Genomic DNA, 103,052 nt, shown 5'->3' with positions numbered 1-103,052 from the left:
CTTTGCAGGCTCCTACTTCTCCTAGGGCTTGGGAATATAGCTTGGCACTTTAGGACCCTTCAGCAGGATGAGCTGTAAAACAGCATATATTCCCCCTTTCTCTCATCCTTCCTTCTGCCTCAGTAAGGAGAGAGAAGGGGATTCTGGCACTCGGGTGCTCACTTTTTCATAAGGGGTGCCATCCTTTTCTACCGTTGCTCTGGCTGCAAAAGCCCTGTGTAGGAGAGGCAACAAGAATGGGTGCTAGACTGGTAAAAGAAAATTTGCACTTTGAACGTGTCTTGTTTTTAAGTTGTGATAACAAATTCCTTATTTATTTTATTTTTTAAAAAAAGATCTCTTAGCTGCTGTCTAGGGAGGATTTTCTTTCAAAAGTAATTCTTCTTAAGGGGTATAAAATGGAAACAGCCTCTTCAGCAAACCATGTTAAGGAATTGTTCATCTCCCTGCTTGAAGGAAGTGCTAGTGTAGCAGAATAGGTCTTTGTGCCCTTTCTAGTGAACAGGGAGATTTCAGCATTTGTTGTTGTTTGGAGGGGTAGGATTTATTTGTGAAGAAGTAATACCCACTTCGAAGCTTTGTCCTGCGTCAGCCATTAATCTCTCCCCCAGCTTTCCTAACACTTTGCTCACTTAGGTTGCATTATTAGTTTTGCATTTCTCTAGTTTGGTAAGATAATGCCATTAAGAAAAAGCCTGTTTTTGAGGATGTGTTATATATAGACTGCTGAATAGATTGACTGTCCAAAGATGCTTGGACCCAGTCTTTAAAAACCTATTTAGATGCAACACTGACATTGAGTGGTGGCAGCTCCAGACCTCCTTGGCCATATAGCCAGCATTTTCACATAGGTGCATATCCTCTTGCTTCTGTCATACTTGGTGACTGGGGTATCACTAAGGAGTGCAATAGTCTAGCATTTTGTGGAGAGCTTAGAAAAGCAACTGACACCTCAAAAATTTACTTGGGATATAATTTGCATGAGCTTTTGACTGTTACCCGACAGCTTGTGGTGACAAAGTATTCCATTGAACCTACTTTTCTGTTTTACTGGCCTAGTGTATTCATATTAACAGGAACCGAGAATGAGGAATTATCTTAGGCATGATCCTGATTTTTTTGGTTTGGTAATGTTGCTGCCCTCTTTTAAATCAGTGGTTATAGAAATAGGTTTTTCAGTCTATACTGTAGTTCTACCTCATGTAGTTCCAAATTACTCTGGATAGCACTAGCTAGCATCTTTCCCAGCCACAGTTTTGAGTATCTGGAGAGATGTATAAATGAAGCTCCTTTATTGAGTTGGAAGCTAAGCATCAACCGGGTATTTCCATGGGGCACTAAAATGATGCAAACTATTGCTGTCTGCCAGGGTTTTATTTACCAACTTGTGTTCCTTCCATTTCTGCAGACTGGTTGGAGGGTTGTCAACAACCTGCTAGGCTGCAGTGTGTAGCTGGGGTGCTGCATGTGGCTTTAGGCTGTGTGTTTTACAGGCTTGACATGAAGCTATGTATCCTGTGATTAGGGTTGACACCAGAAAGGTATTTGAAGTTGAGAGCTTCTTCTGTATACTGCTGAAGGGGCTGTCCTCTTTTCTACAGTATAAGGAATTTCACTGCTGTACCAGCAAAAACACATCATAGGCTCTTTTTCAGTGTTGTAGGGGCTGTTAACTTTTGCTGTAGGTAGGTAGTTGCCAAACTACTTGAAGTTCATTCTCAGCTTGAGTTGCCCATCAGCTTATTACTTACCTTTCCTAGACAGCTCTGTTGATCTTTTTTCCCCTCTGTTGGTGTGTGTGTCTGTGTGTCTGTGTATGATTTTGTCAAAGAAACATTGTCTTGTGTTTAACCAGGTCAGCTCCTTGCACTCTGGGGTGAATAACTTCTGGTCTAGATTTATGAACTGAAACCATTTGCCTTGACATAAACTGTTCCTGCTGCTTCCCCTTAATGTGTCTCCCACCATACGCATGCAGTTTTGCTTCAATCACCTATTATAATACTTGCAATAAACTATTTATATTTTCTTCTTATAAGCTTTTTCCCATGGGAAGGAAGCATGGTGCTGGGAGCTGAAGCTATATAATCTCCTTTCCTCTGTAATATGGGATAGTTTACAGTAACTAATTTGATACTGACCCACTCTGGAAGCAGTTTGTAGTTTTCTCTGTAAACTCACCTTGGCTGTGTAAGCATTGGATCCCCTTCCTGTCAGTGTGAGAGATGGTGTGCATCCTGCACCCCAACACCACCGAAAAAAGAGCTAACATAAGCCTATTTCCTAATCTGATATGTATGAATTCTCTCTTCGGCATTTATATGAACACCAATAGAAGTGATGTCAACAGGAAGCTCGGGTTTTTCAATGTGGGTGAGCTTAGTATGTTAGAAATGGTCCATTTACTTCAAATAGTTTCTGAACAATGGCAATATGGTGGAGTCTTTGTAGGGTGGGGGAGAACTGCTAAATCCCTGGAGCAGCTTTCCAGGATGATAGTGAAGAACTAGAGGCAAACTGCACTAGCATTGTAAATTCCTACCAGAGAGGGAGCAGAATTTGCAATACTTAGCAGAACTACCTGAAGTAGTAGCCACTGGGTGGCAACAGAGCTGTGTTGCATTGTGGCACACCCCTATTTTTTAGTGTTAAAGGAAGGGATGATTGAATTGACAAGTCTTTGATTGCTTAAAAGCCTTGTTGCATATAAAAATTTCCACCAAGTGATGGAGATTTGGGGCAGGGTGTCGGGGGAGGGCAGTGATAAATCCATGTTGATTAAGGGTTATGTAAACAAAAATAAATAAAACAATAAAAAGGGGCACTGTTTTTCATCTCTTGTGTTTAAGATGGGTAAGCCATAACCAAAATAAATACTTAAGGGGGAAAATAAAATACTTCATGTCTCATTGCATGCTGTCTAATATGGAGAAGACAAAGGAGGCTGCTTTCCATGCACCTGCATCAGTGCAGGAGCAATCCCATGCCACTGAAATGTCTACGAATGAAGCAATTTTGATATGAATTACACCACCTGGTGCCAGATTGTTTCCAACTGATGGGACACACGCCAATCTATGTGGTTGGGTTCTACCTAAATGGTTGATTCATTCACATTCCTGAGAGATTATGGGCAGAATCCAATGAAGTAATTCAGTTAGCGCAAGGATTTCTGGTTGTGCAGTGAAACTTTCCCTCATGTGCCCTCCCCAAATCTACTTGGGAGATCTGCAGATCACATAGCGGGGCATGGAGAGAGGGGGTACGGTAATTTCTGTTACACAGCCAGCAGTCTTTGTGCTAATGGCACTACTTCGTTAGATATAACCTTACATTATTTACACTGAAAAGATACTAGAAGAATAGCTATGGTTCATTTAAAGTGTAACTGGATTCTGTCAGGGAAACCTTACTGTTTACTTCCACAATAAAGTATAAGTCTGTGGGTGGGTCACCCTTAATAGAAAACAGAAAAATGAATTAATTAGCACCTATTTCAAGATTTTCTGGAAGCAGTTGTGTGGGATGCAACAGACTGATGAAGGGAAAAAGTTATTGGCCTCATTTGCATTATCAGGCAAGTACTAAGCAGGTTAGGTCACTGAACAGAAGCAAGCCCTGTTGTATGGGGTAGATATAACCGGATTAGGATATACTGTATAGTGTCTTTAGGAAAGTTTCACAGGAGAGGAGTAGGCTAGAAGTAAATGTCAAACGAGAGGGCTGTAATCATTTCAAGCCAAGTTCCTTAGGCAGCATAATACTGATTGGTGACTTCTTCACTTTGGAATTGCTACTGTTTGTATATCACTAGTATTAACAACTAACAGTTGAAATACATTATACCAATTGTATGCCATCTGAGATAGTGTGTGTGTGTACAAAGGCACAGAAGGGAAGCATCCTGCCAGGCCCCAAAGCAAGCTGCTAAACAGATTTTTTTAAAAAAGAAAAAAACATCCAGACTCTTCCTAAAACAAAGAACTGAGAAATACCATTAGAACCACATAGGAATTTTAGCTGGACCCCCTTTTGTCAATTGGAGCTGAAAGTGGTGGCAGTAATGAGAATGGAGGTACTGTAATTCTCAGTAAATTTGTGGATGAAGTTCCAAGTGTCTATGAATCCCAGATTGAGGCGGGGGACGGGCTGCTGTCCCCATACCTTTGAGAGGAGTTAAACTGGCTTTGCAGAGACTCAAGTTGTCAAAATGCTGTGTGACAGATGGTTAGATTTATTTTTTACAGGCAATTTTGGTAGATGTCTGAAGTAGAGAATTTCCTGCCTCCATGCAGTTTGAACTGGGGGTACCTTGTAGCTCTGTTTCTACTAAGGATTCAGTTGACTTTGTCATATCATAAAGCCTAAAGATAAACAAGAAGGCATGCAACCTTCACTGAATGTTTGCCTGTTTGGAGCCACATGACATATTCCCATACAGCGTTGTGTGATGTTAGCCTGATGGCGACTTTTCTGCTGCAAAACATGGAAGGGGGGCAATTTGCAGTGGATCAGAGGAAATGCTTAATTCTCTCTCCCCCCCCCCCCCCGGTGAAGGTGTAAATGTGCAGAGGGGCAGACCATGTCTGTGCTTTCCATGCCGGTGTAATGCTGACTCACACCCAGTTTCTTTTCATGGATGATGTGAACAGCGTGCATTACTGAAGCAGTTTGCACATGCCCTTGTATAAAGTAGGGAGCACCATGCAGAAAGAACCAAGAGAGGAACGTGGATCAATAGCTTGTTCTCAAAAGATAAGGCACACACTTTGTGCTAGCAGTCTTCTCCAGCATTAAGTGTAGAGCTAACAGGGAAATGTGTTGCATATCCAGGCAAATATGTACCTAGCTGAGTCAGTCAGGTGATGGCGGGTTGTCTTTGGTGTTTTTTTAAATAAAAATACGGTTCTGAGCAAAGAAACGGGGAGCTGGAGTATACAACCCTGCAGCACCATTTTTTTAAAAAAAAAATATTTATTAAATTTTCCATTTTAACAATCCAATAAAAACCACATTATTTGCAGCACCAATTGGACTAGGCTTTGCTGAAAGGATTCACATTACAAGCCCAGTCCAAATGCACAGCGATGAATGGGAATGTTTGATGTTGGGAATGAAGCAAATGCAAAACAACTCTTTGCTGTGTTGCTGGTTCCATTTGGGCTTTTAACAAGATGTAGAAGGAAGACAGTTGCTGGAGGTAAAAATTGAGAACCACACAAGGTAATAATGCCTGAGGGAATGGTTCATTGGCATTAGACAGCTGCCGCAGAAAGTATCCAGCTAAAGGTGCTGTCAGTAGGGCGACTGGCTTCCTTTTGTGCCTTTTATCATGGATGGTTAGGCTTTGTGGCATCGAATTTACAGGGATTAGTAGGTCATTGAGCCGGCACGGGCAAATCAAAATAAAAGCGGTAAAAAATAATGCAAGGAAAGGGGAGGGTACAAGCAAGCCTCAGAAAAGGGAATAGACAACTCTGGTCTCAACATCTTGTACTGAGTGGGTTGGAGGTTCTCAACTGGGGGTGTGAGTGAAATGTCTGTGTTGCTCTCAGAGAGTTAAGCTCTGCTGCCAGGAATTTGCAGTTTCTCCCTAGGCCGCGGGGGATGGAAGAGGGCGGGAGAGCGGGCAGGCTATGCAACAAGTGGAGAATTCTCTATTGGCCTCTGGAATGCATGAGCTGAGCAAGGGATTTCTGTGGACACCCAGCCTTATGTGAGCTGTGCCTTGGCTCTCGCTGTCCCTTCTGGGGCAGCCGAACTGGGTGATGGCTTCATCAGAGCGGCTCCCTGGGATGTCCCACTACCGTGACCTCTGCCGCCGCACCGTTCATCTGCTGAGGAAGATGCGCTCAGATGTCAGTAGCCTCCTGGAGTCCTACGTGAGTCTTTTCTTTGAAATTCTTCTTCCCACTCTCTGCGGCTCGGATGTCTTATTTGCTTAGCCTCAAAAGCTCTGGCCACCTGTTTTCTTTGAATTTTGAAAGCAGGGCTTCATTTCAGAGGGGAAAAGAACCCTGTTGATCTTAAACTTCATTGAGCTTTCTGAGGGAGCAAAATGTTTGTTGTTCCACTGTAAGGAAAAAGTGATGCTTTTGCACTGATCAGGTGTGTTGCTTAGCTGAGTGTGGAGCCAGGGGAGCCTTTCCCTTGAGAAAGCATAATGGGCTTTGTACTCTTTCTTCTCTCACAAATTAGACCATTTTTTACCAGATAAGGCATATTAATGCTCCCAGTATGGGGTGCCTTTAATTTGGATTTCTAGTGAGATTCATAATTATAGATAAGTGGTAGTTTTTCCTAATCAGGGCTTAGCTAGAGCCTTCTGTGCCTCAGGTTATTTAATTTTATTCCAGTTGAAACTGTTAAGCCCCTAATCTCTACCTGGTGTTTCGGTAAATGCAGCCCTACAGAGGGCATCTAATCTTGATGTGAAGGCACCGGTCAGCTCCTCCTCACTCCACTCCCTTTGAAAGCAGTCTTCGTAGTTTTATATATTTAACAATGAAGGGGGAAATGAATCACTGTGGCACAGAATCAAGTAATTAGAAAGGGCCGTATATCTTCCCAAGTCCACTCCCTGCCCACAGGCAGAACCATCCACCCACAACTCAGCTGGCGCTTTGTTACAGCAAGGGCAGAACAAATAGCTCCAGATAACTCATGCAATAATTTTAAGGCACATATTGGGGATCAAAGAAAAATAAGGAAAACAAGCTGGTTTTGACCTGGAAGGGGTGTGGGACTCATTTCTATTGCCAAACCTTGGTGGTCCATCAAAGCACTTGTCCCAGAAGGAATATTTTGGAGCAGGCTTGTCATGGTAGGAAGTAGGTTTTCCATCCCTATCAGAAGTCAAGACAGAGTTCGAACCAGGGGCTTAATTTAATTATTTTGTAGCAGACCTGCCCTGGGACAGGGTAGGGGTGGAAATAACAGGATAGGAACCGCTCGGTTCCTATAATATAGCGCCATCTTGTGGAGGCTACATGTATAACATCCTCTTCTTGGAGAACCTTTGGAATCCATATCTGAATGAGGTTTACACACCTCGACAGACTTTCCACACTGTATACTGTAACTATTAGTTATTAAGTTATATACTGATTACATGCATGCCAAAATTGCCTAAGCAGTTTGCAATTATAAAGTCAATCAGTAGTTAAAATACAGTGCACAATAACTCTAAAACGTCCTGAATTAAAATATACAACAAGACAAGCAATTAAATAGCATAACTGTTAAAATACCTAAAAACTTGATAAAGCAATAAAATCGCAAGTCCAGTTCAGGGGAATGCCAGGGTGAACAGTTGTGGTGTAACAATTGCCTCGAGAAAAATATGGGCAGAATTTCTGAAAACCTTTTTATTTTCCCCACCTACTTGCTCCCTTTCCGATTTCTTTTCTTCTAGGTTGAGAAACAAGGGTTGGACAAAAACTTCAACCTGGACTCGATTGACGGCGTGCCAACAGCTGGCACTGAACAGTGGAGCGAGATTTCAGATGCGGAGCGGCTAGCAGACAACCTGAAAGCTTACTGGGCATTTCAGATATTACTGGATGAAATCCTGGAAGAGCAAAGGTCCAGCTTGAGCCCGGACGACACAGCTTTCCACGAGTCTATCCAGTCCGTTGTGCTCCAGGTCTCGGGTCTCGCTTACCAACTGGAGGAACTGATGGCGATGCTGGAGCACAATGTACCAGCCAAAGAGTTGGGAAGTATCAGAGATGCTGGTGGAAAGAGCTCATTTGAGAAGAAAATGAGGGGCATGAAAGTACTGCAGGAGCTTGCCCAATGGACTGTCCGGTCTGTCCGGGACCTGCACCATATCTCCAAGTCTGTTCAGGCAGGCGCCATCCCACGTTCGAGTCGCCGCCTGGCTCAAGCCCAGAAGAAATGAGGCTGCTCTTCTCTGTCGAGGGTCTTTCCTTTCCAAAGGCCGTACTGTACCTCCCTCTCAGCTGTGGTGTATTGGGTTGGTACAGTATGATCACAGCCCTCTGATGAGAGAGTAGGAGTGACTAGTGCTTTCCAGATGTTAGTATTTATTTCCTTTTGAGAAATCCTCAAATTTTGGTGTGGATTCACACAACCTTTGACTTGGAGACTTCAGCGACCACATGCCGGTTGGGGCTGACTTGCACGCCCTTTGTTCCGAGGATTCAGGGTGGGTTGCAGTATCTGTAGCTTTAGAGAAACCTCGGAATTTAATCTGGGGAAGGTCAGCCAGCAGGTATACAGGATTTCAGCCTCTCCTCTTTCCCCTTCCCACCACGTTCTCAACCCTGCAGTCTTATTTGCTGTTACTGTTTGTTTGAAGTTTGCATCAAAATCCTTTTTGACTTCCACGTGCTGGGAGGGGGAGCAAACTTTTACTTGAGTTTGCCTTGACAGTAAGTCATTCTATGATTCTATTCCATGGTACATAACAAAGCCCTGCTCAGATCTGGGAACTCACATCTTGTCGCAGGCATCTATTTGGCTGTAATCAGTGGTGTCCCTCTGCAGCCTTACGTTGCCCCCAGATCTGCTCAAGAGGATTGGACCTTTTAGAAAAGTGTGATAAGGTAGCACAGGAGACTACAGTAGAAAAAGGGAATTTGCAAAATCAGCTCCCAACCCCCTTTCAGCTCCCTCCCCCCTTTCAGAATCCTCCACTGGAATAAAGATTCTTCCATTCAGGAGAGGGACACAGTACATGGACCCTTTGATGTCCAGTTTGTCTCAGTTCACCATGGGGGTTCTAAAGTGGATCACAATCAGACCCAGGTCATGATCCGCCTGGATCAGATCAGGTTAAGTCTGCTTTGGAAGCCGGCTTCTGCGGATTCCTCCCTCCAGCCCTAGATACACAAAGGCTAACAGTTGGGGAAAGAATATTTGTTGGCCTGGAGATCTGACAAAGCTCCGCCACTTGGAGTAAATAAAGATGAAAATGTGATGTCCAACAACTGGAAGGAATTAAAGCCACCCCTTTCAAGTTCTCAGTTTTACCATTACCAGAAGAAGTTGTAAAATCCACTTTCCAGGAATGCTTCCTTCTGCTTATGAACTGGAACAGGATGGAGGGATAAGAGCTCCTGCAAGCTGCTTTTTTTTTTTTTTTTTTTTTTAAGTGCCAGGCAAACTAATGCAAATTCATTGCTAATTCATTCACTTCAATGAGAGGATATTATGGAAGTGGTGTTTCTGTGTCTGAATAGGGTCTAAAATTGCCTGTGCCCCTGTTGCATTCTTTGAAAAGTCTCATAGCAGGCTCCAGAAGACCCTGTTGCTTCCCATGGAAGGCTGGCTGTCGACAGAGAATGTTGCTTGTGCGCCAGAAAACTCCTGCACTGAACCTGCTTTGCTAATGCTTTGCACAGGGACAAGTGCTTCATTTACGCAGGAAAGGGGCCCATTTAATAGTTCTAGGCTCACTGACACTGAAACTATATTTAACCATGACGTTGAAAGACTGTATACAAAAGCAGATTAGTATTTTCTGGAAATGGCTGCTTTCAGACCAAAGCAGTTGGCATTTTGTTTTTGCTAAACTAACCGGTTAGGTTTATTACATAAGGCTGCAATCCTCAGTAGACAGAGGAGTAAACAATGTTGAACAAATTAAGCTTTAAGTAAAGGTAAAGGTACCCCTGCCCGTACGGGCCAGTCTTGACAGACTCTAGGGTTGTGCACCCATCTCACTTAAGAGGCCGGGGGCCAGCGCTGTCCGCAGACACTTCCGGGTCACGTGGCCAGCGTGACGAAGCTGCTCTGGCGAGCCTGCACCAGCACAGCACACGGAAACGCCATTTACCTTCCCGCTATAAAGCGGTCCCTATTTATCTACTTAATGGTGCTTTCGAACTGCTAGGTGGGCAGGAGCCGGGACCGAACGACGGGAGCTCACCCTGCCGCGGGGATTCGAACCGCCGACCATGCGATCGGCAAGTCCTAGGCGCTGAGGTTCTACCCACAGCGCCACCCACGTCCCTCATATTAAGCTTTACTTCTCAGTAAATTTGGAAATGCACAGCTTGGCAATGAGCTATGTGGCTGCAATACTTAGGAGCGAATCCTACTGAACTTCATAGGAATTATTTCTGAGTAAACACGGATAGGATTGTGGAGCTAGTCACTTAAATGAACTGCTGTTTTTTTCTCTGAGGAAGGTGCAAAATCTTTTTTTTTTTTAATGGATTTAATATATAAATGTGTACAGATTGGCTAATCATTCATGTGGATCCTTTAATCTATGCCAAATGCTATTTAAAATGAGCTAAAGGAGAGGGCGGGGTTTAATTTTTAATCTGCATTGGTTCTATGTTCTTGGAGCAACTGGCATGAATGATTTAACCCTTAGGGTGACTTCTCTGAATGTGTGTGTGTGAGAGAGAAAGGGGGCGGGGAAACTTCAGAGTGTCAAAAAATCCCAACAGGAAATGTTAAATATTCGGTCCAATGTGCCTAATTCAGAAGAACGAAACTAAAAGTGGCTAGAATGAGTTGTTGTTTGGGTCGAAGACACTTTTAATTGGTGGGGAAGAGTTTATGCCAGATGATTTAGGGCAATTATAAAAGAACAGAGTGTTTGTTTACTGCACAAAGGAGATGGTAAAGGGACGGGTTTTTCAATCCATCTCTCAAATTAAAACAGGTTTGGTGATGGAGAGGGTCTGTGTTACATGGCTTGTGCTAGCGACCTGGGATTCTGCACCAAATTAATCCAAATTTTGCTCTCTGACTAAAAAGATGCCGGATTATAAGTACTATTCAGAGTAGATCCATTTAAATTAATGAACCTAAGTTGTCCATGTCTGTTAACTTCAGTGAGTCTACTCCAAGTGAGACTGGCATTGACTGCCACTCATAGATACAACTCATATATTTAACCAGCTTAACTGATAGGAGTCTTTTGTTGCATCTGGAGTACTTTGGTGACAGAAGGAAAGAGACAAATAAGGGGAAGAGCAACAGAATGTCTGTGGGAAGGGGAACGTGACTAGAGTCCTTTGCATTCTTTCTAGGGAATGATCGCCATTAAATCAGTAGGATTTACTTCTGTTTATACATACTCAGGATTGGGCTGGGAAGGTTATGAAGGAGAGCCAGGTCACACAGAAGCTCATTCTCTGAATAAAGGTAAAGGTAAAGGGACCCCTGACCATTAGGTCCAGTCGTGACTGACTCTGGGGTTGGGGCGCTCATCTCACTTTATTGGCCGAAGGAGCCGGCATACAGCTTCCGGGTCATGTGGCCAGATGACTAAGCCACTTCTGGCAAACCAGAGCAGCACACGGAAACGCCGTTTACCTTCCTGCCGGAGCGGTACCTATTTATCTACTTGCACTTTGATGTGCTTTCAAACTGCTAGGTTGGCAGGAGCAGGGACCGAGCAACGGGAGCTCACCCCGTTGCGGGGATTCGAACTGCCGACCTTCTGATCGGCAAGTCCTAGGCTCTGTGGTTTAACCCACAGAGCCACCCGCGTCCCTTCATTCTCTGAATACTGGACTTTAAAAAACCCTATCTACTTCTGCTGAATAAAGTTGGGCTTTTTTTCTTTCCCAAATACGACTTCCGCTGAATAAAGGAAAATTTCCCAAATTCTAATTCCAGATTCTGTGTAAAATTCAGCACTTGTGGCAAATGACCCCTTCTCTTTCCTGTGAAGGTGTGTTGTGTGGGGTGTTTTGCTGCTTCTGCTTTTCACACATGGGGAGTGAATGTCTAAGGACAGGTAATGCTTGGAGAGGTTAGACTAGCCTTCCCCTATATGATGTCCTCCAGATGCTGCCAGATTTTGCCACCAGCATCCCTGACCATTGGCTTGGCAATGCTAGCAGGGAATGATGAGAACAGGAGTCCCATCACAAACATCTGGAGGGCACCAGGCTGTGGAAGGCTGGGTTAGACCAATTCATATTTCCATAATCCACATTTTGAAGGAGCTCCTCTGAAGGCTATGACCTATTTTATATAGAGAGAAAATAGTGCTCTTTCATTGACTAGGATTCAGACTTAGCATTCTACGTATGAATGGATGGGCACTTTCTGTTCATAAAGGTGACTTGATCTAGCAAGGGAAGAGATTTTTGTTAATTTCCCTATTCCCCAGTGCAAGTTCCTGTGCTGTTCTAGAGAGTCTCCCCAGCCTCTGGATCAGATCTGCCAAGGATTGCATGGAAAGAGGAAATTAGTGAAATATATACGAAAGGCACAATTCAGTCTCCCACTAGAGGTCACCTTTATCTATTGTGCTGTTTCTAACTTGAATATTTATATTTATGCTATATTTTAAAATGTGAAATGTTTCTTCTTGCAAGTTTTTTTAAAAAATACCTTTAGAAATGTATGAAATCTATAATTATCGGAGGTGCATCCTTATTTTATATTGTCAGTTAAGAAGAAATGCCTCTCATAATAAAATTTTGAGTTTTCTAACTTGGAAGCAGAGTGAAAATATCACGGTTGCTTCCCAGTTGTGATCTCACTCGTTGCAAGAAGGCTTTCTGCATCTAGAAAAAGAATATAATATTATTAAGAGGGTTGCAATATGTAATTGGTTGAAAATTTTGATCAACTAAATATGCCCCACAGTTACTTGGGCAGATTTTATAGAGCATACATTTTAATATAGGTAATTAGAAAAACTGCAGATGGCAAGTGCAGTCTTAGGAGAAGCATTTCCCTCATCTCTCCCACACTGGAGAGACTGCGTCTCCTAAGAACATGGTGTCTAAAGTACCGGTACATGCATCATCTAAAAGGTGGCTGGGAAAACCTGTAGCTCTCCAGATGATTTTTGACTCCATCTCCCATCAGCCCCAGCCAGTATGGCCAATGGTCAGGGAGAATGGGAGTTGTAGTTCAGCAACATTTGGAAAGCCACAGGCTCCCTACCCTAATCTATAAACAAAGTATGCTAACTATATGCTACCCATTTGTAAATTTAACCAATTAATGGATTAATCACCAAACCGATGTGATTAAAGATTTGTTTAATTGTGTGAGAGCCCTAATTACTGATTGCACCAAATTGTGTTAAAATAATTTGATTAAATAAAGTTGATTTATTTTTTAACAGGATATTGTTCTGTTCTTGCTCTTTGTATTGGGGGTGATTATTCAAATAGTCTGCATTTTAAAGTTGTGCCACTATTTCAGGATGAATCTTCTGTGGGCGTTGGGTCGAGAAATTAGTCTTCTTACCGCCAGCAGAGTTCAGCTATAGGAAAATGCACAAATTAGCCTCTTCGGCCTGTGGAATTTTGCCCATCGTAAAACAGCAGCACTCTGGGCCGGTATTTCCTGGGTGCTTTGTTCCAATCCCAAGCATAACCAAGGAATCTCATTGCTCAGGATTTTATCTCCAGTCACAACTCCTGCTCCCAATTATCAACATTTCTGAATCAGCTTGGTTGCCCTCATAGTGAGTCATAGGATGGAAGAGAAGACAAGATCACATGTCCTATAGTGCAGTTTCTCATGTGGGCATTCTTTTGGGAGGCTGGACAGGTAGATTTGGGGCTGAGAGCTTGCAGTACAAGTTATTCCTTCCAGTTGTTGTTGGCTAAATAAGGGGGGAGTCAACTGGAAGCTAAACCCTGTGGATGAATAACAGTACAGTGGTACCTTGGTTCTCAAACACCTTGGTACTCAAACAACTTGGAACCCAAACACTGCAAACCCAGAAGTAAGTATTCTGGTTTGCGAACTTTTTTGGAAGCTGAATGTGCTCTGTTTTTAGTGTTATGCTTCTGATTTGAGTGTCACACTTCTGTTTTGAGTGCCATGCTGAGGTCTATATGTTTTTGCTAGTTATTTTGTGTTTTTGTTTTTGCAGCTTTTTTGTTTTGTTTTTGTGACTCTGTGGAACCCAGTTCAGCTACTGATTGATTGATTGTGTGACTGCAGTACATTGTTTATTGCTTTCATGTTATGGATAAATGGTCTCGTTAGATAGTAAAATTCATGTTATATTGCTGTTTTAGGGGTTGTTTTTAAAAGCCTGGAATGGATTCATCCATTTTGCATTACTTTCTATGGGAAAGCACGCCTTGGTTTGGAATGCTTTGGTTTTGGAATGGACTTCCAGAGCGGATTAAGTTTGAGAACCAAGGTACCACTGTATATTAATGATGGCGATAATATACTCCAGAACACTTCTTAGTGTCATACTAGGACTTGGGAGAGCAGCTTTGAAATCTCCAAGTAGCTGTGATGACTGCGATGATAAAATGAAGAGGGGGAGAAGCATTACACCACCTTGAGCTGTAGTAATAATAAACTAAATCACCATTTCCCTATGAGATTTTCACCACCTTTCCATTCTGAAAACTGACTGCTCAAGGCAGTGAACATCAGTGGATCCACACCGTGGAGGTGTGGGAATAAAATGTGAAGGGTGAGTATTTATAACATCTTGCTGTGGGGCACATGCATTGTACATGGCCAAGAGAGGGGAGGAGGAAGAAATATGTTAAAGCTGCACCCTGTCATTGTTCTTAGGCATGGGTAGGCAAACTAAGGCCCGGGGGCTGGATCCGACCCAATCACCGTCTAAATCCAGCCTGCAGATGGTCCGGGAATCAGCGTGTTTTTACATGAGTAAAATGTGTCCTTTTATTTAAAATGCATCTCTGGGTTATTTGTGGGGCCTGCCTGGTGTTTTTACATGAGTAGAATGTGTGCTTTTTGTGGGGCATAGGAATTCATTCATCCCCCCCCCCAAAAAAAAATATAGTCTGGCCCCCCACAAGGTCTGAGGGACAGTAGACCGGCCCCTTGCTGAAAAAGTTTGCTGGCCCCTGTTCTTAGGGGTTAGGAGTTCAGGGAAGTATTGGGGGGGGGGACAACCTGCTGTATACTGTGAACTTTTCTCCAGTCAACTTTCTGTGGGGCAGCATAATGCCTCAAAACCAGCCCCTTGAGTCAGAGCCGACAATGCACAGCGAAACTTGAGAGCTTGTGGTTTATGTATTGACTCCTGGTCACGCTGTAAGTGACACTGTCTCCTTCCATCTCCCTCCCTCTCTCTTTAGTAACCAGAGTGTGAAACCCATGACTGATTTGAAACTGAGCGGAATAAACACTGAGGCTGAACCAAGTGTTCAATAAAGCTTCCTGAGACTTGCGGTAAACCAATGAAAGAAATCTCCCATTGGTGAACTTGGCAATTTTCGAAAATAACATAGCATTAGTTCAGACCTGATTAGCTTGGGAATGTTCCCATGGTAAGAGTCTGACTTAATTAAACTGGCTCTTTTCTATTCATCTTGGTGCTTGAATCCTGCTTACAGGATGACCTTCAAAACATCACTCTCAGTTGCCTTTCATTTCTCCCTCTGATGGCGCTGGTGCCTGCCTGGCCAAACAACACATTATCCCTTTGGGTAGCAGCTGCGGGAAATCACAGGTAGACAGAGAGCTGCTGGACTGGATGGGCCATTGGCCTGATCCTGCTGGCTCATCTTACGTCATGTTCTTAACACAACCATTATGTGAGACACAGCTCTCTTGTCCGATGTACAAGAAATAGGTTATATTTTCTTTTTGTTGTTTGATTACAGATTACCAATTTAGTCACCAACTCCCCATTTTATGAATAGGCAAACCTAGGTGCCCACAGAGGTATCAAAACTAGCAGACCAGTCTTGGGCACCAAAGCCCCCGTTAGGGAGAGCGGTTCAGCATGGTTTTGCTTCTGTTCTTCATATAGAATTTGGAAAAAGGACCACTGTGGAGTTAAAATCTTTTACACTACATTCCTTCCATACTTGTCCCTTTTCCTGCAGTTGCCATGCCTGGCAGTTTGCTCAGCGTTTAATGGGAAACTCTCATATTGTTGTCAAGCTGTATTCTGATCTTTTGTGTTGTCCTGTGTTTCTATAAAATGGGCTCTTGCCATTCCCCCTAAAGTACTTTTGAGTGTAAATAATATACACTTTCAGTGCTCATTTAAAGTACAGTCGTACCTTGGATCCCGAACGCCCTGGAACTCAGACATTTTGGCTCCCGAACACCGCAAACCCAGAAGTGATTGTTCTGGTTTGTGAACATTCCTTTGAAACCCGAACCTCCGACGGGGCTTCTGCAGCTTCTGATTGGCTGCAGGAGCTTCCTGCAGCCAATTAGAAGCCGCAAATTGGTTTTCAAATGTTTTGGAAGTCGAAAGGACTTCCAGCATGGATTCCTTCAACTTCCAAGGTACAACTTCCTTGGTTTCCCCCCAAGGATCCTGGGACCTGTATTTTACCCCTCACAGAACTACAATTCTCTGCACCCTTAAACTACACTTCACAGGATTTGCAGGTGCTGGGGTGGAGTAATGTCCTTTAAATGTGTGGTGAATAATGTGGATCTGCCCTTTGGGGAAAAACTTTTAAAAATATGAGACATAAGTATTTATTTCAGACAATTCTCCAGTAAGGTGCCCAGTACTTCAGGAGAAGGCTGGCTGAGTTTACAGTGGTTTTCTAATACACACTGAGGTACAATCACATGCCCCCCTTTTGATCTTGGGTATTAACTCAGTAAGAACAAGAGAGATTATTGTTTGGTTAGTGTCATTAGTGTGGATGGTGCTTAACAGAGTTATATGGGCAAAAAAGATACATCTCTGCCCCCAAAGAGTGTAGATTCCAGGGTGGGGAGAGAAAAGGAGGGGGCACTGCAGTTTTGTCCATGATGCAGTGCTTGGCAGCGCAACACAGGAAGATCAGATTGCAAACAAATGTGTTTTGAACTGAATTCTGAAAAGTTCCCATCGGAAGCCCCGCCCCACCGTGACTTTGGCTCCTGGTGAAGGCGGCGAGCAGCTGCTTCATCTGGAGCAAGAGCAGCTGCCACGAGGAGTGACTCGACGTGTGCTGACTCGTCAAAAGGGTCATGTGCCTGTACATTGTCTGCTCCACCGTTGTGCAATCTTCCTGTCCTCTAATAGGATGAGAGGGCAGCTCATGCATCCTTACTCTGCAGTCTGAGTAGGACAGGAGCAGGTTTATTCTCGGCAGTGTACGAAACTGCAAGCTTGTCTGTACAAGTACAATTTCCAGCCCAATCCCGAGGCAGGAGAAAGGGCAGCAGTGCAGTAGCTGAGCAGAGGCATGCAGAAGAAGGTCCCTGGTTCCATCCCTGGCACCTTCAGTGGCAGCTGAGAGCCATAGCTGTCAACTTTTCCCTTTTCTTGCAAGGAATCCTATTCAGAATAAGGGAATTTCCCTTTAAAAAAGGGAAACATTGACAGCTATGATGAGAGCGCACTGAAAATTCTGGGCAGCCATTGTCAGTCAGTGTAGGCGACACGGAGATGGGCCAATGATCTGGCTCCATATGAGGCAGCTTTCTGTGTTCCTGCTGTGATGCCATATTTATTCAGATACAAATCCCACTGTGTTCAATGCATTTTACTCCCAGGTGTGTATGCATAGGATTGTAGCCTCGGACTCTGTTTTTGGTTGCTCCATCCACGTGTTGGAATGGAAACCTCTCCGAGTGAGGGGCACTTCTCTACCTGTGTTAAGGTCACTGTGTAATAGAATTTTCCATTGCACAGCGAGTCGTATGATGACACAAGTACAGTATTTAATTCACAGATTGAATTTATATACTACCTTTTCCTCCAAAGATCACAAGGTGATGCACATGATTCTCCCCTCTCCGCTTTTATCGGCACAACAACCCTGTGAGGCAGGTTAGGCTGAGAGGCAGTGACTTGGCCCAAGGTCACCCAGCGAGCTTCATGGCTGAGTGGGGATTCGAACTCAGGTCATAGTCCAATATGTTAGCCAATACACCACACTGGCTCTTTCAATAGGATCCCCTTTGCAGAAGTCCCCCTCCCAGGCCCTAGAAAGTGTTGAAGCTAGCGACAGGAGTGGGGTGGGGTGGAAGAGGGGACAAGGATGACATGACAGACCAAGCAGGGTTAATGCACTCATTGCTGTTGTCTAGCTCATGTGGTGATGGGGGGAGGGCAGGAGAAGAACTACGAAAGAGGGCTTTTCTCTCAGTCTAATAATCTACCAAATGAGGTGTCGTGAGGATAAGAGATGACAGCATGTTTGCTTACCTAAATTCCTTGGATAAGGGTTGGATATAGAAGTAATGACTCCTCAAAGTCCAGCTCCTTGGGGAAGGGTATTCTATAATGCACTCCAGCATATTTGTCTTGAAGCTCTCAATAATTAATTTCAGCATCCCTAATATAGGTTGGGGCTTGTGGCACCTTAAAGACTAATTCTACATGGGTGGCATTCTGCTTGAGCATCAGAATGTCCCCGTTCTCTCTTCGCATGCCCCCCAAAATTTGCTCCAGGTGGCCCCTCCCCCCACAACCCTCAACCAGATTTTGGGGCTGCAGGGGAGTAAAGAGGAGCATGAGCATAGCTGGGGGGGGGGCAGGGGGCAACTGCCCCTATCAAGCAAAACAATAGAAATACTTAACCAACTGACCAATCACATTGGTTCTCCCCACCTAACGAAAGTCCCGTTCTCCCCCTAACAAAAATCCTGGCTACGCCCATGAAGAGGAGTGGGAAGGTCCATTGCGCAAGTGGAACAGCTGCATTGGATTCAGCCCAAATGGGTTTATTGTGGAGTAATTTTTCATGGATTAGAATGCAGATGTATCTGATGAAGTGGGCTTTAGGCAACAAAAATGCGTAAGCTGTGATAAATCTGTTAGTCTTTAAGGCGCCACAAAACACTGTTTTTGCCATGATATAAGGATAGGATTGCCCATCTGGAACAAGCAGGGGTGTTGAGCAATGCAATCTCTTCTTCCAAATCAATAGCCCCCTCCTCCCAACACCACGAATTAGCACAATGATAGGAATACGCTAATAAAACAAGCAGTCAACCAAGTTGTAAAAGTCTTTTTTAAAACCTTGGAATGTATTTCATTAGGAAAAGAAGCTTTGGGTGGCTCCCAGAGGCGTGTTTTGTGTGCATTTGTTGCATTACTTCATAACAGAGTACTAGGAGACGATGAGCTGCTCAGTTTAAAAACTGAGGCAAAGCGCTATTATATGAACAAATCCACTATAAAACCCCCACATCAACCAGAGAGTGAAGAAGCATAAGCACGGTCAAACAACCTGATATATAAAAGGCTCAGTAACCTGACAAGGCCCTTATAATGTTGTTTCTGCTCAGGGCTTTGCCTTGCCCATTCTTCACAGAGGGATGGCAGAGCCTGTGACGTCCCTGTTTGGTGTTTTTTCTTTTCTTTTTTACCCCATGTGCCCATTGGCCCTGCTACCTGGCTCTGATGGGAGTCCAGCAATGTTTAGAGGTTCCCTTGCTGCTCTTTGTAATATCAAATGTATCTTTACAATCCACACAGTGCAGTGTGCTTTCAGGTGGGTGTTTATTGTGGGATGAGGGTTCCACATCCATGCTAATGCTTGCTTTCACCCACCAGTCATGATTCTGCCCCTGTTACCTGTGCACCTACTCCCCAATTAAAGTGTGTGTCTTATTTCTGGAGCCCAGGTAAAAAGCTGCCTCAGGCAGCACTGAGTTCTGGAGTAGTTTCTGTGGCTCCGTAGTTTTCTTTATCCTGTACAAGAGGTTCATTTGACAGCTCCTGGTATCCTCTGCTTTTAAAGTGCCGGATTTTGTAAACTGCGATAGCCATGGTAATGGCCAAAGCAGCAATGACTGTTATTGTGATTACAGCAATGGAGCCCCCTGAGAGTTTAGAATGATCCTGCCCGTCCAAAAGCAGAGCTATCTCTTTCTTATCAGTGGCATTGGCCAGCCTCCAGCTCCCGCTGTCATGTGTTTTCACCCAGGCTTGGCTCCCGTCAGACTGCACCAGGATGGTGTCAGGAAGGCTGGAATTCGTGGAGGGAGAACGCAAGAAGGGTGGGAGCTTGAGGGGGGCTAGCTGCTGGGCAAAAAGGGTCCCGGCCTGCAAGCAATAGAGGATTTGGCAGCCATCGCTCAAGTAGGCCTTGTGTTGGCTATGCCCAGCTGGGCATTTCATGGGGTATTTGGTAGGGGAGTCCTGGTAGAAAAAATCCTGGAGGACCCCAGGGCTCTGCCCCTTCAGTAATCCAGCCAAAGGATTGCCAGACTGGCAGCTAAAGAACCCCCCAAAGGGCACCGCAAACCGAGATCCCATCTCATAGTCGCTGCTGACACACACCTTCAGATTATCAAACAGCACCAGGGGGAAGAAGTAGGCCGGGCAGGCACGGGTCCTGGTAACCGGGTTCTCGTTCCCAGTAGTGTACAGTCCTCCAAAGAGAAAACCTGAGTTTTGGGGGACAGGGCCCGTGGCAGCACACCAGTAGGCGTTAAACTTCACTGTGCTGGGATAGTAGCGGATGCCGCAAACAGTATCGCAGCAGGAGAAGAAAAGGTAGCAGGTGTGGCACTGCTGGTGGCACTCCGTCTTGGGCTTGCTGACGGTGCGTTGCTCGCCGTGCAGAAGGGCAGCAGAGAAGTTAGCTGGGCAAGAAGAGCTGCCTGTCAGCGGGTTCTTTATCCGGTAGGCCTGGCAGAGCTCCTCGGCGTCCCTGCCAGACACGCTGTGGCATTCCTGGAAGACTCCCCCAAAGGTGAAGTTTGTGTTGGGGTTTTGGCACGACCCGTCGTCTACGTTGGCCTGGAAGTTGAAGTTACTGGACTCGGGCTTGAGGCAGCCTGGGTGGGTGTTGACAGCATAGTAGAGGAGGATGGCCTTTTCCACCACAGTGGCCACGCGCCGAACGGTAGGCTCGGGCAGTTCCGGCAAAGCTTCAGGAGTTATGAAGAATGGCAGAGGCCTCCCAGACTTACCTATGGCCACTAAGCTGTTAGGGATGCCTTCCTGCCACTTCTGGAGGGTGATGCCAGGGTAGAAGGGCACACTGCCCCAGCCCTCCATCTTGGAATCCACCGTGTTGTCGATGTAGCTCTTAGTCAGATTATCCCAGACCTGTGAGGAGAAGCCCATTCCCACGTTCACCTTGCTGAAAAAAATCACTGATGCTGAGGCAGTGATGCCTGCTTTCTCTGAGGCCTTTTCCAACAGAAATTTGCGCTTCACCTGGTCCTCCTGTATCAGGCTGGCTCCAGCTTCCAAACCTGTGAGGACGTGTGTGCCGTAGTTGAGCACCAGCAGCTCTGCGAGGTACTCAGCAGACCGTCTCTGCTTGTTCTCTAAGTGGTTGCCTATGTTCACAAGCTGACGGCGAAACTCCTTGTGGAAAGCCATGGACGGGAGAGCTTTGACGGAGTAGATGTGGTACCGAGCCTGCACCCGTGTGGTGACTGTCTCATCATAGACATTGTGCACCTTGGTCTCCTGGGAGCCATCCGAGAACTTTCCATTAAGCACCGGAAGGAAGGAAATGTCAGTGTTGACAGACTGGGCAAAGGCATCCGTGTAGTTTTGCCAGTCCTGAATGATCTCAGAGTGCAGTTCCACTGTGCTCTTCTTGAGGGGCAGCACAAAGACATCGTTGGGAATGAGGTATTCGCCATCTTCTGTGGTCCGGCACTGGGAGTAGTTGAGACTCATCACCATTCCCATCTCTATGTTGCGCAAGTTGTCCCAGCCACCCCCTGGCAGCACCTCCAGCACTTTCTCGCCAGGATCCCTCTTACAGGCCTTGAAGCTGACTGGATCCTGGGCCCCTGCATCTTCTGCCCTCAGGAAAATCAGGAGAGGCCAAAGCCAAAGTGCCATGTTGGAGAAAGGGAAAGGCCACTTACATGCACAGCCCTGAAAAATAACACACATGTCATGTAGCCTCTAATAAACAAAACACATTTATAAAGTTTTTGTGGACTTCAGTTCACCTCAAGAAAATTGCCTCGTGTTTCTTTTTTGCCCGCTTCTATGCTAAAATATCAATGTAGGTTTTTAAAAGAGGTCTTTATGCTTGTGGGCTTCCTGTTGGGATTTGGTTGGTCACTGTCAGAAGAGGATGCTGCACTATTCTGCCTTGGATGAGAGACTATTTTGCACTCTGTTCTGCCTTGGTCAGACCACATCTGGAATATGGTGTCCTGTTCTGGGTGCCACAATTTAAGAAGGGTGTTGGCAAGCTGGAACGTGTGCAGAGGAGAGCAACAAGATGATCAAGGGTCTGGAAACCAAACCTTATGAGGAACAGTTGAAGGAGCTGGGTATGTTTAGCCTGGAAAAGAGAAGACTGAGAGGGGATATGATAGCTATCTTCAAATAACTTAACGGCTGTCATATGGAGGATGGAACAAACTTGTTTTCTCCTGCTCTGGAGGGTAGGACTCAAACCAGTGGATCCAAATTACAAGAAAGGAGATTTCAGCTAAACACCAGGAAGTACTTTCTGACAGTACGAGCTCTTTGACAGTGGAACGGTCTCCCTCAGGAGGTTGTGGAATCTCATTTCTTACGAGGTTTTTAAACAGCGGTTGGATGGCCTTCTGTCAAGGATACTTTAGTTGAGATTTCTGCATTGCAGGGGGCTGGACTAGATGGCACTCCAGGTCCCTTTCAATGCTACAATTCTATATATTCTATGACAAGAGTGGCCTTTGGCCTGACCCAGCAGGATTCTTCCTATGTTCTTATTATATTTCAATATATCTAAGGTTTTCATTAGATAACATTTCTTATGGTAAATATGTCTGGTTCTTTAAGTTTGTTTTGTGTGTAATTTCTTCTTTCTTTTCTAATAAAGTATTTATTTTTAAAAAACCTGAAATGCATTTGTCTCACAAGATTTATATACTGTTTAATGAACAAAAACTTCCAGAATACAAAAATCATTAAAATAGCAATAAAATCAGAAGTTAAAAACCTATTGACATCATATTTATCAAAATATAAATAAAATGCATGCAAAATAATCACCATTCACAACAGCAGTGGGACATGGAACACCCATATATATGGTATTGTTTTTGTTGCAAAATCCTAATGGTCAAGCTACAAATGAGGTGTGTTCACAGCCTGGGTGCCTGTTTCCAATTAGGATTGAGGGCCTGTGACATTTTTCTCTTGAAAAACCAGCCTGTCCCTGGTGCTATTTGCCCTGTGTTAATCATTGAATTGGAAGGGACCAAGAGGGTCAAATAGTTCAAACCTGGGCAAGGCAGGAACCTTTTTCACAATATGGGATGATCCTGAGATGAAGAGTCTCATGTTCTACCGACTGAGCTATCCAGTTACTATTTATGAAAAGCAGTGCTTGGTGAGAGGTGGGTATGTCAAATAAAAGTCAGGGATGGGACCATTTCTGACAGAATACTGGTATGGGCCCTGAGCTTTCTCCAAAGGTTGCTTCCAAATGACCTGTTTTTTGAGCATTTATTCTGATTTGTTTGCGTGAAAGTTATATATATTGTATAGCAATGGTTGCCTCACACTTTTCCCCGCACAATTTCTTATAGAGTTCATCCAGGAAAAGAGTCCTCTTTTTTTCTGGCGGGGGGGGGGGGGGGGAGAGTGTGTTTGCTGCACAAGAGCACCAAATCCACTTCAGCTGCACAAGATGAATTTGCCAGGAGAGGACCGAACTGCACCCACGAAAAAGCAAAACAGCGGATGATCCAAAAGCCTACCTAAGAGATGCCCCTCTAGAGGTCCCAAAAAGTTGTGGCCTACCTGATTTGTGTCTTCCCAGCTCCTCTGCTTGCTTCTCTCTTTCTCAATTCCTTTTCTTTTCTGGAGGTTTTCAAAGAGGGCAGGCAAAGCAGGGGAGGGGCAGCAAAAAAAGAAAAGAAAAGAGGAACTTCAACTGCCCAGTTCCATTGGTGGAGGGAAAACCTCTTGAGGGTGTGCTCACCTCTCTGGGGGCTGTTGTGAGATGAGTCATGGGTCATCTGATGTTGCTAAGGGAAAGTGAAACCTGTCGTGTAAAGTCCCTTCTGCAGCCTGTTTCATATTGTTTGCATTTGCCTGAATTGGCTCCCACCAAACTCTGGAATTTCCAGGCTTTGTTGGATACAAGAATATGTCTCCAGGCCTTATTGAAAGGTAAACAACTTGTAGCCAGGGCATAATTCTGCCATCTTTGTGTCAAAAACAGAAGTGAGGGGGTGGAATCCCAGCCTTCTAATCTTGAGATTCTGAAACAGGGATGGCTAACTTGTAGCCCTTCACCCTTGCTGGATTACAGTTCCTATTGTCCCCGGCTGGCTAGGGTGGATGAGAGTCAGATTCTGCAAGGCCACAGTGTCCTATCTCTGTTCCATGCCAAAGATCTCTCTTACTTTCCCAATTTGTTGGGCACATTTAGTTCTCTCATCTACCCGCAATTCACTCCCTTTACCTAGGAAGTCATAAGAACATGTCATAAATACACACAAATATATGAACCATGTGTCTGAAATAGTATGGGAGAGCAATCCTGAAGCCATTTTTACACTCCCAATGACTTCAAATATTCCTCTGCAGTAAGGGAGGCAAATGGGGAAAGCCTTCCCCTTGTCTTTTTGCTTGCAAATCCTGTCTTAAGGGCGTATTTGTGTATAAATAGGGTGAGCCTGTGACCTGGATTCAGGAACTGAAGAACTGACCATCACAAAAGAATGGCCAGACTGCCCAGGCAATGCAATCAGTAACCATGAACAGGTATCCTGGCAGGGAGGTTTTCTGCTGTAGACCGCCTCCTTCTGTGATGTATGAATGATGTTTTTTGGGGGTGGTGGTCTTGGACTACAGGGTGGGCAATTTCAAAAGTCTATATATGGGCTTGTGCACCATTGTTTGGGGTTCTCCTCCCTCCTGTGTGTGGTGAGTGGGCACACTGTTCCAACAGTTCCTTTAATAAAGATCAGGCTTACTAGCCGCTTTGCTTCTCAGTATACCCAGGCTGGCCTCTGTTTTCTCCTACCGATAGGGAACCCACTTAAGGACTCTATATGGCAGGCTTCCTCAACCTCAGCCCTCCAGATGGTTTTGGCCTACAACTCCCATGATCCCTAGCTAGCAGGACCAGTGGTCAGGGATGCTGGGAATTGTAGTCTCAAAACATCTGGAGGGCCGAGGTTGAAGAAGCCTGCTATATGGGCTCTGGAATACCCCATAAGGGAAAGGGAGCAGTTTTTCTTATAACCTGCTGGATCAGGCCAATGGTCCATCTAGTCCAACATCCTGTTATCACCATGGCCAACCAGATAACGGGAAACTTGCAAACAGGACCTGAGTCCAAAAGCACCCCAACACCCCCGGCATTCGGAAACATTACTGCCTCCATCTGTGGAAAAGTCACAGTGTAAAGAGATGCGCAAAACAAGGGCAAGGATGGAGCAGATGATCTTAAAGCAGGGCTGAAATCCCCACTTCAGGGAGATGGAGGAGCTGGCCTTTTAGATTTTGCCATCCCATGAAAAGGCCATTGAAGGCTTGCCCAGAGGGGAAATAAATGCCTACAAGGACAGACGCTGCCAAGGAAATGTGTGACCAATGGGGTTGTGCTTGTGTGTGAGAGAGGTACTCAGCCTGCAAGCTGATGCACATGACAGCATTTCCTCAGTGGAAATCTGAAAGAGTCCCTCAGCGGAGCCTGGAAGCAAGCACTTAAGTGACTCATTTAGCATTTCCCTTCAGATGCAGCAATCAGCCGGCATCCTTCTGAGCAGCAGCGACAGAGCCGCTACCAACTCAGGGATTCCCAGTCCTCCCAGCTAGCTATGATTAAGTAACAAATACATGGGCAGCAGGCCTGGAGGGCCTGCCAAGCCTTTGGCCGTGGTTTTCAAACTGTGTTCCAGGGAGCCCTAGAGTTCCTTGGAAGTTGATCTGGGGATCCCTGAACATCAGTCACGGTGGACTGGCTTCCCTGGGAGAGCACCTTCAGATGCTCAAATGGGGAATCTCGCTCACTCCTGCCTAGCAGAGGTTATCTATATATCATCAGTGTGTGAAGCAAGGATGATTTTGTCACATTGCTGTGTGTTAAGAGGGTATCTGCAATGCCAAGTGGGAGCTGCAACAAAAGGTAGCAGCATGGAGGGCTCCTTTTCAAGACATTCTGTTCTATCCTTCCTCCCCCTTGGTTTCCACCCCCCCTTCTTTTGCCCCAGTAGTCAACAACAACATTTTCTTTATTGGTCAACCAAATACAGGTTATAGCCAAAAAGGAAAGAGTTAATCAAACAATCTCAGAAGCATATTAAAACATATGTGATAAAAACCTTATAATACATAGGACATGTATACGCAGGTGACACTTATCTCAGTGCACAAGGTTGGACTCAGGGGCTTTTGGGAGGCTTTTATTGCAAACTTTGCTGTATTGAGCATGCCTGGTTCAACCGAGCAAGACAGCAGCTGTTTAATTTTGTCAGTGTCACTGAGGGTTCAGTCATTCTCACTGAGCATGCTCTATATTAATTGGGCTGCTTTTGGGAGAGTCCCCCCCCCCCGTTGGTTTTTTCCCTTCCCCCCTCCATTTTGTGGACAGATGATGTAGTGTTGACTTTGAAAGGACCAGCACCCATAGAATTAGGAACCTGGGAAGCTGCCTATTTACCTCACTGATTGGCGGCAGCTTTCCAGGAGAGTCTCAGACAGGCAGTGGTGGAGGAAGGGGGTGCGGCGGGGCAGTCTGCCCTGGGTGTCATCCTGAGGGAGGGGTGACATTCGGTGCGCCACCCGCTTGCGTCTCCCAACCTTCCAAGCCTATGCCGAGCTGTCAGGGCAAGGGGGTGAGCTGCACCACTTTGCCGGCGGCCTTCAGCAAAGCGGCACAGCTCCCCCCTTCCCTCAAAGGCTCAGGGTAGGTTTGGGAAGTTGGGAGTCACGGGTGGGCAGTGTACCATTGCCCCGTGCTCCTGGCTGGAGGAGGTAGGCTAGCTGGCCAGCAGGGGAGAGGAGGGGAAAGAGGCAGGCGAGCAGACAATGGAGGGGGGTGGGAAGGGGAGAGGAAGGAAGTGAGATCGGTGGGTGCACCTTTCATTCTGCCTGGAAGACCAGCGCTTACAGCTGGACTATCAAGTAAATTTAAAGGGTCGGTGCTGTAAATGCGGAAGAGATCTTGGCAGGTGCTTAAAAAGTGAATAAAATGGTTGCTGTCTTTCTCTCTATCTGAGCTGGCTCCCTGCCTGTTACGTGATGTGTGGGGAAACCACATGGGGTTCCTCTCTGTGTAAAGTCTTCAAGCTCTGCCTGCGTGTGCCTGACAAATCTGCCCCATTGCCTTTCCCTCATCAAAATTCATATTTTCCCCCACCTCCAGTCTCCGTTGTGTGTCCTGGCTGAGGGGGAAAACAGAAGACCGGGGGGTGGACCTGCGGTTCCATTAAAACCACTGGGGCATGTTAGGCATGACTTAAGTTTCCTCTGAAATCAATGGAACTCCAGTGTGTTCCATCCCTTCATCTTTTCCCTGGAAACCACCAAGGGCCCACTTCCCTCTGAGCAAGAAAAAAGCCCAAGACAGTTCATTTGGAGCTTCTCTAAGCAAGCAAGCACGCACACGTGCACGTGCACGCACACACACACACACACACACAATACCACACAAAACCGGAAGCGTCATGCTGCTTGCTGCTAGACTTGGGTTTGACAGTAAGGTCTGCCTCTGCAGCTAAAGACCTTTACCACACACCCCACCTCCTGCCAGTTCTAGGCTAGATTATCCGGTGGGTGGTGTCTCCTATGTTCTCTCCAGGCAGGCTTCTCCTCCTTTCACGGTCACACCTGATTGCTGTCAGTTCAAAGTGCCTGCAGCCTTGGGCATCCCTTTGCTATGGGAAGGGAGGTCCTGGAGGGCACGGAGGGGAGGCGATGACGGCATGTGGAAGGAGGGGGCTGTGGGTTAAGGTTGGGGAGGGGCAGCTGCTGCCATTGGACAACACCCCCTGCCCTTGCCCTTGCCCCCTTGGCTTTTCTAGCAGCTAGTGCACTCCCTAGGGAGCTCGCTTTCCCCTCCAGAACAAGGGGAACTCCCAAGGTCCGCCACCGCAGCTGTTGCTCGCTTGGCCAGACATTGCTGGCAAGGCACAAAGGTGCCTTTGGTGACAAAAAAAAATCTGCACCAGGTACCACTTGATCTTGCTCCGCCTCTGCAGACAGGGGACATTCCCAGCCCTACTCTGAGCTCCTATGGGACCATCAGCATGCAAAACAGATGTTCTACAGCTTTTCCACTTCCCCAAACTGAGAACATTAGTAGTGTGTATGACTCAGCTTGCCCATTACTATCAGCCTTTCTCTCCAAGGTGCAGCCACAGTAGAGTGGTTGTGTTTTTAAGTGCACTCTTGATTGACAGCCACCATAGCCAAAGTCCAGGGATGAAAGGTATTGTTGTTCAGCAACATCTGGAGGGCCAGAGGTTTCCCACGCCAGACATACATAAGATAGTGTTGTGGAAGTCTAGTTTTCTGCCTGCTGAACTGACTAGGCACTTGGGAGTTTACCCCCAGATTCTCCTGCAATGCCGAGGGGTTCTGAAGTGGATGAAAATAATATTTAAAATTTAAAAAATTGAGTAATGATGCCTTCTGCAACCTGGTGCCTTCTGGAAGCTTTGGACTACAACTCGAATAATCTTTGAGCATTAGCTGGGCTGCCTCAGGCTGGTGGGAGTTGGAGTCCAACAATATCTGGAGTAGGCTGGTGTAGCATTGCAAAGGGTACAAAGCATTTTGTGTGCATTATCTAGTTGTAACCGAATGCAATAGATGAGGAAGTTCTTTCTCACACTAGACTTATATAAGTTATGGGATTCATTGCCACAAGATGTAGTGACTGTCAGCTGCCCAGGAAACTCTTTAAGCTGATAAAACAAATTCACATTAGAAATTTGGACAAATTGTTTTAGGGGTGCTTTGTAAATACATGCAACAGCAGTGCCTTCTGCTCATCCATTCACCTGAGCTGCATATTTAAGCTGTTGCATTCAGCCCTCATCTGTATTCTGCAAGTGTCTAATGGACTGAATTGGTGTACAGATATTCTTATGTACATCTGTGTTGTAAAAGCCAATGGGAAGTCAAGGTGCAGAATCTCAGCCAGCTAACCCCTCTGGCATTAACTTATTACTTGGATTACAGTTCCTGCTGCTATTCCAGCCCCAGCGGCCTGTATTCCGTTGAAGCAGATATCTTCTTTCCTGCACTATGCTGTTTAATGACAACTCAGCTTTTTATTTCTAGGCTGGAATCTGCAAACTGTGCAGTCGTTCTGCAAGTTGGAATTCTTGACAAAATGCCCTGGCACAACATTTTTGCTTGAAAGTCTAGGATCCAAATCCTGCAACTGTTCTACTTAGATTTAACACTGGGGTGATCTGTATATAAATATATGTGAGTGTTCTCATGACCACCAAAAGGGAAACTTTACAGTGCAGTATTATGCATGCCTACTCATAAGTAAGCCTCACTGAGTTCAACAGTACTTACTCCCACATAAATATAGGATTGCACCTGAGCCTCTTTTTTATTGTGTCTGCTGATCCAGATTTTCACCACTATGGTTATCTAAATGATAAGTGTAGGTCCCTTCCAAATCTGTGAGGTGAGAATCTATAAGATGCAACCGGATGAACTGGTCAGACCAGTTTCTTCATAAGCTAAAGTAAGGTTACCAGAATTTTTTTCAATGAATCCGGGGACACTTTTCATGGGGACTGATTTGTAAATCCGGGGACTGTCCCTGGGAAACGGGGATGTCTGGTAACCTTAAGCTAAAGGCCTAAGCTGACCAGTTACATACTGCCATTTACAGTACATGTTCAAAGAGGTTGCCCTAGAGACAATTGGCTAAGCTTTTCCGCACCTCAACTGGCTGGATGCCACCTCATCCTAGGATGGAGAACCACAGACCAAGGGCAGCTGTATGAATTTTTGGCTGCTGTTGGAGGCTGGAGATACAGAGGCTTGTCTTGCTCTGTGCTAGACTCAAAGTTAAGGCCTGGGATCTCCCTGAAAATCTACTGGGGAGGAAGATCTGTGGAGTGTTAATGATGTGAGCTCCTCCATCCTATCCTCAGATGGCATATGTGTGTAAATAAAGCCATATAGCTTAAAGACACCACAGTCCCCAACGACCTTCATTCCATGGAAACCAGACTCTGTACCCCTGGAGTCTCTCACCCTGTGGAGCTCATGTTATGTGCAACAGTATTTACATCAAACTGGGTTGCAAAAGGCATCCCATACGCCCTACACAGGGCAGAATTTGAGTTGGAGTCTGTGGCGGAAAACAACGTCTATAACTCAGCTTGACCTTCTCAGCATGGCATGACCGCAGACTTGGCTCCTGTCTCGTGTTCTAGCACATTATCACCGGGGGAAGGGGGAGTTGTGTGGCTGTTATATTACATTTTTAAGTGCTTCCCACAAGTCCACAAAACAATCAAACTGTTGTATGGCATCTAGCTTGTATTTTGGAGCAGATAGGTTGTTTGGATGAAAAATAACTCCCATGGCCTGACAGCATCTCGTTTCAGTGCTGAGCATAAGTTTTGTCTAAAGAGCCAATCTGGAAACAAATGCCTAATAGCTTGCCAGCATGGAACACAAAGGCAATTTGTTTCTCCCTTGTATAACCCATTAAAGCATTGGCTACATAAACCATGCCATTAGCCAGCTTTTTCCTACTGGAAAAGTGGCATGTGTTTGGGTGTGTGTATTTTCATTTTCATGTAAAGACAAGGGCAGCAACCCACCCTTTGTGGTGTGATGCACCTTTTTGTGTATTAGATGACAACCAGTACAGTGGTACCTCAGGTTACATACGCTTCAGGTTACAGACTCCGCTAACCCAGAAATAGTGCTTCAGGTTAAGAACTTTGCTTCAGGATGAGAACAGAAATTGTGCTCCGGCCGTGCGGCAGCAGCAGGAGGCCACATTGGCTAAAGTGGTGCTTCAGGTTAAGAACAGTTTCAGGTTAAGTATGGACCTCCGGAACGAATTAAGTACTTAACCTGAGGTACCACTGTACTTGGGGTCAGAAGCACACTCTAGCAACTAGCTCAGCTGGTGCAGAATCAAATTTTATGCCCTGACCGCAGTTCCCCCTCAAGCAAGCAGAAGGCTGCATTCTACAGTAGCTGAAGCTTCCAGATCATCTCTGTAGGCAACCCCATGCAGAAGACGTTACAATAGTCTAGTCTGGATGTAATTGTAGCATGAATGCCTGGGGCAAGATTTGCTTTGCCCAGATGGGACACAGCTGGTGAATCAGACAAAACAACTTTCAAAAATGCTTCCTGGTCACCTATGTAACCTGCACCTTGGGCTGATAGTGCTGAGACCAGGAGAAGGTGAAGGTAAAGGATTCCTGGATGTCTAAGTCCAGTCAAAGGTGACTATGGGGTGCGGTGCTCATCTCGCTTCAGGCGTTTGTCCACAGACAGCTTTCTGGGTCACGTGGCCAGCATGACTAAACTGCTTCTGGCACAACGGAACACCGTGATGGAAACCAGAGCACATGGAAACGCCATTTACCTTCCCGCTTAGCTTTCAAACTGCTAGGTTGCCAGGAGCTGGAACAGAGCAACGAGGGATCACCCCCATTCGTGTGGATTTGAACCTCAAACCTTCTAATTGGCAAGCCCAAGAGGCTCAGTAGTGTAGACCACAGCGCCACCCACATCCTAAGACCAGGAGAAACCCCAGGCAGCACAACAAATCTTCCCAGAGAAATGCAATACCATCCAGTACCAGTTTTACCTCTCCACCAGCTGTTTCCCTCATCCACAGTACCTCCATCTTATCAAAAACTACCTGTAGCCTCTCTGGGAATAGTAGGTTGAGGAAGAGAGGTGTTTGAGATGTTTGGATGTTAGCTCAACCTTCTGGAATAATTCTTCCAATGGCTTTATATAGATATTAAAGAGCATGGGGAGACAAAGTGGAACCAGGAGGCATCTCACATAGGCCAAAGGCCATGGGTGGAACAGAAACTCCCCAGCACTACCTTCTGGGTTCATCCCTCCAGGAGGGACCGGAGCCATCATAACACTGTACCATTCCAGCCAGGCAACCCAGAAAGATACGCCAGCCAATGATACCAAAGGGACCAAGAGTCCAGGAGAACAAGGTTGCACTGCCTGCTTTTCCAATCAGTGCATGGCAAGGCTTCACCGATGGAATGAGCAGACTCTTCTGAAACTGCTTTCAGCAAGGAGACTTTGTGAAATACACTAGTCTGTGGAGGTAATGCTCCGCTTTGTGAAGGCAAACCTTGCACCAGACATGCAACAGTGTGTCAAGGAGCGTTATGCTTGCTTTCCCTGACCTTTTGCCTTCTTGGCTAGAAAACAGGGGTTTTCCCCTGACCTTTTTGTCCTTTCACAAATTGTTTGCTAGACATAATGCTTAGCTGGATCATGGCAGGGAACATAATCAAGTATCGGGGGGAACATTCAAGGGAAGCACCTGCTGACACGTTTATTTGCTAACGCTGGAAATGTGCTTAGATGGAAATATGCTAAAGTTCAGAGTGGTTTCACTACTGCTTTCCAAATGTTGATTTTTGCCAATAAAAGAGGCTCTGCAAAGCTTGCTCCTGCACAGCTCACTCGCATCCAACCTTGTGTAGTCTCCGTTATTCCTACACTAGTCTCTCTCACTTTCTCCCCATCTGCACAACTGCAGCTGTATGGGTTAGATGTTCTTGCTTCGAAAGATCCAAGCCAGCAGTGTCACCAAAAGGAATACAATAACCTCAGCAGAATAATGAATGAATCCTAATCGATGAGTTCATAGGACATCAGCAACACTTTAAAAAAAAGTATTTTGTTGATTTTCAGTTACGAATGAATTTGATATAAAAAGGAGAAAATAAAATAAATGATATCTGCAATAACAACAACAGGTTGGAGTACAGAGCCCATGATGCCACTGCTCAGGTGGCTCCACAACTCTGCCCCACCACGTGCCCCACTCTTGCCCCAAAGGCAATAGCTACCATCTCACCTGTTGGAGGCACTATGCCCCTGTACACCTGTTGCTGGGAACCAGGAATGGGGAGAGTGCTATTATACTCAAGTCCTCCTTCTGGGTTCCCACTAGTTGGCCACTGTCAGAACAGGATGATGGACTAGAAGGTCCTTTGACCCAGCAGGGCTCTTGTTATGTTCTCAAGCACAGCTGTCCTGGTTTCGCACCACTTCTAGTATCAATAAGATAGGGTTTAATTGATTTCTCTTAATTCCTCTGCCCCTGAACAAAGACTTTTTTGTCTGAATTTCAGATTTATTTACAGGATAGCAAAGAAAGGAGAACAAGCAAACAAAACAAATGCAGAACAGCGAATAGATGTTTTACAGCATCATCTACAGGCAGAAGTCGTGAAAAGCAAGCAACTTGCGTGTTTCAAATTCAACAAAACAGCTTTCTAGGGAATTGTTTGAGTAATAAATCCATTGCTGCTTCCACTGTCCCTCAGGTTTGTGAAGATAAGATTCTCCTACTTTATGTATAGCAGGTGATATCTAATGTTAGTAACAGAGCTGGTCCATTGGTTTCAATGGGTCTACTCTGGGCATGACTTTGTTGGGTGTCACCAAATGTCCTAAGTTCATGGAGGAAAGGTGTCATTTTAATGTGGTTAGCTTGTTCTTTCCTTAATTCTGTTCTATAAGAGTATTAAATAAGCGTTGTAAATAAGGGCACACAGGTTTGTTTCCTTCAACAATACATGAAATATTTTCCTGCCATTAGCACTTGGATTTTCTTCTTCATATTTGACTTATGCTTTTGTAGGACAGAGAATTAGAGGTGGGATCAGATGCTACAACAGCTCCAGGATCTGGAGCGCGGTATCCAATGACATCCAAAAAGCAGGTACTTTGGGGGAATCGCTCATCTCCTCGGCCCCTTCTTCTGCTGCGACCCGCGAAAGGCGACGAGGTAACGGCAAACACTCCTTCCATTTAGCTGCGTTACAAGCCTAGACAAATCTCGCCCGATTTAGCACGGTCGCCTATGACAAGGCGGGCTTAGGCAAATAGTAAAACGAGGACTTTTTGATTCGTTTTTCGGGATGACGACGCTCTTTCCCTTTTCTTGGCATCGCAGCGTCTTCTTACCTTGCATTCCGCGTTTTATCTTTTCCCCTCGGCTCACTGCCGTCTGTTACTATGTAAAATTCCAGCTTGGCTGGAAACCACTGGCATCGTACGAACCCGCCCCCCTCGCCGCATTGAGCGAAACGCACTGGGCGGGTTATGGGAAACCAAATGAGGTGTTTCGAATAGAACCGGGATCGCGCCCTGTAATCCAATAGGAACCTGCGATGCCCCAGTAACTCCCGCCCCTCTTCGACTTCCTGGAAGTTCTTGCCGCCAAATTTGAAACGGGGAGAAAAAGGGCGCCGGCGGCTTCTTTCCCGCTCCTTGTGGGTCCGGGATATCCCTTTGACGTGAAAGGCGCGGTCTCTCCTACACTCCCCTTGCCAGCGCGCGGTGGGTGGGCTGGGAAGCTCGGGTAAGTACTGGTAATTCCCTGCTGCTACAAGTGAGGCTTGGAGTCGCACCCCTCCCCCATCCCACTTTCTGGCCAAATCCCAGGAATCTGCTTGGATTGCGCTGAGGGCCGGATTTAGGTTTGATGAGGTCCTAAGAGCTACTGAAGGTAATGGGGCCCTTTGTATGTCCAGCTGTCCTTTGTCAACAACAAGTTATCGCTGTTTTTTGTGTTGAATATATGCCATATGGTAATTTATGGACCTAATAGGTATCTAAAGCCATTTGCACATGCAGAATGTAGGCACCCTATATATAGAAACGAGCAAAACAGTGATATTTTAGGGAGCAGGCTAGCAGGCAGGGCCCATTACTTACATCATAGGAGCCTACACAACACAAAACACTGTTGCTGTATGTAGGTTTTATTTTATTTGTTTTTTATCTTATATTTCGGAAATGTATATCCAGTTCTTTTCCTTTTAATTTTTTTGGGGGCCACTACCAAGAAGGCCCTCTGCCTGGTTCCCTGTAACCTCATTTCTCACAGTGCGGGAACCACCAGAAGGCCCTCGGAGCAGGACCACTGGCGGAGGAAGAGGTGGGGAGTGCACTGCCCCCCACAACACGATCCCAGTGGGATGCCATCGCGACTGCCCCCCCCCCCCGTGCTGGGCGCCACGCCCCCACATGCAGCACATCACGCCCCCAGGATGCGCGACACACCCCTGTGGGTGGCGCACCACGCCCCCAGTTCGCACGCCAGCCATGCCCCCGCCTGCTCTCCGCCCCCCCCCCAGTGCTGGAGCACTCAGTGTCCAGGCTGAACGATGGGGGTGGAGACATTCCTTCAGGTATACTGTGCCGAGGCCTTTTAGGGCTTTAAAGGTCAGCACCAACACTTTGAATTGTGCTCAGAAATGTACTGGGAGCCAATGTAACCAATGTAGGTCTTTCAGGGCTGGTGTTATATGGTCTTGGCGGCCACTCGCAGTCACCGGTCTAGCTGCCGCATTCTGGATTAGTTGTAGTTTCTGGGTCACGCTGGAAGTTTGTATTATATGGTAAACATCTGAGCAGTATGATCCAAACAGTTCTTTTTTTGTTGCTGCTGTTGCAGCTGTTGTTCATTGTTATGATGCATGTATCATCCATTTATTAAAAAAAATTAAATAAAGTGTTAAAAAGAACAAATAACTGCCAATTCACTGATCTCTGAATCTGACAACTTCCCCCCTTAGCTGTATCTGCTTGAGTAAACATGGAGTCTCATATCAGGAAGAGTTCCGTTAAAAGAAAGAGTGATATCCGGCTTTATCTGAAGGTAAGCCTTATTCTGAAGAGGGATTACCTTACCTCAATCTTCCAAAGAACATAAGGGGTAGTTACTGAATATTTTTATTTGCTGTCTGTAGAAATTATTGCTGCTTAAATACTGCCACTGTCTACTTCTGTTTAATAGCCTTTGTGTGCACAATTGAAATATCACCTCGCTTCCATCCAGCCCTTTTATGTTGGGTCCAGGGATTAAAGCAAAGCTACACCATTGCACTGAGGAACAAAACCACACAGGGCCTGTTAGATGCTTACTATAAATTGGGGTATTAATATCCCAAGATTGCTCTCTTTTTGCCCTGCCCTTTTCATCCTACTCTTCCTTGTGTCCATTTGAGTGATTGCCAGTGGCTGCTGGTTGCTGGACTAGTAAGCAAACGTCAGCACCCACCCTATGCATTTCACCTGCATGACTCACTAACTAGCATAACAGTACTAACCAGGGCGGATCAGAACCTGCTTCTTTTACTTTTGAAGGCAGAGCAGGGCAGGGGAACATTGTTCAGCTGAAAGGCTACATGGTGGTGGTAGGCAGGTCTGGAGCCCCAAAGTAGGCAGAACATCAAATGTAAGTTTAACCTTTGCATAGCTGGCTAGTTCCTCCACAAACTCACACACCCCTCTATCCTCCATTGAGGCAAGCAAGAAACGTCAGTAATCAAGGGTGCAAATCAATCTAACCTGGACTGGAATAACATTTGTAATGTCCCCTGCTCTGGCACTGCTGAGGGTAGAGATAATCCCCACTCAGAGACCATCAAATGAAGATCTGTTAGCCTTTTTATTGACTGCTGCATGAATGGAAATTGCTAAGTGCTAGAAACCGAGGAAGGTTCTAGTATTGAATCTTGGTACTCCGGAGTTTGGTCAGTTGCATTAGCCAAAATACTGACTATAAATATAAACGAACACAACCAAACATTAAAAACTTCCCTAAACAGGGCTGCCTTCAGATGTCTTCTAAAAGTCAGATAGTTGTTTATTTCTTTGACATCTGATGGGAGGGCATTCCACAGGGCGCCACCACCGAAAAGGCCCTCTGCCTGGTTCCCTGTAACTTCACTTCTCGCAGTGAGGGAACTGCCAGAAGTTGGACCTCATTCCAGCCAGGCAAAAATACTAAAAGAAGATTTCAAAGCAGGCCTGGTGAGGGGATGTAGCCTGGTAAGGGCCAAACAGAAAGGCTTGGGGGGCCTCATTTGATCCTTAGGCCTAAGATTCCCTATCCCTAAACTAGAGCTTAGCCATAGGTTTCCCTCCTACTGTGTGCAAGCAGAGAGGGGAAAGTCCTTGTCTGACGAGTCTTGTTACCACAGAGAAACTGTAAAAAAAATAATAATAAGCAGTGAAAGCTCCTGTTGGACAGCACTGATGATGAAATGAACGTTGAAAGCAACACAGAGGAATCAGGTTGTCAAACTATTTCAGACCCGACCCCCCCAAGTGTCCCTATTTTCCAGGGACAGTCCTGGATTTACAGAAGCTGTCCCAGTTTCTGATTTGTTCCTGGAATGTCCCACTTTTCCTTAGGGTGTCCCTATTTTCATCAGAAATGCTGGAGGGTATGGAGTTATGTGACCCCTGAGCCAAGGAGATAAGAAACTATACAACCTTTAGAAGGCAGCCCTTTATAGGGAAGTTTTTAAAATGTTTATAATGTTTTAATGTGTGTGGTAAGCTCCAGATGTTGTTGTTTTTGTTGTTGTTGTTAAATAGGTTGTCCCTATTTTCATCAAAGAAATGTTGGAGGGTATGCTATTTGTTTTCACAGTACCCCCTTTGCCTTTCAAAGCTGCATCACAATAGAGTAATAAGAATAGCTTTCCTCACCACAATCCTGTGCTGATATGTTTACGCCACTTGCATTGTTTGTCTAGACGTTTTCAAAGACATGAGAGCCTTGCTCTATGGCAACCCCATACACGACCCTTTTCTGTTGGTCACTTATGGAAAGCTTGCTGGCGTGGACCAGGAATGTAGTAACATTTGTTGCCTCTGGGCCAGATGAACTGTAGCATAACTGGCTGTGGACACAAAGGAAACATGGTGCTACTCATGAGTAGCAGCAAATGCAACAGAGTTACTGTGACTCATTAGGAATCAAGTCAGAGAAGGTGCCATGCCACCATATTTGTTGTTTCCGTATTCTGCCAGGAGCACGCCTGGCAGTAGTGCTGCGCCTATATTCTTCAGGCCTCAGCCTAGCTCCCCACTTTTCTCTTTGTGTGTGTTCACTGGTATTCCTGCTATGGTCTACATCAGGCATAGGCAAACTCGGCCCTCTAGATGTTTCGGGACTACAATTCCCATCATCCCTGACCACTGGTCCTGTTAGCTAGGGATGATGGGAGTTGTAGTCCCAAAACAACTGGAGGGCCAAGTTTGCCTATGCCTGGTCTACATGTAAGCAGCTACCATCTGCAAGCATGTTGTTTTTTAAAAAAGAAAACCACAAAGAAAATATATTATTTGTTGACTTCCCCCTTTTTTTACAGTGCGAAAATGAGGCAAGCCCAAGTGTCGAAAGAGTGGGATCTACAAGTGCACCCACTCCTAAGAATCATCCTACAAGAAAAACTTCCTAGCAGTGAGAAATCAACAGATGAAGAACGAGAATTCACTGTGAATTTAACTGGTGATGGGAAGGATCACATGGTGAAAGGCAGTCTCCATGACAGTGTGCTTTCTGCCCTCAAGGCAACAAAAGATATTTGCACCCATATGGAGAAAAACAAGGGCAAAGAGATCTACCTTATAGGGAAGAAGGGGATTGAGGGTTGCATTAATCTGGGGATGCCTCTGAAGTATATGCCAGACGGCTCCCATTGTGTAATGAAATGTTATAAGGTTCAGCAACTTGAGGACTCTGCTGGCTTAGGGTATCGCCAGCATGAAAACAGGGAGGAGGAATGTATTTTGTTCTTCATTGACCCCAAGCCGACACAAAACAATAAGTTGATTAGATGCAGTCAACTTCTTAAGGAATACTGCAAGCTGTGTGTCTTTGCACCAAAAGGAGAAACCATAAAAGATGCCCTGTGCAGTGATGGTCGTTTCACGCCTGAGCTAAAGGGAAAAGACTGGAGACTGATGGAGGGTAGCAAGGCCATAGCTAACACTCATTCAGTTAACAATTTATCTGACAAGACCTTTTATGTGGAAATGACGAGATCTGCTAAATCTGGTGGCGGTCCAAATAGCCAACAGATTCCCCAGGTGCCTCATGGGAGGCAGCTCCAAACCTGTCATTATTTTAAAATTGATCTCCTAAGCTTCTATCCTGGCTTAAAGGATCAAAAGGAGATCATGGATAACTTTTTTGCAAAAACCAAGGAGGCACAGGAGCATAAAAGGGAGGCCCTCAAAGTGTGCAGAGCAAACTATAGCAAGGAGATAAGCAATGCCATAACGGTTAAGATGTTAAAGAAGCAGGCAACTCTCAGTCAGTCAGTTGGGTACATAAAGTGGGGCATTTCCAGAAAGGAGGGTGAAGCTACTTGCTTTGTGTTGTGTAATAGCTACATACTAACTTGCCACCATGTGGTAAGATCGATTGTTGGAGAAGGGATTGAAGAAAAGGAGTGGGCATCCAAAATCAGCAAGGCAGCCCATGTAACATTCTCCTATGAAGGCGACCACCCCAAAGATGAAGACTTTTTTTCACTTGAGGAGTGGTTTGAAATATATGATGTTGTTCTTGATTTTGCCATCCTGAAACTGAAGGAAAATGGAAACAAAAGTAGACTTCCTGCAGGCTTGGTAAAGTTATGCTCCCCTCCACCATTTGATGGGCTTACTTACATCATTGGTCACCCAGGTGGAGAAACAAAGTCTCTGGATGCCTGTTCTGTTGTCACTGTGTGTAAGCGTCAGAAGGAATCTCTTGATGGTTGGCAGCAGGGTAATGAGGCAGAACACAGCAACACCAACTGTGGTTATGATCCCAAGAGCTGTATCCATATGCTCAATCCAGGAGTTTTCTTTCCTGTTTTCAACAATCCTGATGTACTCACCTATGATACATCTTTTTTCTGGGGGTCTTCAGGTTCCCCTGTGTTTGATAGAGATGGCCAACTTGTTGCAATGCATGCTGCTGGCTACGTTTATGGAAATAACTCCAAGCAGCGCAGCATAATTGAATTTGGCTATTTGATGACGTCAATCCTCTCAGTAATTGAAAAGAAGGATAAATCTTGGTATGACAATGAAATTGGTCCTTTCAGACAGGCTTCTTATGCTACAGAAGAGGCTACTGTGTGTGCTGAGCCTATGGATGTGGATTAAAAGATCTATGTTCTATGATGATCCTTCAGTCTGAAATTTGGAAGATATATAGGGCCTATTAATTGATTAAATAGTTACGCTTCATTACATGCGCTTTTAAAAACATGTATCATATATCATTTCAAAGCAGTGCCACCCACCCCAACGTGAACATCCAACTCAGAAGGATAACATGGTTGATGGTATTGAAAGCCTCTGAAAGATAAAAGAGAAAGAACAGAATGTCAGTTTCTTCCAAGAGCACCTGGATCTGGTCTAGAACCCAATCAGGAACCTTGCCTAAGAAGGGGAGATTGGCAACTTGCTGATAATTACTTCGATTTTCTGAATTCAGAAAGGGTTTTTTAAGGAATGGCCTTGCCACTTCACCTCCCTGACCCAGCCAGCTTTCTCTTCCCTGCTAGCTTTTATCAGCCAAGAGAGGCAAGGGTCTAGAGTGCAAGTGGTCACCCTGACAGATCCATGCACCTTGTACGCATCCTCAAGCCTTACGAACTGAAACTCATCCAACATAACAGGACATTGCTCTGGACACCCCTTAAGATTCATCTGCTGTAACAGTGGAGTCAAGGTTCCAGCAGATTCAAGTGATTTTTATCCTCAAAAGACTTCACAAACAAATCGCAGCGAGCTAGTGTCAGTTCTGCTAGCTCCTTTGTGCTAGACTGTAAAAGGCCCCATACTACCTGGAAAAGCTTTGTCAGCGGCATGATGAAGATTCAATGGAGCCAGCAAAGTATCAGTCAGCTAAATGATGAGCCTTCACCAGTGTTCAATTGCATTCAAGCTGTCTTCCCACTTGTTTCAGTGCTCTAAGCTCTGGAGAATACTAGGGAGTCAAGTGGACTCCACAAATTAATATATTTGATGTAGTAGCTATTATCTGACTGGCTTTCAACCATGCCTATATCCCACAGTTACCAGGGTTGTTGATAAGTTAAGGGTGCAAAGAGTATGAGTGAGATTAAATGGTTGTGTGGATTTAGGAAAATCATTGTAGCAGAATTTGTGTTGTATTGATAAAATAAGTAAGGAAATAAACCCATTTTCCTTGCCACAAAGTGTTGACAAAAGAAGTGAAATGAACTGAAATAAGGGGTGAATACCAGGCTACTACATGATTGCTTAGCCATGTATATTGGCTACACACTCATTAAAACCTCCCCTCACACTCTGCTTATATATCTCTTATCCAAAGGAAATAAAAATACCATTGAATTTCTTAACACTTGGGGAATTGGAATGTGCTGTTAATTATTTTATAATTTCTATATAGTGTTTAGAGTGCATGCATAATTAATTTGCATATATTATGTCATAGTTTCACTTATGATTTACTGGGGTTCTTTCTGTCCTTTGCTTCAATCAATAAGACTCTGAATTCCTTGAACCAGTGTGTTCTCAATCAAGTTCAGTTGCTTTCAGTTTATTATCGGTAATAGGAACTTAAACAAGAAAACTTATTGAAGATGTACAATATGAGCAGCACAGATGCTATTATCCCAGAGATGAAAAGAAGATAAAGTCCCTACCAGAGAAGAATGGCAAATCAAATTGTTGGACTATGTCGAAATAGCAAAATTGACCCAAAAGCTCAGGAACCAAGAAGACCAAAACTTTGACAAGGAATGGGAAAAGTTTATAATTTATCTTGGAGACCACTGTAAACAGATGTAAACATTAGCAGGATTGTAGTAGCACTTGTAATTTCTTGGGTATTATGGAATGACATTTTATTTTGTTTTTTGTTTAAATGGAGTATAAAAAAGAGGCAGTAGAAAAGATTTAATAACAGAACCCATGGAGGGGATGGTGGGAAGTCCAGAGCTTCGATATGTATTATGTTATTTCTATAATTTTATACTTGTAAAATCAAATAAAAATATAAAGAAGACATACAATATGTACCCTAAGCTGTGCTCTGTCTTCCTCTGGTACTGACTTTGATGTAACTAATGGTGCAGACATGGGTCTCTAGTCCAGGCAGAGTCACTGGATGCAGGACAAGTGCAGAGAAATCCTGCACAAATAGGTGTTTAAAACATGCCACTATATCCACCTCACAAGCAGCACAAACAATTGGCAGTGACTGATACCCTCCATTAATTTGTCTAATCCCATTTTGAAGTAGATGGCCATTCCTATAACTTGTGATAACGAATTCCACTGTGTGAGGAAGCATTTCCATTAGTCTGCCCTGGATCTTCCAACATTATGTTTGTATGGTTCTCGCATTACTGTGGTAGGGCTGGCGTTTATGCTACTCCATCTCTCAGGGGAAAGTCTCTCTGTGACTCTACAGACCGAGAGTTATCTACATGGTCCCACATTTCGTAGTGAAGTGGACTGTGCTTAGCAAAACTCCAATTCACAGTAAACCAGTTCCATGGGATCCTGGCATGTGAGAAACGGGTGCCTTTGCATTTTAAAAAAGTGCCACAGTGCTTTCTGAAGCCACCCAGTGTGAGCACCTTGGCTTTATTCTAGAAATCAAGCTCCCGAGACTAGCCATCAGCAGTCATGGCATGAAACACGTAACATCCATTAACAGTAAATCACAGAGTTAAATGGCTGTCTTCTTTCATTAGTAGCTGCCTGAAATGACAAGTTTTTTCCCTTCAGTGGCTGGCCTCAAGCCTCTCAGGAGCAGGCTGTGTTTTGAATTCATCAATAGCTCACCTGGCAACATCACCACTCACAGAGCCACGCTTAGCGAAAGTAAATCAAAGAGCTTGTTTCCAGGACATTATTTCATTGCAGTGATTTTTACCGTTGGCATGTTGAATTAAAGTCCTGGCTTTGAAGTCCCCAACATGGGGTTCTGCCTTGCCTGTTTGAAGGCTCTCAGCTGTTCACATCAACTCTTGCTTTGAAGTGAACCACTGCAGTTTCTTACTGAGACCCCACCTGTGTTTTATTGACATATCCTGAGGATAATAATAGGTGGTGATATTATCTTTATAGAATATGTTAAAGGAACTCACTCAGGGTAAAGCTGCCTTTTTATTGTAGCTTTATTCAGATTATTTATTAAATTTGTATACCACCCTTCATCCAAAGATCACAGGGAGGTTCACAACATAAAAATATAAAATGAGAACACAAAATACATAATAAAAACAAAAACCAATAATGCCCCTCCCACAAACACATTTTATTATTTATTAAATTTTAAGCATTTATTATACTTTAAACCTGCAGGAATTACAGAACTGGGGTTTATCAGTTGCTTATTTACTAGTACATAAGCCCTAGGCCACAGCAAACATCAAGATACAATAACATACAACTTTATGTACAGTAGTTAAAAACGTTTCTAGCCGATACACTCAAAACTAAATGGCCAAATAAATAAATCCCAAATTGACCTGAAATATTTCTCTGCAAGGAGGAAGGAAACAGGAAATCCTCTCCATTGTCTTTTGCTTACCTGTCTTAAGAGCATATTTGTGTATTAATAGAGCGAGCCTGTGACCTGGTTTCAGGAATTAAAGTATTTACCCTCACAAAAGAATGGCCAGGCTGCTCAGGTAAAGCAATCAGTCACCATTAACAGATATCCTGGCCACATGTATATATTAGATTCAGGCATGTACTGAATTCATACTTAATGATAGGGTCATACCTCAGGTTAAAGTTGCTTCAGGTTGAGCATTTCCGGGTTGTGCTCCACGGTGACCTGGAAGTAACAGAACATGTTACTTCCGGGTTTCGCCACTTGCACATGTGCAGACGCTCAAAATGACGTCACGCGCATGTGCAGAAGCGGCGAATCGCGACCTGCAAACACACACAGATGCGGGTTGCGTTCCCTTCAGGATGTGAATGGGGCTCCAATTCGCATCCAGAGGTACCACTGTACAGCCTAACTGACTTCAAACACTTGATGTGAAGTTAAAAATAGGATGTGTAAAGCACTTTGTACACGGAAAAGTGCTTTTGACATAATTCCAAATAAAATATTTCTAGATCATACTAATATGGCCACCAGAATTTTTAGCTTCCTTGATTTGCTTTGATCCAGCCTCTAAGCATTGACCATAGGTTGCTTTTTTATTATTAAAAAAAATGGAATTAGCTTCTACACTAGCAAGATAGATTAGAAAAAGGTAAAAGGTAAAAGGTAAAGGGCCAGTCTTGCCAGACTCTAGGGTTGTGCGCTCATCTCACTCTATAGGCCGGGAGCCAGCGCTGTCCGCAGACACTTCTGGGTCACGTGGCCAGCGTGACAAGCTGCATCTGGCGAGCCAGCGCAGCACACGGAACGCAGTTTACCTTCCCGCTGGTAAGCGGTCCCTATTTATCTACTGTACTTGCACCCGGGGTGCTTTCAAACTGCTAGGTTGGCAGGCGCTGGGACCGAACGACGGGAGCGCACCCCGCCGCGGGGATTTGAACCGCCGACCATGCGATCGGCAAGTCCTAGGCGCTGAGGTTTTACCTACAGCGCCACCCGTGTCCCTAGAAAAAGGTAGAATTGTCATATTTAGAACGAACATTGTGGTATCCTTAAAAATTATCAAATTTATCATGGCATAAGCAAATGGACTCCACTCCACTTCATCAGATGTGTGAATCCTGAGTTATAGCGTACATCTGTCCCTGTAACTTAGGATAACACTTTTGAAGTATTGTCACAAGGTTGGCTTATGCCGCAATGGTCTTTAAGGTGCCACAGCTACGCCCCTGGAAAATATCCGAAAGCTGTGCTTTTTAGGAGAGAGGACTAACGTTGCATTTTAAAGTTACAAAATTATTTAACAGGGAATGACCCAAAGGAATTCTTCGTCGCCACTGCCTCCTCTGATCTCAGCTGTGAAGGAACTACTCTCACATCCAACTGCTTCACCTAATTTTCCTCTGCAAATGCTGGAGGGCACTAGAGGCTGCAGTGAGGAGCTGTGGCAAATCAGCGGGCCTGGCTGGAAAGCAATGGCACGGGCGATTCTGCAGACGGGCCTTTCCTCGCATGCACGTTCTCTTGCTTTTCCCTTCCTCTTCTGCTTGCTCGTGGTGGCAAGTGCCACCCCCCTGTTTTGCGTGCGATGGTTCAGTCCCTCCTGCCGCTGCTTCGTTTTCTACGGTCAGCAGATGGCGCCCTGATGCTGGCCAGAGGGGTGGGCTTAGGGGCGGGGGGCCGAGCATGAGGTAATGGTGGTGAGAGGAGGAGGAGGAGGAGGAGGAGGGAGCTCGCGCACTCGAGACGTCGCGTTCCCGGGGAGCTCGTGCTGCGGCTCCTACTCCAAAACCTTGCTAAGGCAGGGAAGTTGTAGCGGGAGAGGCTGCGGGTTGCAATAGGCAGGAGTGAAGTGCCCGTGCCGTGCAATGGGTGATTGTTTCTCCGCTGTGGAAAGCGGGCATCGCGTCTGGTGGAGGCTTGCATTTCTCCTGCTGTGCCGAGAAAATCCCACTCACCCGGATTCCTCGTAGAAAGGAGGCACGCAGAAAAGCAACAGGGAGGTGGAGCTGGAGCGATTGCTGCATCTAGTGCACGGGGAGGAGGAGGAGGAGGGGGAAAACTAGAGCATGAAATTCCGAGAAGGGCTCGCTGAGAAGGATCCCCCGTGCAGCTGCAGAGAGGAAAACAGGAGGAGGAGATGCAACTGGTGTAACTGAGTCACCCTCCTTTCGCTGTAAAGATAGTGAGAAATTCCCCTCGGAGCCACTTCACAGAGCAAATGACGGAACCTGCTTTTCCAGCTCGCTGAGTGGATGGATCCTTGTTATTTTTTAAATGCATGCATTTTTATAGGCAGTGAAGCAAGAGTCTTCAAGTGGGTGGGATGAGAGCTTTAGAAGCCTTTTTTAAAAAGGTGCATGAAGCGAGCAGAATCGAGGCGCTTGTGAACCCCGCAAAGCCCAGCTCTTCGCGGCCGGGGAGAGAAAGGGAGAGATTTGACAAGAGCAAGATCTGGAACTGATCCAAGAAGCAGCCAGCCAGCTAGTGGCCGTGACGTTGCAGAGTTTAAAGGGGGTAGATGAGACCGATCGGACGCTGACCGGGCGAAAAGGGGCTCCTCCGGGCGCCGCTTGGGATCGGGAGAGCTTGCTTGCTTGCAGGAGACCGCCACCAATATGCTGCTGGCTTCGGCCGTTGTGGTTTGGGAATGGCTGAACGAGCACGGGCGCTGGAGACCCTACAGCCCCGCCGTGAGCCACCACATCGAGGCGGTGATCCGATCCGGGCCGAGAGTCGGGGGAAGCGTCGTCCTAGGCCAGGTGGACAACCGCCTGTCGCCTTATATCATCGATCTGCAGTCCATGCACCAGTTCCGCCAGGACACGGGTGAGTGTGCCCCGGCGTGGCCTGGAGCGCCCACCCCACCGCGTGGCCCGGTAGCCGGTTCTCGCCTTCCTTTCTCTTCCCCGGCCGGTCCCATCTCTCCCTCCCTTGCCTGACAAAAGGCCACACCGGGGATCGAACCCCTGGGATCGAGAGACGTGGTGTCCAAAGTAATCTAGGTGGAGATCCGTGGTGGGAACAGCCCCTCGATTGGCACGGGAGGGGAAGGCGGCGTAAGAGAGGAACCGATGGGGAGGCTGGAGAAGGAGTCGCCCGAGGTGGGTGCGCGCGGTACGCTGGCGTGGCAGAGGTCCCTAACCCGCCCGGCGACTGCGAAGGCAGAAATGAGACGAGGGAGCTCATCTAAGGGTTTCTCGGCCACCTGGATGTCTTCAGAGTTCCTCTTTAACCTGGGCAAACCTTGTACTTTGGATTAACGCGAGTGCAAGTTTGGGAACTGCCTGCGCAGCCCAGTCATATTCACAGCCGAAAGTGCCGTTGCTAGTTGTTCTCAGGTGCCTTGCTTAGCCTTCATGAACTCCCAAGCGCTTGCATACCTGCAAAGGAAAAGCAAGTGTGCGACTGCGGGGTGGCAAGGGCTTTCTGGGCCACAGGCAGTATTGGGGGGAGCTTACTTGGGAGTAAACTCCATTGGGCTCAGTGGGATTTAGTCCTGCGTAAAAATGCATAGAATTGGATTTGCGTGTGCCTCAGAACAGAGAGGAAACATAGTGGGATCACCTAGGTCCAGGGAAGATTGTGTGAAGATTGGGGGAATAATATGGGATATATTGGAACTTTTTAGGTACTGGGTCAGAGCAAGACTGAGCAACAAGGAAAACCAGAATTTCATAATAGCCATTCCCCAGGAATCGTGAAGAAATATTATGTTCACTGTACTCAAAATCTTTGCACTGCATTTTAAGTGGTCTGGAGTCAGTTAACACCCCCCCCCCCTCTAAACTAATGCAGTTTAGAATATCCCACTTCCCCTGTAATTGTGGGTTGACAGGCAGTGGCAGATAGTGGTTTACTTACCCAGGATGATTAAAAGGTTGTTAAAGAGTAGCAACAAATCCGAGTGAAATGAATCTGTGTTTGCACCCTGAGGGTTCTCTACTCCTCCTTCAACCTGGAGTCTTGGAAAAAACAACAAACCATATGGCTCTGAGTGAATGGATGTTTACTACTGGTTCTGACCAAAATAAATGTTTAGGGACATTCATCAAGGATATATGCTAACCTTTAGAACTCGTGTGTGAAAAATGGAAGTTATTTCCATTTTCTGTCAGTTGTCTGCTTTCTTTCAGTTTTCTTCTGTCAGCTAGGGTTGGGGGGGGGGCACAAGGCTGGAATAGTAGTGTGATATTGAATAGCAAACCGAATAAAGTCCTGCTGATTGGCAGGGTTTAGAAACATTGGTTGAGATGTGGGTGGTGCTGCTGCTGCTCTTGCTCTCCGCCTCCCCCTCCCCCCCTTTATAAGCACCTTGATCAAAGGATTTACCGGAGGGGCTGAATGCCGCTACTTAAAATGTTCTTGAAATACCTTCAGTGATGCAATTGCAGTCTCATGATTGAAGGGGGGGGGGAATCAATTGTAGGTGGAGAGAGAGAGAGACTGAGTGCTGTCTTTGCTGACAAGAGGAAAATACCCTGGGAAAGCCATCAGCCTCCTTGGCTGGGAATCCCGGTTTGCTACTGCCAGTGAGCTCACGTCAAGAAGAGGTAAAGCTATTGGATCAGGAGGAAAGCTGGGAGGAGATAACAGGTGAATCAGGCCACCACAGTGCATAGGAATGAGAGCCTCCCCTTCTGGTGCAGCAGACTGCATTTTGGATAGACTGAAGCTAGATGAGGGAGGAAGAGATGTTGAAAGCAAGACAGAGGAATTGAACAGGAATATTTTAGGGGAGGATCCTCTAACTGAACAGAAGAAGGACGAGAAAAGGAGGCTTACAGCTCATCTGAGGGCAAGGGGGACACTGCAAGAGATCTACAGTCAGTTTTCTAACTTTGGGTGCTGAGAAGCTGGAAATATTTCTAAATATTCCATTCAAGAGAGCTCTGAAAATGTAATAAATCAGCAACCGATCCTATGGCCATTTGATCTGCTCGCTCCAGGGCTGAAGTAAACCCTGTATCTGGTCTGTCATTTTGAAGGAGTGCCCCCCCCCATCATCTCTAAGTATATTTTATCTTCAGTTTATTTTAAAATAAAAGTGAGATTTTTTTATTTTAAAAAATGACAGTATGAAGAGAATCAAAATCAGTGGAGTCCTCTAACACCTTAAAGCAACCTTTGCAACCAGGTGCCCTCCAGATGTGTTGGACTGCCATCAGCTGCTAGGCATTGTAGTCCCAAACCTTTGGAGGGTGGCAGGTTGGTAAAGGCTGCCTTAACAAATGGCAAATACTGTATATATTGTGGCCTAAGCTTTTGTAGGCAGAGGCCCAGTTCTTCGGGCATACATTATTGCCTTTATCCCTCTTTCCTACGAAAAATGGTTTCTAAAGCATCTTACAGATATAAAACAGATAGGAAAATACAATAAACGAATGAAAATCAGTTTAAACACAAAAACAAGTAGCTTAAGACTTAAATAACTTCACAGTCACTCTAAAGAGCAGGTACCCAAGTTATGAAAGGAGATTCTGACTAAACAGTTTCTGACACTAAGAGTTGGTTGACACAGTGGCACAGACTCCCTCCCACAAGAGGTTGTAGACTCTCCTTCACATTGGAGGTTTTAAGTTGAGGCTGGATGACTACCTGTCTTGTATGCTTTGTACAATTCTGTGATTCTATCCTTTTGAACACAGGTAAGAAGCTGACGGCCCAGGCCTCCCTAGGACCACACAGAGGGTATCATTACAAATAGATACATGTAGTCTTCATAGTAGGGATTCTCAAGCTGAGCTTTAATGCACTGTGGAGAATATACATCCCCAGTACATCCATGACTGTGATAATCATTCCTACAACAGCATCACTAGTAACTATCTGAAGGACTTCCACTCTGCCCTTTCTTTCTTGGTGCCCTGTATGCTAGGAACTGCCTTCCAGAACACTTGCATGATATCACTTCTCTTACTTCATTTAGACATGTGAATCCCAGGTGAGGAACTGGAAGCCCACATCCTCGCTACAATTTGTGGGGCCTTCCTATCTAGCCCACAGACTACTCCAGCATCAGTTAGGCTTGAAAACAGTTTCCCACACAAGGCTTTCAAGGCCAAATGCAGTGTATACGTTTGTGTGTGGGTTGGGGGACGGGTCATAGCTGGAGAACGAAGGGTTAACACTTTCCCATCTGCAGTCTCCATGAAGATCAAAGCCCTCCCTTTGCCAATTAGTCTTGGAAAAAGCTAGAATGCTTCCCCCCCCCCAGCCCAACTGCTGTGGGGGGGGGGTGAGAGCAAAAATTTGTGTGTGTATGTATGTGTTTGTGTGCATATATGTATGTTCAAACAGTGTGTGTGTGCTGTGCTTGTGCCAACACTGAGCTAGTGTGCTTTGGGGGCACACTGGCAATGCAAGTGTGCCCTCAAGGACCTACAAGTTTGGTCCTGAGAGAGCATAGCCTCAGGTGGAAAATGATTCCCCACCCCAGTACTAGATCAACCAATCCATTAACTTACATGGATTAAGCTTTAGTTTATTATCCCCCATTCAGCCCACTATTAACTCCAGAGACAGTTTGAAGAATCAATTGCCTTCCTGGGCTACAAAAGAAGATTAAAGGTAAAGGTACCCCTGCCCGTATGGGCCAGTCTTGACAGACTCTGGGGTTGTACGCCCATCTCACTTAAGAGGCCAGGGGCCAGCGCTGTCCGGAGACACTTCCGGGTCACGTGGCCAGCGTGACATCGCTGCTCTGGCCAGAGCCAGAGCCAGAGCCAGAGCCGCACACGGAAACGCCGTTTACCTTCCCACTGGTAAGCGGTCCCTATTTATCTACTTGCACCCGGAGGTGCTTTCGAACTGCTAGGTTGGCAGGCGCTGGGACCGAACGACGGGAGCGCACCCCGCCGCAGGGATTCGAACCGCCGACCTTTCAATCGGCAAGCCCTAGGCGCTGAGGCTTTAACCCACAGCGCCACCTGCGCCCCACAAAAGAAGATTACTGGAGGTCATTAGCCTACTTCTCCCAGTAGTTTGATTTTGAAAGGTGTGGCACTCCACAGGTTAATTCCCATAAGGTTGGAGCCACAATTTCCTGTCACCCCCTTCAGCTACCAGCCTATCTGTTAGAAGCAGATGCCTGTCAGGCAGTCTGGAAGGATACCATGGGAGATGGTTCTGAAAGCTGAAGAAAAGTCTGCAAGGTTCAACAGGGACACACTCGCTCCATTTGTCTCCTGCTGAAGGTTGTCAACTAGCATGACTAAAATGGTTCTAGATCTTCTTTTTTTTTTTTAAATAATTTTTATTAACTGGCCAATCACATCAAATTAAATCACATCATATAAATTCCGAATTACAAAGCCAAATTTTTAAATTTTGTTGGGGGAACCCATACTTCAAGATCCAAAGGGGAATTCAGATCATCTTCTTATTACTGCGTTAATGTCCAAATCAGTCCCAATCAGTCCAAACAAAGTTCATAATTCTATCCAGTCTTATCTTGGTGTTACCACATCATATCTTGTTCGTATAATTTCTCTTTTTCCTTTACGATCTCTTCTGTTAGTCTCCTTAAGCCGATAGCAAGTGTAATAATCCTGTGTGGATTTCCCGTTCCTCCACTAAGTCCAGATGGTTTCCATATATCTCCTTCGTAGATAACATCACTTTATCCATCGTAAATTTTGGCATTTGTCGCTCTTAAGTCCCACCGAGGAGTTGATTCACGATATGTAAACAACTCTATTTCTCTCTTTCTCCTCCCAGACCCAAGAGCTCCCACAATGCCTCACAAAATGGCGAACGGCATTTTTTCCTGACTGCGTCACTCCAAAACTCTTAGCTTTCCAGCTTCATCTTGAAACATTGCTTTGGATCGAAAGTTTATCTCCACACAGCCTTAAATCCACAGCTTAAGTCCTTAATTTCTGACTCATTAGGGGAGGGGGATTCTTGTTAAATCACATAAAAAGGTAGAGGCAGGTTTTTCCCCCCCTCCCCCCTCAGTCATTACCGTATCTTGACGTTCTTCTCGTATTTTATTGTTGTCTTGTTATCAGAGATCTCTTCTGTCAGCAGTATTTACTCCCCTTTTTCCTTGATGTATGTGCAATTAATCATGTCCAAATTATTTCTTTTAAAGATCATTGCAACCAGCGGCGCGAATCGGGGACGGCGTCAAGGAGTGCCAAAAATCCCACAGGAGGGCTTTGTGCCTAGTGCCCCCACCCCCACAAATTCGGGGGTGGTATAGGGCACAGCAGGCAAGGGCCGTCCCCCCCATAATCCTGGGGGGGTTAAGGAGGCTAATTACCCCCATCATAGCCTCCAAATTACCTCGTGTGGGTCGGAGAGATGTTATTGTCAGCCATCTTCCGATGCGCCACCTAGTGGCCCCTAAAATGGTTCTAGATCTTATCTGGGCATCCTGCAAGTAACATTTTGCCTTCACACACCTTCTGTATGGCTTGTTTCAGGTGCCCACGCTGCCCTGCCACAGAATTTACTGCCACAAATACTTTCTTGCCAGGGTTTGGGAGTGCTATGTAAATCATGCTCCTCCCAGCCCACCAAACAGTTGTAACACCCCACCTACCTAAGCGTCCTCCCATTGCTATATGTACCCCCCACCCAGGGGCCAAAAATGCACCCATCCACCCAATAATGCTTTATTTCCCCTCTGGAATCACGAGAGTTGAGTATTCTGGGGCCTTTCCATGATAAGGCCTAGTTGCCTTGCTTCTGCTGTACCCTTTGAAGCCTGGCCTTGAAGGCAGGCTGTGAAGTGGAGGCATTCATCCCTGCGGAGCTGAAGTTACCTCACAAGTGTGAAATGAAATTCATCTCAGAGCCTTAATGCATGCTTTCCTCCTCTCTGCATGAAATATGGGCACCCACATAAAGAATGTTTGGTGTGTGGATAAAGTGTTAGGAGCACAGAAGACTTATGGGACCGTTTGTGTGCTGCTCGGAGCAGTGCAATAGCTGCCTGGAATGCATATGTTAGGAACCCCCAGTCTGGAAATCTAGCTCTGCTATACTAGTGGTATAGCAAGTGGTAGAGCGAGTTAAGAGTGTGAACTATGGAGTGGGTATTCCTGATTCATATGTCAATGTCAGCCCAAGCTGGACAGTTTTAGTCCATCCAGGGCCTTTTTAGTTGTGGGACACTGGTTGTGGAACTCCTTCCAAAAGAGCTTTGTTCCTTCAGGCTTTTAGTATTCTTTATTTAGTCTTGCTAATTAATATGGCACGTAACAGGATTGTTAGAAGGTGTGTTAATATGGCCTGCCCACGTTTACAGAGCTGGTAGAAGGATTAACAAGGTAATGAAGATGTACTGCCTTGGACACTCAGTAAAAGAGCTATTACCTGTCTTGCATGCCTACTGCTTGCTGTGGCTCCCAGCACCTCTTCAGCTGCCATTTTGATGCAACATATTCACGCATATCAGCACACATATATCATGTCATAAGGAACTATCAGTGAGCAGCAGATGGATGCTGAGGCAAAGGCAGTAGCTTTTTGATTGTGGCTTTCCACCTGTCGATTGTGAAACAGACTTGTAAGGTTAAACTTATTGCCTGACTTAGCAGATCTTCATCAACTGAAGGGATAGCTAACCTTCAGCATGCCAGATGTTTCTGAACTACAGTTCTCATCATCCCTGACTATTGGCCATGCTGGCTGGAGCTGTTGGGAGTTGGAGTCCAGCAACATCTGGAGAGCCACAGGCTAGCCACCCCTAATATCCTGGTTCAGGGGTTGCCGTGTTTGAGTGCCCAGAACCTGTAAAAACATGAGAATGGTCTGGCCTGTCAAGACAAAAAATAATCTAGCTGAGCATTCTGTGCACTAGCCAGATGCTATGGGAAAGCTTACACTGTGAACTTGCGAGAGATTGGTATGTCTGTCAGGGCCAGTCCTACCGTTAAGCAGAGAGAGGCAGCTGCCCCAGGCAGCTGTATTTTAGTGTCATAAAAGGGACAGAAACTTGTTAAGTTATTCAATTTGAATCAACATATTTTTACTCTCAAGGAGTGGCACTTTTGGATTTTGTGTCTCTGGCACCAAAATAACATGGCAAGTATTTGATCCTATGCACGTTGACTTGAGAGAGGTGTGTGCGGTACCATTTGCCTATGGTGATCTTATCCTATCCTCCATGAATTCAACTCGCCCATTTAAAAAAGGAATTGGTGTTTGGTGACCATCCGTAAACCATGTGGAAATGAACTTTGTAAGCTGAGTATGCATTGCGTGAAGAGATAATTAGAGAGAGTTTGTCCTCCAGTTGTGGCTGATCAATTTCATTGGGCACTTTAATGCCCAAGTTATAGTGTTTACACACACACACTGATAGGAATTTATAGGCAGAGCTTTTGCCATCCTGATAAAGGAAAATTGTGAAGGATGCAACAATTGCACTGATATTGATGGATCATCTGCAGAATTTGGTTGTGCATATCTGTACATTTGTATAGATGTGGATGGTGCCTCTAAAACTAGCATTCTGGCCACTCCATTCCTCAGCATGGCGGATGTGGGCCGAACATTGTGATGCAATTACTACTGAAGGAGTTAGCACTGCAGGGTGTGCTTTTGCTCCCGAGCCATTAGCATGCAGGCCACCTCTTGTCTGTGTGGTGGTGGCCTGGGCTCCCTTGCTCCCCACCCCTTCCCTGAACTCACTCCCTTCCTCTTGAATAAAAGCACTGTCCTTCTCCTCTTTGAGTGGTTGCCACGGTGATAAGAGCCATGTGTCTGCCTGTCCTTCCACCTCCCTCCCTGAATTTTGCTGAAGTAAAGTCAAACTAATTTTGAAGTCTAAGCTCGTCCCATCTTGGCGCTAGAGCCAGTGGGTCAGGAAAGAAAGTGGGCCAGGCAGGCTGCCGGCCTGTCTATAGGCCTTTGTCAGCTCTGAGACAGGCAGAGATTAATGTTTGCTTTGCTCTTGGAAAAGGAAAGGCTGAAGAAGAATACCAACAAATAAACAAAAGTTTCCTTCAAATCTAGCAGGGTCTCTGCAGTTAGGGGAGGCATTCATTTGCCTGAGGAAAGAACAGTAAAGGATTTCTGCCCATTATGTTTAGAATTTTATCTAGAGACTCATTCCTTTGTCCTTATATTTCACTTTTGATATTCAGGGTGTTTTGTAGGACTTCAACTCACTTGTAAATTTGTTATTCCTCCCATTTTACAGATGGGGGTTACAGTGGCCATGTCAACAGTGGATGGGAGGAGAATTAGTGCAGGCAGAATTTCCCACACATGACCGATTAAATGCATTGCATGAGTGAATCCAGCTGTAAGACCATGTCCTGAGGGACATATCAAAGACTTATATCTTATTAAAGGTACCTCATTTTATTCTCACAGCAGCCTTAGGTGAAGTCATCTATTACGTTTCATGACTGAGTGGGGACTTGAACCCACATCTCCCTGGTTAAGACAGACAAGTCTATCCACAGTGCCTTTCAGGTGTCCTATAAAGCCATGGTTGAGTTCATATTTGAACCCTGGTTGATTCAACACATTGCACTAGGTCTGATGAATTATATAGTACAGTTCATCATCTAGCTTGCTTTCCAGGTCTGAATAAAGAACATAACCCCTGCATCCTATACTTCAAAAAATATTTGAATTCAAAAAATATTTGAATAAGGAGGCAGCAAGAGACTTGGGTAAAACCATTAAAGGGCATGGTGGGTTTTGCTCTGCATGTGTATGAGAAAGAGACTACAAGCTTTTAAGCACCAAGAGAAGTGTTTTAGCATTTCAGATACTTTTTTCTTTCTTTCTGGTTTGCTCTTTAGCTGTTTGGGTTTAATTTGTTTTTGTTTTCCAATATTTTGCTACATTTACATGTTGGATTTAAATTGTGTGTATATGTTTTGTGTGAATTATTTTTTATTCACACTCCTGTGCTCCATCGTGGCATCTTTTGATGATGTGTGGGTAGCAAATATTTTGAATTTTTAAAGAAAGAAATATAAATCCCATAAATTCCAGTAAGCGTGGGCTCATAGGTTTGATGAGCGTCATGTGAAGACTGCTTGACACAATTCTTACTGTGAATACTTGCCCAATAAGTTGCTGCTGTAAGGTGCAGCACTAGACATGGGAAGGCTTCTGGCGGGGTACAGAAAAATTGGAGGGGACCCCAATTTTCCACCTATTTTTCTATGCCCCCCCCAGTTTGGGGGGAAGTGAACAGGAGGAGAAAATTTCCCAGGCCTTCATATCTCTGTTAGCACTGCTCTCCCTTTCTCTGTTCCTCCTCATCTGGCGTGTCCCTGTTATAGCAGCAGCAGTACAGAATCCAGCCATGATGGGTAGTAAGTAATCATATAGAGGCCATTTCCAGCAGTCCACCTTATTCGAACTAAAGTCTTCTCAGGAGTGAGGTGGGAGCTGTAACAGCTTCATGGTCTGGTCCCCATCCCAACCACCCCAGTGCTTTTTGCTCTTTTCAGGGACTGTTCACAAGACAATACTAACATTAAGAAGAACCAAGTTGGATCAGGCCAAAGACCTCTCTAGTTCAGCTTTTTGTTCTCACTGTTGCCAACAAGATGCCACTGCTTGAGTGGTAGGACATCTGCTTTGCATGCAGAAGGTCTTGTGTTTGATCCCTGGCATTTCCAGATAGCACAGGGCTAGATGAACCAATGAACGGATTCTGTATCAAGCAGCTTTTATGGGAAACCCAAAAAGGAGGATATGAACTCAACAGCACTGTCTTGCTCATGGTCCCCAGCACCTGAGTGTGTTACTAGAGGCAAAATTGCCACCAGGACTCATAGCCATTGATGGTTTTATCCTCCATGAATTGAATATATGTAATTACGGTACTCCAGACTTAGTCTGTTCTAAATTAATTACTGCAGAATAAATACAGTCACTAATACAAATTAGAATTCCTATTCCACACTTTAGGACTACTCTTCTCTATTTTACTAAGTGTGCATGCTGCCAGGACCTGGGGTTGGTTACCACTGCCTGCATCGTGTGCATACTGCATAGACACAGGGTGAAGAAATAAGGTTGCCTTTCACATATTTTGAGGAACACTGTTGGTACACATAGTATTCAGGTACAATCCTGCCACCCCCCTGTAATGTGTGAAGTCTTCATCATTTTTTGCCATGACTAATGGAAGGCACACTAATATTTACCTGGACTGACACTTCAGGTGGGGGGAGGGAGGGAGGACATACTCTTTCAAGGACAAGGTGTAATTCTGTTCCCGGTGCTCTTTAAACTCCTCTGATTGAAAACAGATAGACACAAAAGTGCATTAAAAACCCATTAAAACTGGAGTAATTATGCATGTGAACATAAGCCAGATCCCATTAAATGTGAGTGGGGTTGTTCAGATCTTTTTTTAAGGTTAGGATACCAGGCCGGTTTTTGGCAGCCAAAGATCTACTGGCTCCTTGAGAAAGGGGAATGCTGTCAATATCCTGTTGAGAAGCTGCCTCTGAGGAGGGTGGGCAGAAATCCCCTCACACCCCAGACTGAATGAGTGATTGTTCTGCCTGTCTCCCCTCCTCTCCCTCTCCAGTTGCTATGAATGTTGTTGTTTGGGGTCATTAAGGAGTTCTGATGGTAGAGGGGTTGTGACCCTGGCAAGGTCTTGAATAGCTGTTGTCCCTTTTCTTCCCTTGTTGAATGGGAGGCTGAAGGCCTGATTCAGAATGACCCAGGGAGTGGCGGGAGGATTTTCCCACAAGGTTGATGGATGGAGCCAGATGCTGAAATTCCAGCAACCTCCCCCCCCCCAATGCTGGTTCCTTCCCCTTCTTGTGATGGATTATAATAAATTATAGGGTTTGCACTAGCGGTACTGCGGTTTAGCTTGTAACAGGCTTCTCCATTGTATTGCCTGATTATTTCTTAAGAGTCCACCTCCCCACATAATTTCTTCAGAAAATGCCCTTTCTGCCTGAAATACCTTGTTATGGTGTGTGTGGTCTTCCCTGTTCCATGGTATTTACTTCGCTCAAGCCTAAGGAGGCAAGGAATTCTTAAGAGATCAAAGCAGGGAGTGGGGGGAATATCCAGGTGTTAGCCATAGAAAGCTGGTTGCCTTTATTAATTCATGCCCACCTTCTTTCACCCCAGCAATAAATTCTTCAGACATTTTAATGGAACAAAATCCAATCACAGCAGCACGTTTCTTTTGTGACGTGCTTGCTACAGTGCATTTGCTGCTAAATTATAAAGCATTTCATGTAATTCAGGCTTAAACTACAATCAACAGAATAAATGATCCAGGTTTATCCTTTCCTTTTCATTGTTTGATCACTTGCTAATCCAGAGTGTTCAGCCATCTGTGCCAGGCACCTGTTCCTTGTGCAACTTTGCATGGTGCTGTTACTCTCAGAAGCAATTTCTGGAACTGCTCAGGGTGGTGGAGGCTGCTTTCCATAAATTGGAACCCCAAATCACCTTGGTGCCACAAATCCAGATTCTGGGAGTGATGTGGCACATCATTTGATGATGAGTTATTCTCCATTGGCATTTTAACCATTAACAAAAGGTAGCAAATCTGTTTTTTATATTTGATCCGCTTTGTTTGTTGAGCTGTTGTTGTTGTTGTTGTTGTTGTTGTTGTTGTTGTTGTTGTTCTTCTTCTTCTTCTTCTTCTTCTTCTTCTTCTTCTTCTTCCTCCTCCTCCTCCTCCTCCTCCTCCTCCTCCTCCTCCTCTTTGGTATTCTTTTATATACCACAGAATCAATAAACATTTATCTATGTGGTATCTATACTTCAGTTAAAACCAAAACAATATGACTAATAAGATCAAAGCAAAATACATTAAAGGAATGGAAGTGAACAAAATGGATCATCTGATATGAAGGTTATAAGAATAATAATTCATTTTCATGTGAAGGCTTCCTGAGATAACAAAGCCTTAAGTTGACACCTGAAACTCATTACAGACAACTGGCGTTTGATTTCATTTGGTAGAGTTTGATAATCCTAGTGCCACCAAACAAGCACAGTTGCTTGTTGAGGACAGTCTTACACTGCCAGGAGCAGTCAGACTTGCCTCAGTGGCTGATCGCAAAGACAGGACAAGGGTATAGGGGATGCGGTGATATTTTAAGTGCACTGACCTTGGGTTGTTCAGGGCTTTATTATGTACTAATAGTAAGTCCTTGAAGATAGCTTTGGTCGTTTACTGACAGCCAGTGCAACTCCCTCATCACAGGTGTTATTGGGTGTGGGCGCCTGACAATGTATAACATCCAGGCTGCAGAATCTACCTCACATAAATAGAGATGGGTATCCTCAAGGTTACCTGTGCTTTTGAACCACCATAGCTAACCTATCCCAATCCAGGAATGGTTGTGGTGGGGACACTGGCTGAAGCTGGTAAAAGGCATTCTTCACCACTGAACCTCAAGTGACTGAGCTGGAGCAAGAGTACTGTGTACCTGCTCCTTCAAAACGAGTTCCACCCCAACTGGCTTATCTCCCTGATACGGGAACATCTCATCCGTAGTGCTTCTATCTTGCCAGGATTTAAATTTAGTTTATTGGCCCACATTGAGCTGAGCACTGCATCCAGGCACTGGGCCAGAACTTTCATGCACTCACTCAGCTCAGGTTCTTGCACCAGTGTACCCTTACCTTTCAAGACGGCCTAGCCTCCTATTTCTGTGTGGAAGCAGGACTGGAATAAAAGAAGAAGTGAAAAGTCAGTCAGCCCTGTTTTTGTGCAGGTATTTATTTGGAATCATGGGGCAAAGGTCATTTTGGCTCTGGCATTCCACCCCCCACCCCGCCGCCCTTTTGAAAACATTTGGGCAGACACATTCAGTAGTCACTGTAGTTTGTCACTGCCCTAATTCAGACCTTGCAGTCTTCCTTATTCGCTGGGAGAAAGGCAATTTGCATCTGCTTCTCTCTCTCTCTCTCTCTCTCTCTCTCTCTCTCTCTCTCTCTCTCTCTCGCTGGGAGAAAGGCAATTTGCATCTGCTTCTCTCTCTCTCTCTCTCTCTCTCTCTCTCTCTCTCTGTGTGTGTGTGTGTGTGTGTGTGTATGTGTGTGTCTGAAAATGTGAGCAGGATTGGGGAGCACCACCCAGTGGCGTAGCGTGGGGGGTGCAGGGGGGCCGGCCACACCGGGCGCAACATCTGGGGGTTAGGGTTAGGGGCGCAAATCCACAGGTTAGGGGGCGCAAATCCACGGGTTAGGGGGCGCAAATTACTTGCCTTGCCCCGGGTGCTGACAACCCACGCTACGCCACTGGCACCACCTACATGTTAAAGTCCTCTATGAGAAAGGAATCACCAGATAAGAAGAAATGATCTCTTTGCTAACCAGCTCAACTAAGCAGTTGAGTCTCTAGAATTATCACAGCATTTGTCTCCTGGGGTTCTTCAATATTTGATCATCCTTTTCTCACTTTGCAATGCAAAGGTAATACTTGTTTAACAAGGAAGGAGGAGAAAAACATGCTGATTTAGAAATATTTCGGGGTGCTAGCTAGCCCACCTTGAGCTTTTTTGTTTTGATTAACTTACTCAAGTTTAAAGTAAAATCTACACAATTGCTAAATTAAGTATACAACATTTACTTCGTTATAATAATAGCTTTTATTTTTCCCAGTTCCTTGTTCTGGGCAGAGCCCTGGTAAATATAGGTTGTAGTGGTGTATAAACTAGATCTTACTCAGTGTCCTCTTCTGAACTAGGTTTTTTTTCTGGGGAAATTGCCAACTTTCCAATTTTGTACCACCCATGTATAAAACAAGTTGTGAAACTTGCTTCAGTAAATAGTCACCCTCTGTTTTGAATACTTTTTCTTTTAAAAGGAAATCCCCGGTCAGAAATATTTATTTGCCTGAGACTGTTGTTATAAACAGAGATAAGTGAGTTAAACATAATCCCTAAAAATGAATAGTTTGCATTCTTCACATAATCTCTATAGTGGCTTTATATCCTTGCCTGCAAATTACATGTATTTTAGCTAATTATCCTGTTTTCCAGTCATCTGTATCCTCAGTGTGTACAGCAGTTTTAGTGACCAATTAGCAAGCGATCCAGACCAGATCAGCACTATTGTCAATTTATGTTTCAGTTTTGTCATTCACTGTCCCATAATAAATCTTTCTGTTCTCCCCTTCCCCATACAATAGGGTTGCCATATTTCAAGAAGTAAAAATCTGGACACCCCTAAAGTTGTTGAGTTTTAAAAAATTGTTGAGTTTAGTGTGTGTGTTTTTTAGGAAAACACACTTGCTTCTCTGCAATTGTAGGCTTAGCTTTTATACCCCTCCTTTTAGCATGTGCTGGATTAGTACAGGTGTACCTGCCAACAATTAGTTTTACCCAAATTATGTCAAAGTAGTCAGATTATACTTCTGCTAAAAGACACCAGCTGATAAAGGGCATGAGTCAGCCAGAATTATGTGTGTTTAAACCCCATTTGTTTAAATGGGAGGGTGAAGCATTTAGGGTGAGGCTTATGCATTTAGGGTAAGTGATGAGAGAGATGCAGCCCCAAGCGCAGCCATACTGGTTTATTCTGCCCTGTTCACATTTAAATGGCAGGAGGGTCTGATTTTTACACCAGAAGGTGTGTGCTGAGAGCTGAACCTATTCCCTCCTCCACTTTAACTCTCCACACTCCATCCTTAAGGGCATTTTTCTCCTGGCCCAGTCCACTTCCAGTAATGATCTGGTTGGGAGAAAAAATTTCCTGGGGTGGTGGACTGTGAGAAATTAAAGGGGAGGAGTGGGAAGTTCTTCTCACCTGTTGTTGTTTAGTCGTTCAGTCGTGTCCGACTCTTCGTGACCCCATGGACCAGAGCACACCAGGCACTCCTGTCTTCCACTGCCTCCCGCAGTTTGGTCAAACTCATGTTGGTAGCTTTGAGAACACTGTCTAACCATCTCGTCCTCTGTCGTCCCCTTCTCCTTGTGCCCTCCATCTTTCCCAACACCAGGGTCTTTTCCAGGGAGTCTTTGAAGACAAACTGCCAATATCTGCCTGCTTCAGTGGGTGCTTGGATCTCAGAGTATCACTCAATAAGCAGATTGAACTTCTTCACCAGGCAAAAAGAAAAAGAAAAGAAACAAACCCTCTTCTGCCTAGCAAGGTGGAATGTCAGGACCATGTGTCCTGGCTTATCCACCGACCTGTTGCAGGTCAACGACTCACAGAAGATGGCCTTCATTGACCGTGAGCTGAAAATGCTCAATACTGACATTGCCTCTCTACAAAAAAACCAGAGTTGCTTCAAATAGCAGCCTCCGAGATAATAACTGCACCTTTTTCTGGCATGGAGGGCATCCAGAAGAACCATGTATTGACAGCTTAGACTTTGCAGTGAGGAACTCTCTTTTGTCTGCTACAGAGGGCTCAAAACACTTGCTCTCTCTGCCTCTCAGCCACCTGCAGTCCTGGTTTAAGGTGGGCAGTAGCTGACCAGTGAGATACAATTCGAAGACAACGCAGAGCGATCATACCTTAAGCCAGTGAGGTTGAGGTTAAGACTCGTAACTGCTGCCTCACCAAAGTTCTGCAACATATAATAAAAGCATTAATATGTGAGAATCCCTTAACACCTCTAACATTTCCTTCATAGAATAATCAACTGATTCTGTTCTTACACCCTTTGTTCTCTCATTTCTATCAATGGTGTTGATTATAAGTGGAAAGTCCTCATTTCTGTGCTAGTAAGTTTTACCAAAACTTTTGAATTAGGAAATTTTCCTATGCAAATCTGGCTAACTTGTATAGAGTAATTTGCATAAGAAAAATCTCAGTTTACACTGTAGGGCCTGCACAGTGATCTAATTTAGCATATTTAATTTACTCACATTCAAATTAACAAAACTAAACACTTTGAAACTGCCATGCTTGCCTAATACTGAATTTGCATTTGGCATCCATTCACTGTTACTAATAAGAACAGAAAAGTTTCCCTCAGAAAAATAAAGGAGTGGTAGCCCCACGTCACTACCTCCATTACAGTTGTCAGTGAATGTGGAGCCATAGGCATTCTCTCCTGTTGTTCTACTTGCTTGCCCTGTCTTAATTCAACAGGGCTCATCATTTTTTAACCTGGTAAACTGAGTGAAAGAAGATTTGTGGTAACAGTTGGAACAGTCACAGTAATTGTGGTTGATGGGTGGCTTGCAATGATCTTTCACCTGTTCTGTCAAATAGTTTAGCAATGCATGCCTTTCCCAGTGCCTTTTTAAAGGAGTAGTGAAAACAGCCTCTGAAGGAATTGTGATACCTTCTCTGTGCTCTTATGTTTGACAATCAGCTGCACAAGACCCTCTCATGATAATGTCCCTTACCTTGCAAATGAGTCCGCTCGCCAGAGTCACCCCTGATGATTGCCATTCTGTTACAGCATTTGATGACATAGCAGCTTTTGACCACACAACTGCTTGCTTTGGAAGACTACACATGGGCTTGGAGGCCAGCCTGGGATGGGTGGGATTGATTGATCTATATAACTCGTGTTTCATCTGCAAGGAAATTGAGGGCAGCATACATAAGCACATCACACCATACATTTGTGAGGGGCACATATGCTTTAAATGTATGGTGTGTACACAACCATTGGTGGTCTCCCACCCAGGCACTGACCAGACTCAGACTTGCTTAATTTCAGTTGAATCATGTGCCTTCCAGCCTTTTGTTCCACCCCTGCCCCACTGCCATTCCCTCCATATCTTGGCCTAATACCCCCACGATCCCCAGCCAGTGTGGCCATACTGGTTGGCGCTGATAGGAGTTGTAGTCCAAAACACCAGGAGGACAGTAGGGCTGCCGAAACCTAGTTATGCAGCAGAGAATTCACAAGCAGGAGACGGATTGAACAATACCCCCCTCTTCCTTCCTGTTCTCCCCTGCAAATGCCCCCAACACTTGTATTAGAACTATGAGGTAAAGATGGGGGTTGGTGACCCCGCGTTTTCCTCATGTACTTTGTTTAGAGTTGCGCAGGAAAAACTGGTCTGTTGGTGATATCAGGAAAGACGGGGGCTTATATTTCCCCTCAAAACTGCCTTCTGCTCCTTAGGGGGAGGCCCACCCCTCACACATGAGAACCATGGATTTAATGCTTCAGAATGTAGCTAATCAGATTATCTTTAAGCCCATTAACGTTGCTGCCAAAGATGAAATAGTTCTGAAATCTTGTTAGCAAGTTCTGTGGGTGAAATAGGGCAGTATGTCAGAAATCTCCAGCTACCTCTTTGGCCTGAAATAGGGTGTGTGTTTGTTGGAGCATGCCATCAAATTGTAACCTTCCTGTTGGGATTCATACATTATCTGCAACGATAACCTGCACTTTCATTGCTAGCAGTTCCAGCCATTATTGCAGCTCTCTCCTTCAGCATAGTTCAGAACAGAAAGAAATGGCAAGCTAGATATTTTTATATAAAGGAAACTGAAATAGTATGGAGCTAAACCCATATATTTAGGAAAATACCACAAGGAATAGCAACAGCCAATGCCTTTTTTCTCATATATATATATATATATATTTATTTATATTTAGGGGTACTCTCATTTTCCTACTCAGATTGAAATACTGCCTCTCAATGCGGCCAAACTTAGATTCACAAAATGTTTAGGGGTATCCGTACCCCTGCGTCACCCCAGAAAAAAAGCAAAGGCAACAGTGATGCACATTTGTAGCTGCCTGTTTAAGTGCTGAATTGTTTTCTGCTTCCACATGCAGTGGTACCTCGGGTTACAAATGCTTTGGGTTACGGTTGCGTACCATGGGAAACCCGGAAGTACTGGAAAGGGTTACTTCCGGGTTTCACTGCTCGCGCATGCACAGAAGTGCCTAATTGTGTCACGCGGTGCTGCAGGTTACGAATGCTGTGAGTTGCGGACATGCCTCTGTCACGGATTACGTCCGCAACCCGAAGTTCCACTGTATTGTGATACAGCGTTGGAGGTCTGCTGGTTAATGCCAGCTGTGGAATAAGGGTGTGGTGGTTATCACCCTCTGGTGGTTGGATAAATATTCTGTCACTGGGTATGAATCCCTTATCACCAGTCCTATAAGCTTGTGTGTCTTTTATAGATGAAAACTGATGGGATTCTTGGTTACATCAATGGGCAGGAGTTAATGATGGTGTTATAATTAGTTAACACTAATGGCATTACAAGGGACGCAGGTGGCGCTGTGGGTTAAAGCCTCAGCGCCTAGGACTTGCCGATCGAAAGGTTGGCGGTTCGAATCCCTGCGGCGGGGTGCGCTCCCGCTGCTCAGTCCCAGCGCCTGCCAACCTAGCAGTTTGGGTGCAAGTAGATAAATAGGGACTGCTTACCAGCGGGAAGGTAAACGGTGTTTCCGTGTGCGGCTCTGGCTCGCCAGAGCAGCGATGTCACGCTGGCCACGTGACCCGGAAGTGTCTCCGGACAGCGCTGGCCCCTGGCCTCTTAAGTGAGATGGGTGCACAACCCCAGAGTCTGTCAAGACTGGCCCGTACGGGCAGGGGTACCTTTACCTTTACCTTTTAATGGCATTACAATTATTGTAAAATAATGGTTGTGTACTTGAGGCCTCAGGTGATTTTACCCAGGAGGAGAAAGATGTATTTATAAACTGGGTCAGCAGTGAAACTGCAGAGATCAATTTCCTTCCCCCACCAATGTTTATTATGTCTTATTTTTTCCAGCAGTGTTGGATTGTTATTTCAGCAGCACCTAAAATTCTGAGCTGTGGTAGCTTACACATGTGAAGAGACGGGAGCACAAAAGCAGGGCTGTAATGCAGATTGTGTACTCGAAATACTCTTGGGAATAAGTATATATTTCTTGGCTTTTGCATAATTTATTCTGCTTCCAAAGGAGTCAAAGAAGTTGGAGGGTTTGGGTTTTTTAAAAAAAGAATGTGGTGATTAAGAGGAGAAGTGGAAAGAGCATGGAAGATTAAGGATTGGTAGGTCACATGTGTGCAAGGGACAAGGAACTAATAAATAACAAGTGGAATCTGCAACAAAATGTTGCAGCGTGGAGTGCTGCCGTTCAGAATTCAAGGCATTCCCCCTCCCACCTCTTCCCATCTCTCCCCCTGCCATGCCCAGTCAAGCAACATTTGATGGCCAGTGAGCATGCTTTTTTGTAATCTGCTTTTTTGTGGCAGCAGAGCTCAAGTTTTTTCTTCAAAAATGTTGCTCGCCTACAAACCTCTTCTGTATGGGTGGCAGTATTTTGGCTGCACAAACAATGACACCCAGAGCCTGGACATAATAAATACAGTGAATTATATTGGTGGAGTAAGTGTGGGGACAAGGAGCTAAAGACTCTCGTCTTCAAGGCCACTTCAGAAGTTACTAGCTGCTATGTATATCCCAGCATTTATATCACTATGAAAACATGATACAGGGAGAAGAAGGGAGGCAGTTGCAGTTCTGAGTGGCTTCTTTTGCAGTGTACACATGGTTAAGTAAACACATCTAGCCGGCACATATATCAACAGGATCCCATAAAAACACACACAAATACATGTCCTTTTTATTAATTAGTAACATGTGAAGCAGCCCACATATCAGTGGGAATCCTGTGTGGCCCCCCTTTCCTTTTGAAACTGCTCCAAGCACCACTCACGTCTTTCACCATTTTCACTGTAAGAATATGAATGTGGATCAAATATGAATATGAATCAAAACAAAGAGTGGGGGAGGACATTAAAAAGGGGTCACATTATTTTTGCAAAACCACTAGTACTTAAATCAGGAGTAATCACTGTGTTGTGGAACTGTATGGAAAGCAGTGCCTTCAAGTTCATAATGCACAGTAATTGACAATGTATTAATAATGAATACTATGACTGATCTGTGCCAGTCTGTTGGGTTGTATTCAGTTATGGTCCTCATGCAGATGGTAGCTCACTCTTCCAGCATGGGCTTCCATCAGAAGAATGAGTGAGAAGTGATTTTTGTCCTGCGTCCCTCCATGCATCCCCACTCCCAAATCTCCTCCAGGAGGTAATGGAGGAACCTTTGGGACAATGTGAGGGATCTGGGTGGGGTGTGTGTGTGCGCGCGCGCGAAGGGGAGGGCAATTGGTGAAAATGGTCTCCCTCCCTCTGCTAGATCAAAGCACCTTCTGTCAGCGTGAGGACCAACCCAGGGATTGCTTGGCATGACTGGGATTTCGGCAAAGTAGCAGTGACCCAGTGGATAGACTGTACAATACAATTCAGGGCATATCCTTAGAATATGTCTGAGAGAATGTCAGACTTTCAATAGTGGCCTCATAGTCTCTGAGATTCAACTGCAGTTCTGTGGCAAAAGCCAAGCACAGAAGATGAGAGGTGCCCTATAATCCACTTCGACTTTGCCTATTCAGACCGAGTTTGCTGAAAGGAAATTGAGTCAGTGAGCAAGCTGTGCATAATTTCCAGAGAAATCCATTTTGCTGATACTTGCTCCCAAACTCACCCAGCTTCCCTCACAAATAACTGACTGCCAATCAACATCCAATTACTACCCTCCTATTATGGCATGGAACTGTATAGATCCATCCCCTGCTTCCATAATGGGGAGAAATTTGGAATGCATCAGACATGGCTTTCACAGACTGCCACATGCGAAGATGCTCCATTGTCCATTGGGTTTCTGTTTAATATATATAGGTGTCCAAAGTACTTAATGTACAGCAGCTTAGCAGTCCTTGCAACAACACTGTGAGGTAGGCCAATAATATCCACGTGACCCACATGACTCAGTGAGTTGGTGATGGTTGCCAAATTTCAGCCAGAGACTTACAGGTTCGCCACTGTGCTACACCAGCTCTCTTGTCTACTAGTGCTTCTCAAAAAAAAACATTTTCTGAGCATCATTCTCAAGTAGGCTTGTGTGACCTTGAGCTATAATAAACTCTTGAGGCCTTTCTGTTTACCCTCTTCCCGTTGCTCTTTCCCACAGGCACCATTCGCCCCGTGCGGCGCAGCTATTACGACCCCTCCTCAGCCCCAGGAAAGGGCGTGGTGTGGGAGTGGGAGAATGACAATGGCACCTGGACTCCCTACGACATGGAGGTGGGCATCACCATCCAGCATGCCTACGAGAAGCAGCACCCCTGGATTGACCTCACTGCCATCGGCTTCTGCTACATCATTGACTTCAGCACAATGGGGCAGATCAACCGCCAGACGCAGCGCAAGCGCCGCGTCCGCCGCCGCCTCGACATGGTCTACCCGTTGGTCACCGGCACCTTGCCCAAATCCCAGTCGTGGCCGGCGAGCCCTGGGGTGGCCAGCACGCCTCCTGCGCCTGCCTGCACTTGCCCCCAGTGCCTCCTCGTCATGAGCATCAAGGCGGCGGTGGCAGCCGGGAGCAATGGAGGGACTGGTGTTTCGGTCAGCCAGCAGCAGCTCTTGCAGCAGCAGCAGCCGCCCGCGCAACCACCACCGCCTCCCCGTAAAGCCGTCTCCCTTTCTGGCAGCGCCAAGCTCCCCATGCCGGCATCTATCCACAAGCCCCAAGATGGAGCAGCTACCATGCGCAGTTCCTTGAAGACCCTGGCCTCTCAGGTGAGCCGGAGGCAGGCAGCCAGCACTCCGGCCCTCACCACAGCCAGCTCCCCCGCCAGCCCTACCAGCGCCAACGGCAAGGTGACCCGCGCCAGCCTTAATACACTGAACCGTACCAACCTGCAGCGCCTAGCCATTGCGCAGTCCCGTGTGCTGATTGCCTCGGGGTAAGTTCATTGCAGTTGTTTCGGACAGTGGGCTGTGTGCGTTCCCAAATGGTGGTCCACGGAGCACCAGTGGTCCACGAGCCTCGTTCAGGTGTCTGTGGATTTGTGGTTGAGGATAGCAGATGGCACATCAATCACATAGAATGGTCATACTGATTTTTATTTATTTGAGTCCTGTTGATTTTTAATGGTGTTGTTATTTGCTTCTTTTATTTCTTGCATCGGACCAGATTCAACTCACTGTGCAAGGACTTTTACTGGTGCAACAGGGATTTCCCTTCCTCTCTTTTCCCACCCTAGATTGGCAGGGCAGGGGACTGTTGGGAGAACCCTCAGAGCAGTTCACCGGGGGGTGGGGGGGAACATTCCATCCAGCAAGCTGAAATGTTTGCACTGACAGAGCATAATTTTAAATTTTACATTATTTTATTGTCCTACAATTTGAATTCAATGGAATACAACAAAGTGCAATAGAAAAGAACCAAAAGAAGCGATGGGAATACAGTTAAAAATCATACAGTATCTAGTGCAGCATATTACAATTGAAAAATCATTATGTGTTTTGCCAAGAGCCTCAGCTGTTGTCAAGTGGTCCATGAGGAGAACAGTTTGGGAACCACTGGGGTAGGAAACCTGAGTTGTGAGTGAATCAAGCACCTATAGGCTGTACAGATTAGTGCCTCCTCCCCTTTTTTGCATATGGAGTCCACACTCTGCAAGTAGATAAGGCTATATTGCAAACTCCCCTGTGATCTTCAGATGAAGGATGGTATAGAAATTGAATAATAATAACAATAATTCTGTCTTGCTGATGAAGGAACTATACCTCTGCTGCTAGGATTCAGAAATGAGGAGACATCTATTACACTCAGGGCCTGCTTGTTGATATCCTGTGGTTGGCCACTGAGAACATGATGCTCAGTTGGATGAACCTTTGGCCTGATCCAGCAGGGCTCTTCTTAGAGGGTCACTGCTGTTTTACCATGGTGCACCCTTGGGTCATTACGTGGGAGAAGCTCTTTTGTGCCCCCTCCCTCTAAATCTGTTGTCTCTGCTTGACGTGGTCTGCAGAGACAGACACCCAACACCCTTCTTAGTCGAGACAAATGATGAGTCAAACCAGATCTTGCCTCACATTGAAAATGATTACTGTTTTTCATAGCAAGCCAAGTTTCAGTGTTGTGAAAGGATTTTTCAGTAAGCAAAAAAGGCTTCCTAAAGCAAGGCTGGGCCATCTGAAGCTCCAGCCCATATGTAGCCCTCAGCTCTCTTCTGTAGCTTAGTGGCTTTGCTAATGTAGAAGGTCTTCGGTTCAATCCCCAGCATCTCCAGGGAGAGGCTAAGAGAGAGCTCTGCCTGAAATCCGAGAGAGCCAGTCAGTGGAGACAGTTCTGAGCTAGATGGGCCAATGGTCTGGCTCCGCATAAGGCAGCTTCCTATGTTCCTGCAAGTCCCTTGCAAACAATCAGGTGTGGCCTTTGGGAAGAGTAATCTGGGAAGGAAGGGAGAGAGAGAGAGAGAGAGAGAGAGAGAGAGAGAGAGAGAGAGAGAGAGAGAGAAGGGGCAGCCCCGCCCCATTTTTGGATCTGTGCCTCCCATCCCAGTGCTGACTTTGGCCCTGCCCACAGTCTGCATGTGGCCCTAAACAAATTATCCCCAAGGGAATATGGACCTGGACAGGAGAGAAAAGGTTGACATGAAGTCTAAGCTCGGAGGTTACAAACATTTTGGGGGTTTTTTCAGTTGAAAAGAATCTGACTTCTTAAGTGTTGACTTGTTCGTTAATTTCATATATTTGTTACTCTTCATTGTCATGGGCAGTGCTAGAGTAAGTTACAAAACATGGGAAACGGAACAATATGTTAAATAAACACAACAAAAATGTTGCAGTTGAGGCATCTCTAGAGATTCCAGCAGCATGAGCCAGTTGCAAGTCAGAGGGCCTGACTTGAGAATCTAAAAGAACATGATGGGGCCGAGCTGTGGTGTTGCTTAATATATGCAGCCTGACATGCCAGCATGATAGAAAAATCCCTAATGAAGATCTAAGACTGCCTACAGCTGGCACTCCCCACCTCGGCCTCTCTCAGCTCCCGCGTTCCCCAACTTATTATAGCAAATACCACAGACCTCTTTAACCATGAAAATGGGGGGGCCCTGCAAACCCCTTTTGAATACTAATGAGGAAGTGAAACATTCTTTTTGTCTCCCCTCCACATCTAGGGACCCTTCCTCTCAAAAGCCCTATTGAAAGCTTTTCACGCCACTGCCTGATCTGGAAGACACCCCACCCTCCCCTGACCAAAACACTCTTTCTTGGTCATCTAATTAGCGTGTTTCTCCCCTTTTGTCTGACTGCCATTGGCCTTCTGTCGCCCGGTGCCCCCCCCCCATCGCCCGTGACCCTTCCAAAAGACTTTCCCAAGCAAGAGAGCAAGGGAGGAAGGGGCCAAGGCAATGTTTGCTGGAACAAAAGGCCCTGTGAATAACTTGGAGACACGACCAAGGTTTCTAAAGAGCTGGAGAAAGGCGCAGTGAGAGGAGTGCTAGGGAATGGGAGAGGGGTGGGCAAATGCCTCTGTCTTTAGATTAGAGGATTCTCTGTCTTCAGTTAGGTCTTGGTCTGTCTCTACGGCAACTATTGTCCAGCTAGAAAGGTCCTTCGCTCTGTTTGTCATTCAGGCCTTGTTGCCTTCTCATGCATACTTCATCCGTCCCTGTCCCAGATGCCTCAACTTCCCGTGTGTGTGTGTGTGTGTGTGTGTGTGTGTGTGGACCAATTTGAGGATTGTTCATTTTTAAAGGGCATACAGTTTAGAACAGCCATCAAATGGTTATTTCTGATATGTGAAGCCACTCTTAGAATTTGGCCAGACAGCTCTCTGCGTCGTACAGACATAGGCAGGATTCATCAGGCGAGGCAGGCTTCTCTTGGCCTTGCATGGCTGACAGGACCCAGTATAAGAAGAAGAAGAGTTTGGATTTGATACCCCGCCTTTCACTCCCCTTCAGGAGTCTCAAAGCGGCTAACATTCTCCTTTCCCTTCCTCCCCCACAACAAACACTCTGTGAGGTGAGTGGGGCTGAGAGACTTCAAAGAAGTGTGACTGGCCCAAGGTCACCCAGCAGCTGCATGTGGAGGAGCGGAGACACGAACCCGGTTCCCCAGATTACGAGACTACCGCTCTTAACCACTACACCACACTGGCTCTATACAAGTATAGATTGTACAATGGAACCTCGGTTGTCGAATATAATCCATTCCAGAAGACTGTTTGACTTCCGAAACGTTCGACAACCGAGGCTCAATGGGTGGTCAGAGAATTCAATTGAAAAAATAGAGAAACGCGTCTCGGAAGCCATTCAACTTCCAAGGCGCATTTAAAAAATGGAAGCATTCACTTCCAGGTTTTCGGCATTCGGCTTCCGAAATGTTTGGCAGCCAAGACATTCGAAAACCGAGGTTCTACTGTACTGTCCACCTGCTGGCTTCATGACTTAGGTCGAAGGGTACCCAAATATTTGGAACATGGGGGGGGGGGGTTGCTGCTGCTTTTGTAGGACACAACCTGCCCCACAGTGGCTAACCAGGAATGCATGAAGCAGTCATGTGGACTTGTTCTAAAAAAGTTGTGGGACTGCACTTGTTTTTTACACCACAACTCTTTCACTTAACACTATGTCCTCGGTGGTTTTTCTTCTATTCAGACACAGCACAATGAAGAACTTTACCCTTCTCTTCATGAAGAAGAAGAAAAAAGCATGTTATTTTTTAAAACTTCAAGCTTTCAAACTTCCCTCAATATCACTTTGCATTTTCAGACCGTCACTATTTGTAGGGTGGGAATCAGGCACATACAGGTTATTTCAGTGCTTTAGATCAGGGTGGGCAAACCCATGGCTCTGCAGTGGCTGCTGGAATCTTGACTCCCATCAGCCTCCAGCCAGCATGGCCAGTGGTTAAGGATAATGGAAGCTACAACTTCTGGAGGGCCACCGGTTCCCCACCCCATGAATAACAGCCTATTTCAGGGTACAAGTATTTCCAGGAAGTGTTCCTGGAAAAAGCAATAACGTTTTCTCTCTGGGGAATCCATCCCCACTGTTACTATGATCACTCACTGCCCAGTCTTATATAGTGGTACCTCAGGTTAAGAACTTAATTCGTTCTGGAGGTATGTTCTTAACCTGAAACTGTTCTTAACCTGAAGCAGCACTTTAGCTAATGGGGCCTCCTGCTGCTGCTGCTGCTTGATTTCTGTTCTCATCCTGAAGCAAAGTTCTTAACCCGAGGTAATATTTCAGGGTTAGCGGAGTCTGGAACCTGAAGCGTATGTAACCTGAAGCGTATGTAACCTGAAGCATATGTAACCTGAGGTACCACTGCAGTTGACCCTCTCTGCTATGCAGGAAGGCAGAAGATCATCATAGTTAGAAGACCACGGCTAGTGCACACCTGACCCTTTTCCCCAACCCCCTGCATACACACGCCTTTCAGGAGTCATGCTGATACAAAGGCTGTCACAACCACAGACCTGCCCTTCCGTCAAACCAGTCCTCCTGTCTCTGGCACACACCCTTATTTCAGATACCTATGGGTGCGCTTGCCTCTCCCAGGCCGCCTTGCTTTACTCAGCCAGGGATTGTGTTTGTGCCTCAGGCTACTAGCAGCCAAAGGCAGGGATGCAACCTGCCAGGCTAGTTTAGTGGGAACACGCTGCTTTTCGTCACTTTCAGGGTCTTAACAGAAACCAGTCTGGGGATCAGAGAAACGGCAGGGAACCTGCCACCCAGTGTAGCGTAGAGCGCCATTTCCACACACACACACCCCCCCCCGGCCTCGCAGAGTCTCCAGTTTCGTTCCTCAAAGGGATTCTAAAGCGTCCTTTGAATTCTGTGCCTCATCTCCTTCCATGTTTGCTTGGTTCTTAAGAAAAGTAAAACATCTCGTGGCACTTTAAAGACTAATAAACTTGTTATAGCTTAAGCTTTCATGGACTACAGTCCGCTTCATCAGATGCATGAATTTCTGTAGTCTGTGAAAGTTTATGCCATGATAAACTTGTTAGTCTTTTAAGGTGGCACAAGATTCTGTTGTTGTTTTTCCTCAAGAGACTAGTGCATCTGCCTCTCTGAGAATTGGTTCTTGAGTATTCTGCTTTTCGCAATGATGCCGAATGTGTCCACAGCCACTTGTAAGCTGTGCCTCCTTTCTTTGCAGGGTCCCTACAGTTCCTGTGAAAAACCTCAATGGCTCAAGCCCAGTCAATCCAGCACTGGCAGGTAAGAGGGTTAGGGTCACTGTAGGAACAGAGCAGTCATCAGTGACTCATGGCTATTGCTTGGCCTAAATAAGGGATATCTGAGGAGCTGTAATAAGTTTGATCAGGGTTTGGCGTTAGTCTGTGCAGTATGTTTATTCAGTGAATGCAGAGGATATGCAGCGTTGACATATGGGTTAAAGACTGGAGTCACGCCCAAAGAAATATTAAAAGGGAGGTAATGGTGACATTCTTTGGTGAGGTAGAAAACCTGTGGCCCTCCAGATGTTTTTGAAATGCAACTTTAATCATCGCTGACCATTGGCCATGCTAGCTGAGTTGGGGGTCTAAACAATATTGGGGGTCCACAATGGAATAAACACTGCCCTGGGCAGGAATGCCAACAGTGTCCTTCAGCTCTCTATATTGGACAAACAGGCCAAACCTTACGCCAAAGAATAAACGGACATAAATCTGACATCAGGAACCACAAGACAGAGAAACCAGTAGGAGAACACTTCAGTCTCCCAGGACATTCTATACAAGATCTCAAAGTAGCTGTTCTATTACAAAGGAATTTCAGAAATAGACTGGAAAGAGAAGCTGCTGAATTGCAACTTATTACCAAACTTAAAACCATGGAGAGACCTGGTCTGAACAAAGACATTGGATTCTTATCTCATTATACATGACAAAGCCGTTTTTCACCTTCTCACCCCTTGCTTTTTCCTGTAAGACCTATTGCAGTCGTTAAGAGTCGTCAACAGGCTCATCACAGCTATCTGCCAATCACCCAGTCCCACCACCTTTCTGAGGAATACCCCTCCCCACCTTCTCACTATATAGAAGGGTCTGGTGACTTCAGTTTCAGTGTATCTGAAGAAGTGTGCATGCACACGAAAGCTCATACCAAGAACTAACTTAGTTGGTCTTTAAGGTGCTACTGGAAGGAATTTTTTTATTTTGTCTGGGCAGGAAGTGCAGCTTTAAAGAAGTGAAGCTTTAATTTCCATGATGGACTGCAGGATAGTTCAAGCTACCTTGTTGTCACTGTTGTTAGTAATTGCAGAATAATTACCACACAAGCTTTTAAGCTTTGAATTTTAATTTGCAAATAAAAAATAACAATTGCTTAGGTCTTCAAGGATTATCAGCCTTTACCTCTGACTTGCCTGTTACATTATGATATTGTAAGAGTTAGGAATGGTAGGATCCTGCCATCCCACCCTCATAGATGAAGGTGAGATCCAACACACAGGGTACCATAAGCAGAACACTTGGGGTCTCCTCTAGATAAGGGCTTGCAGAGAAAATGAATTTGCAAAGCACCATGTCCTTGCAACGTAACGCGGAGGCTGTTCCCTTTGTTAATGAATGGTTTTGGCCTAAGGAGGCAAATGGATGGAGAAATATGGAGCATTGGGGGAGCAGACAGGGATATGTTTGGGTTTTGGGGGAGCAAAGAGGAATCAACTTCTCAAAGACCCCTCTGTCCCACCCAGGCATCACAGGGATCCTCATGAGTGCTGCTGGTCTGCCGGTCTGCCTCACTCGACCCCCAAAGCTGGTTTTGCACCCCCCTCCAGTCAGCAAGAGTGAAATCAAATCCATCCCTGGGATATCCAATACTTGCCGCAAGACCACCAAAAAGCAGACCAAGAAAGGTAAGAATGGATAACCCCTCTACCTTTTCTCCTCATAGGATTCTAAAACTAGAGTACCAGGGGGCCACAGCAGGACCTTAATGGAGCCCAGAAGCTATCTGCCCTTCACTTGTCAATCTACACAGTTCAGACCACAAAGAGCGCTGCAGAAAGTAACTCCATCCAGACATCACGCCAAACCATGGTTTACAGTAACTACAGTTAAAAGTCAAACCATGGTTTGAGACTCCCATCTGCAATGGAAAATAAAGCCTTAATTTTGCTGTGTAAAGCTCACACCACGTTCCTCGTTCAGCTCACTCTCCTCCTAACAGAGCCCCTAGATGCAGACCCAAGCTGTTCATGACTGATGCCCACCCCCATGTGCTGCTACATTATCACTGACTCCTTTTGAAGGGTTTAGAACAGGACGGTGAGCTAGGTGAGGACTTGCCCGCTCAATAGCACTCATCTTTGCAGATCAGACAGTATGCTCCTGTCTTTACAGTCTGTGGACCCTTCCCCTTTCTCCGATTTCTTTCCTGGCCCTTTATAGCTGCCACTCAAACCTTGTTCCAATGCAAGGATAATTAGCATGGTGCGCTCCAGATGTTGTAATACTGCAACTACCACCACCCTTGACTATTGCATGTGCCCCAGCAACATCTGGAGGGCACCACATTGGTTGTAAACCCTCATTCTGCTTCCCTGCACTGCTCCCGCTTCTCTGTCCTATACCAGTGTGTGGCTGCATCTGTTGATGGCCAGACAATGGCAGCTATCCAACCAGTGTTCTTCCAAAACATTATCCTGGACGGCTCCCAACTGCAGCATTACCTAACACATGTCCCCTGCTGTTGACTTGCACGCACCCTCCACCCCCTCATAATTTCCTGGCCCAGCTGTAGCAAGCATACTGTACTACACTCCCTGTCTTTCTCCAGAGTACTTCACATCTGCCTGACAGGTAGTAATAACCCATGAAGGGACTCCATAAGCCTAACCAGTTTCACTGGCGCCTGTTGCACATCTGTAAAGGAGGAAGGAGCAAAGAGCTGACAACAAAGGGGGCCTTGACATCACATCCAGCACGCCTCATACAATGCTGACAAGGGCAGATAGGCTCGCAGATAGGCTCAGAGATCCAGGGTGGAGCACTGAAATCGGTTATCAGTTCTAAGGATCAACCCTGGAGCATTTTAATTAAGAATATATTAAGGTGCCCCAGAGCACGTAGACTGCATTTCCCTCATCAGGTTCCTACAGAATCCCACACATCAGGGATCAGCCTGAAGGGTTTCCAGATAAGGGGGTGGTGTTCTTGGACACTCTTTGAGTTCCAGCGTCTCTTTCTCTAGAAACAGAAAGGCTCTTGCTGACAGCATGACACTCCCTTGCTGTCTTTTCCCAGATGGCCAGCTTAAGGCTGCAGTGCTATGCACCCTTCCCCTCAAGTAAGATCAGTTGGTCGCAGTTGGGCTTGTTTCCGAGTAGGGTCCAGCTGCAATTGATCTGGCCCACAGGCAGCTGTTTGGTATTTTGCAATTAAATTCCTGTGAATGCAAACCTAGTGCACTCCACCCCCTTCCCACCTTACATTTTATAAAGTCGTATGAAGACATCAAGTTCTTAGAAAGACCTGAGTTTACATTCTTAGACGCACAAAATAGAAAGAAAAAGCTTTGAACTCAGTAGAAAGTAGGGGGGAAAACATGGCAGATGTTTAATGATTTTTTTTTAAACTCTCTGAAACAAAGAACTCTAGGAAAAAATTATCAACAGTGGATTGAACAAATGGGGCATGTAACAGAATGTTGCAGCGTGGGGTGCCCTTGTGGGGTGCTTGCAGACTGTCACTGTTCTGCCAGAGGGATTGCAGCCCTCAGCAGAGAAAAGGTTCCCTATCTCTGGTCTTGAGCATGGTTGCTCCTTTGTCAATCTGCAAAGATCCTTTCAGTGTCCAATCACGCCTCGGCTTACTTACCTTTTGAGATGCTCAGGGAGCAAGGGAGGCTGAAGGTGCCTCTGCCGCCACAAACAAGAGCCAGGTCTGCAGTGGACTTGGAGATAAGTTAGGAAAAGTTGCTTAGCCCAACACTGGACTGCAGCCACAAACTGGGCAGAGTCTTTTTCAGGAACACTAAAGCACCCCTGGGAGGGACAGACAACAGGCACATGACCTTTGCACACATGTGAGTTTGCAGGGGGGCGGTAAGAGTGGAGATGTGAATTAAGGTTTCAAATTGGAGTCTTACCATTCTTGCTCATGTTTCTCAATTAAAAAAAAATGTACTGATGTTACTGGTCCTATTTTAATCTTGCATGGTGGAAATATCCATCATTAGCACAAACTGGGCTAGGGGCAGATCAGAGACAAAGAGTCCTAACTGTAGTACATTGATCAGGACATCGTACCAAACTCTCCACTTCAACCCATGGCTTCTGATTCTGGTTTGCCAGCTAATTGCAGACTCTGGTTGGTCAGTTTGGATATCACGCATAAACCATGATTGAGGTACACAAACCTCAGTATAGTGGCATCTGGATTGAACGAGTATATGCAAAGTAAATAACTCCAGGTGACTGAGGAAGGGGGCAATATAGCCAAGTTGCACAAAGCCAGGGATGGCAACTTTGATTTCTCTTGTGCAGTCCTTGCCCTCCAAATTTCTCATTCCCCCTTTGTTTCCCTGCCTTTCACCTTGCTGTTTGCCTTCAGGAACAATGCCTTCAACTTGCTGATCTTCTCTTGTTTCCTCCTCCTTGTGCAGGTAAAACCCCAGAGGAGGTGCTGAAGAAATACTTGCAGAAGGTGCGCCATCCCCCAGAAGAGGCAAGTCTGTTTTTTTTACGTACAGCATGTCTGTAGTGTAGTACAGCAGCTAACGTGTTGGACCCGGGCATAGGTTTTCTTGGTGCAGGCTCCCCCCCGCCCCATGCAGAGTGTCGGTTGCCTTAACCTTACTGCAACGAACCATTTCTCTAGCACTGAGCATGTGCTGAGCATTGCTGAGAGCAGAGCAGAGATGCAAGCTTCTCCTGAAAGTATCATAATCTCTATCGCACCAATGACCTGGCTAGAGAAAGGGAACATGGACTGTCAGATAGTGAGTGAATGGGCATGGGCTACAGGAAGCTGCTGCCGGGCCTCCTAGCTCCACCCTATCTGCACTCATTGACTGGCAGTGGCCCTCCAAGGTTTCATGCAGGACCCTATCCCAGCCCTGCCTGGAGATACCAAAGATTGACCCTGGGGGCATCTGCATGTGATGCATGTGCTGATCCTGATGTAGATGCTTATTCCCCCTCGTGTTCCTGATGTAGGTCTTCACTCAAAACCTTTCTTCCCTGGCAGGGAGAGAGGCTCCATTTTGGGGTCCACCTCAGGTGCCAAAACATCCAGAAGTCAGGGATGATAGGAGTTGTAGTCCCAATGACTTTGGGAGGTCACAGATTCCCCATTTGTGGCATAGAGTAATGGCAGCGGCAGGAGGTGGCAGGAGAACTTCACGCCGTTATCTCATTGCTGCCGAGAATGACATTAACGTGACAAGCGTGCCAGCCATTAGCAGGCTGGGCTTCCTTCAGTCGAATATTTCTATGTGTGCAAATGTTTTGCTCTTGTGTTCAACGCCATTTCTCGCCCCTTTTCAGGACTGTACCATCTGCATGGAGCGCCTCTCCACCCCTTCAGGGTACAAGGGCCCTCAGCCAGCCATCAAGCCAGACTTGGTGGGAAAGCTCTCCAAGTGCGGCCACATGTACCACCTCCACTGCCTCGTGGCCATGTACAACAACGGGAACAAGGTGCGTTCCTGGGGTGGGGAAGGCGGAGGCCTGCAGTCTCTCGAGTGGGTACCCATGAATTCTGCCCAGGACTGAACAGCTCTTTTGGTACTTGATAGTACTGACAGGCAACGGTATTGCTGATATAGGAAAGTCACTGTGATGTGGCTTATATATTTATTATTTGGCTGGTTAATTTATATACCGCTGGGGCGGGGAAAATTTCTCAGCTTGAAGGCCACATTCCCTTCTGGGTAACCTTCCAGGGGCCACATGAGTCTGGCCAGATGGGTGGGTGGGGCTGCTCAATCATCTGATGTCACAGTGATACCAGTAGATGGAACACTTTGAAGTTCAGAAGTCAGGACTTCAAAGCACCATGTGCAGCCAATCCAGGAGGCTTCAGCCAGTGCTTCAGCTAATGCTTTCCCTTTATGGCTCCCGACTATGCATCAGCAGTTGCATCCCTGCCTGCCCCACACCTGACAATCACATAGGGCATCAGGTTTGGGGCAGGGGGGCATGGTTTGGGGCACACTATCTCTTGGGGCATATTTGAACCCCTGGCAAACCAAACTTGGCCTGCGCTCTGAAGCTCCCCACCCCTATCATATAACAGACCTCTTTAATGCTTCTGTCTTTAATGAGTCAGAACCAAGACTGCATGTTCTGCACTTCTGTGATGGCATGATACAAGCATCCTGAAAAGTGACCTTTTATTAAAACAAAAAATACGTTTCTGAGCCATTTGGCTATGGAGAGAAAAAACATACAGAGGAACAGGGTATAGCCAGGATCTCTCTTAGAAGCCAAACAGTGATGGGGCCTTAGTAATCTGCTAAACTCTTTGTTTTTCCTGCTTGGCTAGCAAAAAGCACTTTATGTTGTGCAAATAAATGGCAAGTGTGTCCCACATTAATTGCAAACACTGACTTTCCAGGGAATGTTGCCCCCCCCCCTTTTCTTTAAAAGGAGTGCATGCAAAGTACACTTAGTCCCAGTTGAAGCCCATGGTTTTGAGAGATTTAATTCTGGAATTCCATACTGCATTTTAAAAAGGCTGCAATAGCCCTAGTAACGTAACAGCTCTAACATGAAAACAAATTCTTCTGTAGGCAGACTTAAAACTCTTTCCTTTTGAGCTGAGCCCAAAACATTCCTGAACCCATCATCTTTCTGGAGATAACACTACTTCGCTCCCACATTTCCTGGCTGCTTCTGCCGCAATCTGGCTTTTTTTCACTGGGGCTTAAAAATGTTTCACACATGTACATTTTTAAAAGATGACCTAAGATATCTCAGCCGAATACCTAAAAGCACAAAAACGTGATGTGAAGGCCTTCCATTCAGTGGTGGCATGTATTTTGCACACAGATCTTTGCAGGTTCACTTGGGTAACAGTTGATGGGAAAAACTTTTCTTACCAAGACTTTGGAGATCTACTGCCAGTTGGAATAGTGACAGGCTAAATTGGGTGGGGAGCCTAGGGGCCAAATGTATATAATGAAGGCAAGATTCACAGGGTTTAGATGTAAGACTGGGCCTTGGAACCTAACCTTGCTTTGTGTGCTTGTGTTTTTCTACTTGGGGATGGATGAGATTGCAAAGTACTTCCTACTTTTTTGGAAGAGGAGATAATAGCCGTCCATTCTTCCACCACCACTGCTGGCTCTTTGTGGCCGTGTGATTATAATGTCAGCCTGGGGTCTTTTTATTCTGTGCTGTTCTAAAATTATTGCCCAGCATTACAGCTTGCCTACTGTGCTTTTAGGATGGGAGTTTGCAGTGTCCAACCTGCAAGACCATCTATGGAGTGAAGACTGGCACCCAACCTCCTGGGAAGATGGAATATCACCTTATTCCCCATTCCTTGCCTGGGCACCTCGACTGTAAAACCATCCGAATTATCTACAACATTCCACCAGGGGTCCAGGTGAGATTCTGGCTTCATTAGCAGAACACTTGGCCCTCAGATAGATCCTACTGTCTTATCTCCCAACCAGCTTCATGCTTAGAGACTAGTGGGGCCTTTCTCATCCTGTGAACTTCCTTCAAATATATTTGAAAAGTCACATTCATTTTCATGTGCATCTCATTCTTTTTAGGGACCAGAGCATCCCAATCCTGGGAAGAGCTTCACTGCACGGGGCTTCCCTCGACACTGTTACCTCCCAGAGAGTGAAAGAGGCAGAAAGGTAAGTGGCATCTTCGTGCTGTAGGAATTTTAAGCACAACCATTCGTTGTGGTTATACCACTTAGCTTTACATTAGCGTGTTGGTTCTGCTCCAGGTTGGCTTTATCTTGACACAGTGAGGACACTCTCATTGTGCAAATTCGTAACGTGTATTTCTCATCTATAATATTAAGAGGGATGTTAGGTTATTCTGTTGTTTACTTTGGGCCACATTCAGCTACCCTGTTCCACTAGTAGAAGCCAGCACAAGGACTCCTGCTAGCACAGTGATGGGGCTTCAACCCTCCTCCCCATTTACATCCCACATACTTCCCTCAAATATACTCTGGAGGGTCACAGAGAACCCCCGTAACAGTGTGCAGGGGTGGTGGGGGGGTCAGTGCGCACTGATGAAATTATCTCCTTAGCACTGCATTGAATAGCATGCTTTGAAACCAATATTTTACCCAGGAGTTTTGGGGTTTCTGTCTTGTTCTTGATAGTTGCATGAGGATGGCCTAATTGGTGGGCTGTATCTTTACCCCATAGGGACGCAGGTGGCGCTGTGGGTTAAAGCCTCAGCGCCTAGGACTTGCCGATCGAAAGGTCGGCGGTTCGAATCCCTGCGGCGGGGTGCGCTCCCGCTGCTCGGTCCCAGCGCCTGCCAACCTAGCAGTTCGAAAGCACCTCCGGGTGCAAGTAGATAAATAGGGACCGCTTACCAGCGGGAAGGTAAACGGCGTTTCCGTGTGCGGCTCTGGCTCGCCAGAGCAGCGATGTCACGCTGGCCACGTGACCCGGAAGTGTCTCCGGACAGCGCTGGCCCCTGGCCTCTTGAGTGAGATGGGCGCACAACCCCAGAGTCTGTCAAGACTGGCCCGTACGGGCAGGGGTACCTTTACCTTTACCTTTAATCTTTACCCCAAATAACACATCACAGGTTTGCCCATACCAAACACGTAGGTACTTACTGCTTTCTGTACATGCTTTGTTGTTTTTAACAAGAACGACAGTAACAAACTTTAATTTAAAATTGCACCCCAGCAGTTTTTGTGTGAGACTGTGTATCGAAATATCATATATTTATTTCCAGCTTGGACTTAAAAGGGATCTGTTTGGCCCCAATAGCAGATTGAAACTGTCAAAATAAATGGTAGTGGAGGGTTAAAAGCAGTTTTTGAATGTTCCTGTGTCTTTTCAAACAAAGCCCAGCATAACTTTGCTGCAGGTTGACTCTCAGCCCTTCAGCAGAAGCTCTCTGCCCCTGAAAACTGGGGGGTGAGGAATCTCCTGGTTTTGAAGCTGAGATGGATAATTTTTCAAATGCCCACATATTATTGAATTGAAGCATGAAATCCTCTTTCCTAAGTTATGGTGCTGCAGAATGCCTTATTATAAGTGATATTAATGTGACATAGAAAAGAACATAGGAAGATGGGGGAAAGTTAAAACAGAGAGAATAGGAGGGGAGAGTTTGATACAGCAGGATAATAGGCTCATGATGGCTTCCTAATTCATTTTTCACAAAAGCCTGCTTCATGTTACAGATTTGGCCTGTACATGCTTACACTTCCAATGTGTGAGGCACTTCAGTTCATTAAATGACTACTGTAGAAACACACCATGAAGAGCTACTACGGTTGCCAGCTCCCCTATATTATGGAGAGCATGCTAGAAGTACCCCAAAGGTTCACCAATGACAGTGTGAGGACAAGGTCTAGAAGATAAACCATAAAAAGTCAGTGTTCAGTGACGTTCTCCGTCTTCCCTGGTTGAAGCCCTGTTTGTTCAAAAATGCTAGGATGCCGTCTCCCCTACTCTCACTTTTTTAAAGTAGATTAAATATCAGTGGGGAAAAGGTGACCCAGTTTGCCTGTGGCAGTTCTTCACTTTGCAAGATATTCCCCACAGTCTTTGGGGGGAAATGGTGCCTTACCTTTCTTTCTACATGCTTGAGGCTATAACAAGATTTCCCCTTTTGGAAGAAAAGGGGTCCTCTTGTCTTTCAAAGTTTAAGACATTTTGCAAAAGGCCCTTGCATTGGGCACAGTCCCTTGCCTCCATTCCCTGTGCACTTGTAGTGTTAACACACCTTTGCTGCAAGCATGAGATTGTGGAATCTTGTCTATACTTACTGAACGGATTCCTGCACCTATAGCATCAAGTGTTTGCAAGTGCATCAGACGCACATTGTGTGTATTTTAGGGAATTTTTTAATGTTTAAAGTTTTATTCTGTTTCTAGTGTTCTGCTGGGAGCCACCCAGAGTGGCTGGGGAAACCCAGCCAGGTGGGGGAGGTATAAATAATAAAATTATTATTATTATTATTATTATTATTATTATTATTATTATTTCTCTGTATTGGAGACCATATGAATACAAGTAGCCAGGTATCATAAGTGGGGAGAGTCCTGTCACACGCAGGTCCTGCTTATGTGCATCTTATGTGCATCCTGTGCGAACAGGATGTTGGATTAGATGGGCCTTTGGGCCTGATCTAGCAGGGCTTCTCTTCTGCGAAGTAGTCTCTGCTACGAGGCGCTGGGCTTTGGGCAAACTCCTCCCCGTAACCCCTTTCCCCTCTTCTCTCTGGCAGGTGCTGAAGCTGCTTCTGGTAGCCTGGGACCGGCGTCTGATCTTTGCCATTGGCACCTCAAGCACCACGGGCGAGTCGGACACGGTGATCTGGAACGAGATCCACCACAAGACAGAGTTTGGCTCCAACCTGACGGGCCATGGCTACCCTGATCCCAACTACCTGGACAATGTTCTGGCTGAACTGGCTGCTCAGGGCATCACGGAGGAGAGTACGCTCCAGGAGAAGGATTGAGGGCGCGGGAGGAGGGGAGGAGAGGGAGCAGGCTTTGCCCTGCCTGGGGCGGAGCTACGAAAAAGAGCCGGCTTCCCGTGGATCAAGCTCCCTCTCCCTCGTCCACTGTGCCTGCTCTGCCCTCTCTGCCTCTTGTTGCCACAGCCACCATCTGCCTCTTAAAAGGCCTGGTTCTGCCTGCCCAGCAGTCCGCTTAGGGGCTCGCTCAGGTTGGAAGCTGTCAGTCCTACAGCATTTGGCTGCTGGGAGCAAACGAGCCTGGGAAAGTTCCCCCCACCCAGCTTGTCTTGGGCCTGGGCTGCAGTGTCCTGATGAGGCCTGAGGTTATATTAACCTCAGCACCCAAAGCTGCTTTTATACTTTGGAGCTCAGATACCTGGCCTGGCATTTGGGGGAGGGGGCAAATAAAGACCCACTTTAAATTCTGTGAAAACAAGAGAAGGTATGCCTTGGGGGCAAGCAGGCGCCAAGCAGGGTGGCAGCACTCGGGAGCCAAGAAAGGTGGCTGTCCGTCCCAAAGGCACTGAGGATTAAAATTGGCCCTGGTCTCCCTTTCTTGCCCAGCTAGGTGCCTGGTTCCATGTTGTCATGTCACTGCTTTCATGTCGTGGCTCAGTGTGAGTCAGAAATGTGCTGTTTGCTGGTCTGGTGCTCTCTGGCACTCTCATACGTTCTGAGGCAGCCTCTCCGTCCCTATTTTAAGATAGCTAAGAAGCAGGCCCGCTTCCTGCTAGAGCCTGCCCCAGTTCCTTGAGGAAGCAGGCTGGGAATTCCTTCTCTTGGATGCATTCCAAACTGGGTCAGCTGTAGGCAAGCCCTTGCATCTGACTCAAAACTTGGATGAGCAGAATAACGGAATCACAGCCGGTATCTATACTGCATTAGGTGGATGCAGGAAACCCCTTGCTTCCCTGCAAGTTGGCATATTGGATCTGGGCCACACTTGCCTCTGGATAAAGTCAGTCCATTCCAGACTGAGGCTGGGAAAGTACACATTATATACCTTTAAAGCACATTTGCAGCCCAGTCTTTGGGGCCCTGTAGTTCACCCCTCACAGAGTGAACATTCCCAGCAACCTCTGGCAAACTACAGTGCCCAGAATTCTTTGAGGGAAAGACTGTGCTTAGAATGTGCCTTGGAGGCATGGTGTGCATGCAGCCCAAGTCTTGCTCCTGTGGCTGGATCTGCCCGATCCAGCTGGGCTCCTGGACTTCACTAGGGTTTAGGTCAGGCCTCCCTGTCTCAATTGCATTTACTTCTCTCCAGACCGATACAGAGCCATGTGCCCCGATCTCTCTTTCTGTTTGTGAATTGCATCCCAGGGGGGTTGTTTTATGTCCGATCTGTTTCTGTTGTGGGTTGGAATGAGAGGCTTTACAGAAGTGGTGGCAGGCAAGACACTTTTAGGTTTTGCCTCCCCACACTCCTGAGGTGGGTTCTTTTGAACTGTTTGTATGGGGGAGTCCCCTGGATACTGATTTGAATTTATTTACCTCATGTTTGGGGGGTTTGTCGTATATATGTATATATTTATATATATATTTGTAATGTATGAGAAAGGCTTTGAGGCTAGGATGTGTAATACAATGGTACTTAAGTTAGACCTGGAGGCTAAGCACAGCTTGTGATACAGTTTGCCATGACACAGAGCAGGGGGCGTCCGTGTGGGGCCCTCCCAGAAGTTTTTTTCCCCCTGAACTACAACTTCCATCATCCCTGACTGTTGGCCATAGCAGCTGGGGTCGATGGGAGCTGGAGTCATGCGGCACCTGCAGGGCACCACATTGGCTCTCCCAGGAAGAGTGACAGCCCTTTTCAAACGGCTGTGCCATTTGGGTCCCTGCCCTTCCCTGCCCACCCCTGATATTTGAATAAAATATTCTTTTTTGTATGTGTGAAGACCTTAATAACCCAGGTGAAATCTCTGTGGGGCAGGCTCGGGTGAGAAAATAAAAGAGATGGAAAGTGTGTGAGAGAGCATGTGGGAATAGGAAGGAGCACGTCTGTAGAGATGTCTGACTGCATGCTTGTCTGGTTTGGTGGCGGCAGGGTGTGTGTGAATGTGGAGGAGCCCAGAGACATCACAAGGGTTGTTAAGTGTGCTGTGATTTTTTAAAGAGGCTCTTAATAAATCATCGGTGGCTCCTGGGTACATGTCACCTGGAGAATCTCCTCTTTCTTTCTCATCAACACTCCTCTCAAGAACATGTTAGCATTCAGCTAGGTTTTACTTGGAATAGACGTATTGACATTAATGGTCCTAACTTAGTCATCGTCAGCGGGTTTACTGTGTGTAAAACTTGGTTGAGTGCCAGTCTAAGCTTTTTAATTTTTAACTCAGTTACTACATCATCATTTAAAAAAAATTAAATTTATATGCCGCTCATATGGGTTGCCACCATACATTATGTAGGGATGCCATTCTGAATAAATCTTGCCAGGCATTTCCTTCTTGGATTTCCCCCTAATAGATTTGATTTGATTGAGTGGTTCAGTTGGTGGTGGTGGTGGGGAACCTGTTTGGGAGTTTACCCAGCCTTGTTAAACTCTCTAAATGCAACCTCTCTCTGTCCCACCCTCAAATACACACACACACCATGGCATTCCCTCAAATGTGATTTAGCCTCCAGGATAGGGGAGAGATTTTGAAGGGCAACCTTCCAGCCACGGTCATCTCCCAACTGAGGGGAGCCAGTTTGCCTTTTATTTTACTTTTGTTTTGGCTGAGTTACTTCTTCCTTGAACTCTCCAGCCGTTGATAATTTTGTACTTCGTAGGGAATGACAAGCCTGATGTGACGCTGTTGTCGAGGGCGATGGGGGGAAGAGGGTCTCTCTTTTCCACTTTTTGTCCTCTTCAAGTCCCAAAGCAGGTTGTGGTGGGGATCTGGTAGTGGTATTGGGGATGGGGGGGAGGGCAGGGTGAGGGGGAAGCCATGATGTATATTGTTTGTTTGTTGTTTGTGAACGGTGCGTTTTGCCCGTCTCTAGTTTGTTGCATTGCGTCAGGATGGCACCCTTGGGGGGGCGGGTACAACAATAAAAGGAAAACTCCACTGCCAATTTTGAAGAATGTCTCGTGTCTGTGTTTTCTGAGTCTGTGAGTCTGTCCTTTGTTCATTGTTGGTGCTTCCTGAGCAGGTGAATGTGTGCAGTTTACTTAGCTGGGAGAACATTGGCTTTCAAACAGCCACAAGGGGGAAGTTGCTTCAGGGAAAGCAAATACTTCGGCTTAAGATGAGAGTTGATGGAAAACCAACTCACTCCAGTTAACACAACTTGAAGGAAAATGTTTAGATCCAGTGAAGGACTTCTAATTCTTGGATTTTGGACAGAATCAAAATCTTTCATTTGTAGGTGTCAGAAGGGAGGGAAAGAACTGAAGGAACAAAACAGGATCATCTTGCTAAACTTCTAATTTGAGTTGGATCTAATCTTGGAATCTGTTCATACTCGCTGTTCATACTTCAGATTGCCAACTTTTTTCTGAGATACTGTGCCATTAACAGCTGCATGGCCTGCAGGAATCAAACAGGTACACCTTCTCTTTCTCCTCTCCCAATCCTTACGATGCCATGCTGGAGAAATTTGGACATGCTGGAGAAATTGGGAATGCCTGCCTCTGATGCAGTGATGAAACGTGCAAAGCCTGTCAGGAAGAGGGTTAGAAACCACAAGCTCACCCCTTAGGTGAGCTTGGACTGACGGGAGCTGTGGTCTAAGACAGCTGGAGGCACCAGGTTGGCAAAGGCTGCCTTAAGATTACACTGGTGAAAGTAGACTGTTCTCTCATTCCAATAAAGAACGCACAGCTGTTCTTGTCATATCTATTCCATGTGTTGCCCTGCCAAGCACAGAATTTGCCGTGTTGGTTACCATTTGCCATTTCAATATTTTGGTTTTAAACTTTAAAAAAAACCCAGCAGGTTTTGAGTCTCTGCCTCTGTGGTTGCCAGGAAGAACTGGAAATTTAGTGTGCGGTGTTTTATATTAAAAACTCGGAAACCAGGGTGGGGCTTCTCTAGGCCCCGAAGGTTGAGGGGGATGCCTCTTCACACCACTGCACAGCTACATGTGACTCTCCCACTGTTTCTTCCCTGAGCCTTCTTGGCTAGCTAATTCCCATTCCTTATTATCACATGTTTCTTTGCCAAATAATTCCACACTGTGAGATAGCTTGCCTAATTAGCCTCTATTTTCACTATAAATATATACCAATATATTTCACACACCTCTAATGGCACAATTTCATTTTTCTGAGTGCAGAATCCAGAAATAGTACATAAAACACTGGTGAGTTCTAGCTGTACAAATTCTTTCCCACTGATCTACTACTTGTGTGTGGTTTCCTCTCTTTGTTTACATGAGATCTAAGTGCCTACATCCTTTCTTATGTCCTTTAAAACTGATTCCCTCCACCAGCTTGGAGAAATAAGCAATAAAGCACAACCAAATGGGAGCAACTTTCTGAAAAAACGACGATATTCATTGATGGCTCCCTTAATACAAGACGTTCATTCCCTTCAGGCATGTTGCATTGCATGTTTATGAAAAAGCACTATATATATACATATATTTTGCATTCAATAGGGTTTTTTAAAAAATAAAATATATTGTTATATATGGATACATGCAGTTGCCTTTACTGGATCAAATAAAACCAAAAATTCAATATACTGTTAGTAACCTGCCTTGGTTTGCAGACAAATCAGTGGCTGACTCATTGACAGAGTCTGGAAGAAGCATTTCCTGCCATCCTTTTCCGGGAGGATATATGTTAATAGAGCATAAGCTGCTGATGGAGCACAGAGGAGCTGTTCTCAATAGAATAAAATCTTGCTAATGCACCAGGCCAGTGTGTTCAAAGATGCACTTGGGGGGGGGGGGAATCCTTTTGCCGAAAGAGGAAAAGCCCTTGCAGCTCCTTTGCTGCAAGTCAGTGCTTTTTATAGCTGAACAAGGGCTGGATCTTGAAGTTACTTGCATTCTCTCTTCACATCCCCCTTTTCTATTCTGCCACTGCCCCGGGCTTTGTGTGCATGTGACAATATAAGCATCCTGCCTCTCCCATCTGAACAGCTCAAAGTGTTTCCCCAAAGTAGCTACGCAGCCCCTCTCTTCTACCTGGGAAGTAAAACTAGGACTTGCACAAGGTGTTACCCTGGTATTGTTTCTACAGCAGTGCTGGTAAAAAAAGTAAAGAATGCAGAGTCTGCTCTGCCTGACAGTGGGGGGGGGGAGTGTCCTTGTTAAGCTGCACCCTGTTAAACTTAAAATCCTGTTAAGCTTTTACAACTTCTTCACACTGGGGCCCGCTCAGAGAGGGGAGCCTTTTTCAGCCTAAGGGTCTTCTCCTGTCCTGTCATCATCAACCCTTCATGACACCCCATGGGACCACCATCTTAACCTATGCTTTATTTGCAGTATAAGCAGGTATCCTCAAGGAAGGTGAATTTAGGTGCTGTGTGTGGCTGCATATCCCATGGGCTGGACTCCAGCTCTGATCATCCCTGGCCATTGGTTGTGCCAGCTTGGGCTGATGGGATTGGGAGTCGGACAGCATCTGGAAGGCCACACCTCTGTTGTAGTCTAACTCCCCAGGAAAAGGCATGTGCCCCTTATACCCATAGATGAGGTTGGGGGAAACTCCTATCAGAAATGCAACGCCACAAATGCCCACTCACACTATAAAGAGCTCACAACCCACCTACTCTCTGCAGTCAGAAACATCATAGCCAGACACTGGAGGAACCTGTCAAAAATAAACATGGGACGCTGGTATCAAGTAGTATGGGAAACGGCCTTATTAGAAAAGCTAACCAATAGACTGAAACTGACATGGGGAGAAACAGAAGAGGATGCCTTCACCCCAGTATGGCTCCTCTTTATCACAAACACAGCCCAACAAGACAACAACAAGAATGACAGCATGTGAATCAATATGGCTAACTTAACCCAACAATGCCCCCCCACACAAACAAATCCCACTGCAGCCAACCAAAGACAATCAGCCACATACTATGCCACCCCCAACCTCTCTCACCACCAAGGAAACAACAAGCGAATAGAAAGAGAACCTACCCAAGTGACGCTGACACAAAAACCCCACACATGCACTAAGGAAAATAATATAAGCTTTACCACCTCATCCCCTCTCACCCCCCTTTTCTTCCCAACCCTAAACTGCATATAACACCAATGACTCACAAAAAAATGTAACTGATCTGTAGAAAACACAGCCTGAAGAAAGAGACAATATGTGTGCTTTTGTAAACAAAGAAAATATTTAATAAAAAATATTTTAAAACAAAAAAGAATGCTGGAGAGCTGCTGCTTGTTGGAAGAGGCACTTCTGATCTAGGTGGACCAAAGGATTCAGCTAAGTATACGGCAGCTTCCCAATGCCCTGAACATAATGGAAAATGCCTATGGGAGCTGCTGTGCTTCTGCTTAGAAAAGTTAGAGAAGAGGAACAAGAGACAGTAGGAGGAAGAAGCTCATAGCCATGCACTTGCAGCAAAGCACATTAACATACACTAGCCTTCTTTGAACTGCAGTTCCCACCAGCTCCTTCCAGTGTAGCCAACAGTCAGGACCATGGGTGTTCTAGTCCCAAACAGCTAGAGGGCAGCAGGTTGGGGGTGACTGACATACAGCAGCATTCAAGTGTCCCTCCAGATGTTACTGGACTACTACTCCCATCATGCTGGCTGGAGCTGATGGGAGCTGGAGTCCAACATCATCTTCAGGGCCACAGGTCCCCATCCTGATGTAATTGATAGTAACACACACACACACACACACACACACACACACACACTCTACACTGTTTGTCTTTCCTGCTCCTGCTCAACCTCTATTTCGCCCATGAAATCACAGGCATTGTTGCTTGAGGTCAAACTCCTCTCCTCTTCCCCGATGTTTTTGTACTCCCTTTTCTTGTACCTCCTGCAACCATAGACCGACAGGCCAATCAGGATGGCCAAGCCAGTGGTGGCACCAACAGTGACCCCTGCTGTCTCTCCACCTGAGAAGCTCCCACCAGCAGCGTTCATGTTGTGCAGTTCGGCAGGGCTACCTATCTTCCACATCTGGGTCTGGGTGTCCTTGATCCAAACCTGGTCACCATGGCTGTTCATCACCAGGACGGTGTTGGTGGCAATTAAGCTCATGACAGGTTTGCGAGTGAAGGGAGGGAGCCGGGCTTGGGGTAAAGCCCCTTCTGTGAAACGCCCAGCCTGGACACAGTATTGCACTTCACAGCCATCACTGATCAGAGCCAGGTGCTGGCCAAACCCTGCTGGACACCTCTTGGAGTAGGGGTCATCATCTGTTCCACGGTGGTGTCCCGTCAGCGGGTTTCCTACCTGGCAACTGAAGAACCCCCCAAAAGGAATAGCATTCCTCTGTGCCCGGGCATCGTTGCTGACGCAGATTACGAGCTGGTCCAAGAGCTTCAGCTGGTAATAGTTGGAGGGACAGGACTGGCTGTTGGTCATGGGGTTGGGGCTCTGGGCACTAAAGAGGCCTCCAAAAAGGAACCCTGACTGTTGAGGGACAGAGTTTCTTGCTGCACACCAATAGGAGCTGAACTGGACCATGGAAGGGGTGAAAACATCATTGCAAACCTGTCTGCAGAATATCCACAGCGTGCAATCCTGGCGGCACTCCAAGTGGCTATAGCCTTCCTCAAGTAGCTGGGAGCGCAGTTTGATTGCGTCATAACCCTCGGGGCAAGAGAAGTCTCCAGTGAGTGGGTTCCTCTGCTCCAGGTCCTGGCAGAGCACAGCAGCATCAGGACCTTCCAGCTGAGCACACTCCTGGTAGACTCCACCAAAGGTGAAGTTGGTCATTGTCCCTTCACAGCTCCCATCATCCATGTTGGCATAGAAGTTGAAGTTGGGCGAGGCAGGGTCAATGCAGCCAGGGTAGGTGTTGAATGTGTAGTAACGGGAGATGGCAGATGCCACAGTCCTGGACAACCTCTTCACGGTGGGGGTGGGCAATCCCGGCAGATTTCCTGGGGTGATGAAGAATGGCAGAGGCAAGCCTGAACGGTCAACAGCCACCAGCTGGTTGGTGGTGCTCTCCTGCCAAGTTTTCAGGGTAATGCCAGGGTAAAATGGTACCCCACCAATACTCTCCACCCTGGAGCTGGTGAGGTTGTCCTGATACTGCTGGGTGAAAGCGTTTTCTGTCGCCACTGAAGTGCTAATGTCAAAGTGGAGCATTTTGCGGAAAGAGGCCCCAGCTGCAGCTGTGACAGAAATTCTCGAGGACTTGCCATCTTTCACAAAGGAGGACTTCACTTGGTCCTCTTGGATGAGGCTGGCTCCAGCATCAACTCCCGTGATAACATGAGTGCCATAGTTTAGGACCAAGATCTCTGCCAAGTAGTCAGCCATTCGTGTGTGGTTGTTCTCCAGATAGCTAGCAATGGTGACAAGCTGCCGCTGGAAGCCTTCATCTAACATTGCACCAGGGTTGAATTTCACAGTGTACATCAAATTCCTGACCTGTACCCTGGTGGTCACAGCCTGATCTCTCACTTGGTGGGTTTTCATCCTGCGGAAGTCAGTGGAGAACCTTCCGTTGATAGAAAGAAAGGACACCTCTGCGTTGATGGAAACGGAGGTGGCACACTGGTAATCCATCCAAGACTCTATGATCTCTGAGTTCATCTCCAGGGAGCTCTGTTTACGGGCGATGGCGAAAAACTCGTTGGGGATGAAATAAGCCCCATCTTCCGTAGTGCTGCACGAAGAGTAGTTTAGGCTGATCACTCTTGCCATATCCAGATTCCTCAGGTTATCCCAACCACCTCCAGGAAGAACTTCCAGTGCAGGAAGATTTAAGACCTGCTTGCATGCCTGAAATCCAGTGACAGAAGGACGGCACGAGGGTGATTCCTGTGCCCGACATATCCAAGTTATGAGCGTCAAGGAGAGAACGATCCCTGTCCAATTACTCATGGCTCGACCAGTGTAGAGGAAAAGCTAGCATCTGAATAGTCTCAATGTGCTTCTCTCTCTACTGCTTGTGGTAACCCCAGCAGAGGCTTCCTTCTTTTTATGCTAAGGTTGATCATTTAAAGAGGAAGCAAAACTATTCTGCTTTATACTTTCTCTTTCTCAGGTTGGACGAATTTTAGAGCAGCCTCTGATAGGCTTACAGTACAATAAGAAATATAACGGGGGCATATTTGCAGAAATCTGTTTCCTTATTGCTTTACTGAGTAGGTATTATGCAGGTTCGGAAATAGGCACCTAGAACCAGGCAGCAACAGTTTCAATACATTGGTCCCCAAACAATAGCAGCTTTGCTGGAATCCAGAGGCAGATCTACTATGAAACTAATGAAGTTTAAACTTCAGGGCCTCTAATCCCAGAGGGGACCCAGAGCCGACTTTAGTCCACATTGCTTAAAATGTTTGCGTCTAGTAGACCAAAGTTGAGTTGTGTGACTTGAAAACTATAAAGAATAGGATTTTTTTTTATTCACACCAGTGACTTTGACCTGGGAGACAATCCAGTACAGAAATTTTAATCCAAATCTGAGATGTAGTAGTAGTTGTTTTTTAATGTGATGATGGATCAACCCCGTTGAAGAAGATAACAGTGGTTACTCAAACCTTGTTGCTGGTTGCAAAGGGACCCCCATAACAGTTCAAACTACAGGGCCCCCAAAATGTCTGTCCACCACTGCTAGAACCCACCATTTCTTATTCTCTCCAGAATTGTCTTAGCAACTTTTCTGGACAAATGGAAACGGTTCCTTTAATAGCATAAGAAGAGCCTTGGCTGAATCAGGCCGATGGGCCACCAAGTCCGCCATCCTGTTCTCTCAATAGCCTAAAGCAGGACCTGAGTGCAATAGCACTCTGCCCACTTGCGATTCCCAGCAACTGGGAAACATCCTTGGTGCCACATCACATCACATGCTCATTCTCCACCAGCCACGTTCAGAACTTCCTCCCACACCAAAGCTGACCACCAAAAATGGCCAAGGTGATCTGATGCACTGATTCCTTAGCATCTGTTTTTAGTGCAACCAACACACAGCCAAGTCAAAGGAATAATTTAAATAAAAAGACAGAATGGCTCATAATTCTATGTGAGAGAATGGGCTTTGTGCCACGGGAAAAGAGAGAAAGAAGCTATGACTTCTTTCTTTCTTTGTAGTGACAGGAAGCAGCCATTTCTTATTTCTGCCTGGTGCCTTATAATAAGAATTGCCAGGACAATGTTCAGAAGAATGGTTGTGGTAAGGGTTAGTTGACTGTGAATGGCTGCTTTCTGATCTGATTTCCTGACTATGCACCATGATAATACACAATACAGTATATCAGGGGTCAGCAAACTTTTTCAGCAGGGGGCCGGTCCAATGTCCCTCAGACCTAGTGGGGGGCCAGAATATATTTTGAAAAAAATAATAATAAATGAATTCCTATGCCCCACAAATAACTCAGAGATGCATTTTAAATAAAAGGAGACCTTCTACTCATGTAAAAACACGCTGATTCCTGGACCATCCGCAGGCCAGATTGAGGAGGCAATTGGGCTGGATCCGGCCCCTGGGCCTTAGTTTGCCTACCCATGCAGTATATTATGGCAAGGAACTTACAAATGTTACATTCATCTCTTTGGAATTACCCAACTGGGTTTTTGTTTCCTTGTTTGCTCTTTGTTGATGTGATACGCTTCTGGGGTGGGGTTCCAGTTCAGATTGTTGCACGTAACCTCTTCCCCACAGCCTTGTGAGTAAAAAAGTGGAACTGAATCTGTTGCCAGCAGAAATGAAAGTGCAAGTGTTCCATTCTCAGTTTGCTGTTGAAATATGTATGGGGGTGGGGGGCAGACAACAAAAGGGGGAAGGAACAGTCTGAACGGGAGGTGAGACTTGACATAAGTTGTTTTTATGTCATAATCTAATAATGCGATAGCCTTGATTTGAAATATTGCAACAGCACCATTCATTTAAAAATGACTTTTAATCACTGTTTCCCTGTAGCAATTTGGTGCCACAAATAAAGGACAGGGGTTTTACTCGCTCCTGTATCATTTTGTCTTATTCTTTCTAACTTCCTCATTTCAGAACAGATTGGGGCTGAGAAAGATTCAAAAGCAGAAACTGAAACATGTGGTTAGTCCTCACAGCTGGCGACTTACTCATTTCTGCTATTGTGTTCTGACCTTTTCTAACATGGTGGAAGTGAAATGATTCTCGAAATCCGAGGTAGACAGCCTGGTACTCTGCAGATGTTATGGACGACACTACAACTCCCATGATCCATGCTCCTTGGTCATGCTGGCTGTGGCAGATGGGATTTCTAGTCCACCCCTGATGGGCACCATATGGGCTGCCGCAGCTCTAAGTCAAACAGTTAGTTCATTTCATCCCTCTAAGTTTGATCTTGCTTGTGAGGTAGGCACAGGAGACTGGCGCATGAGGGCAAATGGAGCACTCTCCACTAACCTCAGTCTGCCCTCCATCAGCCCCCACCTACCTGCCTGCCTTCTTACAACTGCCGGTCAGCTTCCTTTACCAGTCTCAGTGTTGCTCTTATGGAGCACCACAGCAGAGCCATCTTTCCCATAGGGCTTAGTGGTGCATCGTGCCAGGCCGCCGGCCTCTCAGGGGCACCCTAGCAAGTGGGCAAGCTATGTGGCTTTGCTGGCAGCCTCCCCTTTCCCTGCATGCCCGCCAGCTGCGCCCCGCCAACCATATGGCTGGCAGGCGCACAACTTCACTCCCAAGCCTCTGCGGGGATCGCTCTCCTGCAGCAGCATGGGGGAGAGTCGTCGTCCCCCCCCCCCCCGGATGGCTGGCAGTATGCAGCTATGGCCACCCCAACACTATCCATAGTAATTTGGGGCACTGGGCAGATATTTGCACCCTGGTGCCGCATCTGCCAAAGATGGCCCTGTGCCACAGCATGTCTTCTTGGTTTCAGCAAGATCTCACGAGAGGTCCACAAGATCTCCCTTCTCTGGCAGTGGCAGTCTTGGGGAAAGGGAGGAGTGGCAGCTTTTGGCAAGATCTCATGAGAGCCCCACAATATCTTGCTGGCCACAAATGTTCTCTTCAGTTTCCAGGCAGGGTGTGGATGTGTGCCTACGGCAGTACTAGAGAAGCAAGGAGAAGGAGCGGCAGTTTCCCATGAGATCTCATGAGAAGCCTGCGAGATATCGCTGGAACCTGGAAGGACACTGCCCCTTGGATTCTGCCACCTGGGGCAGCTGCCTCCATCTGTCTCATGGACAGGCTAGCCCTACATGGGAGAACTGATTTGGTACATTGTTGGGTCAATAGAAGTAACTCTAAAACATTTCAATGAATTATTTCTCTTCCTTCCCTGACCCCCAATCCACAGTGCAAAATCACACGAAACATTGGTTTGCACAAAACGATAAAGCAAAGCCAAAGTATGTCTTGCCAGGACCGCTTGAGGCTCACAGAGGGATGCTCACAGATGCTTTGCTCCTCCCTAGTCCTTCTTGTTCTTGGTATAACACACATCCAAACCATACATTTAAAAGCACATTCCCCCCAAAGAATCCTAGGAACTGGGTGCTGGGAATTATAATTGCGTGAGGGATAAACTACCCTTCACAGGGTTCTTTTGGGGAACCTGCATCCTTTGAATGTGCAACAAATGTGCTTTCAATGTAGGGTGCTCACACTCACAGCACTTTAGCGGAAATCGGTTTTTACAATGCTGATTTCACTCTTTTAGCTGCTATTGCTCCTTACTGAGGCTTGAGCACTGTGCTTGGATGTGCTGCTGGACTAAATTTTATTTTTGACGAGTTGTCAAGCAGTCATGGGAAGTTTTTAAAACTGAGGGGTAGTATAGAAAGGTTTCAAATAAATGAGTTAAAATCGGTTGCTTTCGTCTTCATCAGTAATCTCTTGGGGTAAGTTTTTGCTTCCTTCAGTCATGTGGTAAAACTATTTCTGGATTGCACAGGCAGAGCCACATGACTGCCGGCTTTCCCGTAAATTTATCTATGAAAAGTGTGCAGGGGAGGGGAGGGACCAACCAACCAACCAGGGAGTTGTCGTTGGAGTCATACAAAGACAGTTGAGCTTGGAGCTCTGAAAACATATTTTATTTGCCGTGGGTGTATAGGGTTAGGATGCTCCCCACTGGCTTCTTCTGGTGGAGAGGAGGACCATTGATGGTGGTGGGGCTCTGCCATGAGAGAGGCCCCAGTTTCACTCCAGGGGGTGGAAAGCTACAGCAAGAGGTTCTTCTGCCAGCATTTTGGGGCAAGACACCAAGTAGACACCAAAGCCACATGGATCCTCTGAGGGGCTCAATTCTTGGGCTGCTCAGTTGTGCCAGTCTTGATCCTTGCATGTGCATATGATCCCAGCTGATCTGCCTATCTCTCTGTACATAGCTGCATTGGCCCAGCCCCAATGGAATGAGGTGGGCACCTCAAGCAGCTGGTTTTGGGGTCCAAAAAGGGCAGCAAATTGTGTTTTTGTTGTTGTTGTTGTTGTTGTTGCTGCTGCTGCTGCTGTTACCTTCACAAGAGTGCTTGTGGCTCAGGTGCCAAAACAATTTGGTCTGCCTTGAGTACAAAGCATTTTGACTTGTGGGGAGGTCCCCATTTGCTGCTGCATCACAGGCAGCAAAATGTCTTGGGCTGGTCCTACATGGTCCTACACGGTGCCACTCTCTGAGATTGTTCTTTCTTCCTATGCACAAATACTACACGGGCCTCTGCTCATGTAGCAAAGCTGTTCTTCGCAACCAGGTTTCCATCCAATTTAGCTGCCATGGCTTCCTCCAAAGAACCCTGGGAACTGCAGTTTGGTGAGGATTCTCTGAGACGCCCTCACCCCCTCTGAGGTGGGCGGAATAAAGGAGGAAGTGCCTAGATAGCTCAGTTGGTTAGAGCGTGGTGCTGATAACACCAAGGTTGCAGGTTCAATCCCTGTTGCAGGGGTTTGGACTAGATCAGGCATAGGCAAACTCAGCCCTCCAGATGTTTTGGGACTACAATTCCCATCATCCCTGGCCACTGGTCCTGCTAGCTAGGGATCATGGGAGTTGTAGGTCAAAAAATCTGGAGGGCCAAGTTCGCCTATGCCTGGACTAGATGACCCTCAGGGTCCTTTCCAACTTTACAATTCTATGACTGGCCACGCTGCTGTGCAGCACACTTACCACATGACTGCTTACACTGACCGGGGAAAAAACAACTCGAATATTGCTGCCGCCACACAGAGTCCCTGACAGAGATGAATCAAAGGCTTGGCAGCAATTGCTGTGCAGCCACAAAAAAACAGCCTTGTGAAGGAGCCCTCTGTGATTACTTCTCGCATATTTCATGGCTCGGAAAGACATTCAGGGACTTAAACCCTGTCTCCAGTTAAACTCTGCCCTCACCCCCAATGTGTGCTGGGTAAAACAAAAGCATTGTGGAACAACAAAAAATGGCTGCTTTCCTCCTCACACCCTGCTGCCCCTCCAACACAGAGCATGGCATGCTGTGATCAGGTTGGATCTTCCCTCAGTCTGTTTTTGCACCCCTCCCCCAGCAGCCTTTGGACACACTTGCAGCCCCAGCTGTTCAATGGGCACACATAATTTCCATCAGCTACAGGAAACAGGTGCTCCCAGCAGGCAAAGAAGCAGTTGAGGGCTGAAAATATTGTGGAAGGGGAAGGGGGCTGGCGGGACTCCCCCCGCCACAGCCGTGACCATAAAAAAAGGAGGCCAGAATGAGGATATGGCAACACACCGATTGTGCTGCTTTGCCACAGACTTCCGCATATTGTTTCTGTCCCGTTCAGGTGTCTGTCTGGTGTGGACTGCTTCTTTGAATTACTTCTTCTCAGGAGGACGGCAGGAGCTTTCCCCCACCCCTGGCCAGCACGGACCCAATGCCTGCCTGAAAGTTGCTGCTCTTTTCTGACCAAAATGGCCGTTTACAATTGCGGTATATGCTATGACTTATTTATAGACTGCTGGGTGGCCGAAAGCAGTGAGCACCATATGAATATAAAGCATTCATATATAAGCATTCATATATATAAGCATTCATATATAAAGCATTCCCCCACCCCTGGCCAGCACGGACCCAATGCCTGCCTGAAAGTTGCTGCTCTTTTCTGACCAAAATGGCCGTTTACAATTGCGGTATATGCTATGACTTATTTATAGACTGCTGGGTGGCCGAAAGCAGTGAGCACCATATGAATATAAAAGAAATATACAATCAAAGTGCCATAAATTAATCAAAACAGTAACATTGCAACACACCCATCCATCATACTTGTTGTGTGCTGGGAGCATCGGGTAACCCCATTGCAGAGAAACAGAAAAACCACCAATTAATCCAGCCACCATCTCTCATGCTCCTCCCCATCTCTCTTGAGAGCAGGTTCTACCAGCAGGCCAGAAAAAAACCTCTCTCTCCCTCTGCAGCAAACGACCCAAACGCAGACAAAACGCTCATAAGCGCCACATTATAATAACCGCAGCATGCAACGCCAGTCCCCTCCTGCCTCTTGCGCCGCGTGGGTGGGGAGCAAGGTCAACAACAGCTGGCCCTCACCCTGGAGCTGGAAACAGCTTCCCTCTCCCTTTGCTATGGCTGCCACACTCACCATACATTGAAGCAGGTTGAAGCCCTTTCCTAGCCCACCCGCCTACCCCCAAATCCAGGGGAAAACCTCACAGAACTATAATTAAAGTTATAGTGTGTACTTTGCCCTTGTGTAGAGAAGGCTGGGGTTTGGAGATGGCTACATACCCTCCAACATTCCTCAGGTGAAAATACAGACATTTCTCACTCCCCTCAACTGATGCTTCTTGACACCCCCATGTCCGTCCCCCCCCAGCCCACAGAGCATTTCCACCAAAGGGACACAGCACACACACCCTCCACCTGAGAAAACTCTTTAATCCCTATTCTATTCATCATCTTCAAACCTTTATTGGCATCACAGGCAAACATTCAGAATAAATAGGCCAGTGTGATCTCGTCACCATTTAAACAGTACAGTCATTTGCCAAAGGGAAGAAGAGGCAAGCAATCTATTTCATCTCTGTGGGTCTCCAGCAAGGGCAGGATCCTGTAGCGTACTTCGGCGACAAAAAATCAATTAGAGGAACTTAGCTACTGTCTTGGTGAGCTCCTGGATTCCACCTATTCTATTCTATTCTATTCTATTCTATTCTATTCTATTCTATTCTATTCTATTCTATTCTATTCTTTAGTAGATTTACAAAAAGAAAAACACACCCCCAATAAATAAATTTTAGAAAGGTGCAAGATTAGATGTGGATGCACAAAGCATTTTTTTTAAAAATCAAGACTCCTTGCATACCCTCCAACATTTCTCCAATGAAAATAGGAACATCCCATTCCATAATGATAATTTTACTATTTATACCCCACACTGGGTTGCCCCAGCCACTCTGGACAGCTTCTAACATATATAAAAACATGATAAAACATTAAACGTAAAAAAAAATATCCCTATACAGGATTGCCTTCAGACGTCTCAGGAGTCAAATAACTCCATTCGCTCCAACATTTCTCTAATGAAAATAGGCACATCCTAAGGAAAAGTGGGACATTCCGATCCAATCAGAAACTGGGACGGCTTCTCTAAAGCAGGGGAAATAGGGACATTATGGGGTCAAATTAGAAGCCACGATCACTGTCATAATTCTGGGAGATATAATGCTAGGTTTACAACATTGGAGCAATTGGGTCATGTGGGAGCATTTCCAGAGGACTTGCATATTCATCCCAATTTGTTTTCAAGGAGATTAGATGGCACTTTCTGTTTAAGGAGCATTCATTCTGATTTGTTTGTGGGGAGGTTAGATTACATGGCAGTCAAAGCAAAACGAGGCTCTGGACATCTCCCCCAAAGTCCTGTCCTGAAGGCACAGCTGCTTAGAAACTAGCCTGAAAGACCCTGAAAGACACTGTTGGTGAATCCCACCTCCTCAGCTTCAGTTTATCATTTGCATTGTTGCATTGTTGCATTAAACATTCATATTGATTTTTAATTGTATCTTTAATTGCTTTTTTATTTCTTATATTGCATTTTATTGTATTGCTATTTGAACCCTATGGAATCCAAATTGTAACGTGATAACATACAAGAAAAGAAGAGGCAATAAAAATACAGTGAAAAATTATACAGCATCTAGTGCAGCACATTACAATTGCTACAACAGGTGAAAAAATCATGAAGGGGTCTGCCAAGATCCTCAGCAATTTTCAAGTGGTCTGTGTTGCTATGATGATCACTGATTTTAATTGTTATTATCTGAATGTTTCAACTAGTTGTTTTAAAGTGTGTTTACTGTTTTTTATTGTTTTCCTATTTTTGAAAATCGCTTTGAAGGTTGTTTTTTTACAATCAAGCAGTATATAAATGGTATAAAGTAAATAAAATATGTTTTTGACAAATTTGAATCTTTTAGCTTCCTAAAACTTATTGGACAGGGACGGTTTTTATAATTATTATTGGTGAAGGCCTTTTATTTAATTTTTTAATGCATTTTTAAAAAGACTATATTGCATACTTCTTTTTCACTCAATACACATAGGCAGAACTTCAAATGTTCAGAAACAAATTTAAAAATAATAAATATTTTTAATAATGGGTAGTATTAATTCCAAACAAAAGGAGTAACATTTACATTAATGATTTTGTTTTGTTTTTCTTACATAGGGCGTTGGCCTTCTGCTTTGACAGTCTGTTTCTCTTTAAAGAGCTTTTTAAGGAAGCAGCTAAGCATTCCAGATCCTAGCATACCATGCTGGGACTGTATGGATATTGCTTTCAGAGTTTGTATTGAAAATACAGTAAAATGTTGCCGTGTATCGGAAAAAAAAGTCCTCCTTTATTTGTTGGGGAGGCGTGTTAGAAGAAAATGCAAAAACCCCTAATCCAAATGCTTCAGCATGATGGTGTTTCCCAAGACAGTAGGATGGTAAGCTTGCAGAGTTTGTGATACTGTGCAGTTGCACCCTCTGGTGTCATTATGACAAAACCACAGATATTGTTGGGTCCATACTTGTGCGCAGATCCACATTTCATGACTTAACTGAGTGGATCACACTGGGACTGATGGAAGTTGCAGTCCAAAACATCTAAAGAACATCAGGCTGGCAAAAACTGATTTAACAGTAGAGTACCTATTTAGCAGATGCAATACACATTTTATTGAAATGTGTGAAGCCTACTAGAGCTTATCTACCAACAGTATCAGCAGTGACCCTTACAAGACAGTGCTAACTTGTGTCCTAGAACTTGCAACACCATTCACAGTGTCCACCAGAACTGGATAGTCTTCCTGGCATGTTTGTTTTATATTTTGAACAGACCCCTTCTTTGCAGTCTGAAGTGGTACAGCCCAGGCATAGGTGGTGGAGGATGCAAAGGAAAAATGACTGGGAGGTCAAATACACCATGTAGAAAAATTGGATGTGGGCCAGACTACCGGTACATATCTCTTCAGTAGAAATCTACCTACAATTCTATGGGGGGCGGGGAGGACTCGGCAAACAGGTTTTCTAAATCAAGCCTTTTCTTCCTAAGCAAACACCATGACAGGCACATTCAGGGTGAATGATAATAAGTCCCTATAAAGTTCTAAGAATTGTCATATGTTCAGATTACTTTTCACCACTCCCTGCCTCTGAACTCACTGTTACAAGTTATATATACCCTGCAATTCATCTTCATGTGCCCTAAGTGAATGAGAACTGCAAAAGACCTTGGGTTTTGCTTTGTTCTGTACTTGTGAAACTAATTTGTTATTGAAGACTAAGATCAAAGCCAAGGTTGTCAAAATTACAGGCATCAGCTATTACGATCAGCAGTGCATGCTCACTTTTATAGCAGCCTTGAAACTGTCTAGACTTCAGCGAGGGGAGCCCTGAACTGAGGAGTTTATGGATTTTAGCTGTTAGGTACGATTGCCTGTGTGGTCACAAATTTTTCTCCATAATTTGGCACCAACATTTCACTCCCTCATAAGAACCTAAGAGGAACCTGCTGGATCAGGCCAATGGTCCATTTAGTCCAGCATCTCGTTCTCAGAGTGGCCAACCAAATGTCTCCAACCTTACATAGAAAAGGTGTAGGAAAAATCTTGAAAGCCACTTTTGTGAAAAACTCCTTTGCGTATGTTCTGTATTCGGGTTGTAGACGCAGTGGGAAGCCACAGGCTATGGCAGCTTCTCAGCACATTATGACATGTGGTGTTATTACATGTGAAAATTTAGTGTAAGCTCTCCATTTTTTCTTATATAGAAGTG

The 103,052-nt window shown here is 45.7% G+C and overlaps 4 protein-coding genes and 1 pseudogene across 5 annotated transcripts; 3 read left to right on the top strand and 2 right to left on the bottom strand.

The window, feature by feature from the left end:
* The first annotated feature begins 2,178 nt into the window (after nt 1-2,178).
* CNTF (ciliary neurotrophic factor) lies at nt 2,179-13,074 on the top strand. The gene is made up of 2 exons (XM_079967725.1): nt 2,179-5,882; nt 7,415-13,074. The coding sequence occupies exons 1-2, from the start codon at nt 5,769-5,771 to the stop codon at nt 7,901-7,903; spliced, it is 603 nt and encodes a 200-aa protein (XP_079823851.1). The 5' UTR covers nt 2,179-5,768; the 3' UTR covers nt 7,904-13,074.
* A 6,264-nt stretch (nt 13,075-19,338) lies between these two features.
* LOC307211140 (macrophage-expressed gene 1 protein pseudogene) lies at nt 19,339-23,712 on the bottom strand (annotated as a pseudogene). Its single transcript, XR_013843839.1, has 2 exons — nt 23,573-23,712; nt 19,339-21,703 (listed from the first exon to the last, which is right to left on the bottom strand). The product of XR_013843839.1 is annotated as a macrophage-expressed gene 1 protein pseudogene (transcript).
* A 10,481-nt stretch (nt 23,713-34,193) lies between these two features.
* Nucleotides 34,194-40,015, top strand: FAM111A (FAM111 trypsin like peptidase A). Its single transcript, XM_079967563.1, is given in 4 exon segments — nt 34,194-34,352; nt 35,572-35,654; nt 38,161-38,243; nt 38,245-40,015. Coding segments are annotated over 3 exon segments (1,851 nt in total). The 5' UTR covers nt 34,194-34,352; nt 35,572-35,591; the 3' UTR covers nt 39,950-40,015.
* Nucleotides 40,016-44,954: 4,939 nt separating this feature from the next.
* DTX4 (deltex E3 ubiquitin ligase 4) lies at nt 44,955-86,821 on the top strand. Its single transcript, XM_079967512.1, has 9 exons — nt 44,955-46,235; nt 67,280-68,054; nt 73,276-73,337; nt 74,818-74,979; nt 77,730-77,791; nt 78,613-78,765; nt 80,516-80,677; nt 80,850-80,939; nt 83,515-86,821. Exons 1-9 carry the CDS (start codon nt 46,025-46,027, stop codon nt 83,746-83,748), a joined length of 1,911 nt encoding a protein of 636 aa, XP_079823638.1. The 5' UTR covers nt 44,955-46,024; the 3' UTR covers nt 83,749-86,821.
* MPEG1 (macrophage expressed 1) lies at nt 85,443-92,802 on the bottom strand. Its single transcript, XM_079967477.1, has one exon. It carries the CDS (start codon nt 92,718-92,720, stop codon nt 90,570-90,572), a length of 2,151 nt encoding a protein of 716 aa, XP_079823603.1. The 5' UTR covers nt 92,721-92,802; the 3' UTR covers nt 85,443-90,569.
* Between the last annotated feature and the right edge of the window lie 10,250 nt (nt 92,803-103,052).

The sequence above is a fragment of the Podarcis cretensis genome (assembly GCF_951804945.1).
Source record: "Podarcis cretensis genome assembly, chromosome: 1".
NCBI lineage: Eukaryota > Metazoa > Chordata > Lepidosauria > Squamata > Lacertidae > Podarcis > Podarcis cretensis.
The sequence above is the reverse complement of the archived record's forward strand: the minus strand, read 5'-3'. Positions and strand labels throughout refer to the sequence as shown.

Coding starts and splice junctions, on each gene's coding strand:
- CNTF (XM_079967725.1), top strand. CDS start 5,769: ATGGCTTCATCAGAGCGGCTCCCTGGGATGTCCCACTACCGTGACCTC. Junction 5,883..7,414: donor GTAGCCTCCTGGAGTCCTAC/GTGAGTCTTTTC, acceptor CTTTTCTTCTAG/GTTGAGAAACAAGGGTTGGA.
- DTX4 (XM_079967512.1), top strand. CDS start 46,025: ATGCTGCTGGCTTCGGCCGTTGTGGTTTGGGAATGGCTGAACGAGCAC. Junction 74,980..77,729: donor CAAAAAGCAGACCAAGAAAG/GTAAGAATGGAT, acceptor CTCCTTGTGCAG/GTAAAACCCCAGAGGAGGTG. Junction 78,766..80,515: donor TGTACAACAACGGGAACAAG/GTGCGTTCCTGG, acceptor CTGTGCTTTTAG/GATGGGAGTTTGCAGTGTCC.
- MPEG1 (XM_079967477.1), bottom strand. CDS start 92,720: ATGAGTAATTGGACAGGGATCGTTCTCTCCTTGACGCTCATAACTTGG.